At 41.4% G+C, this 144,179-nt stretch overlaps 2 protein-coding genes across 3 annotated transcripts in view; both read left to right on the top strand.

Moving 5' to 3' along the window:
- LOC144271629 (uncharacterized) overlaps positions 1-5,832 on the top strand; it is a 14,657-nt gene extending 8,825 nt beyond the window's left edge. The window contains exons 4-8 of one of the 2 annotated variants that reach the window (XM_077829093.1): positions 910-1,014; positions 1,101-1,125; positions 1,234-1,268; positions 2,401-2,587; positions 5,431-5,832. In XM_077829093.1, coding sequence (XP_077685219.1) covers positions 910-1,014; positions 1,101-1,125; positions 1,234-1,268; positions 2,401-2,579 — 344 coding nt within the window. In that variant the 3' untranslated portion in view covers positions 2,580-2,587; positions 5,431-5,832. Of the gene's footprint in view, positions 1-909; positions 1,015-1,100; positions 1,126-1,233; positions 1,269-2,400; positions 4,218-5,430 lie in introns of those variants that run through there. The other variant, XM_077829092.1, reaches the window with a different exon arrangement.
- A 29,269-nt stretch (positions 5,833-35,101) lies between these two features.
- On the top strand, positions 35,102-129,887 carry CHRFAM7A (CHRNA7 (exons 5-10) and FAM7A (exons A-E) fusion). The gene is made up of 10 exons (XM_077828317.1): positions 35,102-35,156; positions 39,458-39,597; positions 87,231-87,275; positions 95,363-95,472; positions 120,289-120,368; positions 122,760-122,927; positions 123,554-123,748; positions 125,331-125,417; positions 126,780-126,889; positions 129,296-129,887. Exons 1-10 carry the CDS (start codon positions 35,102-35,104, stop codon positions 129,812-129,814), a joined length of 1,509 nt encoding a protein of 502 aa, XP_077684443.1. The 3' UTR covers positions 129,815-129,887.
- Positions 129,888-144,179: the final 14,292 nt, after the last annotated feature.

Raw genomic sequence — 144,179 nt, 5'->3', positions numbered from 1 at the left:
TCTTACCACCGGCTTGTGCCAGCATAACACATAGCCAGAGATCATGAAATCTTAGCCCCATTAAAGCTAAAGTTAATGGCAAACATCCCATTGACTTCAATGGAGACAGGATGTCACCCCTAATTGCTATAGGGCAAAATCAAGGTTAGGTTGTACAGCAGTAAAGAGATGTAAGGCATACCATGGATTGCAGTGTGGGGAAGACAGAAGGCTCTGTGGAGCATCTACACTCACCCCGCCCCCGCCCCGGTCGCCTCTCCATAAGCAGGTGAATGAAAATGGGCAGGGAATGGAGAGATTCTTGGCTTTGCCTCCCCAACACGTTGGCTAGCTATACTAGACAGTGAACTGTAAGAAATACACTGCACCAGGTGTACACTAAGTGCAGGGGTGGGGGAAGACCTGGAGGCAGACTGTTTCTTTTTCAGGGCTCATGGCAAAACACAGTTGAGTCCAACATTTGTACCTGCAAATGCATGTGGACACAAAAATGGAGGACAGTTTTAAGCCCCTTTAAAAATGTGAACCTCAATATTTATGCTTTACAGTTGTGCTGCATTAACCCACTAAAATACTACAGTATTCTTCAGTAATGTCACAAGACACTGCAGTATTGCTACTGTAACATATTGTGTTGCATCATTACAGTAGAATATTGAAAAAGTTTCTCATAAGAAAACTTCATTTCTATAAGCTAATTTATCTGCTGTTTTTATTACCAATCCTAGCATGCTGTGTCCTGGAACCGTGCACATTAATGGGTTGCTGAATGTGTATTATCCACATAGTAGTTAAACATTTTTTGATCACTTGAAAAGCACTATCCGTATAATGGAGGTGATGGTAAAGTGTGTTTCTGACTATCTAGTTAAATTTTTCAAGATTAACTAACCCTGGTCCTCTCTTTAGCCTTTGCTTCCGTGCTGTTGTATGCCACCACTGGATTGATCGTAGGGATTATCATCATCAGTGGGATAGCATGGTTGATCTATAAAAAGAAAATCAAATCAAAAGGTAGGAAAAGTAAAATTAGTAAGTAAGATCTGCAGGAGTATTTTAACCGTTGAAACTTTACAGTGTGTTTTATTTATCTGTTACAGGAAAGCCATCTGCACAACTTCCCAGGTATGGCCTTGAATGGACATTAAAAATGATACTAATATTTCATTAGTTAAGTGTTTTTTTCCAACTGATAATGACTAAATAGATTCTTCCCTTATCTTCTTATTTTAGAGCTCAGGCTGCTCTTGAAATTCCAGGAGATGAATGTGAGCATTAAGTTTTTGATAAACCTTTTTGAAGTGATTGTCTACTTAGCATATTTTGAGAATTGTGTACTATAGATTTCTTAGAGCAGGGGTGGCCAACCTGAGCCTGAGAAGGAGCCAGAATTTACCAATGTACATTGCCAAAGAGCCACAGTATTACGTCAGCAGCCCCCATAAGCTCCCCGACCCTGCTCCCAGCGCCTCCCACCCACCAGCAGCCCTGCTGATCAGCGCCTCCCACTGTCTCCCCGCACCACAATCAGCTGTTTCGTGGCGTGCAGGAGGTTTGGGGGAGGGCAGGAGGAGCGAGGGCATGGCAGGCTCAGGGGTGGAGTGGGGGCAGGGCCTGTGGCAGAGCCAGGGGCTGAGCAGTGAGCACCTCCCGGCACACTGGAAAGTTGGCGCCCGTAGCTCCAGCCCCAGAGTCGGTGCCTATAGAAGGGCGCCGCATATTAACTTCTGAAGAGCCGCAGGTGGCTCCGGAGTCACAGTTTGGCCACCCCTGTCTTAGACTGTCTGGGCACAGTTTTACATTTTTAAACTTCAAATAATGCCAATGCTTTTTTTGACAAGTAACTTTTTGTTAATCAAATTAGTTTTGGTTAAGTAGACAGTTGTTCTTTAGGGAGGATGGTCTTGCAGTTAAGGCACTGGAATAGGATATGGGTCATCTGAGTTAAATTCTTGGCTCTCTCACATACATCCTGTCCCTATGACTTTGGGCAAGTTACAGAATCTCTCTATGCCTCAGTTTCTCCTCAGTAAAATGAATATAACAATGCTTCTTGCTCTCTCTGGGGTGCAAAGATAGAGTCATGTGTTCTCAGTGTTTGTGTGTTCTGACAGAATAGTGCTGGGTCCATAGAAGAATCTAGCAGCTGGGTGATTCTGAATCGTTTTCCTAGCTACTAGAGGTGGGGTACAGTAGACAGTAACCAACACAGGTCTTAATTCTGGGCTGAATAGAATGGAGTCAAATTCCATTATTTGGAGGTAGGAGAGAAGAATTTATTTAACATCCTTTTCAAAGGGAGATAGTTACTACTTTATTTAGTTGATTTATTTTAGTTGATGTTGTATTTTAATTCTGTGAGATTCATAAACTCTTTGATGCAGAGTACTTGTTTTACAGGTTCCCCGTACGCAATAAGCAGCAGCAAAGACTTACAAAGAAATGAAGTGTTGTATTCACTTGCAACAAGCCCATATGATGACCCAAATGCAGCCAACTGTACGGTGGATAACACTGCAGCATCTGGCAAGGGGTCAGGAGATGAAATACATACAGTGTATGCAGTGGTGCAACAATAGCTGTTCCTGTAAGTGACTTGTAAGAGGAAGTGTTATTTTTGATAAATGACATTGCAAATACTACCACCCAGATTAGTCACACTAGTATAACTAATAGGAGGCTATATGAGTACAGTAACTCCTCACTTAACATTGTAGTTATGTTCCTGAAAAATGTTACTTTAAGTGAAAAGATGTTAAGCAAATCCAATTTCTGCAGAAGAATTAATGTAAATGGGGGAGGGGATTAGGTTCCAGGGAATTTTTTTTTCACCAGACAAGAGACACTCACTCACTCACTCACTCTCTTCCCCCCCCCCCACAGTATAAGTTTTAAACAAACAATTTAATACTGTACACAGCAATGATGATTGTGAAGCTTGGTTGAGGTGGTGGAGTCAGAGGGTAGAAGGGGGCAGGATATTTCCTAAGGAATGCCTTAATGCTAAATGATGAACTAGCACTTGGCTGAGCCCTCACACTCTACAAGGGAGCACGAATGGAGGGAGAAGACACAGCATGGCAGAGAGAGACAGAGACACACACCGTGTGTGTGTGTGTGTGTGAGAGAGAGAGAGAGAGAGAGAGATGTGCACTGCCCCTTTAAGTATGCTGATCCCACTCTAAGTACACTGCCTTTTTAAGTAGATCAGCAAGTTGAGACAGTAGCTGCTGCCTGCAAGTTCCCTCCGTCCTGAGACTTGTTGTGTGTCCCCCCTGCTCTGTGGAGATGGGGTACAGGAGCGGGAAGCAGGAGCGGGGGAAGGGGGACACCCTGACATTAGCCCCCCTCTTCCCCCTCCCCTGCACAGCAAGCAGGAGGCTCCCAGGAGCAGCTCCAAGGCAGAGGGCTGGAGCAGCACATGGCAGTGTGGGGAGGGATACCTGAACTGCCCGGCAACTGATAGCCTGCTAGATGACTGCTGCACAGGGAACTTAGGGGAGCTAATAGGGAGGCTGCCAGCCCACCCTGGTTCCAAGCCCCGACTAGCTAGCTCCGACAGGCTGCTCTTTCTGCAAACAGTGGACAAAGCAGGCGGCTGCCAAATAACGTTATAAGGCAGCATTGCACATCTTTAAACGAGCATGTCATAAAAATAAAGGAAAGGGTAACCACCTTTCTGAATACAGTGCTGTAAAATCCCTCCTGGTCAGAGGCAAAATCCTTTCACTTGTAAAGGGTTAAGAAGCTAAGGTAACCTCGCTGGCACCTGACCCAAAATGATCAATGAGGGGACAAGATTCTTTCAAATCTGGAGGCGGGGGAACAAAGGGTTTGGTCTGTCTGTGTGATGCCTTTGCCGGGAACAGATCAGGATGCAAGTTTTCCAACTCCTGTAAAGTTAGTAAGTAATCTAGCTAGAAAATGCGTTAGGTTTTCTTTGTTTAATGGCTTGTAAAATTCACTGTGCTGAATGGAATGTATATTCCTGTTTTTGTGTCTTTTTGTAACTTAAGGATTTGCCTAGAGGGATTCTCTATGTTTCGAATCTGATTACCCTGTAAGGTATTTACCATCCTGATTTTACAGAGGTGATTCTTTTACCTTTTCTTTAATTAAAATTCTTCTTTTAAGAACCTGATTGATTTTTTTCATTGTTCTTAAGATCCAAAGGTTTGGGTCTGTGTTCACCTGTACTAATTGGTGAGGATTATTATCAAGCCTTCCCCAGGAAAGGGGGTGTAGGGCTTGGGGGGATATTTTGGAGGAAGACATCTCCAAGTGGTCTCTTTCCCTGTTCTTTGTTTAAAACGCTTGGTGGTGGCAGCATACTGTTCAAGGACAAGGCAAAGCTTGTACCTTGGGGAAGTTTTTAACCTAAGTTGGTAAGAATAAGCTTAGGGGGTCTTTCATGCAGGTCCTCACATCTGTACCCTAGAGCTCAGAGTGGGGAAGGAGCCTTGACAGAGCATGTTCTCTAATTGATCAGCAATGTAACAACGAAACAACATTTAACCAGGACAGTGTTAAGTAAGGAGCTACTGTATGCACTAATAATAGGAAATATGCTTCCAGTTGTATGAATCTGCTCAGGGGTCTGTTTCTCACTACAGCAGTATGGAACTTTAGTTATCTCCTGTATCTTCCCCTTTTTGCACTGTGTAAGCTGTAGATTCGGCATTTCAGATTTGTGTCAAAAGGAACAGGCTAATCAGGGAATTGTTCAGCTCGAGCAAACCTTAAATTGATCATATACATTGAACAGCTGTGACCTTTGAGCTAGTGCAAAACATGCAGGAGGGAGAAGGCACAAGGAGCAGTACATTGGTTTGCCATAACTGCAATCTCTGTGCTCTCCTGAGTGCAGGAACTGCTTCCTGGGACATAAGCTGCCCAAAAAGTGGAATAGAAGGTACAGGGAGATGGTATGGTCATGGCCCAACCCGCTCCACCCTACACTTTCCTTTGGGGATGCACGGCATCTGTTCTTGCCCAGCAATGCAGAGTAGTTCCAGGAGATGGTGGGTAAATTGCTTTCCTGTCACATATGGCTTTGAATACACATAGAAAGGCCTTTTATGGTTCATTTAAGGTCAGAATGCTCAAAGTTGTATTCTTGAGTATTGGTACCATTGTTTGGGCCTATATTTCTCTTGAGCACTAATTTGCCTTTGTAAAACAGCCACAAAATCCCCACTACTACTCCTTTTTTACAGTAAAATAAATAAATAAATAGAAATCACTTTGAGAGTAATGGGCCATAGTATCCTGTCACATGCAATTGCTTTGATATCAATGTAACTGCCACCTGAGAGGAAAATTAGTGAGAGATTGTTATTCAGAAGGTATAATGAATGCTGAAATATGACTTTCTCTAAAACCATATTTAAAAGTTCTCTACTGACCATGAAATTGTTTTTCTTTTAAAAGAGCTGGAGAATGGAAGTTGGTTTGAAAATGACTATCAACTTTTGGCTGATTTTCGGGGAAAAAACCCAGCATAGTAGCCTTGACTACCCAATTTTGACTATTCAGTGAGCTATCTCACAAAATATAATGGGGCAGATCCTCTGCTGATATAAATTCTCATAGCTCCGTTATGAAGCTATGACAGTTTGCACCAGATGATCATAAGAATTGTCACACTCAGACCATTGGTTCATTTAGTTCAGAATCCTGTCTCCAGCAGTGGCCTTCACCAGATGTGTCAGAAGTAGATGCAAGAATCCCCATAATGGACAGTTATGGCACAACTTGCTCACAGGGGAAGTTTCTTCTTAACACTTATCAGCTAGAGGTTGGCTATGCCCTGAAGCAAGAGTGTTTTATAGCCCTCATACATATTATGCTATCTAATGTAACGTTATCCTTCGTGTATCAAAACCTATATAAATGAATGATTGCTTTAGGAACAAAGATCTTTATTTTCCTCCAGTTTTACATTGGTGTAATTCTGTTGGCCCCACTGAAGATACTCCTGCTTTACATTGGTGTAAGTGAGCGGAGGATCAGGAGCTTTACTGGTAATCCACCTCCACGAAGGGACTAGCTCCGAGTGCTGGGAGCAGCCTGTTTACACGAGGGCTTTAAAGTGCTCTGACTTGCTGCGTACACCCCTGAGCCAGCAAATTAGAGCGCTATAAAATGTAAGTGTAGCCAAGCCCTGAGACACTCAGGTGTGATTACTAGAGCAGGCAGAATCAATTAAGGACACTATTAGCCCCTACATAAGTTTTTCTTCTTTAAAACAGCCACATTGGCTATAATGTTGCGAAGGGAGACTGGGGCCCTTTATGTAGTCTGAGAAAAGGTACAGGACAAACCATGTTCCAGGAACTAGCAGAGCCAGTCTCCTAGTAACCTAACAAAAACAGCTGGCTTGTAGTTGGCTGCCTGATTGACTGCACTGCCTGATTGGTTTGAGCAGTGCAGCAGGCCAGCACTTAAGCCCAGCAGCAGTTCAGTGTCTCTTCAAAGCATTTACTCATGGCTGAGCTAGCTCCTATGTGTGCTTGTTCTAGCCCTGCCCCACTTCAGGTAACCTGTTTCTGACCCTTGGACCTGATTCCTAATTTCAGTTCTGGCACCTAGCCTCTGATTGTGGCTCTGACCCTGGGCTCTGATGCCTGTGTCAACCGCTCGGCATGACTGCCCATGTCCTGGCCACTGACACCATGGCAGTGCCAGTGTCCTCACGTAAGCCTTTTTAGCCATCACAAAGGTGAGAGGAACCCTTGCTAGGATGAGAGAATAGTTGTATCTCTGTGCCTATTTAAATATTCAGTCCACTGGAATTTCCATATTCTCCATTTACTTTCCCCTGCCCACCTTACAAGCTTGACACTGAGTGAAGTGATCCTCTTTCAAGAGTCTGTTGGCTCCATTCTGGATGCTCAAATGGGATCACTCCAAGGGGTTGAGTGTAATGTCTTTGCAGGGGTGCTGGAACAACTTATATAGTGGAGGTGCTGAGAGCCATTTAACCAAACTGTAAACCCTGTATATAACAGAAACTACTTCAAGCCAGGTGGTGTGGCAGCACCCCTAATTCCAGTGTTCCAGGTCCAGGTAGGGTGACCAGATAGCAAGTGTGAAAAATTGGGACACTTTTATGGGGAGAGGGGCGTATAGTTGCCTGTATAAGAAAAATCCCATAATATTGGGATGTCTGGTCACCCTAGGTATAGGGAACTTGAGGCCTGAACTTGGACATGGTACATTGCATTGCTACAAGCTCACCCTGGTCCCAGGAGCAGCAGGATGGAGCAATGTTGGGGGGAGGGGCATGTGAATCTCTCCTGCCTGCTCTCCTCCTTCGGCTGGCAGCCACAAGGGCCGGCTGAAAGAACTTTTTAAAAGTTTCCGCGGGCTGCAGTGGGGAGGTTCTCGGGCCACAGATGATCCACAGGCCGGGACTTTGAGACCCCTGGTCTATAGCTCCAATCCTGCTTATACTTAAGCACATGCTTAACTTTAAGCATGTTAGCTTCATTGAAGGGAAAGGGACTATTTATAAGGTGTCAAATTCAGCATATTCTTAAGTGTTCACAGGATCGGGGTTTATGTAGGTGCAAGATTATTATAATATAAAATAAAAGGGAATGTAGGGACCTACAAGACCTCACAAGCAGCATAGCCCTACTAGTTACACTGCATCCTGGGCTGTCCATGTCCATGGAGGAGTGGGAGAGAATTTCAAAATGTGCTAATTTCAGTCATATATAGTAATGGACTTCCCCTCTCCTGTTGGCTGGGTGGCAGGTGGGTGTGGTTTGAGAAAGGCTGGGAGATTGGTAATTTAAACAAAGTAGTTTTTTGGGGAGGGAGGAGGGGCTGCCTCTTGTCAGCTCCAGGCAGGCAGTAGATGCAATGTAAGGGCTCTAGCTGCGTTAAAGTTTGGAGTTTTAGAAAGCATGATCCTACTTCATTCCTTCAGCTATTCCTGCTGCTACAGTGCTATGAGTCAGAATTTCTCAATAGACCAAAGGAACCAATTCTTCTCTCTCAAATATTTTTTAGAATTATGATTTTGATATGAATGAAAATTCAAAGTTAAGACTGAAGCATCATCCTTGAACTTCTCTGTGCTCACATATTGTGCAGCTGCCAGAGAGTGAATTCTTGGGTCAACTGAATTTACTTGTTTTGCCAAGGAAGTTTTTCCATCAGTGGAGCTAGGATTTCACCTACAGCTTTTGTAAAATTGCCCACTGGTACTTCAGATCTTTGAATACTTTGGCATAATAAGTGAAGGGCAAATTGACATATTCTAGTCAAATGTCCTTGCTGTGTTTGGTTACAACATTAAGGTAATGTAACAATTTTTGTACTTAGTTATTAAAATAACTGTGTACCCTGGCCTAATGGCACAAGATCCATTTTATAACCTCACTAATGTTGCCAAAACCACACTGTGCTTACAGCAGAGGAACATGTTCTACATCAATTGATGTGTTCAAGTCCAATAATCTGGATGAAACCTACTGGGTGACAGAATTTCATTTTGCATTTCCAAATAATTTGTGGTGATCTTCTGACAAAGTCCTAAAGCAAAAGCAACATCAAGTAATGTGAAATGCCTGGATTAAAACTACATTATGAACATATTCAACAAACAAAACTGATATCATCTATGTATGTAGTAGAACGGAACAAAGATAGGAGGATTTCCAGAGTACGCAGTAAAAATATCTAACTATTGGAACAGTCAAATAATTATTAGCTGTAGGCAAATTGTTGTGGTTATAATGCGCCGGATATAAGAACTGGGTATCTGGCCCTATTTCTTTCTCTTTACTCCAAGCTCTTACTAATGATGTGCCATCTGGAAGAGATTAAGAATTTTTTTGTTAAATATTTTTAACAACCTATGTTTTTTTGAAAGCCTAAAGTAGATTTATCTCATCACCAGAAAATATGTATCATGTTTACCAGTGGCTAGAGGTTATGGCAAAGTATGTTATACATGGTGTACTGAATTTTAAAATCATATAGTAATTGTAAGGAATATTATCTGTTCGGAAAATTAAAGCAAATTTGATTTAATGCCAATGAAAATGTCCTATATTTATAAAAGGAAAAAGCATAAAAACACAAAAGAAAAATCAAATGTTTAATTTGGTCTATAAAGTAAATCTTGTATGCAGTGGTGTTGTAGCTGTGATGGTCCTAGGATATTAGAGAGACAAGATGAGTGAAGTAATGTCTTTATCATTGGACCAACCTCTGGTCCAATGAGATATTACCTTACTTACTCACCTTGTCTCTCTAAAGTAAATCTTGGCATTTTACAAGAAATATGGGCATAGCTCTGTGAAAATGAAGAATTATACCTGAATTAAATGACATACAAACAAGAAGAAATGTGTTGCCCATAATTCTGATCCTAATCCTGTAAAGTACTGAGTACCCTGAAGTTCTCTTGAAGTATATGAGCAAACTCTTATGACATTAGGTACGGTCACAATGCTCTGCAATATGGTGCTAGCAAACTAACGAGTTCATAGGCTCTTAAGAAGCATTGTGACAAACCACTGTGAGGCACTGTCACTCTTCACCTTAAAAAGTGAAATTAACTTCCCCTGTTCTGGTGTCACAATTACTTCCTTATTTTTACATTTCTTTCCTTTGGCTGGTGGACAGACCCACACAAACAGGATGATACTGGCTATGCCAGAGAAACAGTGAAATTGACTATTCACAAGTTCTCCTCAGTGCATGACCCCTATGCTCATGTCTTTCTCCCTGTTCGATCGCCCTTGAACAGTCCACATTGCATGATACTCCATGGTCTGTCTGGTTCTTGAATAAACACTGGCTTCCCCAGCATCATCTTGCTCTGCTGTTTTCTGGGGCCAATATATTTTGGGGTCTGCTAGCAGCAACTGGCCATGAGTTGGTGATGTGACAGCCTTGTTGCAACTTCTCCTGTGATGAGTATGTCTGGGTGGGCTGCCTAACCAGCCCCCTCTGAAATCCCAGGTCACCTCACAGATTAATGGATTCAGAGAAATGGAAGAATCAAAAGCAATGTGGTTGTGCAGAGGCCTGGGAGTCAGAACAACTGGGTTCTCCTTGTGGCTTTGCTGCTACTGCACAGTTTAGTTTTATAAATCAATTCCCTCCATGTCTTGCTTTTCCTGTCTGAACATGAAGCTAATGCTTGGCTTACTGCATTAAACTGTTTTGAGCTCCAGTGATGGGCTGAGGTTCTAGAACATGCTGAAGTGTTAGTAACTGGCTGCTTCCTGCTGGCTTTGAAACAGTTCTCATTTTTTCAATGACTCATCTGGGGTCTGACTCACTCCACAGAGATGAGAATAGGATGAAGCTTCTTTTCAACAGAATTTGAAGACTCTTTTGCATTGAACTGCACCTTATCTGGCTGGTCTACGTGTATGGGTGACTCACTGAACTGGGCCCAAACTTTCCTTTGCCCTTCCTTTGAAGCTACTTTTTAAGATCCATTGTTGGAAATGAATTCAGAATATGGTCTTTTTCTCTGTAGGTGGGGGCCCCTCGGTATTCCCCATCAAAATACCATTCCCTCCCCAGATGACTCCATTCTGGCTCCATCACAATCCATGGTATAACCCTCATGACAGCCATATCCCTTCCACAGATGTGCAGTGATTGATAGACTTGGCCATGCAAAAATGCAGTATTAATATCTTAAGAACATAAGAATGGCCATACTGGGTCAGACCAAACATCCATCCAGCCCAGTATCCTGTCTACCGACAGTGGCTAATGCCTGGTGTCCCAGAGGGAGTGAACCTAACAGGTAATAATTTTGTGATCTCTCTCCTGCCATCCATCTCCACTCTCTGACAAACAGCGGCTAGGGACAAACCCACCCTGGCTAATAGTCATTAATGGACTTAACCTCCATGAATTTATCCAGTTCTCTTTTAAACCCTGTTATAGTCTGAGCCTTCACAACCTCCTCAGGAAAGGAGGTTGCACTGCACAGACCCCTTTCCCCCTCCATGGATGGGAACAGGGGGAGTGTTGCAGGACAATTGTCATAAGGGAGGCCATTCCCTTTACAGAGTTCAGTTATGCAGGCATCATATTAGGGATCTTTCATTATTCACCTCTCTTTGTTGTTGGGGCAGCATCTCCCTCTCTCTCCAGGGTAGAAAGGGCAGAATGTTCAGTCAGCAATGGTATCTACTTTATGATAGACATATGATTGAAAGGTGCCTTAAATTCAAATGACTAGAGCAGAGGTGGGCAAACTACAGCCTGTGGGCCACATCCGGCCCACGCGACCGTCCTGCCTGGTCCCTGAGCTCCCAGCCAGGGAGGCTAGCCCCCTCTCCCTCCCCTGCTCTCCCTCCTCCCCCACAGTTATGCTGCCATGCAGGCAGCGCAGCTTGTGCCAGCCCACCTCCCAGGATTTTTAATAAGCCTGTCCTGCCACTCTGAGTGGCCGGGGAAGGGGATTGGGGGGGGGGGGGGGGGTTTGGATAAGGGCCAGGAGATCTCGGGGGGCAGTCAGGGGACAGGGGGTGGTTAGATGGGGTGGAGGTTGGGAGAAGGCGGTCAGGAGATGGAGCGGTTGGATAGAGGGTGGGGTCCCGGGAGGGGGGGACAGGGAGCGGGGTTGGATGGGTCAGCTGTTCTAAGGGGGGCAGTCAGGGGGCGGGAAGTGGGAGGGGGCGGAGGCCTGGCTGTTTGCTGAGGCACAACCTTCCCTACCCGGCCCTCCATACCGTTTCGCAACCCTGATATGGCCCTCGGGCCAAAAAGTTTGCCCACCCCTGGACTAGAGTTTGAAAGAGGAGAGGTATAGAAATACTGTACTAGTCCTGCTGAATGAAAGTGACCACCAGATGTCACTGTTGCCCTAGACGAACGAAAGAAAGTTAAATTACATATATGACATCTTCGCTAAGACAGAGTTGATACAACTCTGGAAATTGTTTAGGCCGGTAACACATGCTCAGGCAAATCATGGAAGTTATCTTACAAAATCAAATGATGATGTTCCAGAGACCAGTTATTAAATCAACAAGGGTCAAACTTGGAGATTCTCACTCAAGGAAAATTCTTCTTGTATCTGCATAAGGCCTGCTGGGTTTGGCCTACTCCTGCATAACCTCTGTGCATAGAACTGCCATTGAAGTAAATGGGAATTATGTGTATGCCTGACTCACTGAATTGGCACCAAACCTTCCTTTGCCCTCACCACCAGTGGAGACAGGGTTACTATAAAATATAACAAAACAAGGTAAAAACAGTAGAAATAGTAAAGTTAGCAAAGCAGCCTCCTAAATGACAAGTTCTAAAACAAAGCAAAGGTGTAAAGGAATAACATACAGCTGATTGCTAATGTCTTTAAATGCTTCCAGGAGCTGCTCCTGATGTACAGACCTTTCCCTCCCCACCATCACATCCCAATACAGACTGTGATTCAAATGTCCCAGCAAAATCCAAAATGTTTACCCCCTAATATGTCAACTGTATCCCTAGTTTTAGAAGGAAAGGCTGCTCTCAGGCCATATAGAGCCCTGATTAGGTGAAGCATTATAGTGGAATGGCATAAAACACTGGAATGTAAGCAGTAGGAACAAGTGTAATCCTCAGATGATGTAAATCAGTGAAGCTCCATTAACTTCAATAGAACTATGCTGATTTAGACTAGGTGAGAAGCTTGCCCTGAATCTTTTATATTAGTTGCAAAGATTGCTGTTTACATTTCTTCTATTAATATCTAGGAAGCAGAGGTAACAAAGAAAAATATATGGATTAGGATGTATGTTTGATTACAGAAGTAAAGGACAAATTTTTGGCTATGCCAAAAATGCTGAAGATTGTGGATTTGACTAGGCTGTGAGAACCAAAGTCAGACACTGATCCATTGGGAGTGACCGGACACATGAAAATATATATACAGTGACAGAAGCCAAAACATACATACTTTCTACAGCTCTAAAATTCTTTGGCCTCTGCCCATTGATGAACACAGAACTGAGCTAATGCTGAGCTCTGGCTTTGCAAATGAGAAATAAAAGAAATAACTAAGACTGAAAAAGCAAGATAAATGTCACATACCGGAGAGCCTCTCAGCACATGCTGCAAGACTTAACTACTGGACACATGGCATAGAAAAAGTTCTTAGCAAGCTGATAAGTATCCACCGAGGAATTAAAGACAGAATATAAACAGAGAACATGTGAATTAATCTATATTATATTAAGATAGTATGCTTTTATACAAATCTGTCAAGAATGATGGCGTATTAAGATGTCAAAGATGAAATTGCAGGATTTACTTCAAAAAAGTGTTTTAGGAGTTGAGATATAAGAAGGAAGATATAAAATGGCAAGATAGTGTTCATTGACTGGCTGATGAATAATATCACCAGGGAGAACCACAAACAATCGTGCCAATTTCCGTTGTTGTAGTGATCCTCAGAGCAGCTACTGAAAATGTTCCAAGGAATCAATGCAAAAGTCCTGGTTTGCAGGAGTCTTTGTGGCCAGACTCCCAGTGGTGGCAATGGTAAGCCTTGAAACGTCCCTATATTCTTCTTGTGTTTGGGTTTGATGCTTAAACCTGTGTGTGACACTCCTTTTTTTATGTGTGACGGGTTTGATTGCATGAGAGTATAAGTCACTGACCAAATAATTAGTGCCTGAAAGGTGTCAAGGCCTGTTCAGGGATTCATTCTCAGTTCATGTTGTAAGTCCCTGAATATCATCTGTAAAGGTAACCAGGTTCATAACAGAGAGATTTCTCTTTAAGACATCTATAGAGAGGTGGGAGGAATGAGTTGTCTGTATCATTGTTGCTAAGCAAATACAGATTTAGCATTCCACACCAGAAGTTTCTGGAATTGGGTGTGGTAGTTTTGAGCATGCTCAGTAGGTTCCCTGTTGCTGGACTCAGACTCCATTGAGGGCAAAAGGTCAGGACAGCTGTTTTGCAAAAGGGTATCTGCCTGGGTTAGGAGAAGATGAGTCCCAGGAACAGAAGGGAGGCTATTTCCCCCCCTTACTCTGAAGCATTTTGCAGCAGGTTAGTGATATTGGCAATGTTAATTACAGAAAGGGGAAATTGGGAGAGAATAGTTATAAAAATGTGCTTAGTATTTAGGCTTTATTGAATGCTTGTAAGTTGCTGCCTGCATTAATCTCGTGTATAACATCTATAGCACATACAGTAAGGTAGTGTTTGAACATTTGCACTATAAGCCTCTGTAACTGTAAATCACTAGACAGGAAAGAAGCATTAACTGGTGTGAAACTGTAGTCTCCAACAGGTGTTATGTCCTGCCTGACGAGGCTAATCAATGCCAGACAAACTAGAATGGAACATCAGAAAACAAGACTTTGTTGATTGCTCTCTTCCACCCACTGTGAAAAGATGTGCAACTGAATTCCTCTTTTTGACTAAGTTCGTACCTTGAAGCAGAAGGGTGGAAGAAATAAGAAGCCCTAACAAGAAAAAACTATCTATTATGCTGCTTAGACTCTGAGGGGCAAGGATTACGAAGTATAAAGAAAACATCCCCATTGTTTAGTCTGGGTTAGCCTTAATGGGCACACAGAGCTTTCTTATTATAGAAGCTTCTATTACTTTTTGAAACTTAAAACTGGAACTTGTGTGTGTGTGTGGCTTTAACCTTGTAAATAACTAATTTCCTTTTCTTATATAACAGATCTCTAGATATTTTATTATGGGATTGGCCAAAAGCATTCTTTGGTTTGAGATCTATGGTGCAATTGACAACAAGTGTTAAATTCTACCATGTCAGGAGAATATTTTATTTATAGGGAATTCTCCTGCTAAAATATTTTTTATGAAAAAGTATTTCATTAGTTTAATATTTAAATAACTGCTCCCTCAGAATATTGCCAAGTCTCATTGCAGATATTTATAAAGTATTTCCGGTGATTCATTTCAAGGATTTCTATAAAGGCCATGCATCTTCTCAGTTAAAAAACTGAGAAGAAAATCTTGTAGCTCCCAAAGGAAAGTGTTTTCCCTGAAGATAGTAATATTCTCTACCTCCAGGAATCGGTGGATCCTTTGGTTTCTTTTGTAAACAGCAACAGAGCATTCAGGAAGGGAAATGTCTGTTTCCTAAACCTTACAAAAGTCTTTATAAATGTCAGTGAAATGACGCTGTGCACAGCCAACTGTAGTTTGAAACAATGCAGAAAATTTGATCAATTTAAAAACAAAGAACAGAGTTTCTGACTCTCCATTATTACTAGAGGTGGGTCGAAGCTTCACAGTTCGGTTCTAGATCTGTTTGTGGATTTGGATTCTCCCTAAAATTCAAAGCTGTGTGGATCTGGGTTTTTGGAGTGATTCATTGCAGAGCTATTGGACCAGATCCTCAGCTGGGTTATACCCACAGATGAGGAGCTGGCCTAAGGCCATGATATTCAGATCCAGGGCCTGGTTTGAATTCTGAATCTCCCACAAGGTTTTTGGGGTGTATAAAAGTCCATTTCTAGTTACCATACATGGGGAAAGAAAAGGGCTTCTCTTATAGTCAGATGAGGTGCTTGAAACTGTATTCACAAAAAGAAAAGGAGTACTTGTGGCACCTTAGAGACTAACGAATTTGTTTGAGCTCACGAAAGCTCATGCTCAAATAAATTCGTTAGTCTCTAAGGTGCCACAAGTACTCCTTTTCTTTTTGCGAATACAGACTAACACGGCTGTTACTCTGAAACCTGTATTCACAAAATGTCAACTACAGCTGAACTTGTATGGCGTTATTCTGTGGTTCTTTAAGGCCCTCAATCCTGCAGTACCCTTAAGCATGTGTGTAACTTCAAGCAAGTGAGTAGTCCCAGTGGCTTTCAATGGGACTACCTATGTGCTTAGAGTTAAATTCAAACATAAGTGTTCGCAGGATCAGGGCCTAACTGAGCCAAACTCTCACTGACAGTAGTGATAGTTTTGCTCCATGAGACATTCAGAATGTGGAAAACAGCCTCTTGCTATCTTAAAAATTTAAAGATCTTAATATTAGAAGATAAATAACTACAAACCTCCTATCTCCTACACCCATTGACTTGACAGGACTTTCTTGTAAGTATATACAGTACAAGGTTACACTGGAAAGATGGGGTGGAGCTTACTTTGCAGCCTAGGAGACAGGATCTTCAGAAACAGTGTTCTGTGGAATATTTTATCGTATTTTCTTTTAAGCCTCCTTCATTTGAATTCAGCTGACTTTCCCCAAAGGCAAACTCTCCAGGAGCATCTGGCGTAAAAAAGATGCTCAAAGAGGAGAAAAATTAAAAATCTAGTTGGCTCTTTTTCCCCAACCTGATTTGGGACTCTATCTATCTTGGGTATTTATCTGACCCCACTCTTACTGTCGCATTTGAGTGCCTCACAGTCTTTTTAATGTACTTATCTTCACAATATCCCTGTACCAAAAAGATTATTAGCAAGCTGGCTGATATTTGGGATTTCTGGTTCATGAGAAATTCAGACATTTTATAGTTTTTCATTCTGAATTGGAACAAACCATTTTTTTTTGACCCCCCAGAATTTTTTGAAAATCTCAAATTTATTTTGGAAACATCAGCACATACTGTTTCTGAAATGCAATATGCTCATGGAACCTGCAGCTGCTGACTGAAATTGAAATTCTTGTCAGTTTCATCACTGCTCATACCCTCAGTCTAGCTGCCTAGCTGTGTCTACATGCCAAGCAGAAACCTGCAGCAGCATGTCTCAGAGCTTGGGTATAAGATCTGGGCTTGTGCTATGGTGCTAGGAATAGCTATGTAGACATTCGGGCTCTGACTCTGAACCCTAGCGTGGGGTGGGCTTCAGATCATGGCAGTGTGATACATAAATCATAACCAAACTGCTACAAACAAGAAAAGGAGTGAGAACAAACCTACAACAATTCAGAAGATGCTAGAGATATGGATGTTTCAACAGAATGGTTCAACTCCAAACCAGTTTGCCAGTGATCAAAATGTGCTACTGCACCACTGCTGTCCAGTGACCTATTTGAATGCAGCTAAAGCTGCCAAATTATGTCAGTTCCACATTTAACCCCCCCCCCCCCCGCAATCCTAATGGAATTGGAACTAATTTAACATCCTTCTTGGCTATTTAAGTCCAAAGCAGACTGTGCAGACTTACAATGGGATTTCACAAAACTGGGTAACTGGGCACCAAAATGGCAGATGAAATTCAGTGTTGATAAATGCAAAATAATGCACATTAGAAAACACAGTTCCCACTAGACATACAAAATGATGAGGTCCAAATTAGCTGTTACCACTCAAGAAAGATAGTTTGTGGACAGTTCTCTGAGCAGATATTTTCAGTGTGCAGCAACACTCAAAAAAGCTAACACGTTGTTAGGAACCATTAAGAAAGAGAGAGATAGATATAGTTGCATTATTTTGTCCGTCTATGATATGCTCCTCCCTTGAACACTGCGTGTGATTCTGGTCACCCTGTCTCATAAGAAGATATATTAGAACTGGAAAAGATAAAGAGAAGGGCAACAAAAATGATTAAGGGTATGGAACAGCTCCCATATGAGGAGAGGACTTGGGACTGCTTGGGACTTTTCACTTAGAAAAAGAGACGCCTAAGGGGAGGGATATAATAGAGGTCTCTAAAATGAATGGTGTGGCAAAAGTGAATAGGAAAGTGTTATGTGGAGGGGGTAAATGACATAAGAACAGAGGTTACCCAATGAAATTAATAGGCATCAGGTTAAAAACAAACAAAGGAAGTTCTACATCATACAATGCACGGGCAATCTGTGGAATTTGTTGCCAGGGGTATTTTGAAGGCAAAAACTATAACTGGGCTAAAAAAAATTAGATATGTTCATGAAGGACAGGTCCATCCGTGGCTATTAGCCAAGATGACCAGGGATGCAACCCCATGCTCTGGGGTTGTCATAAGCCTCTAACTGCCAGAAGCTGGGAGTGGATGATGGGATGGATCACTCTATAATTATTCTGTTTTGTTCGTTCCTCTAAAGCAGCTGGCATTGGCCATTGTTGAAAGACAGGATCCTGGGCTAGATGGACCACTGGTCTGACCCAGCATAGCCATTCTTATGTCTTAACTGAAGCCATATTTACAATGGACCTGCATATCAGAAAACTTGTGCTATCATTGCTTTATGACCTACTGTGGGTATGTCTACATTGCAGTCGAAGGCATGACTGCACCTGAGGTAGACTTACCTGTGCCAGCTTTAATCTAGCTTGTGTGGCTAAAAATAGCAGTGAAGCCATGGTGACATAGGCTTCAGCCGGGTCTAGGAATGTGAGTACGTACCTAGGGGGACTGGGTGGGCTCATACAACCTGCACTGAAACTTGTGTGCTGTGGCTTCACTTCTATTTTTAGCTGTGCCTGCTAGATTAAAGCTAATGCAGGCATGTCTGTTTTGAGCTGCAATCACACCTTTTGATTGCAGGATAGATACAACCAGCCTCTTTGGTTTGAGGTCTCCAGATTCCAGGGCGCGCTCTCAAGTACATTTCCCAAGTACTAAATCACTTTAAACACTAAAAATTAAGATAAATACACACATGATAAAGCCTTAGTGTAAAATTTTCAAAACCACCCAAATAACTTAAGAGCCTAAGTCCCATTTTAAAAACTAATTTAAACATGAAGGGGAAGATTTCAAAGGCACTAAAGTGTTCAAATTACTTCTGAAAATGGGACTTAAGCTCTTAAGTGTTTTGACTGCTTTTGAAAATTTTACCTAACTCCCATTGAAAATCAATGGGAGTTTGGTGCCTTCTGCTTGCACCTTTGAAAAACATTCCCTTTAGGCACCTAAAACCCATAGACATTCAATAATACTTAGGATACTAAATGCCTAAGTCATGTTTGGCTCCTACGTTATTTTGATCTAGTCTCAACCTTAAACTTTAGGTCAACATAGGTATGTTTTTCACACCCCTGAGCAATGCAGCTATGCCGACCTAACCCCCAGTGTAGATGGAACTTGTTTGATGGAAGAAGCATTCTTCTGTTTACCTAGATACCATCACTTGGGGAAGTGTTGCTCCTGCAGCAACAGAAAAACTCCTTCCATCTCTGTAGGTTGTCTCTATGATGTAGGATTATGTTGGCATAGCTACAAGGCTATAGCTATTCGGGTATAGTCCCTGTACCATAGACAAGCCCTTAGTCACCTCTGAAATATTTACCTTTAGTAACTATATTTAATCTACTGTTCAACAAGTAAAAAATAAAATAAAATGCTATCAGTGTCAGTACCACAGAGGATGAATAAGGAATTAATTGACTTAAATGTCCAAAGCCATCGGAGCTACTCACACACTACAATCATAGTCTGATATTAGAGATGTTACTGTTGCCATTGATCTGCCATATCATCTTCTTAATTAAATGGGAATTCAGAATAGGAGTTCTAAAAAGAATTTCCATCATAAAAAGATAGCTTAGCATTAAAACTATTAAAGAAGTCAATGGCATTTTTTATTTAGGCATTCCCAGAGGATTCATTCGGAACAATAGCTTCAATTATGAATTAAGATTTTATTTTTGTGAATCAGTAAATGTAGGAACATTATTTTAATAAGGTGACAGATTCTGTGTATTTTCCAGTTGCATATAAGGAGGTAGTGATAAACAAATCTCTGTAAGTTCAGCTTCATTCACATAAGCCTATGTATTCAAACTTTTATGGTTGAAAAATCAACCTTGGAACTCTTACGAGAACAGGCTTTCTAGTGAGTTGCTTTCTCTTGCTTTCAGCCAGTCTGGGAACATCATGATATTTCCCATGTTCTTTCAATATTTTTAATGAAACTCTATTGATATTGAATTACAAAATGGATAAATCTGGCTTGTTGTGTCTCTGCTGTCAAGAAATGCAGAGTACACACAAATTCAAACAAACCGTGTGAATCAAGCTTCTCTCTGAATTCACAAGAGGTTGCAGGTTACACTGATCTGAGTTTGAGGCAAATGTTTTCATCAGTTTTTATTTTATTTTAACCAGATCATCTGTCCTTGATCTCATGTCTAGTAATTAAAATGGCAAGAGCTCTGAAATTCCTCCTGCTGAAGAAACTCTAAAATAAACAACCCATGAGCACCTTCAAGCCTGAAAATCTACACTGAATTAAATTTAAAACTCAGAGTAAAAATATGCTCTTCAGGATCCCTGCCTCTTTCCCTAATTCTCCCTTCCTTTCCCTGTTTCAATTAACTTCTCTCCCACAGAAAAAGGGAAGTTCTAGCATTAATCTGTCCATAGTAACTATACAAAGTTACCTTGTTTTGAATAAACCGTTTGAAGAAACTCTCCTTGAGGGACATAGGATTCAGTCATGAGTAACAAAATCTTTCAGTAGGAATTAAAAAAACAAGAGCACTTTTGCTAGGGTAGCCACCATTTTTTAAAGCAAAGCCCCATGTGTTGTTGAGCAGCCTTTCCTTTGGGAACGCCTATGTAATTTCATTGCGCCCTACCAGATGGCCCATAAACGTACTTGCTCACATCCTTATGTTGGGATTATCATTATTGTTATATTTGTATTATTCTAGGTTCTAGGAGCCCCACTCATGGATCGGGCCCCATTGTGATAGATTCTGTATAAACACAGAACAAATCGCCAGTCCCTTCCTCAAGGAGCTTACACTCTTTGTATAAGACAAGAGACAACCGGGCAGGGGGAGTCGGGTAAGGGATTCAAAAGGAGGGGTGACATAGTCAGAATGGTGGGCTACATAAATGATCTTTGCAGCAGCGGTACTTTGAATGGATATAAGTAGGGCCTGGTTGCATACGTCAAGGCTGGAGACAAGGATGTTGCAGTATTTGAGTTGCAAGTTGATGAGCACCTTATTCCACTAGTGGTTCCATTGACTTCAATGGGACTACTTGTGCACTAAAATCCCAATTCAGTAAAGCATTTGTCCAGGGGCGGACAAATTTTTTGGCCTGAAGGCCGCATCGGGTTTTGGAAATTGTATGGAAGGCTGGTTAGGGGAGGCTGTGCCTGTCGGTCCCCCGGAACCCCTGCCCACATTCAAACCCCCTGTTCCCCACCCCCCTGCACCCCGCCCCCTGACCACCACCCCAAACCCTCCTGCCCCTTTACTGCCAGCCACACCACCATGCAGCACAGAGCACCGGGTCAGGCCGGGCTCTGCAGCTGCGCTGCCCCACGAGCTCGCAGCCCCGCTGCCCAGAGCACTGTGCTGGCGGTGCAGTGAGTTGAGGCTGCGGGGGGGCTGGGGGCTAGCCTCCTGGGCCAGGAGCTCAGGGGCTGGATAGGAGGGTCCCGCAGGCTGGATGTGGCCCAAGGGCCTTAGTTTGCCCACCTCTGATTTAGGCACATGCATAATTTTAAGTGTCTGCTTGCGTCCCATTAAAGTCAAAGGGACTTAAGAACATGCTTAAATGTTTTTAGGAAAAGGGATGCTTTGCTGAATTGGAACCTGAAGTATTACTCACTTTAAGTAAGAGGAATAGGATTGGGCCTATCTGTAAATTAGCCTTTTGCATATGGGAAAGAGAGAAGATAGTAGAACAGGGAAAAATGAAATATTGCTTAACTGTGCAGTAGACCTTTCCTCTTTCTTTCTTGGATTCTAAGATGGGGTAGGGGATGTGGGAGGAGCAAAAGAGTTCCAGTTTAAGATACACCTGAAGTTTACTGAACTAAGAACATCCAAGAACTAGTGACTACAAAGTACACTGTCATATTCTATACAAGCCTGTCACTAGCTCAGAAGGTACTAACTCTTGGTACTTACATTTAATCACTGTGCATACACTACTACATATAATTATTTCTCAGGAATCAATACCTCTCAGAGCCTATCCTGATTTGGATTTCCTCTGGCATGTTAATAAACAATATTTACTGCCTGTGAGTCAGAACCTCAGCAACACTTCCTGTAAAGGGAGCCACACATGGCTCTTCTCCCTAGGAAAAGAAATGATAAACTAAAAAATGAATAGTTTTATTGGAAGCGGAGACATGTTGCCATATATATATATATATATTTTTTTTTGCTTTACCATAATTAGCAGAGCTACTTGCACTCTTCCGCTTCGTGATTCATGCAGTTGACAGCTGCCACAGGCAACCCCCCACATGTTGGCTAGCTCAGTCAAGGTCAAAGACAGCCTGCCTATCTTTACTAAGAAGAATCAGGGTAAAATCAAATCCCTGTCACTTCAACACATGTAGCAATATCAGAAGTCGAGTTGGGAGAGGACCAACTCCTCCTAATGTGGTTGGACATTTCTGGATGGCGCTCGGAGACAGTCGATGCTTTCTATTGGCTACATTTGACATTGTTTTTTGAGTGTCAAAATAAAATCTCACTAATCTAATACATGTAGAGAAATCTATCCTTCCTTGCAAGAGTAAAAAGAGTGGGCCAAATCTTGCTCTTATTACTCCTACAACCAACAACAGAATTTGCCTGAATACATACACGATAGCTGCTTTTTATTTTACTATCAAACTAATTAACTACATGTGGTCAAAAAGATGCAGAGAAATGAATGAGCGGGGAGCAAAAATGAGACAAAAGCTGAACCAACTAACTGGACAGGACAAGAGACAACTGCAGGTGTTGATATTCCTGTTTTTGGCTTTTTGATTAAAGCAAACTGCTTAAACACCAATCGTTTACCTCTAACATCAAAGGACCTTTGAATATACTTTTAAAAATTAAAAATTCCAAATACAGAATGCATTATAAAATACCAGTGGGCCTAGACAGCTTTGATGTGAGTCACAGATCACCTGACAGTGTTGTTATGATTTAAAATTAAAGTACTTGAATTCATTTCCAACAACAGACTGGCCACAGTAGGTTAATTTTCTCTGCTGCATTTTGTCATATTGTAATGACTACTGAACCTGTATTTCATGTATGTATGTGACATTTTATTGCTGCAGTAGCTTTGGGTTTGGTTTTCCAAGGCCAAAAACAGATGTGATTAACCACCAATTCCTGTTTTAATAGTAAACTAAATCTCTGTTTCAATTCAGTAGTTTCATTATGGCCGATTACTGACATGCTAAATTGCAGATACTATCGTACTGAAATGCTATGAGCTGTCAGGCCTGATCCTGTTTCCACTGAAGTCAAGGAGAATATTGCTATATTAGTCAACGGAAACTGGATCAGGCCTGTGGTGTTTTACATCTTCACTTTTTACTGGGTATCATCTATCCCTGTAACTTTGGAGAAAATTTGCTTTAAAATATCATATTTTGCATATTAAGTTAATTAGGGGAGTTGTATTTCATTGTCTGTGACCCTAGTTTGAACATACCATGGAAAACACCTCTATCACAAACTTCTTATTTTTAGGAAAGAATTTTCAGACTGAAAACTTAAGGTGACAGGAGAAAACAGCTTGCGAGCTAGAATCCTTACAGGTATTTTGACAGCTAAAACGTTCTGACAGCTAGCTAAAATGAGTTAACTACTTTTATATTTCAAATGTTCCAAGAGACAGTCTGCTAGTCAAAACTTGCTATAACCACTTTTGATACTTAAAAGGCTGTAATTGCTTAGATTCCAGTGGCTGCTTCGAGAAACGGAACATGCTGAGATATTTTACTAGCCACTTTCATAGCTGCAAGTCCATAAGTGTTTATCAAAGAGACAATCTCTTAGTTCTCTGAGAGTTCCTTTAATGTGACATGCTATTGGGGAATCTCCTTTTCAAAGTTTTCCCTTCTCTGAAGGACCCATGGCCTTTGAAGATGATGCATTCCCACTACAAAAATGACTTAGTTTTGTTCTTCATTTCTCTAAAGAAATGCTCACAGTTGGTGAGACATCCCTTGAAGAACTTATCGCCAACATGCTTGGAGACAATCAGCAAGAAAACCGTTGTTTCATTGAGACATGACTGGCATCTATTCTAAGATACTGATGGTGATGAATTCCTTATTCTGTCTTCATAGTAACACCACCACATTTGCTCTTTCTTGTAGTGAGAGCGATTCAGGATGGTGGTAGGAAGGAGATAATTATACATACATAATTTTAAAAGCAGCAGATGATACACAGTATTTGAGTTAGTTCCAAATGCTTGAAATATCCATCACTTCTGGATTAATTAAAAATATCACACGCAGACTTGCCTGACTTTCTGTCCTTGCATGATTGATGGAAGTTGGCAATGAGACTGAGAACATGGGAGTGAGAGGTTGGGAGGGGAGGCTGTACAGTGTAACAATGTGTTGCTTACATGCAAGATGGAAAATATCCCTGTAAGTTTTCAAACGCCTGCATCTCAAGACCAAACAGAGACACCTTTAACATTTAAAACCCTTCTTTTTCATATCATCCTTATGGCAGATGTATTTAATTGAAGAAATTAAACAATCGTAAAAATGCCACATGGACCAAAAATATGGTGCTTTTTAAGATGTGGAGATCAAAACCAAGGTGCTTTTGTGTTTGCCAAACCTCATTGCTCAAGGTTTGGCTTTGCAAAACTGGGATATTTCAAATCTGGGTCCTACTTTGTTTGGATTGCCAAAGTTTGAGTGAATTTGGACAAATGGTTTCCATTTTAACCCACCTTTATGAAGGGCTGCCAGTAAAAGATCAAATTTCAAACAATCCTTTCTTTGAAAGGATTAGAGTTAAGCTTCATTTTCAGAGGCCCTTATTAACATTAGCCTCCGTGCACAAAACTGTCATTTTGGACAGGAATTCATTTAGCTATTTAAAATGTAGGAGATGGTTAAAGAGGAGACTGTCTAGTGTTTTGCTCCAGCAGGAAAAAAAATTGATTTTTCAGATTCTTATAGATCAGGATCTGTTAGAGCTGCAGGCCTAATATGCAGATTTTGTGTCAAAATTAATGGTCTTCTAAGGCACTGAAATTTATGTTCAGTCATTTAAAATTAACTGGGGTAAAGAAAAGAGTTTTGCCAAGTTTCTAGATTGATGCAGTGAGATGGCAAAGTGACAGTGTTATGCTGTGATTGCAGTGTCAGTCAGAAGCGACAGCAGTGCCCTGCAACCACAAAATGCCTCACCAGGACTTGACAGAAGCTGAAATGACAGCACCAAGTAATTACTTCTCTAGAAGTCAAAATGGAAATGTGCCTGGTGTGATATGAATGAAAATTCAGGACAGCTCTCAACAGGGGAAAGCACCTGTAGGGTATTTGTTGGGAAATCTCTGATACTTACATGCGTGACACCCAGTGACTAGGCTCCAGCTGTCAGAAGCAGGGAAACCCACTTTTATTTAATTGGACCTACCGTTATAAGAGATACAAAAGTTCATCTCTGGCATAATTGGTGAAGACAATATATATAAAGACCAAAAGGATGGAACTTTAAAAGATATAGTTATGTCGGGATTGACCAGATGGCACTGTTACCCATGATTTTACATGTTTTTATTCTTACCATGTGAGCACTGTTAAGTCTTAAGAAATACTGCATTGTTGTTTGATGATTATGGGTTCTTTTTTTAGAAAGTTGTTGCAAACAGCAAAAGAATTTACTCTCTGCCTTCATCTCTCTACCTAGAGTCAATTTTGGGGGGCAGAGTTGCTTTCTGGGATTTAGTTCTGGGTCTGGTGTTTAACATCTTTATTAACGACATGGATGTAGGAATAGAGAGCATATTGAACAAATCTGCTTATGACTCAAAGCTGGGGGGGAGGGGGCAGAAGAGGTTGCCAACACTTTGGAAGATAGAGCCCTCTGAATTTTAGCTCTTGATAAATCGGAGATCTGGGCTACAGCCAACAAAATGAAATTCAACAAAGACAAATGTAAGGTGCTACACTTGTGGGTGGGGGGAGAACAAACACACAAATACAGAATGTGGGATAACTGGCTTGGCAGCAGCACTGCCAAAAAGGATGTGGGAGTTGTGGTGCATCACAACCTCAACGTGATGCTGCTGCAAAAAAATCAAATGCAGTTATAGATTGCATTAACAGAGGCATAGCATGCAAGTCACAAGAGTTGATAGTACAGCTCTACTCTGGTTAGGCCTCAGCTGGAGTACTACGTCCAGTTTTGGTCACTAGTATATAGAAAGGATGTAGAGAAGCGGGAAGAGACCCAGAAGCGAGTGACAAAGATGATCAAAGAGGTTGAATGCAATCTATATGAACAAAGGCTGAAGGAATTGGGTATTTTTGCTTAGAAAAGAGGAGATTAAGAGGGGACATGATATTGGTCTTCAAATACTTGAAAGGCTGCCATAAAAAAGGAGAAAAGTTGTTCTCTCTTGCCACAGAGGGCAGGACAAGAGGCAATGGGTTCAAACTACTGTACAGCAGATTTAGATTCAATCTCAGGAAAAACTTACTAACTGTAGAACAGTAGGACAATGGAACAGACTGCCTAGGGAGGCTGTGGAAGCTCCTTCACTAAAGGTTTTCAAAAGGAGGCTGGAGGGCCATATTTCTTGGATGGTTTAGACACAACAAATCCTGCATCTTGGCTGATGGTTAGACTAGATGACCCTTGTGATCCCTTGTACCCTATGATTCTCTGACATTGGTGTTGGAGCTGAGATTTCAAAAAAGGACAGACTGCCTGTGCAGTGTTTGTGTCCACCTCTGTTCAACAACTGGTGTGTGTATATATATTATAGAATCATAGGACTGCAAGAGACTTCGAGAGGTCTTCTAGCACTCAAGGCAGACTGAATATTATCTAGACCTCCCCTGACAAGTGTTCTAAATATTGTAAATAAATAAGTTGCATTAAGGAAATAGCTAGACTCCAACTCACTGACGTTTTCTCCAGTCGGAACCTGACCTGTAAGACTCTAAGATCTGCAACCTCTTGGTAAGGGGATGACAATACTTTTATAATGTCAGAGTAGCCCAGAAAGAAAAAGAAAGTCCAAGAAGTACAATACATGGTTACATTTTCAGAGGGCTGATGCCACTGTTTGAATAAATTAGACCACTGTAAATACAACACCAAGCGCTTGCTAGGACTCACCTTAAAATCTGAATGTATGGGAAGTAACTAAACAGTTACATAAAATATTATTTGAATAATTAGAAAATTTAAATATATTCAGGAATGAGTTCTCTTTTGTAGGGCAAGCAACTAAACTGCTCACATATATTGTAATTTACTTTTTTTAACTGAAAGGCATATTCTTCTAGCCTATTCTACATCTATTGTATCTGCTCTACATGACTTGCAATATCAAATCTCTTATGACAAGGCAAGTCCTGGGTCACTGCAGTCATACAATAATTAGATCAAAGTCAGAAACCACTACAGTCCCTTTCTAGTTGCATCTAAATCACAGTCACTTTTGCAATGGTATAATCTCAGGACTGTTGTATCATTTTTCTGTCATGTTAATTGCTTTGCATGGCCTGGGTCTTTGCAGAGAGAAAAAGATCTTCACTCACACTCACAGATATGAACCAGTCATTGAACCGGTGCAGCATATTGCAGTCACTGCACAATCCTAATAATTTTGCAGTCAACTAGCAAATCACTTTGAATTGTCTTCAGTCCTTGTCCCCTGTGCATTGACAACTATACTAAGCTTCCTTATACTGTATATGAAACTAGAAGAGCTCTCAGGTATAAATGAGCTATGGTTTATATAACAATGGGGGGGGGGGTTCACATAAGCTTTAATGCAGGATTTTGCAGCTTTTTCAACAGTAGTTTTCTGTGCTATTTGGGTAGAATATACCCCTGTGCAGAAGGCCAATAGAGACCTTTGCACCATTAAAATTTCATGTAAGCTCTCAAAATAGGGTTTAAGTGAGATCTATGCAATGCCTAGATGTGCTGCACAGGAATACATTTCTCTTTTTGCATAAGAGAGAGAGAAACAGGCCACATTTTCAAGTTAGACAAATAAATTTGTGCAGATATTTGCTTGCACCCAATCTTACTCTTCAAATGCACGGCTTTCCTAAGTTTACTGAGTATGACTCAATCACAGATGTGTATGGATACAACTGTATTTTCTAATTTTGAAAAACTGGATCAATATGTTGGAAAAACAAAATAATTTATATTCAGTAGTGGTTTTTTGGTATGTTAATAGTTCTGCATTCTACATGCTACCCAGAAGTGGGTGCTCAAGATTTTCTGCAGATATTTGTTTGCATTTTTAAATGAGTTTGCTTTGACCATTGTGACAAGATGAAGCAGCTCTCTGGGAAGGGCTAATGGATCCCTGCCTATCACATGGCTGGATGACATCTGTAAGAAAGAGGAAGCTGGACCTACAGGGTGGACTGGAACTGAGTGGATTTTTCTCCCTGGGTGTTGGAGGCAAGGGAAAAACCTTGGGGGACTGAGATAGCATTTGTCAGCAAATTTGTTTTCTTTTGTGTTATTTATGTCCTCTGTTTACAAATTATAAAGGGAGCCCTGAGTCAAGGGATATGAGGTTTCTTATCTGCCCAGGCTGCTGAAACAGCCCAGGAATGTACAGCGATGCTTGCACCCTTTTCGGTTTGCTTCATATGTCTTTTCACTCTCTATGAATATTCATGATAATATTTTAAACTTGAGCCACTTCCTGTGAGCAGTCACACCAGAAATCTCATAAGAGTTAAACTCCAGTGAGGGAACAGAAATAATACCACAAGATTTATGTGCCCACTCACAGCTAAGCATCAGAGTTCACATTATGGATTTTTAATTTAATAGCAAACTATGGAGTATATAAAATGGATTTAATAACTTCAAATAACAAATGTGAGCTATTCCACAAACAGAAAAATAAGATTTATCAAGGAAATTATTTGCTATGAATTATTCTCTCAGCTCTTCTATTACTGGAGGTTGGGCTTCCATACAATCCATGAAGAACAGACTTTTCTTTTTAACCTTTCCTAATAAACAATTAAGTTACTGATTTATTCTGAGTTTCTACAGGTAAGTGTTAATTAGTTTATTTTTACAGCAAGTTTATTCTTTATTAATGTTAATGAGCTCATCGGTTGGTAACAGCAGAATTTTTATAACTGAGTTTGCTTTTAATTACTAAGAAGGAAAGATGTTGAGGACCCTAAATGGTTCTAAATAACATGGTTGTGTTTGTCTTTAACTGGCATATGTTGAGATGATAGAGCAATGCTCAAACATGGAAGCTCAGGCTAGAGCAGTGCTACTCAAAGTGGTGGTCCGTGGACCGGTGGCGGTCCGCGAGCCATTGGCTGCCAGGCTGCTCGCACATTGGAAAAAAAACCTGCTGGTTCCTCACATCAGATAGCTTGAGAAGCACTGGTGTAGACTGCATAGGGCAAAATTCACAAAGGGTCTTAGGTGTTGCAACACCTAAGGGTGCCCTGTCACCTAGTGGAATTCATAGCTCGGAGTTAGGTGTCCAGGCACCCCATCCATTGTAGGGCTTCACAGAAGCCAGCAAGCTGAGCAGGGAATTGCCTAAGCTACTCACTACTGAAGAAGCACTTAGGGCCTGTATCTACAAAGGGACATAGTGCCTCTTTGTTAAGGATTCATGGCTGTGAACCCTCTTCTGGAGTTAAGTAGCCTGAGCCCTTATAGCCAATAGCCCTGGGGGTAGGGCACTCACCGGGGATGCAGGCGATCTGCTTTTAAATTTCTTCTTTTTGATTTGCAATTTGGAGGTAAGTCTCCCAGATCCCAGGCGCTCACCCAAACGGGGGGGGGGGGCTGCAATCCTGCACGTGGGTGGGGGTTAGACTCAATGACCCGCGCGGTCCCTCTCGCTGCTCCTGTGATTCTATAAAGGGCGCAGCGTGAGCCGCTCCATTGCTGCTGTGACAGCCATTCCTGCAGTTACAAATGCAAACTTCAACATGGTGCTGACGCCGCGGGGGAAGGGGCCTTTGGGTGCACCCAGGTCTGGCTGGAACTGCCCTGCCCCCTCGTCAGGCTGCGGGGAACAGCAGGGGTCTCCCGCGCCCCACCCTCGCTTGCAGGGGCGGCCTGAGGCTGTGGCCCCGGGTCAGCGCACCGCAGCTGGGCCCCAGGACCAGCTCTGGCCGGCCGGCGGCGCTGGCACGTGGAAACCTGCCGTGCAGCCTCTGCCGCGCGGGCTGCTGAGCCCCACCCGGCGCGGGCCGGCTGCGCGCAGCCGCAGCAGGTGGAGAGGCTGGGGCGGGGCTAGTGGGGTCCGGCTCCTCCAGCCCCCGCGCGGCAGGCAGAGCCGCGGGGGAGGGAGCGAGGAGTGGGTGGGGGCAGGGCGCCGCTCCCAGGCAGGCCGTGGCCCCGCTGACTCGCCGTTCGGCGGCCAAGTCGCTGGGGGGGTGGGCCAGAGCGGCGGGATCGCAGCCCGCCAGCAGAGGGCAGCGCTGAGCCGTGGACGCGGTCCCCGGGCGGTGGGTCGCGTGCGCAGGTGGCTCCCTCAGGCGGCCTGTGGCAGAACCAGAGCGGGCGCGGGCAGCCTCTGGAGCCGGGCGCTGCGAGCAGCTACGGCCCGCGGGGAGGGCTGGTTGCAAAGGGATGATGGCAGGGGGAGGAGAAATGCTACCGAGCGCTGGCTGGAGCGAAGCCGCGGTCAGCTGGGGGTTTGTCCCCGATTCCCAGCTCTTCAGTGCTGCCGAGGATCTGATTCCAGCCCAAAAATCAGTCACAGTCTCAGCCTCAGGCAGAGCATTTAAAAGGAAGCCACTGAGGCGTTACCCTGTCAGAAAAGTATATCCCCTGGGGGGAGAGTATCCTGTGGGGGCGGAGGGGATTGGTCTTGATGACTGGACACGCCTTGTGTATTGTGTGGTTTCAAATGAGCATGGCTTTTCCGTTGCCTCAGCTTGCACCTCATTGGCCAGTGTGCCAGAGAGGCTGCAGGAAATACACCACCTTATATGTGAAAAAGCAGAAATGTTCTGCTCTGCTCAGGCTGTGCACACTTAGCTGTTGCTTTTCCTTCTTGGGCCTGAGGGCAGGCACCTAGGTACCAAGTGACAGGCCCTTTAGAGATAACCAAACAGATGGTAGGTAACTTAGGTGAGTAAGTGGCTCTTCAGAGTTCAAAACTAACAGTGACTGATAAACTACAGTTTTCTGTATTATTCGATGAACGCTCACTGTCTTCTATCACAGATAAGCAAAACAATAGCAAATATCTGCTAAGATGCAGTTGTCCAGGACGTTGAACTATTGTAGCAAAAGCACAGAATCTGAGGTCAGGGATTTGAACCGAAAGTAATAACCCACTTATTGGCTTAAAATACTTTAAACATTGTAAATGGGAAACACAGTCAAATATTTTAAAATACATAATAAATGTTGCATTTATCACGATTATTTTCCAAATTTTGTACATTAGAACTGCATCAGGATCTTTTCTATTCAATCATGTGTTTGTCATGAAGTCATCCTTTATGTTTCTCAGAAATACAATGTGACAGCTATTTATGGGGTGGCTAAACTTACCGAAAGCCATTTTAACAACTAAAAGTAATCAGAAATTGATCCTACACTCCAGCTAGTCACCAGCTCAGTTCATTGACCCCCCCGCCCCTCCCGGGACTGCTTTCCATCTGACATTGCACAGTATAACCCATGTCATGGAGCTCCTGACCACAGAAAGTCTGCATGGAGAAGGGTTGATTTGTACCAGTAAATCTTGCATTATGGTGTTGGAGAGGAGAGACCACAACAAGCCAGCACAACCTAAAATGTGGTCAGGGTTGGCCAGCGGGAGTGGTGAGCTCCATGCAATGCCTGCTGTTGGAGATCCAATGGAGTCTCAACTACAATCGATCTTCATCATCGTATCCACTCATTATACTCCACACCTGAACATAGCCATTATATGAACAACATACCCCCATATCTCAATGTCCGTACTTTGACCTGTTAAACTTTTACTCCCAATCGGGGAGATTGCAGATTATGTATTCCTTACGCCATCCGTTCCTAAACCGAATTTCGCACCCCTTGATAATATGTACCTTATTCCCTGATAACCAGAAACTTCTATGTTTAAACTCTACTGTTTTCTTTTTACTTCCACATCATGAGCAAGGGTAGTGCAAACATTGCCACCCTCCATGAGACTGAATCCTTGGTCTGAAATGCACTGATATCTGCTCATGCAGGGAGTTGCAGTTTGTACTTTGTTGCCCCAGCAGGATTCAGTCAATCCCTAAGAGTGAAATTCACTGGCTCCCTTAATGTGGCTACAGAAAGGCCCAAGTGCAACTGAAGCACCCTGGCTGTGCTGTGTGGAAGGAGGCTGGGAAGAGAGGCTATGCATGAGGGACTCTGCATCTTTCTACGTACTGTGGGACTGAGGACTTGTCTACACACACATTGTACCGTGTATAGTTAGTGATACAGCCCCTCTACTGCACATGCAGTTAAATTAGTATAGTTTCTTCTTATAAGGTAAGGGGAATAAAGTCTAAGAGTATAGCTACATCCACAGGAGGGATTAAATAATTTCAGTAGGAAAACAAGTCCCTAACTGAAATAATTGAATTGGTACAAAACAGTATGTAGACCAGACCTAAATATCATGGTGTCACTCCTCCACATCAGTATCTGTGTTTGTGTAGGGACTAGGGATGTGTGCTTAAGCTGAGAGAGAGCGTGAGGATGTGGAGGCAGAATCAGTATATCCATGAACTGCAGGAATCCACTGTGTGTTCTGCTGTTAGGAGAAAAATTTCATCTACATATTCCCAAGCTTCTCCCCACCCATTTACTCAGGTTCTGCACATGGGCTATGGATTTCAGGCTAAGTGAAAGTTTCTGGCAATATAGGTACATTAAAAAAAACCCTCTTCATAAATTTGTATTTTGACTATTTCTAGCCAGTTCCAATTAAAAGTACAGAGTTGTGGCAAATTTTTTTCTCCTAAGCGCTGATTACTTAGGATTTATGGTTTTAAGGCAGTAGCCTAAGTGTTTGTTTCCCTGGAAATGTGCTTTTACTATAAGTTACGGTTTAGTGAACTGTAAATGCCACACAGATGCTGATCTACGAATTAGCAATTAGTAAAGCTCTCCACCAAAATGGAGATGTCTCTTTGCAAATCTGTGCTTCACAAAAGGTTTAAGCAAGGGTGTGTATGATGGGGTGAGGTGAGGTGGGGTGGGAGAGAAGGGTGGCTGTTATGACTACATTTTACTGGTTGATGAAGTGATCCCTTTATGGGATTTGTGTATAAATTTAGGTTTGTTAAAGTGCTTCAGTATCCTTTGGTTGAAAGACAAGCAAATATAGAAACACTACTGGGTATAAAGTAATCCGATATTTTAATACACTCCTGAACAGCTTTAGAAGCCTGATCCTGATGAGTAGCTTCAATGCCCGTTGAAGTCCATGGATGTGAAGGATGCTGAACATCCAGCATTTGGCACCCAGGAGGACTGAAACCCTTAAGGAAGAACATAAAAATATTAATAGCATGTAAAGGCAATTTTTTTTGAAGGAAAGGAAACCAGACCTTGGAAAACTAAGATTTTTGTTGCTTCAGTGTAAGAGCAAATGGACCTGAATCTCATTGGGTGAGTAGCATGGCGAGGGTTTGAGGCTGTGGGCTCCGTACCAGATCTGAGTTTCTGGTGTCCTTTAAAAAATGTGTTTAGTGTCATCAATAAATCAGGGGCCATGGATTTCTCCTGCAACTCTTTTTAAATTACATGGTATTCTAGACACTGGGGGAAAAAATAACCATCTCACACTTGAGCTCCCAGCTCTGTGCGGCAGCTGGGATCTAAAGGGCACAAAATGGTTCATGCATATACGACATTATCTGATTCCACTTGCCCCCCAAAACAAATGTGACTAGGGGTCAGATCCTTGGCTATGGCTGCACTGCACACAGTGCAAGTCGGGGTTGGGGAGGGGGGCAACAGTGACTTAAAGCTCTCCTCTGCAGTCCTTTATCCTGCTGCAGCTATGGATAGACCAGTACCCTTCTTTGTTAGAGCAGCAAGTTCATGCCAGGGCCAGTCTGCAATGGCACCTGAAGCTGAAGGCACTGCTGAGGAGCAGCATGGCATAGGGGGTCCCAGACATGCTCTTTTTCCTTGCTACCCCAGCAGCCTGGAGTGAGAGAGGCAGAAAGCCACCTCTGCAGGAGCAGAGCATCTTATGTGGGGTTATCCTCCCCGGGGACAGTTAAGACCAGTGTGCAAGGGGTTGAGCAAGGTAGGAGTGGGGGCTCTTATTTTTAGCTTTAAGTGCAATTAAAGGTCCAATCACTAGAAAACTGATCAGGTTCCAATAAGGTGTGTTCACTTAAAGGACTACCAGAATGTATATTCCTGCCTTATAAATAAATGCAAGTTTGGCACAAGTTTTGCTTTTCCCTTATTTGTCCCAGGAGAGGAGCCCCTATACTGCTGAGTCAGCTCCATTTACTAGGAATTGCTGGATTTGTGGCTGCCCCAGCGTCTGGCGACTGTGCAGAGAGGAGTGTCTCAGCAGGCAGGGATGAGCCAGAGCTCCTGCCCCCCCTGTGCTTCGTACCCTAAAGGAGAAGGCTGCAGCTCAGCTTGGTTGTTAAAATGTGAGCAAGAGTAGCTTGATCCTGCGGTAGCGAAGTGCCCCTCTTGGAGTGAACTGCAGAGACTGGCAGTGGGATGGGGCCAGAGGGGAGTTGTGCCTGAGTGACTGTCACAGGGCTGAGTAGCCATGGAGGGAGGGAAGGGTGGAGAGTGAGATCCGCTCTTAGCTCACACACACAGCCCTATAAAGCTAGGGCTGCTCAGTTGAACGGGCTGCATTTCTCCAGCTGCTGCAACGTCTCTGCCTCCCCTCTGCCCTTGCCTGAGGGTCTACAGGGATTAAGGAAAGTAGGGAAAGCCATTACGTGCAGGAGGAGGTGGAGGGAGGGGGGCAGTCATTAGCATTCCTGTGCTGTGCCTGAGCTGGCAGCATCTCAAGGAGAGATCCGGGGCCAGCCCAGGAAGGGGGCTGGGACCAGGAAGAGGAGCTGGAGCCCTGTTCCTGACACCCCGTCCCCCAGAACCTCTCAGCCCTGTGTGCCACCAAGCACTTGCCTTCTAGTTTCTGCTCTGCGTCTCTTTCCCTTTCTTTATCCTGCTCTGAGTGCCTGTTCTCGGCAGCTGCCTGGCTGATTTGGGGCTCGAGCTGAACTTTGCTTCTGGGTCTGGGGCTCTGCAGCTGCTGCACTTCCTCAGCGAGGCTGGGGATGGGACTCCGGGAGCTGACTGTCTGGCTGATCGTGGCTGTGGGGCTCGTACATGGTGAGTGGACTTTTGTGCTTCGCTTTCCCTTTCTGCCCCTTGTGGCTGTGTATCTGAGGGCTCTGCTTGCCCACACATCCTTTGCTTAGCCCCTTCTCTCCACAGGGTTCGGGCTGGAGTTTACTCTCCTGGTTCTTAGTCATCAGATGTAGCCTGGGTGATGAGGCCACTGTGCAGATGCTCTGCAAACTGCCCCTAGCCCAACAGGTAGCCATGAGCAGTGTTTGGCAAGCGGAGAGGAGGGGATGTGATCCCTAATGTGCTGGCATGTAAGGGATACCCATGTGGGTTAGGAAGAAAGACAATTGCCTTTAAATCCTTTTGGAGAGTCTTCTGCAGGACTCTTCTGCAGTGGTGGGTGGACTGATGCCCACCCCCAGATTGTTCCCTCTCCCCACATCCTGCTGTTGCATTGGTGCTCAGACCAGTGGCATGAAAACTGTTCCCTAGCCCAGATCACTGTCTGGGATCAGCCTCAATGGTTTTTACCCCCTTGGCAGGAGTAGGGGCTAAAAGATGAGCGGGAGGGGAAACATACTCCTGGCTTTTAAACAGTAAGCTCCTCAGGCGTCCTTTGTGTGGGGAACAAAAGGTTGGTGATCAGGAAATAAGCAGGGAGGTGGGGGACAGATGACAACATTGGTTTGGGCTGGGGACAGACACACAGGTCACACACAAAAAGGACTGATTCCTACAGTGTTGTGGATTTCCATTTTCTCTAATTCTCTCCTGTATTGGCTCTTCCATACTTCCATCCCAGGGGTATGATTTCTCTCTCACCAAAAGTAAATGACAGAATCAGTGTCTTCTCTAGAATGATATGGAGCTTTGAGGTGCACAAAGATGATAAAATTTCCCCGGTGGTGTGATTTAGTATTTGTATTACTGTAAAGCCTTGGAATCCTAGTCATGGACCAGGACCCCAATGTCCTAGGCGCAGTTCAAGCACAGGGCAAGAAAACTGTCCCTGCCCCAGAGAGTTTACAGTCCAATGATATGGGTACTTTGATTGTCCTTGTAATCTCCTGGTTATTCCGTCATTTTCAGGTATATCACATTCTTCTGTTTTTCTAGTTACAGCTATGCTACAGCAAGTATCAAATTATGAGCAGTGTATTTCATCCATTAAAAACTGCTACATCTCACTAGTTCTCATCCCTGATCCAAAGGATGCAAATGTTGACACATTGATCTTAACGTTTGGAAATTGCTCTCCCTGGCTAAAGAGGGGAACTGGTCAGAGTGGCAGATTCTGAAAGGTGAGACACATCAACCAGAAGTTCTAGCTACTGAGAGTCAGGGAAGAGAAGAGAAAAGGAGTACTTGTGGCACCTTAGAGACTAACCAATTTATTTGAGCATAAGCTTTCGTGAGCTACAGCTCACTTCATCGGATGCATACTGTGGAAAGTGTAGAAGATCTTTTTATATACACACAAAGCATGAAAAAATACCTCCTCCCACCCCACTCTCCTGCTCGTAATAGCTTATCTAAAGTGATCACTCTCCTTACAATGTGTATGATAATCAAGTTGGGCCATTTCCAGCACAAATCCAGGTTTTCTCACCCCCCCAACCCCCCCACCACACACACAAACCCACTCTCCTGCTGGTAATAGCTTATCTAAAGTGACCACTCTCCTTACAATGTGTATGATAATCAAGGTGGGCCATTTCCAGCACAAATCCAGGGTTTAACGAGAATGTCTGGGGGGGGGTAGGAAAAAACAAGGGGAAATAGGTTACCTTGCATAATGACTTAGCCACTCCCAGTCTCTATTCAAGCCTAAGTTAATTGTATCAAATTTGCAAATGAATTCCAATTCAACAGTTTCTCACTGGAGTCTGGATTTGAAGTTTTTTTGTTGTAATATCACAATTTTCATGTCTGTAATCGCGTGACCAGAGAGACTGAAGTGTTCTCCGACTGGTTTATGAATGTTATAATTCTTGACATCTGATTTGTGTCCATTTATTCTTTTACGTAGAGACTGTCCAGTTTGACCAATGTACATGGCAGAGGGGCATTGCTGGCACATATCACATTGGTGGATGTGCAGGTGAACGAGCCTCTGATAGTGTGGCTGATGTTATTAGGCCCTGTGATGGTGTCCCCTGAATAAATATGTGGGCACAGTTGGCAATGGGCTTTGTTGCAAGGATAGGTTCCTGGGTTAGTGGTTCTGTTGTGTGGTATGTGGTTGCTGGTGAGTATTTGCTTCAGGTTGGGGGGCTGTCTGTAGGCAAGGACTGGCCTGTCTCCCAAGATTTGTGAGAGTGTTGGGTCATCCTTCAGGATAGGTTGTAGATCCTTAATAATGCGTTAGGGGGTTTTAATTGGGGGCTGAAGGTGACGGCTAGTGGCGTTCTGTTATTTTCTTTGTTAGGCCTGTCCTGTAGTAGGTGACTTCTGGGAACTCTTCTGGCTCTATCAATCTGTTTCTTCACTTCTGCAGGTGGGTATTGTAGTTGTAAGAATGCTTGATAGAGATCTTGTAGGTGTTTGTCTCTGTCTGAGGGGTTGGAGCAAATGCGGTTGTATCGCAGAGCTTGGCTGTAGATGATGGATCGTGTGGTGTGGTCAGGGTGAAAGCTGGAGGCATGTAGGTAGGAATAGCGGTCAGTAGGTTTCTGGTATAGGGTGATGTTTATGTGACCATCGTTTATTAACATTGTAGTGTCCAGGAAGTGGATCTTTTGTGTGGACTGGACCAGGCTGAGGTTGATGGTGGGATAGAAATTGTTGAAATCATGGTGGAATTCCTCAAGGGCTTCTTTTCCATGGGTCCAGATGATGAAGATGTCATCAATATAGTGCAAGTAGAGTAGGGGCGTTAGGGGACGAGAGCTGAGGAAGCATTGTTCTAAGTCAGCCATAAAAATGTTGGCATACTGTGGGGCCATGCGGGTACCCATAGCAGTGCCTCTGATCTGAAGGTATACATTGTCCCCAAATGTAAAATAGTTATGGATAAGGACAAAGTCACAAAGTTCAGCCACCAGGTTAGCCGTGACATTATCGGGGATAGTGTTCTTGACGGCTTGTAGTCCATCTTTGTGTGGAATGTTGGTGTAGAGGGCTTCTACATCCATAGTGGCCAGGATGGTGTTATCAGGATGGATTGTAGTTTCCTCAGGAAGTCAGTGGTGTCTCGAAGGTGGCTGGGAGTGCTGGTAGCGTAGGGCCTGAGGAGGGAGTCTACATAGCCAGACAATCCTGCTGTCAGGGTGCCAATGCCTGAGATGATGGGGCACCCAGGATTTCCAGGTTTATGGATCTTGGGTAGTAGACAGAATATCCCAGGTCGGGGTTCCAGGGATGTGTCTGTGCGGATTTGTTCTTGTGCTTTTTCAGGGAGTTTCTTGAGCAAATGCTGTAGTTTCTTTTGGTAACTCTCAGTGGGATCAGAGGGTAATGGCTTGTAGAAAGTGGTGTTGGAGAGCTGCCGAGCAGCCTCTTGTTTATATTCCGACCTATTCATGATGACAACAGCACCTCCTTTGTCAGCCTTTTTGATTATGATGTCAGAATTGTTTCTGAGGCTGTGGATGGCATTGTGTTCCGCACGGCTGAGGTTATGGGGCAAGTGATGCTGCTTTTCCACAATTTCAGCCCATGCACGTCAGCGGAAGCACTCTATGTAGAAGTCCAGTTCGACGTTCAGGAGGAGTCCACCTAGAATCCTTTTTTTTTGTAGTGTTGGTAGGGAGGTCCTGTGGATTAGTATGTTGTTCAGAGGTATGTTGGAAATATTCCTTGAGTCGGAGACGTCGAAAATAGGATTCGAGGTCACCACAGAACTGTATCATGTTCGTGGGGGTGGAGGGGCAGAAGGAGAGGCCCCAAGATAGGACAGCTGCTTCTGCTGGGCTGAGAGTATAGTTGGATAGGTTAACAATATTGCTGGGTGGGTTGAGGGAACCATTGCGGTGGCCCCTTGTGGCATGTAGTAGTTTAGACAGTTTAGTGTCCTTTTTCTTTTGTAGAGAAGCAAAGTGTGTGTTGTAAATGGCTTGTCTAGTTTTAGTAAAGTCCAGCCATGAGGAAGTTTATGTGGAAGGTTTTGGGATAAGAGTTTGGTATGGTAATTAATGGAACAGATGTAATACATAAATTATGGTAGAATTTCTTGGAAGGAGGAAGTATAAACTAAAAGGTAACATAATGCCTGATTTGGCTAATGGGAGCAGATTCTGAGTGGAAAGCATTTCTGAATGCTGCATTCTTTTACATCATAATGCTGACAGTAGATTCCTAAGTATTTATCAGTTTACTTATTCAAACAATTTACTTGTTCAAAGTGTCCCTGCAAGGAGAGTTCCAGAGGAAGCTCTATAAGGAGTTGCTGAAGAATTACAATCCTCTGGAGAGGCCTGTGGCCAATGATTCCCAGCCGCTCACTGTCTACTTCACTCTTAGCCTCATGCAGATCATGGATGTGGTAAGTCTTTAATATTACAGGATGCTACTTCTTTAAGAGGCTAAGTATTACTGCACCCAATTGACTTAGCCATGGAAATATGGCGGTGATGAATGGATGGTGGAGCTTCTTTGGGAAAGCACAGGTAACTCAGACAGTCCAAAGCCAAGTTTTGACGGATTCATTTAAAAAAAAATAAATCAAGATTTTAGCTATGTCAAATTTAAGTCTCTTTCTGAGATGTACTCAACCTCCTAGATAGTCACAAACCTACCAATTCTCAGAACAGATCGCTTTCAAAGAAAGAGTCAAGGTTTCTTCTTTGCTTTATTCTAATCCTTAATTATACTTTGATCCAGTGTGAAAGTGCTGTCTTTTGAAAGAGATGTAAAACAAAGATCCTGATTACAGTGGCTGTTAAAGAACTCATGGCACTTTTTGCTGGTGGTGGGGTATCTGGCAAAATCTCATCTTGGGTAATTGCATTTTACATTGCTCCTGTATCTTAATTTAGATCAGCTATTCTTCATATCCTGTCCTAAACTTTTATGTAACTGTGTGCTGTTAATTAGCGGCTGTGTTCCATGCCACAACTGGTTGCATATCAATGGTGAATGGAGTGATTCCTGTGCAGAGTTTGTTATATTTGCATTTGTGAAATGACAAAACTGCTGGGAAAAATCCCATGAATAGCTAGAATGTACCACATGAGGTCACTGATATGTGATATCAAGGTGGTTATACTTTACTGTTCACCACATCATTCCTTTTTATTAGATTTAAAGTAATTTAGTAAAGAGATTAGTTATTTAAAAACTAATAGTTAACCTCTAAATGCCATAATGTCTCCAGCAGATGTTCAAAGTAAAAAACATTAGGAGCAGCAGAATTAAATAAACTGATGGGATTATATATGACAGATAGCTTGTTATTTTTTTATTTCCTTACAAGCTGCCGATTGGCAAAAGCTGGTCATTGTTGATTTACTATCAAAAGGTCAGTACACTGTGCAGGCTTAAATGTTCCTAGTCTCTAATAAATATAACTTTTAGGGTGTAAGTTTTAGATTTCCAAGACCTAAATGGGAATCATGGTAGGTATTTCCAGCGTGAGATTTATTATTCACTGACATGAGTGTAGCTAGTAATAGGCAACTGTTTGTGTCTGTGCAATTAAAGCCAACAAGTAAACCTGTCACTTATATTCTAGTTGTGGCTGTTTTAAATTTATTTATTTATTTATTTATTTAAATTTATTTTAAAAAAAAATAAGAGTTTTAATACATGGCACATGAGAACATAACAATGGCCATACTGGGTCAGACCAATGGTCCTTCTAGCTCAGTATCTGGTCTTCCAACAGTGGCTGGTGTCTGGTGCTTCAGAAGGAATGAACAGAATAGGGCAATTTATCCAGTGATGCTTCCCCCCCCGGTCTCCAGTCCCAGCTTCTAGCAATCAAGTTTAGGGACAAAGTGTAGGGTTGCATCCCTGACCATCTTGGCTAATGGCCATTGATGGACCTATCCTCCATGAACTTATCTAATTCTTTTTTTAACCCATTTATACTTTTGGCCTTCACAGCATCCCCTGGCAATGAGTTCTGTGGGTTGATGGTGCATCAACCTGTGGAACTGGTGGGACACTGGGTAGGAGGACAGAAATTACAGGCAGCGTGTCTCTAGGTGCCTTAGGGAGGGAAGGACGGGTGTTTTATGTAGGCTGGAATAGGGAATTTGAAGAGGCACTGGCAGGTTAAATTTGATGCATAATTTAATCACAGACTGTGGCTGGACCTGCATGGGCACATACTATCGGGAGAGGCCAACTATGATGTGGTTAGACGCACAGGCACAGCAGTAGACTAGTACTGTAGATGGTACTGTTTTCCCTTTTGGACAGTACACAGAGCGATGGTGGTAATTGTAGTACCTGTTTGTTATGGTAGTGCCTGAGAACCGACCAAGAATGGGGCCCCATGGTGCTAGGTGCTCTACAAATCCAGAGTTACAGACTGCCCCTCCCCAAAGAGCTTACAATCTAAATGGACAAGACAAGCACTGGCTGGGGGAAGGAGTGTTAAACAGAAGCATAATGAACAATAGGATGACAGCAAACATGTTAGTTCCACATATTTTTGGGGAGTGGGGTGGGCTTAATTAGGAGGTGATCAGCTAAATGGAAAGAAAAACGAAGGGAGAGAGCACCCTGAAGGAAAGGGGGACAGGGCAGGGGACAAGAGAGTAATAGGGAGAGATGTAGATGGAAACTGAGTTGAAGGGAGTGGGAAGGAGAGGGTTGGAGCAAACAGCCAATCAGTGCAGGCAGAGGAAGTCCACTCAACTGTAGAAAGTTCCCTGAATGTCCAAAGGCCCCTGCTTTGGCTGCTTCTGCAGCCTTTCCTACCAGATGGAGTGTCTGGCTGGTTCCTCTCAGCAGTTCTTCTCTAAGGACACATAGGGGGGAGGAAGAAGAGGGGAAAGGAGGAGAGGCATCACTTGGGTCCTAGTGCCTCCAGATTAGAGGAGGTTTCAGGTTAGAGGAGGCTTCTCAGCTCAGTTCTGGGTCCAGAGAGGTGCTGGGGAGGAAGAGTGGCCCCGACTGGATTCTCTGGCTCTCCGTGTGTGCTTTCTGCACCTACTTACTTACTTTAGATTTTATCTTTTTGTGCCTTCCTGTCTTGATAGTGCCAGAATTATCAGAAGAGCTCAGCACTCCTTATTGGGGCCAGACTTTCAAAAGAGTTCAGCACTCTGGGTGATGAGCACTTGAATATCTGGCTGCCACCTCTTCTGGTCTAATATGTAATTATGTACAGTTACAAATGCAGACTTCAACATGGTGCAAAGTATCTTAGCTGAACTCCAAATAGACTTCAAAAAAGCTTTCTACACTATTGATCTCATTTCCAACCTGGCCTCCAGCTGCAGAGTTCCTGCTTGAGTATGTGCCTTCCCCTGCAGGAATTCTGACAGTGCAGTGTGATCGCCTCCATAGGCTGTGCCTCTTGTACAAATACGTTTAAAACCTAAGACCAATCAGAGTATTTCCATATTGATTTAATTCCAAAATTAAGTTTCATTTAAAAAAAAAAAGGCAAATCAGTGCTCCCTTTGCAGTGCATTTAACCCATTTCAGCATTATGAGAACCTGAAAGTGAAATTGACAGGGAACTGGTTAGCTAGACAATAAGAAAACTAATTAGTCTATATTTGTTTGAGCTGAAATATAGAAAGCAAACAAATAGCATGAAAAGATGAAAGACGTTTAAAATTATTTATTTTAATAATTAAAGGTGCTGTTTATAACAAAACTAATTACATTTAAGGGCTTTAAAAATATAGACATATGTGATGTAGCCTTACTGAAGTCAATGCAGTTATTCCTGGAATTAATTTGGACCATATATGTTAATCTGTGCCTACACCAGAAAGGGTTTGCCAGTATAGCTGTATTGGCAAATCCTCCTAATGGGGATGTAATTTATATCAACAAAAGAGTTCCTTTACTGCTATGCTTATACCAGTTCTCTGAATGAAATAAACTATGCTGGGAGGCTTTGCCACTGATATAACTGCATATAGGCTGGAGCTTTTGCCAGCATAGCTATGACGATGAGGGGCAAGATTTTTTTCCCCCACACTCCTAACCAACAGCAATGCAGGCAAAACTGTTAAGTGTAGACCAAACCCAAATGAACATTAACCAGCGTGCAAATAGTTGGATACCCAAATGACTAAAGGCCAACAGCCAGTGAACTTTACAGAACTGTCATTTCTTCTGGAGTTATCGAGTATAATTAAAAATAATAGAGGAAAAGGCAAATATCCATTTATCATTAGCCTGAAAACTCCTTTCTGTACATTGTTTTTTTTTTTTTTAAATTCAAACAACAACAAGCCAGTGTTACTGTAGTTGCTGTAAAATTGATTGCATCTCTGCCTCGAAGTGATGGGATTGACAGGCATGGGGAGAAACCAACCAGACTTCACAGTATAAAATAAATGAGTATTGTGGATTTTCAACTAGAATCAAATACTGAAGGGGATGATGAGTACTCGTCACAACAATTACTTAATGAGCTAGTAACAAAATGTGCCACCAACATACTTCCTGGTGACTGATGCATTCTCTTTACTTGACTCATTTAGTGGTGGATTAAAGGTGCATCTCTAGTGCACCAGACTGGACACCACCTCTGCAGGAGGCCCTTTAATTTCCCCTGGTGAATAGAATGTGCAAGCCCACAGCCCAGCTGCTGTTACTTGCTCATCTCTCTCCTGTTTTCTCCTGCACGGGAAAAGGGGCAGAAAGTACTTCCAGCCCCTCTGCCACAGTGGGGGTTACCTCCTCACAGGTTTTAATGTTCCCTGAAAGACCCAATGAATGCTCCCCCCCGCAACCCCCTAAGGCTACTGAGTCCTCTTTACTGCTGTGCTTATTACTCTCGAGGCTGGCATCAGCATTAGAGAGGGAGCTACTCCGGTCTCGTGGTGATGGTGGTGAATTGAGAGATGGCGTTAGCACCAGGCCTTATGGGAAGAGTGGTCACTGAGAGACTGCAAGAAGGGGGAGGGGAAACAAGGGGAGCATGCCAAGAGAGAAACTGGGGCACAGAAGGAAGAACAGGCGCTGGGAACTGGGAGGTCTGTTAAGAAGAGGAGAAACTGGGAAGACCTGGAGGGGATCAAGAGGAGAGACTGGGGAGGATTCTTCAGAGGAAAGATGGGATTTGGAATGGGAGGATGAGTGGGGGATGAGATGGGAAGAGTCAGTCCTATGGTTGAGTGGAGGTGGGTGTGGAAGGAGATTTGTGACAATTTATTTCTAAATTGTGTGGATTCTATGTACCATTTGGTCTTCATATCTGTGCTCGCCAATAGAAAATCGTTGCATGCACCTCTATGTACTGAAATCTTTATCCTGTCTGTCCAACTTATCTTTTTTTCCATATTGTACCATCCTCAAGTTTTAAGGGGAGGTGGTGACAGTCAACCGGAACTGGTTTTTAAGGGCAGTTTATTATGATGATCTAGATACAGATTAACATTTTCCCATAGTCTTTATTTTTGTTTCACCTTTTTTGAAATGAGAACTGCCAACCACTTTGATAAACAGAATGAAAAATAACCTGCTTTCTCTGTGACGTGTCATTTGCTGAAATCTTATTTTGAAACTTCTTGTGGCAAAGCAATTTAGGATGAGCAAATAGGCTGATATTCAAATTGAGGGGGCCTGTTGTTTAGAAAACATTTGGTAATTTTGGGATCAAGACAAACAAACTGGAAATAAAAGGAGTAAGAAATGAACCAAGACTTACAGGAATAGGGAGCAATGGGAACATTTCAAGAGCAGAGAGAGAGGAGAATTAACTCTCCCCTTTATTATTCTGGTATCTGTACCCTTTAGTGGCAGTAGTAGAGGAGGGATTCCTAGGTGGGTAGGATATAGCAGCATCAGCAATGAACATGTATAAAAGATGTGGAGCATGCCTCTAAAAACACAGTCCTTTATGTAGACTGTTCTTATTCTCCCTATCCCCAGTGATAGAAACATACTGCTGTCATAAACGGCTATACTTCTAGTCCCTCCATACTCCCTAGTACTACTCTGCAGTGTCAGCATTGGATGTGAACCCAGATAATCCTGTATAACATGAAAAACCTGCCAGTGTATAAAATCTCACACAAGATATTTTATGAAATCTACTGAAAAAATATATTTTCCCCATAGGATAAATCAGGGTGTTTTTTAAACATGACTTGGTTAAATTATTTTTTTCTAACTTCTCATACTTTTCACACTATTGTAAGTATGAGCCTGGAGCTACTTAGGAATGTGATATGAAATTGCAGCCTAAGAATTTAGGGGCAGCAATTTCATATCACATTCCTTGCCCTTCCTCTTTAGTGTTCAATTAAAGCGGGTAGCAAAATGAATGCAGTTCCACGTCTATAAAGGACACTCAGAAAGGAAAGATGGTAGCTGAACAACATACGGTGATGATGGCAGGAGTTTTTTATTCCTTTTATGAAATTTCTCAATGGATATATTTAGGTTTCCTGTGAGATAACATGATCTAGAGAAGCTTTTCCAAAAGATCTCAGGGACACCACAAAATGTCATGAGACATAATGTGAAAACTCTAATCAATGAATGCAAAATCAGCGTAAGTCCCCACTGTAGACTTCTCAAGAGAGTCAGGGAGAAAGAGTCAGAACATCTGAGATGCTATACTGTTCAAGTACTGTCTTTTATATTTTTTTTTTTTTGCATTTGTAGAGGTTGCAGAAACAACATTTAAAAACCTTTGCCCTCTCCAACAGGACTGTCTGATAAAAGAAAAAAATACTTTAGATGAAGTTTAACAGAATTATTGGCTATTTGCTTCAAATCATTTCCTCTTCCACGCTGTACTTGTCTCCTTTTTTCCAGCTCAAACAGAGTGAAGCGTTGAACTCATTTAACTGAATGTTTTTGCTTGTTCTGTTTTCTTTCAAAAATGACATTTTGTGTCTGGGAGCTTATTGCTTCAAGGCATTAGCGGTCTCCTTCCTTGTTGGTGTAAATATATCCTAATGGCACCCATTGATGTACTTTTAGGTCCCAGATCAGCAGAGTATTTGGAGATATGCTTGTTGTCATCGGGACTTAATCTGGTACTTAAGTGCTTTTCTGAATTGGAGCTATAATAAGGTTTTGTCAGTATTTTCATTTTAAACCGTGAAGTCGGAGCATTTGGAGTCTGAGTGTAAGCAGGCAAGATATCTTGTCTCTCTCATTTTACATTGGACTGGAATTTTGTATACAAGTTATCCTTGTTCATGCAGACTTTTTTTAACCAGGTGAGATGTTTGAAAGTTAGGAATAAAAGAATTGATGTACTGTACCAGACCCTGGCTTTTAAAGCTAGGTATATGCTTTCTGGTAGGGTCCAGTAATAAGAGCTTCAGTAGAAACTCGGACGTTTTAGTTTGCAGATGTTTGTGTGTATACTTCATTCTCTTTTGAGATGCATGGGTTTAAACCCCTTACATTTTGCTTTAAATCTAGAGTTTGTACACAGTATCTCAATGTAAAACTCAAGAGTTTCTCCTGATTTCACATAAAATTCATGTACCTCTTATAATTTCCAAGCAAAACCAAATTAACTCGGTTGGTCTCAAAACTGAGCCAGATTCATAACCTTGGAGAGTCTCTAGACAAAAATGGTCTCTCTTTTCGATTCTATAGCAAAACCTGCAACCAAGTGAGTTGTGTAGTTTGTGGTTTTAATTGCAACCATTTCACACAAACATAGTATTGCTGTTGGGCACAAACATCTATATTTTGAAAATTTGTTTGATTTTTCCCTTTTTTGGATGAATACATTTATTTTCAAAATCTCGCTTCTTTTGATGTGAAACCAACTATTTTGTGTGGAATTTTTTCTCAGCTATTAAATAGCTTGTTAACTAGGTACTGTTGAATTGTTCTAATTAATCTGAGAGATGACTCAAATTTTTGGCAATATTTGCGCTAAATTGAATTAAACCTCCCCATCTGCCAAATATTTCAGATAAATACTTCACGCATTATTTTTCATTTTCTCCTGCTCCTGGTCTGTTTCGTTTCTTCTCAGCACAGAAAACAAAAATGCTGAGATATTGTTTGTGAATAGGATCTCATGCAAATGTGTTCTTGTTGGCTTTTCAGTTCAGTTTTGCAGACAAAATATATAAAAGGATCCAGACTTCTGGCAGCTTATCTCAGCTGAACTGCGGTTTGCTTATCATACTTTCACCTCTGGAAACCTGGCTATACAAAGCGAAGTCCCTGGTCATGCGAAGGTTTGCACATGCTAAATTTTACACACTGTGAGTAACGCCATTCATTTCAACAGGGATACACACCATGCTTAGTTAAGCCTGCATATATGTCTTTGCAAGATCAAGGCCTAAGTTAGATAACAAATCATTTGGATCCAACAAACAAATACCAGTGTGAAATATTATGAAATGTTAAAAGAAAATCACACTCTTATTCAGAGAGAACAATGAATTCTGTAAAACCAATCACCCATCGAAGAAAAGAGGGAAAAAAAAATAAATCTGGAAGAAATTAATAAAATGGAGCTGAATCAACAGGCACATTGAAAAGGAGTGCTAAGGACATGGATAAGCTGCTTATCAAGTCTCAACAGCTTCTTTTGCAAACAGTAGCTCTGGGAGAAGCTCATCAAATCTGCATTGTTCTTCGTAATTGTTAGCATTCATTTGTGGACTTTAGAAAAAGTCTCTCTGAGTCTGTCTCTGCTCTCTTTCCCTGCTCTGTCTTCTTGTCTCCATTCTGCAGAGAAAATGTGCAACCCTTTAATCTCCATAGATTACGTTTTTTCCTTGGATTGTGGAAAAATGGAGCAGTGCTGGAATATATTTTCCAATAGTTTTAAATGAATTTGGTGCTCTTGAAAGTTACTGGATTGACAGAGGAAATGTATACACTGCAATTAAAAACCTGCAGCTGGCCCATGTCAGCTGACTTGGACTTGTGGGGATCAGGCAAAGAGCTAAGGAGCTGTTGAATTATGGTGTAGACATGCAGGCTCAGGCTGGAGCCTGGGCTCTAGGACCCTGCGAGATGGGAGAGTCTGTATGTGCTTCTTAATGATTTTACTTTCTAACTTATGGCTTGGCTAATAATTTTGCCTCTGTTAGTTTCCTGTTCTTCTCATTCTTCTCAAGCTGTGCTGTCTCTTGAAAGAGACCTCAGATAAATTCAGTTTGCTATAGGATGCACAGTGGTGAAGAACAAAAGACTGTTTAAACTACTGGCCTAAAGAAAAATAAAGGTCATGATGTTTCTTCTTTTTAAAACTGTTTCTGTATTCATTGGACTTCGGATCAGGCCCTTGTCTATGAACATCAAGACTTGTGAACTCTCCTCTCAATGTCCAGGAGCGTGGCTATTTTGTAATGGATAATTTCTGTAGAGAATTGCCTCAGAATTACTGTACCAAGAAGAAAAATATTTTCATTAGTTATCAGTAAAGCAATTCATACATCTAACATTTCTCTCATATCCTTTGTAGGCCGTGCTGTTATTACGAATTGAGGGGCACACGACTTCCTATGTCTTAAAAAGATTTATTGAATACTTATTATTACAGTAGGGTAAATGGTCTGCTCTGTTCAGTAACTTGAGATCATTTGCAGAACTTCCTGTTAATAGGACAGTAGGTTCATGATTGGCATGAGCGTTCAGTTCTTAAAGAAACAGTACAAATGTATATATTAACTGTTTTACCTAGACCAATAAATCCTCACGAGATACAACATACAGATTTTGAGGGGCCTAGGGAACACCATTGTATTAAACCATAACGATATCACAATAACACATCAGCTCTTCGAAGCAAGGGCCATTTCTTTAAGTGTTTGTAAGTACAGTGGGGCCCTGCCCTCTAGCTACTACCACAACAGAAATAATAATAAATAATAATGAACACATTAAACAAGAAAATAAGAAGAGTTCCTAAGATTTTGTGCAGGACTTTAGTCATGTAATTAATAATAATGAGAGCTACCTAATAGTACTTTGAAAATGTGGAGTTAATGCATTATGGGCTAGACTCTGCAACCCCCTTGCACTGAGCAACACTTACACCACCCAGTCCCATTGCCTTTATTGGGACTATTGGTGTCCGTTCAGCATGCGTAAGGGGTGCAGAATCTGGCCCTAAAAAGTTGGTAGTACCACAATGTTACATTGATGCAAGTCCACTGATGAGCTCCTTTTTCAAGATAAGTGCCTGCTTTTAAAATTCTTCAATGTTAATTATTTTGTTTTAATTTATTTTTTGGTGTCCAGTAAACAAAGGCAAGTATTAAAGACACTTTCTAGCTTCCTCTAGCCTTCTAAAGCAACAAAGTGAAAACTCACTTCCTGTATTCTCTAACCTAGGATATCGGTATCTGAGGTTCCAAGGAAATCAGTCTATGATTAGGATTGATAGATGAGACTCTGAGGGCATTATAGTCTTTGGTATATTAAAAAATGAAACAGTGGTTTGCAACCTGTCATCTTTACATACTATAGCTCAAAATACATTATCAGTAAATTTAAGTCAAATAATTATATATATAACTATATAAATTATATAAAAGTGGATCAAATTTCTCCAGCACTCATCATAAAGCCATAAAACATTTTATGATTAATAATGGGGGTGATGGAACTCTGTATTATTTTCCAGTAGTATAATTAAAATACTTAGTCTTATCTAATACTCTGTTCAACTCTGGTTGTTATATGTGGACAATATTCAGAGACATCATTAGCAAAAAAACTAGAAAAGTGGTCTCAAGGCTTTTTGATTATAATCACTTAATTCACCTGGTTGCCGATCTCTGGACAAATCACTCTGTCCAATTTTTCTAAATAATAGTTAACAATTTACTAGGAAAGCTTTGTTCTTGTCTAGAAAGGTTATTCCAGGCCCCTGGTCAATTGCATTCTCTTACATTAATGTGGCAGTGCTGATAGAAATTTCACTCAAGTCCGATTGTATAGATGTTCAGTGTATGAAAATTCAAAAGTTCAGAAATTTGAAAGTGCAGAAAGCTTCCTAGGATATATTTAAGAATGAAAGTGAGTTGGTCCATATTTGAAACATAAAAATCCCTGTCAGTTCCATATACACCTGTTAGCATGAAAATCTGTAAAGCCAACAGTATTCCATAATCTATATTTAATTGTGGCTTATTCCTGCATCTCAGACTTGACACCTAGGTCAGCTAAATACTGTAAAATGTAAGCTCATATGTGAAACATATTTTCTTAGAGAAACAAACTCTTTAAGCATTGAGAGAGCATTTTCTTGAACCATTAGAGGATCAATCATCCTCTCTGATTTTTAGTTTGGAGCTGGCCATGGGACAGTTGCTGTAGTATCATCCCCTGTATTTTCTGGGATCAGCTTCAAGAACATTAAACTAAAATCAGCACAATGGTATCTTTTCCCGCAGTGATGCATTAGGAACTCTGCTGCTGTTATCAATGGTGTAGGTCCCAAGCCTGGATAAAAGAGGAAGATGCTGCAGTTGGGTTTGTGACTCACTCATGTAAAACCTTATTGTGAGGAAACATTTCAGTTAAATCCAAATTTGAGGATGGTAGGTGCAGTTGGAGCTCAAAACCCAAGCATGACAGATCTCAGTGAAAGTCCAAAGAAAGCTGAGATCTTGACTCATCGAATCCTGATGACCAAATCTGTAACAAGAATAGACATGTGGAATGGGCCTACTTTGTATAGTATTGGAAAACTGGCACAAGTTACATGAGAAATTAAAAAATACCCTTTGAATGTGCTTGGCATCAGTGAGACAAGATGGACAGGGAGTGGCAAGATGTTGTTTGATGGTCTACTGTCTTATACTGAGAAAACACAAAAGAGGTGTAGGAGCTATGCTGGATAACATCATAGTGAAGACTGCTGGCTTGGGAGCCAGTGAATGACAAATTAATAACAGCCAGGCTACAAACAAGACATGTCAAGCGTACAATAATCCAAGTATATGCACTGACAGGTGCAGCAGGCAATGGTGAAAAGGATACGTTCCATGAACAGGTGGAGCAAGTATTACCTAACTGTGATATCACATTGATTATAGGCAACTGCAACCCACAAATTGACAACAACTTTATCGGCTGGGAAGAAGTCATCAGTGGGGCAATGGAAGGCATCCAAAGTGATAATGGCGGAAAGCTCTGTGGCACAAAGATAGGAGACAATCTCTTCCTGCACAAGAGGCTTCATTAGTTGACATGGAGATCACCAGACAATACAGCTGTCAACCAGATATCTCTTGTTTGTATATCTAAGAGATGAGTGTGACGAGTTCCCCCCGGGGTGCCACCTGGAACTGGGGTACCACAGAGCCCTCACTGAGTCATAGCAGCCATTACTTACAGGCGGGCAGAAATGTTTACAGGAAGGCTGAGCTTTTCCACAGCCCATTGTCTTTATTGATGAGCTATTAGCACCATCTAGCTTCATCATTGTTATACCTGAAAGGCTAGCTGTGGGTGTTTTTCGAGAGTAAACACATTTGAAATACAGATCCATAGTCAATATTCATAACTTCAGATACAAAAATGATACATGCATACAAATAGGATAATCATATTCAGCAAATCAGCTTTTCCAGTGACACCTTACATGACCCATCTTGTACAAAATGCATCATAATTATGCCATAATCCCCATGATGAATATGGGGTGTAGTGTCACAATGAGCTTCTTCTTTGGGGGATGTCAGAGTCAGCACAGGAGCTGATGTTGGCTCAGATAATTATCTTTTAGCAGCCACATTAGAACTTAAACGCCAAAAGATCACAAAGGTGTACAAAAAGTGTGTTATAGCAATAGAGAAGTTCAGGTATAAAGAAATGCAGATCAGACTTCAGATTGCACTTAGGAACTGTTCCAGTGTTTTACAGGACCATGCTGATGAAAGCCTGGAAGAAGGTGGTAGTCAAGACAGCAGAGGGAAGTATTGGGCTTCCAAAGCGGGTGGAAGAAAGATGTATGGATTACAGCTGGAACATGGGCAGTGATTGACAATTGGAAAGCTCTGAAGGCAAAAAAGGAACAGTGCAAGGCACAAGTAGAAGTCTTAGAGGCATATGAAAGATGCAGGAAAGATAGAAATGCCTGGAATCAAGAGAAGGCTCCAGAAGCAGCAGCACAGAGAGGAGTCTTAAAGCAGCTCTGTAGAATGGTGAAAGACCTTTCAGGAAGAACCAGATAGTCACGCACACTTCCATTTTAAACTGTCCAGATCTGATGATCACGCATGGTTCGAGAGCAATGCTAACGCTAAGTTAGGATATGGCTACACTAGAGAGCTCTCCCGTCAGCTTAATTACTCCAGTCCCCACGAACTGCGGTAGCTATGTTGGTGGGAGAAGCTCTTCAGGCTGACATGGCGCTGTCCACACCGGTGCTTATTTACTCCTCTGAGCAACATAACTTATGTCAACTTAAACTGTAATGTAGCCATAGGCTTAGCAATAAGAGAGAGAGACCAATAACACCTGATGTATTTAAAGCAGCTGTCAAATGGGAAATCTCCTGGGGTTGACAGAATTCAAGCAGAGGCACTAAAGGTGGGAAGTGAACATCTGATTGAGTACTTAACAAAACTCTAACAAAATACAGGTGAAAGAACAAGTGCCACAAGACTGGAAAGATATCATTGATGTGTTGCCAAAAAAGGGGTGATTTTATTTGGTGCATGTACTGGAGAGGTATTATACTGCTACCAATCCTGCGTAAAGTATTGTCTACCATTATGCTGAATAGCATGAAGAAGGCAGTGGATGAAATGTTATGAGAGGAACAGGTGCATCATGTGGTGAACTGATATTCACCCTTTGACAGATCATTGAAAAAGCTACTCTTTGGCAAAGACTTATCTTAATCCATTTTATTGACTTTAAGAAAGCATTCAGTAATGTCCACAGAGATCCGCTGTGGGATTCCAAACAAGCTGATCAATGTAAGCAGTAGATTGGGTGATGAAACAGACAACAGAAGGCATTGTGGATGGTATAAAATAGATTAGTGGAGATGAGTTACATGAGGTTGACTTTGCTGACAACATTCCTTTTCTAAGTATGATGAAGAATGGAATGACTGCCCCTACATCAGGGGTAGAACAGGAAGCAGCAAAAATTAGATTGAAAGTAAATGCAGAGAAAACTAAGATTATAATAGTAGGAAACTGGACAACTGATGCAAAGGTGTACATGGATGGAAAAGAAATCTAACGGGTAGACGAATTCTCCTTCCTGGGGAGTGTGGTAACATTTGAAGGTGGCTGCAATAAAAATATTCATATGAGATAGGGAAAAGCAAACACAACTTTTGGAAAGATAAACATCTGGTCAAACAGAGGTCTCCATACCCAATTATACTGCGTGATTGTACTGAGCATGCTACTGTGTGGAGCATAGACTTGGCTGATGATAGGGACAAACAAAAAAGGAGGCTGCCCATCACATATGGCTGAGGAAGATATTCCAAATTTTATGGAAAGACAAAATAACAAATGAGAGAGTAAGGGAGCTGACAGAGCAGGACATGTTAGAAAATATCCCAGAAAGAAGGCTTGTGGTTTGGACATGTACACCATATGGTAGATAGGAGACATGTTAAGTAAACACTGAATTGGGTATGTGAGGGAGAAAAGACAAAGTGAAGAAGGCCAAGAAAGAATTAGTAGGGGATGGTGACAGAGAGATTGAATGATCTGGCATCACCTGGGAAGAAGTACCATAACTGGAAAGTGATCATAATCAGTGCAGGAACTGGACTGCCCATTGTGTCAATGGCTCAGGAGAAACTAAGATCTAAGGATGATCGGGGATTTTTCAGGTGTACTGTAGGCAGTTTTTATTTTATTTATCAGTGTTTATTACCACAACAACAAAAACAGGTGAAAATCAGTGCAAAACCCTATTAATTTTTATGGATAAATATTGGGGTTTATTTGAAAAGTAAATTAATGATTTGAATGCTGTGCATCAATATGTTTTGCTGCGGAACTCAAACCACAATACCACCTCTGAGCTTAAGAAAACAATATATCTCTAATCCCCAAATAAAACTTTTCATTTCAATAAACAGTTTACTGTTGTAGATTTAGAACTATTAGCCTATAAATATTTACATTTAATAATTGGGCCACACCATTTGCAGCGCATCCACTCAACTTCATCCTTTTCTCCTGTTTTTGTTTTCTTAAAACTTTTGAATACCTGTACTTCCTTGTGTTCTGAAATGTATTCTGTTACAAATTTTAATTTTCTTCCCATTTTAGTGTATTCTATTTAAAGTGTTATCTGCTAACAGCGTGAAATGTGTATGTGGTGGGCATGAGATTCATCAGTACGTTCAGACACGCACGGACTTCAGAGCTTGCGTGCGTGTCTGTTTGTTTGTTTATTTTGTGTATCTTCTAGACTAACACATAGCCTTACTTCAACAGGCAGCTTTGCATATACACACAGATTAATCGTAATACATATATCTCATGCAATGTATTGTATTTTCCTAATAAAACAAGTTATTTTTTATATATTTGAATGATACAAAACTAGGGTGAAAATCTGAAAAAAATGAATAATACTTTTTTGTAAAGCCTGGGAATTTTTTGGTAAAAATCAGTTTAAACTGAAAACGAAGAGATTTAAGGATAGGACTCCATGAACCTGTGCAGAGCCCCTATTCTCTGTCAGGAGATGAGGCACAAAGGGTGAAATAGTGACTCTTGGTAGTACTAGGGTATTAGGGCTTGTCTGGGTTTCAAGCCCAATGAGTGTTAAGAAAGAATTTATACAGTGTCTTGGATATTACCCCAGTGTGGTGGAAATGACGCATTTTCAGAATTCCAGTTGAAATGTACAGGCTCAGAAGGAAAGCACAGAGATGATTCTAATATGTACTATAAATAGCATAAATTGAATTGCTCATATAAACAGAGGCTAAAACTACAAAACTAGTTTTGTAGTTTATTCCTCATTAAACCCGTCAAGAGCCATCAATCTCATAAATAAGGTTTGCCATACCATAATAAATGCATGCAAAATATATGTGTAAATAAGATAAAGGCTGGGAGACACATCTGCAAAATCAAAGTCCTTTGCATTGGACATTGTTGGCTTTTGTTAATTCTTTCATTTTGGGTCTGTGTGTACCCAAGGAATACTCGAGACCATAGTAAAGGTGGGTGAAAAGGAAAAACAGTGAAAATATATCCTGAATGTGGCAGCAAATCATTAGACTGAATGATTGTGTTAAATAAAAGTAAATAAACAAAATTCTATCATCAAATACTTTGCCTAAATGCTTCCTTTGGTCTTCAGAATTCCAGCACTATGGTTGGGGGAGGTGAGGCTAAGGTCAATAATTAAGCTAGGTTTTAACTGTGCTTTGGCATCAATTAAAGTAAGATGGAGTGAGCCAAGCACAGCTGTCATCTACCAAAAGTGTCTAGATGGTCTATCTGCTGGAACCTCAGAGAGTGCAATGCTTCCATTGAATAATCGTCATTTTCAAAAAGTGACAGGTGACTTTTTGGGTGCCTCATTTTTCAGTGTCCAACTTGAGGCACTTAAAGGGGCCTCATTTTTTCAGGGTCCCATGCACAACACGTGCTAAAAATCAGACTTCTTAAGGTGCCTCTAGTTGGGTAAACAAAATGGAGCCACCCCAAATTACTAGTTAGCCTCTGAAAATTTAGACCATGGGGACTGGATAATGCAGCATCAAATGTAGGATGTAAATTAGGGTAGAATTTGCCTAATATGGATAAATCTTACTTAACCAGAGAAATTAAAATATCATAGACATGTAGGGCTGGAAGGGACTTTGAGAAATCAACAAGTCCTGTGCTGAGGCAGGACCAAGCAAACCTAGACCAGCCCTGGGATCATCAGGAGCTTTTCTTGTTGCCATAGTCTCTTGTATGGTGATTGAGGGGGGAAGGCCAAAACAGCGGCCCCTCCTCTGGGTTGGGACCTGCCCTCCTCTGGAGCCAAAAACATGGGAAGAGCAGACAGCCAGTGTGAGTTACGCACCTTCACAGGGGCAGTGGGGCTCAGGCTTCTGGCCTTAGCCCTCATGTAGTGGGTGGCAGGCTCCGGCTGCATGGCAGCGGGCTCCTGCCATGGGCTCTGACCATTGGGCTCTGGGCTTTGGCTGCGCAGCGGCAGGCTCCATCCCCTGGCTGCAGGACTCCATCTCCGGGCTCACCACCTCCTTCATGGTCCCTGCTGCCTCCCTACTCGCCTCCCCATTCAAGGCTTAATTTGTCCTCCAGCTTGCCAGGACTGAGTAATTCTGCTGTGAAAAGTGATATTTGTATATTTGTTAATATCACTTTTCATTGCCTTCCTGCTAGCTAAGGGGTCTGCTGCTGTGAAAAGTGGTATAAACAAACATGCAAGTGTCACTTTTCACAGCAGCAAACTAGTCTAAAAAATGCAACCAAAAAGCAAAAGAAACTATAAAAAAAAGACAAGAACATGCAAAGCACCTTATTTGTGTTTCTGTTCTGTTTAGGTCCAGCAAAGAATGGAGACAACTGCACGTTATTTTTATTATTGAGTCTGCAAAAAAAACATACATAAATAAATTCCTATGATTTGGACATGTATATGTGCATATTTGTGTTTTTTCTAAAGTTAACTAAATACTTTAAGAAAAATTGTCTGAGTGGTCACCAGTAAGAGTTGATGGCTGCATTCTGAGGCCACCAAAAAAATTGTCATGAGAACCGCTGCCCTAGCCTCTGTTTGCCAGAAGCTGGGAATGCCCCAGAGGGAATGAACAGAACAGGTGACAGGGGCTGTATCACTTGATGATCACCTGTTCTGTTCATTCCCTCTGGGGCACCTGGAATTGACCACTGTTGGAAGACAGGATACTGGGCTACATGGACTTTTGGTCTGACCCAGCATGTCCGTTCTTATGTGTTTGTCCAACCTGTTCTTAAAAAACCCTCCAGTGATGGGGATTCCACAACATCCCTTGCAAGCATATTCCAGTGATGAACAACCTTTATATTTAGAATTTTTTTCCCTAAAATCTAACTAAATCTCCCTTTTTGAAGATTAAGCCCATTACTTCTTGTCCTGCCATTGGTGGACATGGAGAACAATCCACTGATGTCTTCTTTATAAAAGCCCTCACTATACTTGAAGAGTGTTACAAGGTTCCCCCTTAGTCTTTTTTTCTCAAGACTACATTTGTGCAGTTTTGTTAACTTTTCCTCATGTCAGGTTTTCTAAAACCTGTTATAATTTTTGTTACTCTCCTCAGGACTGTGTCCCTTTTGTTCACATCTTTCCTAAATTGTGGCACCCAGAATTGGACTCGGTTCTCCAGTTGAGGCCTCACAATGCCACTTAGAATGGGACAACTACCTGCCATGTTCTGCATATTACAACTCTTGTTAATACAACAATCATGTTAATACATGTCCCAGAAATCTCTCCAGTTAGTTAAGATTTATCCATATTAGGCAAATTCCACCATAATTTATACCTGTGTAATCTGATTTAGGGTAGAATTCGGTTATTGCTTTCAGAGAAAGAATCAGGTCATGACCTCTGTCTATCCTTTTATGAATGGAAAGCAGGAATTTCATGGTGAAACATGTCACATATTTTATGACAGGAAGTGGGAATTTGGATCTGGGGTTTTGATTTGAGCCCATCTCTAATTTTGACCTAAAGATTTTAACTTCTTCTTCGAGAGATGTCCCTGTCGGTGTTGGTGCGTCCCTACGCCTTCGCTCAGAGATTTTTACAGCAGTGCCTGCAAGGGCCGCGCATGTGCAGTGCCTGCCTTGCACGGCAACTGTGCCTCAATAGCTTACTTGCGTGGCCAGGCTCTCCAGTTCCTTCTCTACTGTCCCCAGTCTGAGACGGAGCTCAGCAGACTCGCTCCATTTTTTTCCCCGCTTTAGCTAGTTTAGTTAGTTTTTAAATAGTTTTACCCAGTATTTAGTTTGAATTCTCCTTTCCCTGTTCTCTCCAACAAAAAGCAAGCAAACAAAATTTTTCTCTTCCCGTTTTCCTGTCAGTTAGACAGTTCATACTATGCCTGGCTCACCAGGTTTTAAGAGATGCAGTATAGGCAGAGGTGCCATTCCCATCTCGGAGGGCCAGTCTCAATGTGTTAGCTGTTTGGGGGGTCCACATCCCCCCAAAATGTGCCCAGTGCAATAAGTTAAAGGCCAGGGCACGAAAGGACAGAGACCTGAGGCTCAAGTTAATCTTAATGGAGAAGTCCCTCAGACCTGCCTCTGACCCAGGTGCAGAGTCCTCCTCAAGACAACGACCACCTAGGTAAGTAAAAGATTAGAAAACGGCCACCTTCCTTGCCTCACCAAGACCAACCACTTTCCAAATGATCTCTGAGCAGGTCTGTCTTGTTGGTGCCGACCGCTCTGAGGCTCAGTACATACGACGCTCTGGGTATGCCCGTATCCCGGCTGCTGCCAATATGCATCGTTCTGGTGCCGAGGCTTTAAGCTTAAATTTGCCTGCCTCTTCTCATATGGCACCACAAAAGACCTGGTGCTGACTCAACAGAGCCTGCCCATGCCACAGCCAAGTACGGTTGCTGCTGCGGCACTGACACCTCAACCTCCTATACCTGCCCATACGACACAGCAGCCCTCGGCATCGGCTGACCCCATGACACCACCGTTGCTTCCAACGCGATATACTATGGCTGCAACTACCTTGGTACCACAATTTATTCATTCAAGAGATTTGCTAGGATCACTGACCCCAGAATCCCCGCTGCTCGGTACTGATCTCTCACCAGAACCGTCAGCATGGCTCCGACAGCTATCTACTATTCCCTCTCACTTCTCTAGTGATGAGTATGACGATGTTCAGGGAGTCTTTTTACCATACCATTCCTCCCCCCTTCACATTCCTACTAGCATGGGACCAAGGAGACCAAGGTCCTCATATTCCAAGGACCTACCACCATCGTATGGACATCCATGGATGGGACCACCCATGCCATTCCCCAGACAATGACATTACTGGAGCTCATGGGGATTATACAGGAGACACCATAGTGACTGACACAGCCCCAGAAGAGGTGACAACAGATCTCCTCCTGAACCTGTGCATACTTCTGCGACTGAAGGACAGGAACAACCTCCAACCCTGCACACGGAAAAGGGGGCACCTGACACCTCTCTGACCAATAATAAATCATCCCCCTCACTGGACGAGGCTATTATGCCCCCACCTCCAACAACAGTGGATGATTTTACTCATTTTCAGGACCTCTTCCACACACCATCACCTAGAAGGAGACAATATAGGTATCAGCCTTATCAACGCCCACGATATCCGGCCTACACTCAACAACACTAGAGGCCATATGATCAACAAAATCAACAAAGCCAGAGACCTAGGCACCAACGACGACACCTCCCACCGTCGCACCGTCCCAACCCCCTCCACCAAACAAGCAGATTTGAAGCCTTGGTCGAGGGTATAGAAGACCTCCCACGCACTCCATTGCTCATACTACCTACCCAGATTTTTGCGCACCGTTTGCTTCCTTTCTACCACTACTGGCAGGCCATCACTATGAACAAATTGGCCCTAGAGGTCATCAGATTGGGCTACTCCATTCCTTTCCTGTCTATACACCCCCCACCCCTTCCCTCTTCAGGGACCCCTCTCATGACCACTTGCTACACTGAGAGGTCCATCATCTCCTTCCAATAGGAGCAGTGAAGACAGTGTCCAACCAACACAAAGGAAAGGGGTTTTACTTCCACTATTTTTTAACAGAAAAGAAAAACGGGGGATGGCAGCCCATTCTCGACCTTAGATGACTCAACAAGTTAGTCAAAAAGCAAAAATTCAAAATGGTTACCCTCACAACCATAATTCCAGTGCTGGAGCAAGGAGACTGGTACTACACCACCCCAACATAACCATGCTACACCTCAAAGCATGGCTCCTCAATGGTTCTTTAATGAGGAACTAGACTGCACTGAACAGGTACAAAGGGTACTATTACATAGAACAAAATCCACATGTACCACCTATCTTCATAAGTGGATGAGATTCACCCACTGGTGCGCTGCCAAACAAACGGCGCCTCTTCTGCTAATACTTGACTGTCTCTTAAAGCTTAAACTATCGGGACTCTCCCTCAGCTCCATAAAAGTGCATCTAGCTGCAATTATGGCATTTCACCACAAGACCCGAGACAAAATGGTTCCTCAAGGGCCTCTAGTCCCTATACCCAGACATTAAACCACCCACTCCACAGTGAGACCTTCACTTCTCACATGCTTGATGCACCAACCATTTGAACCACTAGCAACATGCTCCCTCCTGCATCTTTCCATGAAAACTGTGTTTTTAGTTGTAATTACATCCGCCAGATGTGCAGGAGAAATTGGAGCGCTCATGGCTCTCCCACCATACATTATATTTTTTTAAGGACTGAGTCACCCTCCGAATGAACCCCAAATTTCTTCCCAAGATGCACTCGTCTTTTCAAATCAACGAACCTATCCATTTGCCTACCTTTTCCCCTAAACCGCATGCAAACACTTTTGAGTCAACAATACACACACTAGATATGCGCAGAGCATTATTCTTTTATTTGGGCAGGACTAAACTTTTTAGGACTTCGCCGAAACTCTTCATTTCCATCTCAGAGCAATCCAGAGGTACATCCATCTCTAATCAGAGACTTTCCAATTGGATAGTGGGCTGCATCCACCTTTGTGATCAGCTGAAGAACATGACTTCTCCAACTTCTGTTAGGGCACATTCCACCAGATCTATGTTGACGTCTGTGGCTTTGCTACGTAACGGTTCCCTCACAGATATTTGCAAGGCTGACACTTGGGCTTCTGAGCATACATTTGAAAAACACTGTATTCTTACTCAAGGACCACTAACTGATACTCGTAAGGGCTGGGCTGTGTTATCCACAGCTTTCCTACCAGATCCGAAGTCTCTACCTCCTTAAGAGACACGGCTTTTCAGTCACCTTGAGTGGAGCACCCACAAGGACATCTCTTGAAGAAGAAGAGGAGGTTACTCATCTGGGCAGTAACTGATCTTTGAGATGGGTGTCTTGTGGATGCTCCACTACCCACCCTCTTCCTCTCTACTTTGGAGTGGACTCCATTGTAGAGAAGGAACTGAGGAGCCTGGGCACGCAAATTGAGGCATGGTTGGCTTGCGAGTCCTGTGTGGGTATTGCTTTAAAAATCTCTAAGCAAAGCCGCAGGGCCTCATCGACACCTGGAGTGGAGCACCCACAGGGACCCATCTCTAAGAACAACAGTTACTGCACAGGTGAGTAACCTCCTTCTCTTTCATTTTCCTTTTGAGGTACAATTGTAGGCAAATAATTTGCCATGAATTAACTAATTAGCAGTATTCATAGAAGCAAACAACTTCACTTCTTTAAATTTCCCAGCTATGTAGGTATGGATTCTCCATTAATTCAGAAAGTATAGCAGTTAACACATCATCTTTATAAGTGGGCATTTAATAATATGCCACCTGTGATTGAGGAGGTTTGGAGCCTTACTGTGAAAATGATTAAGGTCCTAGAAAAGAGATTCTTTAATGATGGATTGCTGTAGAGTACAGGGATGAGAACGTAAAGCTTTCACATTTTACATAGTACCTTTTACTAAAATAACAGAATCAGCAAATTAAAATGTCTTACAGTAGTTATTAATAGTCACAATAAAGCAGCTAATAAAATAAAATTACAGCATTGGACGTAATTTCTGTGCACTGAGCCTGGGTAGCTCAAGTATCTTCTACATAAATGGTAAGTCAAGAAAGTTTTGGGATTGAAATAAATACATTCTATGCAATTTTCACAATGGAAATGAAAGTTCAGAGTTATTGTTCTTCAGTTGTTTTTAAAAAAAGAAAACAGTGAAGACTAAGTACTGTTTTATGTTGCAGCCACTGAACAGTAAATTATATTATTACTTAATACACTCTGCATACCGAGAACAAAACCTTTTCTCTTTACATATATAGACCAAATTCTACAATGTTACATCCCTACGGAAGTTAATAGGAAATAGACGAGTATGTGAGGGCTGAATTTAGTCCATGTTTGATTTTACAACATTCTTGTCTTCAACTAGTGTAAGTCTGTTGGGGTGGAGCTACACTGGTTAACATCAGTTGTGGATCTGCCCCTACATATTACTATGTTTCAGAATAGTAAATAAAATGTTAGATAATCTCCTTTTAATTTAAATTTATATGAACTCTTGCAGAAAAGGATATACCATAATAAGTTATTACTGTGCAACATATTGATATAAAAAGTGATGATGGAATATGAACAAACTACTTTTAATATAATGTAAATAGAATGAAAGAAAACCCTTTTCCAAATTATAGACTACTTCTCCAATAGAAGAATTCAAATCTTAAATATTATAACCAAACATGGTACTTATTTGAATTAATATTGTGTCTTCTGAATAGAACTTCTTTGCCTGTCAGTCTTCAAACCAATCTGGATGCTCTTAGCTTAGATATGCTTGGAATGAGACAGTGATAATGTACATAAGAACGGCCCTACTGGATCAGACCAAGGGTCCATCTAGCCCAGTATCCTGTCTTCCGACAGTGGCCAGTGCCAGGTGCCCCAGAGGGAATGAACAGAACAGGTAATCACCAAGTGATCCATCCTCTGTTGCTCATTCCCAGCTTCTAGCAAACAGAGGTTAGGGACACTATTCCTGCCCATCTTGGCTAATAGCCATTGATGGACCTATCCTCCATGAATTTATCTAGTTCTTTTTTGAACCCTGTTATGGTCTTGGCATTCACAACATCCTCTGACAAGGAGTTCCACAGGTTGACTGTGTGTTATGTGAAGAAATATTCCTTTTATTTGTTTTAAACCTGCTGCCTTTAATTTCATTTGGTGACCCCTAGTTCTTGTGTTATGAGGAGTAGTAAACAACACTTCCTTATCTACTTTCTCTACACTAGTCATGATTTTATAGACCTCAATCATATCTCCCCTTAGCCGTCTCTTTTCCAAGCTGAAAAGTCCCAGTCTTATTACTCTCTCCTTGAATGGAAGCTGTTACTAATCATTTTTGTTGCCCTTTTCTGAACCTTTTCCAGTTCCAATATATCTTTTTGAGATGTGGCGACTACATTTGCACACAGTATTCAAGATGTGGGCGTACCATGGATTTATATAGAGGCAACATGATATTTTCTGTCCTATTATCTATCCCTTTCTGAATTATTCTCAGCATTCTGTTTGCTTTTTTGACTGCTGCTGCTCATTGAGTGGATGTTTTCAAAGAACTATCCATAATGACTCCAAGATCTCTTTCTTGAGTGGTAAGAGCTAATTTAGACCCCATCATTTTATATGTATAGTTGGGATTATGCTTTCCAATGTGCATTACTTTGGTTCTTTTACTGAGTTTTTTAATTTGGGGTATACATTTAAGTTGAGTCTCTATTATGGTGTCTTTAAAAAGTTTCCACGCAGCTTGCAGAGATTTCACTTTTGGCACTGTACCCTTTAATTTCTGTTTAACTAATCTCCTCACTTTTGTGTAGTTCCCCTTTCTGAAATCAAATGCTACAGTGTTGGGCCACTGTGGTGTTTTTCCTGCCATAGGGATATTAAATTTAATTATATTATGGTCACTATTACCAAGCGGTCCAGCTATATTCACCTCTTGGACCAGATCCTGTGCTCCACTTAGGACTAAATCAAGAATTGCCTCTCCTCTGGTGGATTCCAGGACCAGTTGCTCCAAGAAGCAGTCATTTAAAGTGTCAAGAAACTTTATCTCTGCATCCCATCCTGAGGTGACATGTACCCAGTTAATAAGGGGATAATTGAAATCCCCCATTATTATTATTATTATCATTGAGTTTTTTATTTTAATAGCCTCTCTAATCTCCTTGAGGATTTCACAGTCACTATCACCATCCTGGTCAGGTGGTCAGTAATATATCCCTAGTGCTATTTTCTTCTTATTAGAGCATGGAATTTCTATCCAGAGAGATTCCGTGGTACAGTTTCATTCATTTATGATTTTTACTTCATTTGATTCTACGCTTTCTTTCACATGTAATGCCACTCCCCCACCAGCACGACCTGTTCTGTCCTTCGAATATGTTTTGACCCCTGGTATTACTGTATCCCATTGATTATCCTTATTCCATCAAGTTTCTGTGATTCCTATTATATCAATATTCTCATTTAATATGAGGCACTCTAGTTCACCCATTTTATTATTTAGACTTCTAGCATTGGTATATAAGCACTTTAAAAACTTGTCTCCTTTTAGCTGTCTGCCATTACATGATGTAATTGAATGGGACTCTTTTTTATTTGACTGTTTCTGATCAGACCCTGCCTCTATTTTATCGTTTTCCATCCTCTCATCCTCACTAGGACAGAGAAATTCTCTATTAATAGATCCTCCCCTAAGGGATGCCTGAACCACGTGCTCCTCTGCACCTGTCAGTTTTCCCCCAGCCCTTAGTTTAAAAACTGTTCTATGACCTTTTTATTGTTAAGTGCCAGCAATCTGGTTCCATTTTGGTTTAGGTGGAACCCATTCTTTCTATATAGCCTCCCTCTTTCCCAAAAGTTTCCCCAGTTCCCAATAAATCTAGTAAATAAATGTACGCTACATATAAAAGCACTTGCATATGGAGTAGCAAAAACCAATCTGTTTATGTTGTTGAAAATTAAACATGATTGCTCCCTAAGAATAACCAGAAAAAAGAAGAGTCAGACTCTCCCTTCACTTACATCTGTGTCACCCCATTGATTTACATACTATTAACTGAAGGCAAAATTTGGCCTAAAATGGGAGGCACCAAGAGCAAAGCACTTTATTTACAGAAATATAAGATTAGGGAACTGTAGACAGTTAATCTATCTGAAATGCTCAGGAAGTGGTATGAAGCCCATAACCACATGTCTACTTACCACTTATTTAACCTTGTTAATGGAACCACCTGCAGGGAAATCAGCCAATAAACATCCTTAGTGCCCTGAACCAATGTACAGATTTACTTCTAAAACAGCTCCATGTGGTGTTTTAGTGGCTTTTTCTTTGTTCAGTTATAACTAATACTAAGATTTTGTCATGGATATTTTTAGTAAAAGTCACAGACAGGTCATGGGTAATAAAGAAAAATTAATGGAAACCCTTGACTTGTCCCTGACTTTTACTAAAAATATCCATGATAAAATGGGAAGGGGCTGGGCAACTGCAGGATGGCTGGGAGGTCCAAGGCCCCCACCACCCGGGGGGGGAGGCTCAGAGCTCCAGGGTCCCCTACCCCCTCTTCTGCAGCAGCCAGGGAGCTGCTGGGTACTCCCACTGCTCATGGTGGCTGGGGATACCTTACAGGTCCCTGCTGCTGCGGGAGGCGGCGGGACCCTGCAGCTCCCAGCCGCTGGGCTTAAGTCTCGGAGTTCTTTGGAAGTCACGGATTCCGTGACTTCTGCGACCTCCATAACAATATCGTAGCCTTCGTTATAACAAGGGTGTTTCTGAGGTTGGCAGCCCTAGAAATGTTCCCTGAAGAATTCCAGAGTTACATTGTCTATTTCAGTGGGAGAAGCAGGCCTCTTAGTCAGGTTGATGACACTAAATGCTTGGGCTGTCAATTAATCGCAGTCAACTTATGCGATTAACTCAAACAAATTAATCGTGATTAATCACACTGTTAAACGATAGAATACCAATTGAAATTTATTAAATATTATTGGATGTTTTTCTACATTTCAAATATATTGATTTCTATAACAACACAGATTACAAAGTGTACAGAGATCACTTGGTATTATTATTTTTGTTGACAAATATTTGCACTTTAAAAATGATAAACAAAAGAAATAGTATTTTTCAATTCACCTCATACAAGTACTGTGGTGCAATCTTTTTATTGTGAAAATGTAACTTACAAATGTAGATTTTTTGTTACATAACTGCACTCAAAAACAAAACAATGTAAAACTTTAGCGTCTACAAGTCCACTCAGTCCTACTTCTTGTTCTGCCAATCGCTAAGACAGACAAGTTTGTTTACACTGACAGGAGATAATGCTGCTTGCTTCTTATTTACAATGTCACCTGAAAGTGAGTACAGGCATTCGTGTGGCACTTCTGTAGCTGGCTTTGCAAAGTATTTACGTGCCAGATATGCTGAACATTCGTATGCACCTTCATGCTTTGGCCACCAGAGGACATGCTTCCATGCTGATGATGCTCGTTAAAAAATAATGCGTTCATTAAATTCGTGACTGAACTCCTTGGGGGAGAACTGTATGTCTCCTGTTCTGTTTTACATGCATTCTAGCATATATTTCATGTTATAGCAGTCTCGGATGATGACCTAGCACATGTTCATTTTAAAAACACTGTCACTGCAGATTTGACAAAACGCAAAGAAGGTACCAATGTGAGATTTCTAAAAATAGCTACAGCATTCAACATTAGGTTTAAGAATCTGAAGAGCCGTCCTAAAATCTGAGAGGGATGAGGTATGGAGCGTGTTTTCAGAAGTCTTAAAAGAGCAACACTCCAATAGGGAAAGTACAGAACCCAAACCATCAAAAAAAAAGAAAATCAGCCTTCTGCTGGTGGCATCTGACTCAGATGATGAAAATGAACATGGGTTAGTCCGCTCTGCTTTGGATCGTTATTGAGCAAAACCTATCATTAGTATAGATGCCTGTCCTTTGGAATGGTGGTTGAAGCATGAAGGGACGTATGAATCTTTAGCGGATCTGGCACATAAATATCTTGTGATGCCGGCTACAACAGTGCCATGCAAACACCTGTTCTCACTTTCAGGTGACGTTGTAAATAAGAAGCGGGCAGCATTATCTCCTGCAAATTGTAACTAAACTTGTTTGTCTGCGCGATTGGCTGAAGTAGGCCTGAGTGGACTTGTAGGTTTTACATTGTTTTATTTTTGAATGCAGTTTTTTTTGTACATAATTCTACATTTGTAAGTTCAACTTTCATGATAAAGAGATTGCACTACAGTACTTATATTAGGTGAACTGAAAAATACTATTTCTTGCTTTTTACAGTGCAAATATTTGAAATTAAAAATAAATATAAAGTGAGCACTGTACACTTTGTATTCTGTGTTGTAATTGAAATCAATACATTTGAAAATGTTGAAAACATCCAAAAATATTTAAATAAATGGTATCCTATTATTGTTTAATAGTGTGATTAACCACGATTAATTTTTTTAATTGCTTGACACCCTTACTAAATGCATTAATCAGTTACTGCTCAAGTGGATGGAAATATCAGATATTCAATCAAAGCACCCACTGACCTAAGAAGAGTCAAATGAACATTTTTATTGGATGTTGGAGTTCGGACTCGTTCCCAGCCCTGCCACTTCAGGAATGTTCTTTTGATAGGCTAGATTTTTTTTTTTTTTTTTTTTTTGGAAGTGCTGGCAGCAGCAGCCTGAAGATCTGTGGATATCTGTAACTACTGCTCAGAACACCCTGAGCTGATATCAACTGTGGGGGGCTGGGAGCTTAAGGAGTTCCCTGATATGTGGAAAGATCATGAACCTGCTGCTATTGTACTATACCATTTGCAGAAACTATATGGAGAGGAGCTTTAGAAATGTAGGTGCCAGCCTACTCTTTTGCCTTAACGTAGGACTGAATTGCAAAACAACAGATAACTAATGAATTTTGAAGAATTTACAGCTTCTGTGTAACAGTTTACTAAAGCTCTGTTAATCATACGACGCTTGGTCAGAGTTATCTATAACATTTGTTTGCGTTTACTAGGGCATTTTGTGCACATAAACTTCATCATAATTTGTATTACTATGACTTCTAAACGAAAACTTCCCATTTATTATAAAGTAACAGCTGTACAATATTTGCTAAAAAATTAGGGATTTTTCCATTTTTGTGGAAGTGCTTGAACCATTACAACGTTTGTACTTTCCAGTTTGGATGGAGATAGATTTGAACTGAAACTAAATCATATTTACTTACATGCTGCTTAAATTGTACAAAATCAGAGCAAATTCTGTTGTGAAGGGTTAAATATAGAACTTCAGTATCTTGAGTTCTGTGAGCATTTATGTGCAGGTACAGTCTAAAGAGGAATTTTTCTTATCACAGATTTAGTACAGGCCACTGTAGTGCTATTGTCATCAGTAATGAATTAAATCAGATGTGGCTATACTAATATCCAGAGATTTTTTTTTGGAAATTCAGAGAATGGCTTGAAGTTAGCAAGAAATGAAACGCTCTCTCCTCCCCTACTCAAAATAGTGAGCTAATAATAATAATAGTGGTGCTAAGTAGCATTATTATAAGAGTTTTTAATTAATAGACCTCAAGGAACATTTTTAGATGTGGATAAGGGTCATTATCCCAATTTTAAAAGTGGGGAAACTGAGGCAAGAGAGGTTACATGACTTGGAACTCAAACCTCCTGACTCCCATGCGGAATGCATTATCTTGTAAAATACTTTGTTAATATTTTAATAAAATCTGTATAACTTTCTTTAATTGTACAAACATATGCAAATATTTTTACATTTGAACCCTTTTCTATCTATGGTATTTATCTTGCTTTTTATACTGCCACCCATCAACATAGTATCTAAGCACCTTACATGTGAAATCAATAGAAATAATGAAGTCTCTAGTGGTCTTCATGGAGTCTCTGGCACTTCTCCCTTCTGGGGTCAAATTCTGCTTGGGGTAGAGTTTTTTGGGGGGTGCTGGGCATGAGGAGAATGTTTGCATTGGGACAGCACCGCTTATTGTGGAAAAGGCTTTCTCAAAGAGGAAGGGTTTATAACATATCCTAAAGATGGCCAAGCTCTGACATTGTAGTAGTGGGGGTGGTTGTATCTCTTGAGAATGAACTATACATTTGGGTGTTGTCAGCATACCATTGGCAGCAAGCCCCTAGTGTCTCACTGTGTTTCTGAGTCATCTCATGTAGATATTGAAGAAAAGAGGGGATAAGTATTGATCACTGCGAGACCGTGCAGGTGAGGGCCTTTGGGAGGGAGGAGCAGTTACCCATCACTGCTCTGAATTCTGCTGGAGAGGAACTGTTGGAGCCGTTATAGTGCTGGACCATCTACTCTAGCTGTGTCACATTAGCAGTACCTTGTCCACTGTGTCAGAGGCTTCAAAGAGGTCCGGTAGTGTGAGCCTGGAATCTTATCTTTGTCCCTGGCCACGAGGAGGTCATCTTTTAGTGCTACCAGAGCTGTCTCTGTGCTGTGGCCTGGTGCAAACTTTGATTGTGAGGTATCCAGGTTGCTGGCTGATATCACTTGTTGTTGGAGCTTGGGGGTTACTCCTTTCACATTTATTTTGCCTACCAATGAGAAGTTGGAGATGGGACAATAGTTGGAGAGAGCTTTGTGTCTGAGTGTTAGCTTTTAGAGGCTTGGGTGAACTACTTTCAAGGAGCCTGGTAGGTGTGTTTCTCTGAAAGAGTCATTAACCATTTCCCTTAGTAGAAGACATAGCTGCTCTTTACTGGCTTTTACCAATCAGGTGGGGCAAGGATCTGTTTCACAGGTTGTGGCTCTAATATGGCTTAGGTGTGTATGATAAGGCTAAACTCAGTTCGGGTGATGAGGTGGATAATAGTTTGGGAGTGGAATTTTCTTTCCCTGTCAGCTCCATACATATTTGGTTGATCTTATCAGTGAAGTATGTTGGCGGCTTTTCACAGGGGTTGATGCTTGGGTCTAGTGTATTTCTAGACCTCCAATCACCATAGGAAAAAAGGATTGTCTTCTGGTCGAGGCTTGGACTTGGAGCTAGGGTCAATTCCTGGCTTTGCCATGGGCTTTCTGTATGACCTTGGACAACTTGCCTGATCTTTCTTCCTCAGTTCTTCATCTGTTGATGGGGATAATACAGTGGTTCTCAAACTTTTGTACTGGTGACCCCTTTCACACAGCAAGCCTCTGAGTGTGACCCCTCCCCCTTATAAATTAAAAACACTTAAAAATATTTAACACTATTATAAATGCTGGAGGTGAAGCGTGGTTTGGGGTGGAGGATAACCGCTCGCGACCCCCCCCAATGTAATAACCTCATGACCCCCGAGGGGAGTTTGAGAACCCCTGGGATAATACTTCTGTACCTTATATGGGTATGGTGAGGATAAATACTTGAGTACTTAGATCTGATATATAAGTAGATAAATAAGTGTAAACATAGATTAAATCAAAAAGTAATACAATTCTAATTAGAAGCTTCCCAGGCCCTTTGATTTATACATTGTGCATTGGCTGGCTGTACAGGTTTTATATGGAAAGTTTAAAAAAAATCGTCAAACTAATAAACTAAAATATGAAGTGAGAGAGATGGATCCCTTCTTGTGCCTAATCTCTGCCCGGCATGGGAGGGTTGGGAGGCTGTAAGAGATCATTTACAGCTCCCTGATCCTGTGGGCCATTCTGTGCTACACCTGGTTCCAGCATGAGTCAGAGCAGCTCGTAGGTAGACTATTCTAACTTACACCAAGTGTGGTCTCCAAGGGAACACATACCAGCTGAGAACTGGTAAAGCCAACTTCCTCTCTCCTTGCTTTCTCTCCTCCCCCCCATCCCCTAATAGGTCTCCTGTGTGATTTGTGGTGTTTGGGGGGAAATTAGCACAGAAACACACTGCCAGCCTTCTGCCAATTAAGAGCTTCCCTACCCAAGGTGAGATTATAAATTTTCTGATCCCAGTTGGAGTCTAGCTCCTCTGTATTGTCTGAGTGTCAATGTGAATCTGGCCCTAAATCTAGCATTTAACTCTAATTCAGGGTTAAATCTGATCCGATTGAAGTCACTGGGAGTTTTGCGAGTGAATTCAATGGAATCGAGATTTATCCCTAAATAAATTTACAGAACACAGTTATTACAATGCATGCTTGCAATAAATGTAACTAGTTTTAAGTCTTGAGATTTATTTTATAATTGAACTGAATAGAAATGTGTGCAGTGAGTTGTGGGAATTCATAAATCAAGCAAATCAACTGTTGTCTCTCTCTCTCTGTCTCTGTCGTATCCTGTCCATGATAATATTGTGGAAAAACAAGGTGTGTTAAAAAAGTATTTGATTAGCTGGGGTTTATTCTGTTGACTTAATGAACATGTTTTTTATTCTTCCTTGAAAAGAAGTGTGGGTTCAGAGTTACACACCACTCTTTTTTTGTAATAAGTTAAAAAAAAAATAAAACAAAGCAGCTACTATTGCGGTGAAGTCTCCGTATGAGCTGGAGGGGTACCATGAAGTAGTTAATGTTTGTTATAACTGGAGCACCACAGCTAGTTGTAGTTGAGTGTATTTATAACATCCACTTCTTTGCTAGGAAGTTGGAAGAGAACATGTAGGGCCATATCCTGAGGATGGGGCCCTCACTCAGGCAAATTCCAATGAACGTCAGTGGTGAACAAGAAGGATAATGAGAGTTTGCGGAATAAGTATGGTGTAAAAACTAAGGCCCAGATGTTGCTGTTCTGATCTCAGCATCGAGGGAGCTCTCTCTTTGTGGATATCCCATCTCTACGCTGAATAGGGGTGGGGGTGTTTCCACCATGGCAGTATTTTTCCATTCCTCCACCATAGGGCAAAGAATCTATGTGAAAAGAGGGACCAGGGATGGCGAACATAGCAGAAAAGTCAATACAGTAAGAGGCTATTGCAAGTTTCTTCAGGAGCCTTTTTGCACAAAGGAATCAGTGATGTTGTCTGAGAGCATGACAGAATTGCAGGGCCCAGAGCTGCTTCAGGTCCCAGTGCAGATAATTCTTTATCCTTGGTGTGCCCAAGATCTGCATGATCCTAAAAGATCTTTGTATTTTGTGCTGCAATTTTGTGCTAAATCTCTTCCATGGGAGAAGGAGAGTGGCGGGGAGGAAGAGACAAAGCTTGCCCCTGAAATAGGGGTGATTAGTGTGTGTGTGGAGCCTTGTGGAGTTTCTGGGTGCCTAAGGTGGTGTTACCACATGAGCTGTCTCTGAAAAAGAGTGTAGAATATTATCTGTAATTAAGGAAGAATAAAGCAATCTGAGGCCTCTAACTCTTGCTCCAAACCCAAAGTGATCCTGAACCAAGCTTTGACATAACTTTGGTTAAGTTTTCCTCATTGTTTTGAAAAGATATTTTATATCTACAAAGAGGGAAAAAACAAACAAAAAAGACCCTTCCTATCAGCCCCCCCCAAAGAAGCAAAAACAGTGAATCCAAAAATGAGGATAGAAAATGATAGCTTTAGAACCTTTAAAGCTTTTCTGTTCCAACATATAAAGTGATTTCAGTATATCCTACATTGGATGCACATGCATAACTATCAGTGGTAGTGAGTGACACACACTAGCAGTGTAGTGGAACAGTTCAGATTCAGAGCTTTGGTGTTTGATGACTCTGTAGCTCATACACTAAAAAGATTTTGGTTTTCCATAGGCTGCTAAGGGCCCAGTCCACCAAACACTAAGAAGCATGGGGATTGCTACTTGCATAGTTTGATAGCAAGCCTGCTATTAAGTAATTGCAGGATCAGACTTTTACACAGTGGCCTGCGGGGAAAGCTAAACCTTTCCGGTGGATGGACTGCACAGTAATTAAAAATTGAAGCCCTGGATCCAAACTGTCCCCAGGCTGCTTTTGTCTACCCACCATATTTTTTTATATTTGTGCCCTTTTGGGGTGACACTTTGTGTTACTTGGCTTTGTTTCCCAGCCTTTCTCTTCTCCTTCTCCCTATTAACACGTGCAAACCTCTGGAATTGGTGAAAGCACATGTGGTACTCTCAGCTGCAGCAAGGTGAGCTATACCTGCAGTGCAAAAGATTACACTTGTGAACATGTTTACAGTAGTGCTGAGTATTGTGATTGGCTGTAGTAGCAGTTTTGCAAAACAAGCCTTTTGCTAGCACTTTAGCTCGTAGAGAAGATGGACACTTTTAATTTTTTTTTAGAGTACCCAAGATAAAACTCTTCACAGAAAGAATTAAAGATGTCATACCATGACTTCACACTGAGAATTGTGTAGGGTATTTTATGGGTTAAAGCACTCTTCTTCTTCTGCATGGCATAAAGGGCATCAGTAATAATAAGTATTCTTTCATGCATGTTTAACTGAAAACTGTCATTTTAAGACAACTTGGAAGTTATTTTGTGTGTGTGTGCACGTGTAAACCACACTTGCGCACCCACATACTATATATATGTATAATTTTATATATTATAATTTCTATGCATACATTAACAACTTTTATTCTTAGGAGCAAAATAACTGAGTTACGTCATTTACTAGAGTAGTTGCTGCTCACACATGCTAATATCCTATTTTACAAAGATTGTGTATTGAGAATGAGCTGGAGGCAGCTGTGCATGCTGCCTATAGACTATAATTGAATTAAGCCCAAGGGCCTTCAGAGTTTAATGGAAAGGTTTTTCTTTTTAGACTTAATTTTTTAAAAAGTTTCAATGTTTTTTAACATTTATTTTAATACTTCAATAAAATGTGCAACTAAATTGAACCACAGAACAACCACCAAGTATTGTTAACAATAATGGAGACATTTTCAGGGTAGATTGTATGGATTTTCCAGCAAGACTCCCATTAATGTTACAGGAGGCACATGGCTCAATCCTGAGGACTGGTGTAATATTTTATCTAGTATTAAGTGGTCTGATTAAAGCCAGAGAGATTCAGAGTTGAAAGGATGTGAGAGTCACTGAGTCCAGTACAACCCTAGCAGAAAAGTTGCCCCATGCCTGAATTTGGCCTTGTATGTAGAAGAGGAAAAAAGGTGATGTCTTGGATGCCTTCAACTTCCACTCAGGGGTTAGAGTGGTTGGGTTTAGAGTGGCCAGTGGCTTTCAGGAGGCAGTCAGCACTTCACAATCTGCTCCAGCACTGCCAGATGCATCAGGTATTCACTTGGCTTCAGAGGAAACTCCTTTTACACCAGAAGCCTAGGATGTCAGGGTTGGGGGAGCAACCATGAAAGAGGTGAAATATACAGCAGGTTGGGCTGTATAGTAGCTCACCTGCTTAATTTCCGTTTGTGAAAGGTTGTGTCTTTTGCTGTCATTTTTAGAGCTTAAGACAGTGATGGATTCTCAAAACTGTTGCTGTTGCAACATAGTTAAGGCTGTGTTACAGAGTTCCCTTTTAACAGAGCTTTAAACCTGCGTAGACTGTTGGTCCTTCATCAGTTGAAACTGAGCTGATCATAACACGTCTTCCAATCTTCTCTTGCTCTGGCCATCCTTTGCCATGCTTGTCCATATCTCCTTGTTAGGAAATCATCCCACCTCTTTGGAGGCCAACCGCGTGGCCGTTTCTGTTCTCGTGGATACCACTCGGATATAGCTGTGGTCCATCTGTTGTCGCTGAGTCAGGCCGCATGTCCCGCCCACCGCATTTTGCTGAGCCTGCTTTCAACAACAACGTCTCACACTCCAGACTGCTACCTAATTATTTTGTTGGGGATGTGATCACGGAGCGAAATGCCCCAAAATGTTCGTTCCATTGCCCTCTGTGTGACAGACAGTTGATGTTCTTCAATCTTTGTCAGTGACCATGTTTCACTGCTATATAACATCGCTGGAAGCACGGTCAAGTTAAAAAGATTTGCACAAGTTGTTTTGCTGATCTTTCCTTGTAGGATGTCCTTCATATTGTTGAATGCGCATCATCTAGCTTTTTTTCTGCGCGACAGTTCGCCTTTCTGATCATGGTGCATGTTGACTTCCTGGCCCAAATGTATTTATCAACCTCTTGAATCTGCTCTCCTCCAAGAGTTATTTGGGTTCTTGGCAGAACATCTGATGTCATGTATTTCATTTTCGACCGGTTCATTTTTAATCCGACTTGACTACTTTTCGCATTTAGTTCTGTAAGCATTCCCTCAAGCTGGGCTGTATTTTTGGCTATCAGCACTAAATCATCTGTGAACCTGAGATGGTTTAGCCGCTCGCCATTTATATTAATCCCGCCTTTCAAGTCTGCTCGTCGAAAAACCAATTCAAGACAGGCTGTGAATAATTTTGGTGAAACTGTATCTCCTTGTTTCACACCTTTCTCAATGGGGATTTGGAGGGGAGTATCGAACAACGATATGTCCGTGCTGCAGCCAGAGTTCTCTTCCTTTAGTAATGTGATGTATTTCGCGCTGATGCCCTGTTCTGAAAGAACTTCAAGAACGGCGTTAGTCTCTATGCTGTCGAACGCTTTCTTGTAGTCCACGAAGGCAATGCACAAAGGGAACTTGTATTCCCTTGAACACACTAGTAGTTGGTTTAGAGTGAGGATATGGTCTATCGTGCTGTAATTCCTTCGAAAGCTGGCCTTCTCTCTAGGTTGCTGTTCATCCAGGTTTCCCGACAGTTGATTTGTTATTATTTTAGTGAACAACTTACAGATATGCGAAAGCAGACAGATTGGATGGTAGTTCTTTAGATTTTTCTCGATCGCCTTTCTTATGCAGCAAGATGGTATTGGACTCTTTCCAACTGGATGGTATCTTCTGGATTTCCAGGTAGCGGCTGAATCTTTGGGTGAGAGCTTTCCAAAGTTCCTGTCCTTCCGCCTTAAGCACTTCTGCTGTCAGACTGTCCTTGCCTGGAGCCTTCCTCTCTTTCATTTGATGGACTGCGTGACGGACTTTGCTAATGAGAACCAAGAGTATGTGTTCATTGGTTTGTTGAAGTGATGGCATTGGGACGTCTATACGGGATGCAAACAGCTGATCGCCTCCATCTCTGTTCGATCGGTTACTGATTCTCCTTCCCTGTTCTTCAAAGCCGATAATGATGACCTGTACAACGCCAGTTCCCGATTGCATTTTTGGAGACTTTTACGATCTTTAGCAGCCTTTAGGAGCTTTTCGGTTCCAAATTTCTCGAAGTCTTCCTTCAACTTTATTTGTATGAGCTTGCAGAGAAGGGAGTACTCAAGCCTGTCGCTGCCATTTCTTTTAATTTCCTTCCTCTTCTCCAGTAAAGTCTTTGTATTCTCAGAGATTCTTCTGCTAGCTCTTCTTGGTCTTTCAGGCTCAGCTGATTTCATACACCGTTTCAGTCTCTTACTGAAGTTCTCATAATCGTTGTCGCAGTCTTCCAGGAGGCTCAAATCTTCCCTAGAAATGTTTCCCTTCAGGATTGCCTCATCGAAAGCTACCGGTTGGTGCCTTCTGTTTGCCATACACAGCTCCTTTTTCTCCACCTTCACAATGAACATGAGTTTGGCTCTCAGTAGGTGATGATCGCTACCGATACTGAATGATGGCACTACTGAAATATCCTGCACGATGCGTCGTCTATTGATCAGAAAGTAATAGATTTCATTTTTTGTCTTTGCGTTTGGTGCAATCCAGGTCCATCTTCTGTTGGCCTTCTTTCGGAACCAGGTGTTACCAATGAACACTCTCCTCGTCTCTGCCAATATAGCTAGTCGTTCTCCTCGCGCGTTTTGTTCTCTGATACCGTACCTTCCTATGAACTTTTCGCCCTCTCTCCCTCTTCCAACCTTGGCATTAAAATCTCCCATCACAATCGCATATGTGGAACTCTGAGTGGGGGTTTTCTCCAGTTCCTGATAGAATCCTTCCACATCATCATCTTCGCATGCACTTGTGGGAGCATAGATCTGTATGATTTTGAGAGTACTATTTCGGTTCAATCAGAGGTAAAGCACCCCGATATGCAATTACTTCAAATGGCATGAGACAATTTTCAAAGACCATTCCTTGTTTATGATGCATTCGACTCCTCCAACTGTACTTGTGCCTTCTCCTTTTCCTAGAATGACCGTGCTTCCGTCCCTCCAGCTGACCTCCATCTCCTTTTGTCGTGTTTCGCAAACACCCAGCACATCGCAGGCTGTTCTTGCCTTTTCCTCCATGAGATGGTTTATTGATTCCTCCCTCATCAGTGTTCTGCAGTTATAAGTGCACACTGAGAGACTTGTCCGGTTTCCTTTTGGCAACCTGGCACCTGAGATTCTTTGCAGCCTCTCGTCATTTGAATGTCTCACTGCCTCTGGAGTGGGGATCGAGGAACATGCAGAGAACTGAGACTTGGTTTTCCATATTATTTTATCCATTATTTTCAGCCATCCACTGGCTGGGCTGTCAGTGGCGCATTTACCTCCTCAACTTAGCTAGCTTACAGCCTCAGAAAGAGGGATTATACGCCCCTCACAGAGGAAGCAACCCCCTTGCTGGGCTGACAGTCTGACACCTTGATAGCATGGTTAGACCTGCCGGAGAACGCACTCTGCTATCATTGCTGTCGAACAGCCAGGGTCACTGCTGCACCATGTTGAGGCGTCGAGGTAGGATTTGCAGCAGTTTAAACCTATGTTATGCAAAAATATCTTACTGGAATTACAAAACCCAGAATATAGAATCTAAACTTTGAGTATGATTTGAATTTTTCTTGGTGATTTGATGAGAAATGAATCGATACAGAAAGAATAATAGTTTAAAAATCACCCCTTTTCACAGTTTTTTCACTAGATTGTCTCATATTTATTTGTACCCCTTTTGCAAGAAATCTAAAGTACTCTGGGACCTGTCCTTTGTCCATACCATTCCTCCTCACGCACTGTTTCTTAGTATATTAATTACATTGGTAGGGTTTGTCTACAGAAGATTTTAGACATAATGGTAAATATGTTCTCCAAACCGAACGCCCAGATTGACTGTTGACAACACATTAGTTGATTAGTGTTTTAGGTAGATATGCTGGAGGGTAGGATAGGGTCCAGAGTGACCTAGACAAATTGGAGGATTGGGCCAAAAGAAATCTGATGAGGCGCAACAAGGACAAGTGCAGAGTCCTGCACTTAGGACAGAAGAATCCCATGCACCACTACAGGCTGGGGACCGACTGGCTAAGCAGCAGTTCTGCAGAAAAGGACCTGAGGATTACAGTGGATGAGAAGTTGGATATGAGTTGCCAAGAAGGCTAATGGCATATTAGGCTGCATTAGTAGGAGCATTGCCAGCAGATCAAGGGAAATGATTATTCCCCTCTATTCGGCACTGGTGAGGCCACATCTGGAGTATTGCGTTCAGTTTTTGGGGCCCCCACTACAGACAAATTGGAGAGAGTCCAGTTGAGGGCAACGAAAATGATCTGTGGGCTGGGGCACATGACTTATGAGGAGAGGCTGAGGGAACTGGGCTTGTTTAGTCTTCAGAAGAGAAGAGTCAGGGGGGAATTTGATAGCAGCCTTCAACTACCTGAAGCGGGGTTCCAAAGAGGATGGAGCTAGGCTGTTCTCAGTGGTGGCAGATGGCAGAACAAGAAGCAATGGCTTTAAGTTGCAGTGGGGGAGGTCTAGGTTGGATATTAGAAAACACTATTTCATTAGGAGGGTGGTGAAGCACTGGAATGGATTACCTAGGGAGATAGTGGAATCTCCATCCTTTAGAGATTTTTAAGGCTGATCTTGACAAAGCCCTGGCTGGGATGATTTAGTTGGTGTTGGTCCTGCTTTGAGCAGGGGGTTGGACTAGATGACCTCCTGAGGTCTCTTCCAACCCTAATCTTCTATGATTCTCTGATTCTATTTATTTATTGTTTATTTTTTGGTTTGTATGTATAATCAACATTCAATGACCCCTCTATCTAACCATGTTAGTTGGCTATGTCCTGTACTTTAGCAGTTGTCAGTCGGATTAGAAATAACATTCATTAAAACAAAGACTTTGGTAGGGTCTGTTTAATTAGTGAAGGGGGAGGTGGTAGTTGTTGGGGTGTGTGTGTGTGTGTGAGGTTAAACATTCCCTATCTCTAAGTGATAGAGAAATTTCTAGCACTCCGCTCCATGTAGACTTCTAACAGGAGTAAAAAAGTTTCTTCCCGGGGGAGAGAAGAGACCAACCCTATCCAGTCCACTCACTCATCCGCCCACCACACTGTAGCCTAGGGAAAAGTTCCCTGGGCTGGGAAAGGGGAAACCAGAAATTCACATCTCACCTCTTCTAATCTTATCCACTGCATTCCTTTCCATTTTCATATTGCCTGCAGTGCTATCAGTTATACACTACATAAGGTGCTCACCTCCAGATAACAAAAAGTAAGCATTCCCTCACTTCATTAAACTTTGACTCAAATGCAAAACCTTAACAGCTACCTCAGCAGTGTTAATTTCCTAACTGCACGGAATGTGCTGTTATAAAAGCATACGAGGTCACTGTTAGGTTTCGTGTTAGAATGCAAGTTTGATGAAGATGGGGTACATATTTCTTTTGAATGTCTGTTGGAGATGGAGGTGCTCGAGTTCATTATTGATAGTGCAGAAAATGTGGAAGTAGAGAGGAATGCACAGTATTTTCCCTTAATCTCTTATTTCCATTTGGATGGATGGTGTTTGTCCTGCCACAGCATTAACTACCGTTATATCTATGGCTCCAATATAATCCCCATCACAGCACAATCTGAGCATCTGACCGTCTTTAATGGATTTATCCATACAATACACCTGTGAGGTAGGAAGTGCTATTCTCCCCATTTTACAGATGGGCAATTGAGGCACAGAGAACCTCACTGATTTGCCCAAGGTCACACAGGAAGTCTGTGGCAGATCAGGGTCTGGGCTAGTTCCCTGGCCACTGGACCTTTCTTCGTCTCCAAACAGGTTTTGTTTGCTAATTTTAAGAGGGGCTCCTATAAAAGTTGAAATGTTACGGATGAGTTAGCTTCACACATCCTCTGCGTACTGCTTTCAGGATCAGGGAAATCATCCCAACCTGTTTAGTTTTGTGGCAGAACTGCAGCAAGGGGCTTTTAGCAGCCACCTCCAGCACATCGCTACGAAAATAAATTTATCTGTTTATGTCTCATATGGCCTGAAAGCTTCAGTGAACCTCAGCTTCCTCTTGACAATAGCTTGGTATGACCTTGTCACAAAACTATCAATTAGAAGCCAAGGAGCAGCACAGAGTGTAAATAGGATTTTTAGTGTCTTTTTGCCAATTGCAATTGATTTTTAGGTGGGTCTAAATCAGCCTCCAACCTTAATTATGAACAGTAAAGGCTGTGGAGGCTGAAGGGATCAGACATTAGTTCTGTCTCTTTCACTCTGCTGAGGTATAGTACATAGGAGGAAAACCTCACTCTATTAAGTGGTAAATTCATTAACTAGAGAACATTGTTAGGGTTTCAAAAAAGAAGGAAAAAAACGTCATTAGGTGCCAATTATTTAACCTAGTGGGTCAAAAGATGCTTCAAATATTTAATTAGGAAGTGCTCAGACAATGACATAAGAGAGAATGAAGTTAATAACCTACTTGAATATTACCCTGCTAAAACCTGTAAATAAGTGACAGTATAGAATAAGAAATTGATAGTTGTGGTATTGGTGGCCAGCAACTGGCTGAAACAGTCTTGTCTCATTATGATTTGCTGCTTGGGAGCTCAGCATTTTTCTATAATGAGGTATGGCTTACAGTGTTTTTAAAAAAATCCTTTACCATACGGTGCAATTGATCCAGTACAAGGAGGCCTTTCTTGGTGGAGTCTGGAAGCAAGCTGTGTCATTAAAAGAAGGGAGAAACCTTTTAGTGGATCATCCTTGCAACTTTTAATGACGTGAAAAATTAGCATTTAAGAGGCTTGATGTGGTCGGTCAGCAAACACTGAACAGGCTTCCTTCTCAAAATCATTGGCTGAAATCCTGGCCTTGTTGAAGTCACTGGGAGTTTTGCTATTGACTTCAGCATGACCAGTATTTCACTCATTTACTTACATTAAAATAATGTGTGGAGTGCAAGTGAAAACTAGTATCCTAGGTAATTCACAGTTAAGGTTCCAATGTCCATTCGAACTTACTAGCCCTGTATATAAGCATTATAATGGTTGGTCTTTCCAATATGGGGTCCAAGAGTGCTGGGGCTAAGATTTTTCTAAGTGATTAGTGATCTTGGGTGCCAATTTTTGGATGTTCAACTTGAGCAACTTTAAAAGTGCTTCTGGGAATCAGGTTTCTTTATGGCGTGTCAAGTTAGAGACCCATAAACTGAGTTACTCCAAAATCATGAGTCACTTTTGAAAATCTTGGTCTGGGAGAATATGTTTCTGAAACAGGCATTCAGTGATTTTTGAAAAATTACGTTTTCACAAAACGTTACATTTTTCATCACAACTGAAACAGTCCAAAGAGTTAACACAAGTTTTTTTTTTTAATAGAGGAGTTGTAAAAAGGATAACAAATGTATTGAGAAGAACTGGTTGTAAAGGCACCCAAGAAGTGTGATTGTGCCTCAATAGCTTCACTTCTTAAAGTAAACTTAAAAGCTTACTGGTTCTATAAAATGTTTGAATTGCACTGCAGCACAGTTCAGGGGAGCATTCAGCCTTTTTAATTGTATGGCTTGCGGAATTGTAAATTATTGCTTGATTATGGTTTGTTCTACCATATATTCAAGCAGGGAATAAGAATCAGGCAGTAAATTATTATTCAGTAGTATTACTGGTCACTATTTGGATATTAGTGGAGCTACAGTTTGGTTTATATAAGAGTTACATTTATTCATATATTTAGTGCATGTTTTCTGTAAGTAAGAAACACATTGTGAGGAATCAAGCTTGTGTTGGAGCTTTGTTATCACTAAACGTTGCATAAAGCCTTCATATTCTGATAGTTTTAATAGAGTTAGTGATACCATTCCAAAACAGCCCACCAGCAAGTGCTGAAAATGTTCTGAATGTCTGAATAGCTCCCTGTTCAAACCACTTGACATCACAGTGTACACATTTTCTTTGTGCAATTGCTAAGAAAAACAGATGGGAACTTTTATGACTAGATTGACATAAACCCAATGCAGGAGAAGAAGGCTCTCGCTCATCTTCTGTGCTGCTGCATGAGGATTACATGGATTATAGTAGGGGCTGCGCAGCCAGTGTTCTCCTGGGGCATAGGTGGAAGTGGGTGGAGCCATGCTGTGACTCTCTCTCCCCTCTCACCTGTACCTCATGCATTAGTCAGAAGAGTGAGCTGAGTGGAGTAAGCTGAACCCTGAAGAAGGATGAAGTAATTTACTTTCCTAGTAGACCAATAGGAGAGCTGGAGAGGAAGTCTTTGTCTGTGAGACACAGAGCCTCCTGCAGCCCCTCTGACAGTGGTGCAGCTGCATGCTGCCCCTTACTCATGGCTAAGTGAGAAAAGCACGATCTAGCCCTCAATTCTGTTTTGGAGTGCATGGGCAGATGGATTGCCAGACACTGTCGTTAGGGAGAAAGTTATCCCGTTAGCATTTATCACAGAATTGCAGGTGGGTTCACTGCTCATCCTTTGATGTGCTTAAAATCTGAGACATGAATACTAGCTGGGCTCGTGCCCATTTGAAAGCTGGCTGGGTTAAGGCCCCTTATAAGGATGTTTGTTACATTTCCCTGTATCTTCTCCAAGTATGTTTTGTTGAAGGTGGAGGTTTTGGGAAGAGTAGAGCGAGGGTGTGATACTGGGTTTCCCAAAGAAAGTTAGCCTGGGAGATTGTTGAATGTTAAGAACAACAACAACAGAGGGAAGGGGGAGAGAAGGCAGTTCTATTACTGTTAGAAGTGTACATGGAGAAATTTCCAGCTTTCAGTTCCATCCCCATCCACTTAGGAACAGAGAATGTATAACCTCCCCAGCCTCACTGATCACAGTTACCTCCCTTTCATTACTTCCATAGGCCCAGCCTACTGTCATAATTAGCTTGACAACAATTTACCCTGTACAGTATTGAATCGTTACTATTGCTATGAGTTTGGTAGCCAAAGGCTGCCACTAAATGAATAAAGTAACACTCTTTAGTGAGCTGAGCTGTTTGACCAATACTTTCTCCATAGTCACCACTCATCACACTATTATTCTTGTGCAGTGTTTCTCAGACTTTTGTATTGGTGACCCCTTTCACACAGCAAGCCTCTGAGTGCAACCTCCCCCCTTATATATTAAAACCACTTTTTTATATTTAGCACTATTATAAATGCTGGAGGCAAAGTGGGATTTGGGGTTGGAGGCTGACAGCTTGCAACCCCCCATGTAATAACCTCACGACTCCCAGTTTGAGAACTCCTGTTCTTGTGTGATTTAAGGCCTGCATTAACTAAAGTAGCTAACATAGTAACCCCCCGCTCTCCCCCAAGTGAGTCATTTTGTTCCTGGCCTTGTTTTCTGTGTTGTTGTTTATGACACCTCCAGGTGCAATGTGAAGTCCTCTTTCCCTTTCATGTTAAAAACAATATTTGTAAGAGAAGCTCTAGAAATGGTTTGCCTCACTGCGTGCGACACTTTTCCCCCCAAGTAGTTGCTGCTAAAATACTGCAAAATGATGACAAATTTGAAATGTGATGGAGTTTGAGCAAAATTTCATGATCCATTTTAGTGTCAAAACATTTTGTTAAGAGGTTGTGCACAGCTGTGATGGAAAACAATGTAAATGTATTTTGCTGAGAAGCTGTTTTTTCAGAATTCATCCATCATATTCAAATGTATTGTTCAGCATGAGACACACACAAAAAAACCCTGAAGAATGTCCCCTCCCACGCCAATTGAAGCTGTTCGTGAGATTGCAGAGTAAAATGCAAAGCTTCTGAAACCGGAGAACTGCCAGTCTCCCCCTCTTTTTGATGAAAATCAGCCAAACCAATTTTAACTAAATTGTGTGAAATAATTTTCTCTAGGACAGGAATATTATAAACCAAGCTTCAGCCTGCAGTGAAGTTTTTACAGCTGAGTTACAATGCCTTGGAAGTTGGGGATTTATGATTAAACCACTGATGGGACCTTTAATATTGTGATACAAATGGGCACCGTTATGTTCAAATCCCCTCTTTCAGGTTCTGAACTTTTAAAATAACAAAATACACAATAGGCGGTCAGTGTGTTGCTTAGTGGTGCACATTCACTAGGCTAACAGTTCTGCAACAAGATTTCAACCAGCTACCTGCTTCTCTACTGCCTTGCACCTTGTACAGCCATTTACACAGAGGAAAGTGCATGTAAAATGCTCCCAGTTCGAATTCACACACTGGTAGTGTCCTGCATATGCTTTTGCATGGCTGTTACAGACTAGACAAGGTGTAATTGGAATTTGTCTGCCCACCTGTGTTTAAAACGCATAGCCTTGAGAAAAGTGCTATGAGATCTTTAATTTATTTAGCGTGTGCATAGCTGTCTAGCCAAGCGATGGCATCTTCAGTGGCATGATGCAGTTCTTCTAGGCCACCGCTGAACCTAGTCAGCAGGCATTCATCGACAATGCGCGTCATCATCTGTGTTGCTGCACAAAGGGCTGTCATGAAGGACTGCACAAAGGGCTGTCACGAAGGCCCCAGCAATACTGGTTGGCTGCACAGAAACTGTTGCCCGGTCCGGAACCTGTTCAACAGGGACCATTGGCAATGGGACAGGTCAAAACCAGGTGGGCAAATTGTAGGGTTGGCAACAAGGGACTGGTTGGGGATTATAACAGATATCCATTCCTCTCGCCAGAGTGTTTCCGTCCTAACATCCTGGCGTGGCGGATGAAATCATAATGGACGACTTGATGGAAAACGTGCAGCTTGTGGTTTAAAAAGGTCATTGTGCCCCGGCAGGCTTGAGTTGGCGCATACTTTCCTCAGTAACTTGCTAGTGGCAACCTCTCGTCTGATATGAGGAGGAGCAATATTGCTTAGAACTGGGAGCCTCGGGTGTGGAGTCAGACACAGGGTGCTGGAGATGATACTGATCACAAGTTGTCAGAATCTTGATTTTACACCTCACCCAAAAGGAGGATAACACCAGTGAATAGAAAAGTATTTAAACTTTTTGATTGCAATATTGTGAATGATCCAGTGGACATAATTTCTTCATTAATTAATGAGTTAATGTCCACTGGAAGCTAGCCCTGTTATGCTACTGAGACTGGCAAACTCTCTGATAACACGGATAGGTGCTTGAGTGATGCATCACACAAATGTTACAGAGTAATAGCTGTTAATATCAATCAAGGACTGTTGTGAATCTCTACAGAAAAAGCAACATCTTTACTCAACCATCAGCTATATTTTTGGCAACCATAATAGCTGTTTTACTCTCATAAGACATAACTTTAGCCTGCAGCAAGTACTGTACTTCTAGTATTGAAGGGTAGATGAGACAATTTCCTTCCCCCCTGCCCCGAAGACTCATAAATGACATAAATGTTTGCCTGTTGGAGGGAGTCTTGGATGAAAGGCAGGATTCACTGAATGAACGAGACAGAATATAAAGAGAAAGTTTTAAATTCTGCCACTGGCTGGGGCACAGATCCTATTGACTTTTATGGGGGCTAAGTACACTCATCTAGGGGGAGAATGGAGCCAGGCAGAATACTAATTAGGGGGTATTTTTATCTGAATTCTTTCATTTGCTTTTATGTTGTACATTCAGTTGTTGGGATCCCATGCGATTCAGTAACAGTTTCACACCTTTACTGATGTTCCTCTTTACACGTCTCCATTTGCTATTAAAATGTCATCTTCTCTGGCAGCTATAGCTAGTTTTACATGCTGTATAACTATTAATGCACTGCCCTGATACTGCTACAGTTAAAGGTCTTTCAGTCCTTCCATTCATTCAAAAGTCTGCAAACCAGTGGCTTACAGATTAAATTGCATATATACATTTTCAGTTTAAGAAGACTCTTGTATGTAAAAATTTGAATACGGTTGTCTTTGGACATTTATTATTTGGTGAAGAATAAAACATAGATTACTTTTGCTTTAAAATTGTAGAGGTTGTAGATGTATCATCTGGTTTGAGAGCCCTTTCACACTGTACAAGTGACTCTGGGATATGCTGTGGAATCTCCAAAGAGTGAATTCCCATGTACTTTGTTTGGTAGAGCTCAGGGGTGGGGCTGGGGGTAAAACTTATGGAGAGGGAGCTTCAGTTTGATTTAAGACAGAAAAGGCTGGGTGTTTTACATTCAGCTTAGAAAACAAATTCTAGTGATGGGAATTGGAGCTCAGTGTATCCCATTACCTTGATAGAATCCCACTGAGGCAGAAATACCCTGAGGAAGGTATGGTTGAGGGCTGAGTAATTGCTGATAGGTGCAGGGTATTGAGGTTACAAATATTTATCCATGTCTGAGAACTGAGGAAATTATCTTTTTAGTTAACTCTAAAGTTAAGGCATTAGTTCTGCCACCCGTACTTGCATTGAGTAATAACTTTTTCTTGACCTGTTATGTTGTGTGTGCCCATTTAGGTAAGTTAGGGGCTATGCAGAGCTGCTACTCCCCATCCCAAACTGGTGGGTGGCCAGCCAAGTAACAGCTCCACCCCGTAGTACGTGAGGGAACTTTTCTGTGCCAGTATATTGAGGACCTATGCTGCTTCAGCGATAGGGCTGGTGCAAAGTACATCCGCCTGCAGTGTGTTTGTGTAGACCTCTGCGACAAACTGAGATTTTTTTGAGTCTGTCTGGTTTCCAGGATGCTCTTGGGGCATTGTAGCAATGCACTTCCCCATACACAGGGTTTTGGTAAAACCATGATACATTGAAATCAACAGGACTCTGTACAGTAAGATACTACTTAGCATGGGTAAGAGTAGCAGAAACAGGCCCTAACCTTGCATAAATACCTATTTGCAATTATCCAGTTTTTTTTGTTCATATTGTTTCTATAATTTGTGCATCCTGGTGTAACTCCATTTCCGATGTGTTAGGTTAACTAGTAGATGAGCAGCTTGTAAGCGAAGTTGAAATGGGCAACCTCTAATGCAGTTCGTTTTGCCTTTGCTCAGGGACAAACCAAGAAGAAACACTTCGGAGATGCCAGCAGTAGAGGGCTGTAGTAGCTTAAAAAGAAACACTCAAAAACTGTTACAGTGGGGTACAGAGAGTCATAACTGGTTTCACATAGCCTAGCAGGACATACTACTCAGGATCACTTTTATTGAAAGATACATTAACATAACTGCCTGACTATTTGATTTCACTGAAACTTCTCGAACAATGTTACCATAGTCCTTTCCTTGAACAAATGTTGAGTTGTTCATTTTTTTTTCTCTTCTCCCCAGGATGAAAAGAATCAAGTTTTAACAACCAACATTTGGTTACAAATGGTAAGTTGTGAAACATAAAATATCTCTTCAAATGCAGCTTTAAATGTGCTTTTCATTTTCCACAAATATAAAACCCACATTCATGTTGCTTGCAAGTTGTTGTTTGTTCTGAGACATACAGGACAGCTTTGAGGTGATACATCCTGTAGAATAGAGGATTCTGGGTTTAAGGTTTTAGACTGTCAGGAGAAGGACTTCACATTGTCTCATAGATACTTATAAAATTGTATGAGTTGTATTGTTGTACCATATCTGAAGGATTTATAAACTCAATACATTGCATTTGTTTCAGTCACTCTAAACACTGGATTACTGCAAGATATTGCAGTCCTAAGGGGTCCCAGGTAGTGATACTTACAGTATCGTAGAAAATGCACCCACTGCAACAAATCTGGCATCTTTTCTCAAATCATATTTGATAGTGAAAGAGAACATGAAATACAATTTCACACGTTTACATAAATATTTTGCCAACCTTGTCGATATAGTGAGTATTCTGAGACTCTCTAGACATTTCTTCTTATGGAGGATGGGCTTATCCCAAAGGAGTTATTTATTCCTGTGGTCTGTTGCCATTCTCCTAAGGATATCAGTCTTTCCATGTTTGCTACTTTTACTGTCTTGTCTCTTTTTAGAAACTGCAAGAGGATTTTAATCAAATGCCTATGATTGCAAGTGATACCTAAAATAAATTCTTTATACATAGTACTGTGTCAAAAGTAACTGTGAAAAGAAAGGAATTATTTAGGTTAAATGTCCATAATGCCAAGACTTAGTTGCATGCAGAACATGGGTAATGGCACACACTGTCTCCAGTTGCGTAATGTTCAATTATGGGCACATTCATGCATTTTCCTTGTGCTCCTATTTGTTTTGTGAATGTATGGTAGGGTGCACATTTTCCAAAATTTAGCCCTATCTTTAACTATGCTGCAGTGACAAATTCTTGACACAGAACCCTTACCCTGCAGTTACCATTGAATACCAAATTCTCTACTGATGTAAATTGGTGGATGTTAAATGATCGTAGTAAAGCTATGCTAATTTACACCATCAGAAAATCTGGCCCTATACAATTTAATTCTTGACATTATGGGAACAGATGGCAAATGGGCTTCACTCATGTTTTGACAATTGGAAGATACAGTGGAATTTTAAAAGGCATAACCTTGCGAGGGGTTTTTTTTTTCCTTTTTTAATTTCACTAATGCCCATTCATATTTACTTTGATTTGACTTGTAATATTTTCCCATAAGCTTGGCATTAATGTAGGCTTTGGACTGACTCATTCCAAGTTGGAGCCATTGCCGTTTAATGGGCCCGGGCTGACACTGAAAGAGCAAAAGTAGGAGGATGAATGAAAGCAAGGAGAATTATTCACATGCTTTGGCACTTTCCTTTGGGTTTACATCACATCTCTGACATTTACAATTTTATATGGAAACAACAACACATAATTCCTTTCTGCTTCTACCACAAAGCTTATGGGAACCACCTCCACTCACAATGTACTATAACTGTTTGCTCAGTCCTTATTTGGACAAAAGAAGGTCAGATAGGAGAGGGAGATTGCAGTGTCTGGTTTTTAGCAGGGGAGGCTATGAGCACAGATAGAGTGCTTTGCTTCTGCTCACACATGCAGAACAGGATGCTCACCTCCCTGGGCAGTACCTCCAGTGAGAGAGAGCCCTCAGGATTATTGTTTCTTGCTCTCCTGCCTGATGAGGCAGGGACTTCATACCACTAGATGGAGAGACTGCCATAGGTTGTCAGTGCTTCCTGAGACTGGGTTGGGGGAGGAGATGCGGAGCTCTCCCTCCACTTTCTGTAGAGGGGATAGGAACTTTCCTTTCCTTTAACTGCTGCTTGTAACAGAGAACCTGAACTCAAGTGGTAGTTTACAGAACAGTTTTATTGTTCAAAACAACTCTGTTGTGTCGGCAGAAATTTGATCTCTCTTGCTTTACTCAAAATGATAAACTCACTCAGTTTAATTCTTTCTCTGAGAGTCCATCTTTTTCCTTTTGCTATAACTTTTATAGAGTGCCTCTCTCATTCTGGCAGATCTTAGGATACAAATGAAAGACAATTTTGGAAAGCTACTGAGGATAGTGTGATTGTTACATCTGTTCACAAAGAGAGGCTGATGTGGAGGAAGCAGTCAGCTCATGCTACTTACACAGTAGTTTTACAATAAGATCAAAATTGTCAAATATAATCTGTTTCCCGCTCTGAGTTGCAGTGACATCAGTCACTGTGATTTCTAAACACAGGATAAGAAACAATAGTTCATTTTCCAAAGACTATAATTTACTTATTTTGTCTTTTATGTTTCTCTTCTTCCTGTTTCCTTATTTTTTTGTTTTTTTTCCTAAGGGAATTCTTAATTCTTTTACACTGTCAGATTAAGTTTCTTTTCATTTATTTGTTCTTGTATTCTATATGGTGCAGGGAAGACACTAGTTCCCAGATCAGCTGTTTACTATCAATACTGTAACTGCTGCTTGTGGCCAATGTGTAGACTAAGTTTATATGAACAGTAAAAGAATCAATGTTGTAAGTGATTTTGTATGGCTAGTCTGATAACAAATAACAATACAATTCATAGATCGGCCTGATTCAAAACCCATTGAATTCAGTGGCCATCTTTCTATTATGTTATCTTGTGTGGATTAAGAAGAATGACTTTCACTGCATTTGTGTGATTCGACAATAAAAGGTGCTTATATTTCTGATTATAATTACTGATACCAGCAGTATCTGATATATGTTTATCTGTCCATCATCCAAGTGCCTAAATGCTAAGTGTTCATCTCTTGAGGTAAAAAATATAAACCTGATATTTGCACATTAAACTCTTGCTCCTGCTTTACATTAAGGGATATCCCCTTCCTACATGGAGATAGTCAAGAGTAACCCTGAATATCCTCTAGGTTACAGCAGGACCCAGGAGGGACTTCAGCTGGTCCCAGAGCTGCTCCCTATTTTCAGGTGCACCAAGTATATCTTGGAGAATCTAGCCTCAAATTTTAAAAAGTGTGCACAATTTGGGTGTGCAAATGCCATAGTGCACATGCCTAAGGCGAATGCTCACAAAAGAGCACATGTTAGTGTGAAGATTTGACCCAGTTAGACTAAGTAAGAGGTTTCCAAACTCTCTTCCTAGTGTGGACCACATTTTAATGAATAGATTTTCTTTCATGGACCATCTCCTGCCCATTCACCATCACATCATGTCCATATGGCAACTACAGAAATTGCTTACTTGGAAAGTAGTAATAGGAAAATATTTAACGTCTAACTATCGTTTAATGCAATTTAGTAGCTGGAAATGAGAAGGAGAGCCAGCACCATGTAACCAGCCAGTTGCCTAGACAGCCACCAAGTGCTCTGTGTACCATAGTCTGGGAACCTCTGATCAAAATGAAATACAGAATGGATAGTACTTCCTATCAAAACAGCTTAAAATTAATTCCCTGAAGCCAGCAAGTACACATTGTTTTGAAAGGAATGTGGCAGCCACAAGGGCCGGGTTCAGTAGCTAGGTGCTCCTTTTCAACAATTCAACACAAAACTGGCTCAAGCCCCCACCCAGTGACCGGGGACAATTATACACCATGCCCTGGGTGCCTCTAAGAGGCACTACTTCCCCTCTCGCAAGCACAGAGTCTGAGCCCTGCTGGCTGCTTGCCACGCCTCTCCACCAGCTGCCCACACCTCTCCACCAGCTGCTGACTCATCAAGATGTCTTCAGGGCCCACCACTTAACACAGCTCTCACTGATTTCAGCTGTTAGTGGGGGAGCCTCACTGCTGGTGCACAGTAGGCAATGTCTTGCAATAGAGACACTATCCCAAAGTAGGTCTAATGCTTAGACTTAGATATCAGTGATTTCAGCTCTGCAGGGTGTAATAAGACTCTCAATTAGCTCTTTCATTATACCTGGAGAGAGGAAGGGTCAAGTGGTGTCTAGGTCCCTTACAGAGGGCCCACACCACCAGGTACAAATACCTAGCCACACCTTTTCTCAGCTGATTGGGCTTTGGAACCCATGTCCCCTGCCTAGTGAGTGCCGTTCAGTTGATGATGAGTCCCTCCATTGGCGTATGCCAGGTACAGTTCTGCTGCCCTCGGTTCACACAACAAGGATAACAACACTTTATTACGCCTGTCCCAATGACAAGGAGACTGGGGATCCAGCACCAGCCACAAGTGATCCTTTGGGCAAGAAATCCCATCATGCTGAGCACCTAGGCAAGGTGGGTGTGTCCATACAAATACGATCAGCTCCTGAAGTCCTTTTCGACAGCTCACCACTAGATGTCAGGGAAGAGCTCATTCATACTCTGCTTACACATGTAAAATATTTGTCCATGCTAGTAGACTCAATCAAAAATCCAGATGCAGGAATAGACTCAACATTGCTACACACTGCAAGAAGGGGAGGGACCAAAAAAAAATCATATTTATTTTCACAAGGATCCGGAAGTTGACAAGTTAAAAATGACAAAAAGGTTTCAGGCATAATGCAGTTATTATAAAAACTGGCATAGGTAAGGTGCTTTAGCAGAAATTGGAAGACAGGAAATAATTGTTTAGCTTATAGAAAATGTGGAACTTGAGCAATTCAGACTGTTTGATTAAAAAGAATTGTTAGTGGAATAAGCAGGGCGGGGGAGGCCCCAAAGGTACTTAGATATCCTGGTTTAAGTCTACATTGAGCAACTGACATCTGTAGAGCTAAAGGAGCAAACAACATACTGCTTGGATCATTCGTCAGGCTGATAGTGTTGTAAACAAATTAGCCAAAGGGTGAAAAGCACATATTTCAGCAAATTCTAGAGCGATGACTATAGAAAAGTCAAAAGTGTCCAGTACGTGGTGTCACATGTACAGCATGCAGCAAAACTAATCACTTTGAAACAGTGCTACTCTAACAACACAATTTTGTTAAGCTAAAATGTTTAAAAAAATAAAATAAAACTTGAATGTGAGTAACAGGAGTCTGATTGGGGCAGGAGAATGATGAGGGAGGTAAACCCAAGTAGAATTTGTCTGTCCCCTAAAGATTTAAACACAGCAATTGGTTGTGACCCCATGAGAATGATAGATAATGTTTCCAGAATGCCCCAGGTAAAAATTTTTCTGTTCTAAATGCCTGTCAAAAGTTTTTGGCAAGTGCCATTGGATGATTAAAATTCCATATTGTGTGCATTTAATGTCCTGTTTAGAAAGTCTATGTTTAAAAGCCTACCATTTGGCTTTGGAGCAGCCCTGCAAGTACTGAAGTATTATATGGGAGATATCTGATGGCTAGTTTGGGTGGAAGTTAATGCAGGGGAATGGGGGATGCATAATGAAAGGTATGTAAAATGTCACAGAAACTATGAGAGAAATCAAATCAAGTTAAAGCAAATTGCCAATATGAGCTAAAAAGGAAATTGTCCACATGTTCAGTGAACACAATGTTAAACCTTACCAAAAAAATGTGGAAGCTCTTTGTGAGATAAAACTGCCACAAGGGAAAGATGCACTTCAAAGATTCATGGTATGCGCATGTATCATACTATAATCACCCCTTCCCACTGCGTACATGGGTACTGCCTCTGCTTCCTGACAAAAATGCCAGTTGATATGGGGTGAAGTGCAAGCTCAGTGTCAAGAAAATAAAACACTTCAAAAGCTATTTGCATGCCTTACTTTGATTTAATCAACCTGTAAAGCTCTGAGTATGCAATTTCATGTGGCTTGGCAGCAGCGCTATTGGGAACAGGCCACCCCTAAGCCATTGCTGCCTTCTTGTAATGATAGTCTTTGATATTAAATGGTAACCAGGAAAATAACTTCTGTTGAGGCACCAATTCAGCAGTAACTCTAAGCACGTGCTTAGGTGACTTAGGGCTACAAGGACCTACTAAGCCTAAAAGGTCTTCTGTACTGAATAATATTGATGAAGACTTTGAGGTTACTGTGACACACGTCATAATTCTGGCCACAAAAGCATATATGACAGGCTAAAGCCTGAACCCCATTCAAATATAGCTTTGCAGAAGCTGAAGGAGACAATTGTACAAGAGTGGGCAGAAGAGTAGTCATTACCTTTTTGGGTTTATCATGATGAGCTAAGTGTATGAGAGGTCATTACACAGGAAATGCTAGAAAGGCTTGATAGTGAACATACTCATTTAAAAACCAAGGAAAGAGCCAGATACGCATTCTAGATTCTTTGTCTACAGCTAAGAAGCATACAGCCCAACTTGAAGCCACCTTTCTGCTCCCCCCAAATTTAGGTTGTCAGTGTGCCAGACTAGTCTCCCATTGTAAATTAGAGGAGCCCAAGGACCTCTCTAAATTACAATGGCTGCAAAGAGGATTTTTCGAAAGGGACTGTTATAGCAACTAAGAAATGCTAGATAACAGGAAAGCCGCTGGTCATGTCCCTCGTTTTCTGTGCTGTCTAGAAGGAGCTATTAGGAACTGCTGTGCCAGTTGTGCCACTGGAAGATTCCCCTACATTGGGGTGATCCACTGGTGGCTGGCTAGGCCAGCTTTAGGGCTTCTTTGTGCTGGCAGTGTGGTGCAACGTGGCTACAGTGCAGGCGATAACGTGGCCCATCCTTTTGTTGGATAAGCATGTCGGTATCACAGATGTAGTCTCAAAATTTGATGTATGTAAAAAATATAAATTGTAGTATTCCCAAGAGCTGTTATTGCCACACAGTTCAAGACTGAGGTGATCTTTTCCCTCTCAAAGTTGTTGACCAGTTGGTGTGCAGCTATTCTTAGAATAATAGTCAAACATGAGCCAAACACATCGTGGGTTTGAGTCTGCCACACTTATTCATGCTGCGCAGGACGTAACGGAGCGCGGTTTCAATATTAAGACACACGTTTATGGAAAAGCACAGTTTAAATCTGATTTTAAGCTGTTTACTCCCCTCCCCCCCCAAATTTCCTGTCTGCTGATTACCACAAATTGTGAGCGAGCTGCTTGCAGCTTGGTGGTCAAAGGGATTGTCTTGTTTATGGAGAGCAGTAGCGGGTCTTGAAACCCTGACCTATTTATTGGAATTTTTCTGAATTTTCGTCTGGATGTTTCCATGTGATGTGTCTGGGCCAAATATAGTGAGAACAACCTTGCTCGTGGCACAAAACCAGGACAGCAGCTGTGCCCGCACAGTTTTTAAAAACCAAGTGAACTGAACTTTTGCAAACCTCTGGAAAGATTTGTGTGATGTTTCTGGCCAGTTATTTTATCCAATTTTGACTCATTTCCTAAAAAATGGTCACTAAAATTATTGCAGTCAAAGTGTGATACAGTTGATGATGGGAGATGAGATCCCTGACATTAATGCATTTTACATTCATTGCTTAAAGAGTGACAGATCCAGACCTTCTAACAACACAGGATTAACTAACCCTGAACTAAAAGCCTCATCTTGACCATTGTTGCTTGCACTGGGCTGAGCAGCTATCTATGGGAGTTGTGTTCAGCATGTCTCAGGATAGGGCCCATAGTTTGCAAAACCACAGCAATTAACATTCTTTTTTGAAGGTGGAAAACATGGACTGAAACTCTTTCATAGCAGACATTCTTTTCTGTAGTAGATTTGCATTGTTTCATTTAGAGGCTGGAAATTCAGTAGTGTAACCCTTATCAGAAGAGACTCTTGGCTGCTATACCCAAAGTGCCTCTAAATGGTTACATAATCCAGTCATTTTTAACAAAAGGAACTATCCAAGTTATGTCTCAGAAGATAAATGTGATTGGAATTAGTATTAGTATTAAAAAAAATCTGTTCTATTCTAATTTTGTGCTCAAGACAGCACGAACAATAGAATACAAGCATATTGAACCTGCTTTTGAAGGCTGTTGCATGCGATCGCAACAGCTACACTAAAAATGGGATTTTTGTTCTTTGCATGTTATTTTCAAGGTGGCTAAAATCATTCTTTCTAAACAACATTGTCTGAAGCTAAATAATACTTTTAAAATAAAAATAAACTTTGATTGGTTGGGGCTAGATAATCCCGAGAGAGAGGCAGTGAGTGGAAAAAAGTGACACTAACACATTTCTTTGTGTCAGTATTGGACAGATTACTATTTACAATGGAACATGTCGGACTACCCCGGAGTGAAGAATGTTCGTTTTCCTGATGGTCAGATTTGGAAGCCAGATATTCTTCTGTACAACAGGTAGGCACATCTTCATGAAAAGAAAGCGTAATTATTCCTTTAGAATGTCTAGGTGTTGGGTACTAACATTCAGTGTATGGAAAGCAACCATTATGGTTTTTACAACAAGAAAGATGATGATGCAAGTGCTTACCAAAAAACATAGTTTAAGTTTCAGATAAAGTGTGATTATTAGAAAACTAAACTTTACTTGCACTGTTGATGATGTGAGGACAATTTTCCCCTGCTCCTGGCTGAAATGTCACTCTTTTTGAGGTAGAAGAGCTTGATTGCCTGTAGGCCAGCTCTTACTCTTTGTCCGGCTATGCAGGAAGAAGGCCAGGAGACACTGGATGTGCTTTAATTAGTCTGCAGCTTTATTCCTAAATGTCTGGGACTACCTGGCAGATAAGTGTGCAATGCAGGTATGCCACAGTCATTTACATATACCTGCCCCTTTACCCATCATGGTCCCCAGCCAACCTGCTACTGGGACCCCGCCAAGGCCCCCCTAAATGAGGTCTAAGGGGGGGCTATGGAGGGTGGGAGGGGTTTGGCTCCCTCCCGGACCACTCATAGGAGCCCCAATCTCCTCCTGTTTCCACTCCTTTAAAGAATACTTCTTCTAAATCCCTTACCAGTCCATTTCACCTGATTGTTGTGTTCCTTCGCTACGGAGTACCTGCACTTGACATCCTCTCCATGCCTACATAATGAGTTGCAACATCACAGCCTACCCCCGCCCCATTTCATGTTCACCCAAACTGAGCCTCCAACCTGCTGTGGGAAGGAAAAAAGCCCCCACGTCACTTTGGCCAATCTGGCATTGAGGAAAAAAGTCCTTCCCAGCCACTGAGAGAGGACCAACTAGCATAATTCACACAGCAAATCATGGCAGACCCCGGTATTTAACTAGTCCCAGGGGTGGGAAGGTGAGTGCTGTTCCACTTGATCCTGGTAAAAGAGGGCTTTTCCTGCCCCAGTGTGGACCTAAATAGACCCCCCTGTTCTGGTCATCTGGTGGGGAGAGATCTCAGTGTCCCCACTCTGACCTGGGCTGAAGTTGCCACAGCAAATCACTGGCTTTCTAGCCCTCAAAGAGGCCACACACCTTTTCCTTATTCTCCTGTCCAATGCTGCTGTCTGTGCTCCCCCAAGCTATAGGAAATGTTAGCATACCATTTAAGGAACTGCTGCTGTCTTCTCTAAACAATTGACTCTAATTCTTTCAGGGCAGGCAGGTAGATAGCAGCAGAAATTACCAATTGCTCAATGAAGGGAGTCTGGGCGGCACTGATAAATCCTCGTCTTGCATCTTTATCTGCCAGCTTCATTTGTGGAATTTGGTTAATAGCAAAGATGGTACATTACTACTCAGTTTGTGTGTTTAAAGTATATTCTGTGCTGAAGAAATGGGCTGAAAAATGATGCAGCAGCAAAATTAGTACAAGGGTAATTTTGTATGAACTTCTGTGAAAACTATGAAACTTAAAAAAAATTACATCAAATATTTCCAGCGAATCACTTACTCAGTTAATTTTTAGATGGGTTCACCCTAAGGCCATAATGAAACTTTCAAAGCAGCCTTAACTATGGAATCCCTTTATTTTATGGTGTTCCGGTAGTAAGTCTGAGTTGAGTACACGTGCTAGTACATTCAGGACTTCATACCAGGAGTGTCACCTATTGATAAATACACTGCAAAACCAAAAGCCATCTAAACTTCTTTAATAATAAAGATGCCATATCCTATTCTCATTCATCCATCAAGTAGAAGTCTCATTAACTTTAATAGGAGTTTTGTGTGAAAATTGGGTGTAGAATAACGTCTTTAATCTTCAATATTTTGTTAAGACAAGATTCATAGTCCATTGATAAATACTTGGTGCTGCCACTTTGATTACTAAAAATACTTGATGGAGTAGGAGATGAAATGTGGGTTTGTTTTGCGCATGAAATGTAATTTGGTGAGTAGGCATCACCACAGTGTAACAAACCACAAAGTATTCTATTAGCATTTGTTCTGACAGTGCTGAGTGTATCTAGCCTTTGGCAGCGTGTAGTCAGTTTTTCTGCAGGTTTCAGAATCAGTGAGAACTGCCTGTTAAAGCATGTCATTTATTTGAACGGCAAGACTTTTCTTCACCATAAGACATTAGTCTGAGATACTCTTTCAATAATGTATATATTATGCATGGATTCATGATGTACATCTAAGAGAAGCTTTGAGAAATATAAAGACTGTTTGGTATTGCAGAAGTAAATCTATTTGGATATATTCTGTCCTGATTATATCCTCTGCAACCCCAATGTAATCCACAGGATTGCATGGGTTACTCACAGGGCAGAATTTAGCCCTGTGGGGCCCAATGCTACTCTTTTGAATTCAAATTTCTCTTCAGTGTTATGAAAATAAATTATTTCACTTCACTAATATTAACACCTTTCAGAATTACCTTGATTACACTAATTGCCTCATACAGTCCAAGGCTCTACAATACTGTAAAAATGAGACCATCTGTCTTTACATTGCAGTTGCCCAATAGCTTTTCTTCTGTTGTCTTCAGACAACATAGCGTGCAGTCTTCCTGGAGGAGCAGGATTGATTACCAATAAGCCCTGTGGCTGAGGGTCACAATGGTATTGAACAGATGTATGTGAACTGATTCATTGTGCTTCTAGTTCCAGTTTTACATAGCATTTTAAAAAATATGTATTTAGCTAATTTATTCTTAAGAAAAGCCAGGTGTGGGGGGTCTCACGCCAGAGCTGGAGACAGGAGAGGATATGTGTGTGAGGAGATAGATGAATGGGGATATGAACCATATCAGGAGAAGTGAGAGCAGATTCCAACAGTAATTTCAGTGCTACTGTCACCAAAGTTCTATCAGGAGCTCAGATATGTTACTTTTACAGCAAAGTTGACTGAGTTTTAAACAGATTTTTTTTAAAGCTTCTACTCAAAATGTATAAAGTGGAAAAGAGAGCCTTCAGCTAGTAAAATCTACTTTGTTGTGTATTTGTATTGTCACGGATCTTGATGGCTTTTGGATTTAGTAGAATTTGCTATTTGAGCACCTTTCATGTAATGTTGGATCAACATCATATATGATATATTGTAGGTTTCTGTTATGAAACAAAAGGAGCTTTATTGTAGTTCCTTTGTGAGATAAGTGTGCTCTCCATCCTTTTGTCTAAATCCAACCAGTCAGATTCTGCCCTTACTTATACTCATACCGCAGCTTCTTTGTACAGCTTTTATCTCACTCCTTTTTAAGAAAAAATTCCATAAACAAGCTGGGAGCAGACTTTGGCACCAAACTGAGTCTGTAATACATGCATATGTGCACCCCAACTACAATCATCACAAATACCTGTTTGTATACGGACACTTATTTTGTATGTGCAGATTTTGTGTGCGCAACTCAGATGGCCATATTTGAAAATTTATCTCCAAAAATTCAATTTGATACTCAGAGTAACTATTCTATAGCAGAATTACAATTTCCAATAATGGTGTGTTTGTTTGTGTCTGTGTGTGTCTGTGTAATATAATCAGTAACATATGTTATTAGCTAGTTCTCTTATACCAATACAGACATAAATGTCACATGACCATAAAATCATAAATAGGTATAATACACAGTTTTTAAAATAAAAACGAGGAGTCCGATGGGACCTTAAAGACTAACAGATTTATTTGGGCTTAAGCTTTTGTGGGTAGAAAACCCACTTCTTCAAATGCAACTTCATGGCACTTCTTCAGATGTGCCATGTTACAAAGCACCCATCCATACTGATTTTTGTGTTAAACATTTCTTTGCTGGATCAGTTTGCCTCCCTGTTGAAATGAATAGGATAAAAAGTTTTCATGGAAGTTGCAGGACTGATATTTGCCATAAAGGATGGGTGAGAGCATGAGGAAAAACAGCTTCCATTATTTAAAAACCTCCATCTGTAGACACTGAACATCTTTAATTTAGTGCCTCTGACCAGAGCATTCCTCTTTGTGTCAAAATCTGCTGAATGCTAACAAAAATGACCAATGCATTGTCAATATTGTTTTCTGCAGGGCAAAATAATTAAAGAAACCTATCAAACAAAACTTACCTTAAAACCTCTCTCCTCCTGTTTTGGTGATGAATAACTATAGCATTTTCAGTCTATATATTCATTTCACTTGTGCTGATGATGAAATTGCATATATGTGCATGTGCATCTCCATGTGTCTTGTAGAATCAGATACATCACCTGCATATTCAAGGACCGTAACTGATTGTACAGCAATGTTTGCCAGCATACAGTATCTGAGAGCAGGATTAAGCCAAAGGCTTGCTTAAATATTGCCAGGTTGTTGACATTTGTTTTCACTCCTCTGGTTACCAATGTTGCTCATCTGAAGTAACACTGTTCTCATTTCACTCTCAGCTGTGGTCTTTGCACACTTTGCAAATACATTCTGCAACTTATAATGGGAAAATAACAAGTATTCAGATTAAATATGTATGCTGTATACTCATATTTTTTCCTGCATGGTACCTCAGAACAAAGGACATGCGGCTAGAGTTTCAAAATTTTTGCCTTGAATAGCACAAAAACTAGAAATGGAATGAGGAAAGCACTCAAGCATGTACTTAAGTGCATCTCTGTTCAGAACAGCTTGCGTCACTGTAAGCCTATGCTTAAGTGTTGAACTGACTAGGATTGCCTCCCTGAATTGGAGCCTAACTGATGAGTTTGAAAGAGTGAAATGAAATCAAATGAAACCTAAAAATGCTTGACAATGTGGGACCGATTGCAGGCACAAGCATTCTCCCCTCCCTCCACCCCGCTTTGCAACAAGAATCAGCAACTGGGAAGTGGGAGGCAGGGGGCTCTGTGCCATTAGAGCCGCAACCATGTGTATTGGATGCTGAAAGTGTGGAATAAGAGCAAGGCCATAGCCAAGTCCTTCTCTTCAGCGGCTAGCAGAGCAGAGTAGATAGCATGCTGCACCTCTCCAAGGATAGTATAGCTCCTGCACTGCTGTGAACTGCCTGGGAGACCACACAAAGGATACAGCCTGGGGATTTTGGCTACAGAGTGTCCATCTGTCACAACAAGGGACACCACTGGTCTCTACAATAGGTTAGCACATTTGTATTTGGCATGATATAGTATCTCTGTGTGTTGGGTGATTATAATTTTTATCTTTTAGTGGCTACAGAATTATCCCTTTCAATTGATTTTGTTTTTCAGTCTAGAGACTGTTCAGGACCCATGTGTACATTGTGCCATAAGGTTGAGAAATGTCTCCACTTTGTTTTGAAATGCAGCTTGGCAGTACTTTGATTGAAGATGGCAGATAGCACAAAATTCTTCTGGGGTTGTCACAGTCTCCTTACAAGTGAAACAAGCAGAACTTCTCATTAACTGAGGCCCAACAATGGACAATGTTACGAACACCTATTGCAAACCAATGTTTAGTAGCAACTCCAGAGTGTGTACTGTTACCAGCAGCAGTAGTTGTATTGTCAGGTTTTTTCCTCTGCTAGCAGTGGCAATGACTGAATGGGAGGTGATAGTTTATTACAGCTGTTTTTCCCATATCCTTGCTCTGTGTCTTTATTTGAGAGAGCACATTTCTGACAGCCCCAAGTTGAACAGGAATGGTATGTGCAGGGTAGATTTGATTTAAATCACTAGTCAGGAAGACTCGATTTAATCATGGATTTCTACATAAAAGTGCATTCTTGTTGGTTGTTATAACCTTAATACATATTCTTCACAACTCAGAGATAGATGTAGGTTTCATTTTTAGAAGGTACACACTATACATTTTTAAAGCGATTTATTTTGAAAAAGTTTCAGATCAGTTTTACAGCTATATCAGAAAATGAATGATTGTTTAGTTATTTCATTTACCAGAGGTAACTGAAGCAGATATTTATGAAGTCATTGGGAGGTGAACTATCTCCAATTCAACAGGTTAATCATTAATATTTGGAGGATTTTCTTGCCATGCTGTATTAGGAGGAGAACATCACCAGACAGACATTTAAATTGTTTTATTTAACTAAAACAACAATGTTATGGATTCTGGATTTTTTTCTTCAACAGCAAACATAGAATATTTTAACAAAATAAGCATATGAATTTTTGAATTTAGTTAAATACTCAAGTTTTTTTAAAATCAGGTTTGTTTTTGTTAAAATTGTTTTTAACTAAAATAGTTATATAAAATTGTTTTTAACTATAAATATATTATAAATATATAAACCCCAAAATTTAAACCGACTATGTCAGCCAGGTCAATGTGAGAAACTTATAATACTGGCTTCTGGAGCTAACTCAGTCATCTTCACCTTCATTTTCCTGTTTGTTCATAATCTGGAAAATAAAAACCAGCTTTCCTGCTTTTTCAGGTCCCAAATGATTTCTCAATTTGGAATGAATTAGTCCAAAGGAAGAAAATATTCTTTCTACACCAGCAGAAGAAGCTACTGCTGTTAAAAGTGAGATTATCACTTCAACAGTCTCTGAATCCAAGTGCTTAAGTGACTTCCACCAGTTCACTGGTGTGACTTTCTTTAAAACATCATCAGCAAACATATATTTCTTGAATGGTTCACCATTAGCTCTGAAGTTTATTATAGTTGGCATTATGGAGGGAAGATTGCTGGATGTCCATGTCATAGCCAACTCCTCTTCTTCAGCCATTAAGGTTTGACCCTGGTACTGAGAATATTTGCAAGAAAATGAGCTGGAGATAGTGCTTGCCCCATTTGTTTTTTTAATGCTTGTAACTGAACTCTGTCATTGCATATTTCTCACTCAGTTCCTTCCAAATTTCAACAGCATCAGCAATAAAACAGCTATTTCCCTGCATTTTGTTCAAGGCTACAGAAATAGGCGTCAGGGTACTCAGCATGTGTTCAACCTTTCTCTTAAGCCCAGTGTTGAGAACTTTGGCTGTGACAATGCCATCTATTTTTTCATGATTTGGTTCACAAACTGTCATCAGATTAGGCCAGTTCTTGATACAGTGCTCAAAACAGTCCACTACTGAGTTCCATCACACGCCTTGTGGGAGAGTTCGCTTAGTTCCTCCCACTTTTTTCAGAGCAGCTGCTGCAAAGTGGTTGTTATGGAAATATTTTGCAATTTCAACATTAGCCTTTATTTCTGGAACACTGAAGTCTTTGTGGAGTCTAGGAGGCGCATCAAATGAGCACTGCAACTGTATGTTGTTAGCTTGGGACTCTCTTCTAAATAATTTCTTCTCATCTTGGATACATTTGCAGCATTGTCTGTGACCAAGCTGCATGCTAGACATATGAATTTTTTTTCACAGTTTGTTATAGCTTTTACTGCTACTTCTTGTAAGTATTCTGCTGTGTGTGTATTTCCCGATGTACCAATTGTTTCTGTAAGGAAGACATTCCTTTCTTTTGTTGTCACGCAAGCACATACAACAGGATCGTTGTGGACATTGCTCCACCCATCAAGACTCAGGTTAACAGTTTTACCCTCTAGACCTTTTGCACACTGCTCAATTTCTCTTTCATACACTTTATCCGGCAATTTGCCTGCGACATCTGCTCTGTTGGGTGGACTGTATCCTGGTCTTAATGACTGAAGAGCATTAATGAAGTGTGGGTTCTCAATCATACGGAAAGGAGAGTTTGTTGCATAAACAAACTGGGCAATTTTTTCATCAATTACCTCTTTTTCTAATCTGCTGGTTCTTATCACAAATTTATCTGTGGTTGTTTCTGGATGATGGAGTTTTTTTTTCTTTTTGCTACAGGTGATATACTGTGGCTATGTGACATACATGATGTGACTGAAATGCTATCATTGGCAGATAACTCTGAAACTATAGAAAATGACGGTGATCTTCAAGGTGGATAGTCTTCAGAATCCTGTATGTTGAGGATGGAGTCTCAAAATAAGTCAATGCAGTTATTTAATTATTATTACCATACTGCTCATTTAGTATTACTCATTGCATTCATTGACACTCAGTACTACTTTAAAGATGAAATTGTAAAAGGAAGATCTGCCTATTTCAGCTCTTTATTTTTTTTATCACAACTGCATCTAAAATGATAGTACCATAGAGTAACAACTATATTTTTTTCAAACATGAAAATTCAAGAATAGTCCAGAAGGAAGACAGGCAGTCCTTAAGAGAGAAGTATGAAATAAAAAAGTTTACCAACCTGAAGATCCTGCATGTTCAGACGTGTTCCTTTCATCATCTTCAATGCAGCTTCCTCCTGAGAAGGGACACTTCTCATGATGTTGTTTCATTCGGGCAACCAGGCCTTGCATTTCTTTGTTGCACTGTTTGCATTTTGCACGCATGCCTGTCTTACCCACAGGTAGAGGAACGTCATTAAAATATTCCCAAACTGGGTCTTTTTTTTACAGCCTGCTGCCATTATAGGTTTTCCCTTCTAGTGAGAGAATGGTATGGTAGATCTCAAATCAATGAAGGCTACACGCAGAACGACCTCAAGACTTCCGGAATATGCTGCTCAGTTTCACTTTTGTTTCCACTACCTGTCCCTCCCTTCTCACATTTATTTCCAGACTTCTTCTCCTTGTGCAGATCTATTCCACCCCCAAAAATCTTCTATTCATTGAATTTTTTGAAACTTTGCACTTTTAGAGAGAGGTAAGGAATTGACTCTGTGTACACAAATTTGCAGAGGAACAATAGGGTTGAGGTCTGTTATTTCTCACCTCTATTATTTATTTATTTTATTTAAAAACATTTTTGCTGTTAACAAGCATGTTATCTCTGGAGACACAAATCCACAGGATGATATCATCTAGACTGAGCACTGAGTCCCATTGGGTAGATAGAAAGATTAATCTAAATAATCTATACAGAAGCCCCTGGAACCGCATAAGATTGGGTCCCTAATCCATGAACTATTGGAACTCATTTACAAAACTTCTCTTAAACATTACATGAATATGTTGTCTCATACAATAGAATTAGAATTATAACCCCTGTTCCATGATGAGATATCTTTGAGCTATAATGTATCTTAATTAAAGCTATCTTTAGATGGTTTTTTTTTCTTCAAAAAACATTTTATCAAAAAAATCCGAATTAAATAAAAAAAATCATTGACTTTAAGGAACCCTGGGTGTGTGTATTATAGTTGAGTTGTGTCATAACATCTGTTTCAAGGTTGACCTTTTAAAATCCTCTAACATTGACATGATTAGTCGTATTCCTTTAAAATATGGTTTGTCTCAGTGGGGTGCAGGATAGGATTGGTGATCCAAATCTGGGGTCATTTGAGCTAGGTGTTGCAGAGATCCAAGACCCCACCACCATTTTCTCCAAAACAGTCATTTTCCAAAAAGTTTTTAGGTGTTTTTTTTTGTTGCTGTTGTTTTTTTTGCGAAGACCTAGCGATCACCATTGAATCAATGTGGTCAAAATGGTCTTAATCTGTTGACTTTTATCCAAGGGAGTGCATGGCACCCACTAAATCAGGGTGGCCAAACTTTTTGGCCTGAGGGCCATATTGGGGTTCCAAAACTGTATGAAGGGCCAGGTAGGGAAGGCTATGTCTCCCCAAACAGCCTGGCCCCCACCCCTTATCTGCCCCCTCACACTTCCACTTCCTGCCCCGCATGCCCCCCTCAGAACCCCCACCCATCCAACCCCCCTGCTCCTTGTCCCCTGACTGCTCCCTCCCAGGAACCCTTGCCCCTAACTGTCCCCCCAGGACCCCCCCTTAACCTCTCCCCCCGGTCCCTGATTGCCCCAACCCCTATCCACCCCCCACCCTGCTCCTTGACAGGTACCCTGGGACTCCCATGCCTGTCCAACCCCCCCGTTCTCTGTCCCCTGACCACCTCCGCCCCCAGATCCTCCGCCCCATCCAACCGCCCCCTGCTTCCTGTCCCCTGACTGCCCCCCCGGAAGCCCCTGCTCCTTATCCAACCCCCCCCCGCTCCCCACCCCCTTACCATGCCGCTCAGAGCAGCAGGACGGGCGGCTACACCGCCCGGCTGGAGGCAGCCATGCTTCTGCGCTGCCCGGCAGGAGCTCGCAGACCCACCGCTCAGAGCGCTGGCGGCATGGCGAGCTGCAGCTGTGGGGCAGGGGGCGGGGGGCTTGCCTCCCCAGCCAGGAGCTCAAGGGCTGGGCAGGATGGTCCCGTAGGCCAGATGTGGCCCGCGGGCCGTAGTTTGCCCACCTCTGTACTAAATCTTTGATGGAGCCAACCTGAGAACAGTATTTAAGAACATGTTCTTTGTTTGCATAGATATGTACTGTGGAATTATTACATTCCATATGCACCAACAAAGAAAAAACGTGAGAGGGTTTCTATGCAGTCACTTTTTGCTTAGCTGGGCAGTTAGAGGAAATATACTGACACCATTGTCCCAGTGAACACACAAACCCTGATATTTGTAGTTCAAACCTTTGTGCTCCTGTGCAATAACAATTTAATAACTCATGTTTCTTTCTGCAGGTTGTCTCGTTATAATGTGTGTTTAATTTACAAGGAGGTTTACAGTGAACACAGCAGAATAGTCACCAACCGCTCTAACCAACATTTTTGTTCTATTGGGGGCAGAGGAGTTGGAGACAGCAATCTGTGTGTGTTGGAGGGTGGGAATGGGGAAACAGGGATAGGGTTGCGGTGATGGAGGTAGTGGGAAATGAGAACAGGTGGTAAGCAGGCCTTTGATTGGTTGTTTGAGAAAATCTGTATTTTGGCTACTACTTAATTTGGGAGCAGATTAACGTGGTTTTTCCAAAGAGAGACAGCATGGAGATTTGGAACTGACAGCACAGGTCCTTGACCCGGAGGGAAAAGAAATATGGGTACTCTCAGGGTTGCCAGTGTGTGGATTCTGGACAACTCCAGGACCACAAGGTTGCAGAAGCAAGTAAGGAGTACACCATGACATGGGGATTGTTGACTACAGGCTGACTGGTTGAAAAGAAGTGGGCTGCATTGGCCATAGTTGTTTTGCCTAGCTGGTAGCATCTAACTTGTGCCTTAAGAGGTTGTGGTATACTGGACATTGTGGTGATTCACTTGGGAGGAAATGATCTGGGCCTTATTCCTGATGTGCTCCTTATACAATATATGAGAGCAGATTTGGATTACATCAGGACTGTGTCCAGGTGCTGTGAGAGTTTTTGCTGATTTGGCTGAATAATTGCTACAGTGACCACATGTATTAATTAATACTATTAATTACTGTTAGAAAAACATTAATTGGGAAAATGGAAGGTTAATGGCTGACCAAAAATGTGTATTGTATGCCATAGAAACATTACAAGCTCTGACACTACACTGGTTTTCAGAGATGGGGAATGTCTGTTGGACAGAGGCCAGAGATCTTTCTTTCAAATATAAGACTGTTAGGATTTTGGAACAGAAACACTGTCTGTGATTTCTCTCACTGGCTGTGCCACGAACTACACCCTCCAACCGTTGTGAAACATGACCAGGAGCACCCATCTATTGTAACGTGATTGTCCTTTGCTCCAGGCTCTGCCTGTCAGTTAGGTTATATGGTGGGGGAAATAACAGCAAATAACAGGGGACGGAGAACAAGGGGGTTGGATAGGCATGGGAGTCCTGGGGTACCTATCAGGGAGTGGGGTGGGGGTTGGGGTGGATATTGCCGTTTCTATACCAGGGAGGGAGGACTTCAGGGAGATGTGATCCCTGCTGACAGTGGGGGGTGCTGGGTAAAGTATTGGGGAGGGGGCCAGGTTGAATGGGTGAACACATTGAATGGATCAGAGGTACGGCTAGGAAAGTGTGCCAAAGCAGGGCTGATGGGGTCCAGCTGACGTGTGTGGGTGGGAAGGTCTGGTTGTCTCGGTATGCAAATTGAGAGACATGATATGTACAGCTGCCTAAATTACTACTAACTCCTAGCAACAATAGAGCTTTTCCTGTTAAAAAAAAAAAACTAGGAAATTCAATGGCAAAAAAATACAGTGACACAGAGTTGAGGTTGCTTGGTGGCCTGTCATCCCCATGCAGAACTTTGAGTTGAGCAAAACTCAAACTTCCGAAAAACCAGGAAACGCACAGTTAAGGGTTGCCCAAGGAGTTCAGTTGCTGAAATGAACAAGCTCTTCACCCTCTTTTACAATCTATTTAGTGCTCCAAGGTGAGAGTTTGGATGCACCAGTGGAAGCTGGGGATGAGGCTGTTCTAAAAATTAGGTCCATATTTCTATTTCTTTCAATGAATTTTTATGCTGATCTCTCTTTTTACTTAACAGACGGAAACCTATATATCTTTTGTGACTTACAGTCCAAGGAACATTTCATATTAAAAAAAAACAAACCACAATAGAAATAACAGTTATAGGAAGGCAGATAAATACTCAGCTACTGCAAATAGTTCATATAGTGACTTGAACTGTTAGTTACAGAAGATTCAGCAAACACTCTGTCTCATAACACAAGAACATGTTCCACTAAATTAAAAAGAAGCAATTTCAGAACTGATTAAGAAGGAAATACTTTTTCTTATAACACATAATTAGGATTCTCGGCCACAGGAAATTAAGACCAAGAATGTAGTGTGATTTAGAAAGGGATTAGACATTATATGGATAACAAGAATATCCAGCATTATTAAGATAAATAACATTTTTGGAAGGATGTTAAGACTCCTGCTTCAGGGTTTAAGCCAGTATCTCAGTATTAGGGATCAGGATGGGAACTATGTGAGGAGGCAGATTATCCCATATCTGCCATCGGGGGTGGGGTGCGGGCCAGGGGGGCAGGAGGGAGTGTGTTTTACACCAATACATCTGGTGTTGGCCACAATCAGAGACAGGATTCTGGACTAGCTGGACCTGGGGGCTGATCTGGGCTGGCAATTCCTATGTTCCATTTTTTTTTAAAAAAATTATTTTTTATTTTTATTAAAAGTGTTTTAATGAGTAGCAGAATCTCACTTTAGTTTAAAGGCATCTTCTGGCCTCTTTAGCCCTCTTCCCATCCCACAGATACATCAAAAATTGCTGGAGCAAATTGGCAGCATTGGCTAGGCCATAAGACTAGATGTTGATCTTGGATACACCATTGTAACTATGGAGGAACCTTGAGGAAGTCAATGGCATTGCTTAGTTATACCAATGTAAATACCAAAACCTGCCCCATTGACTACATACTTTTTTTTTTTTTAAACAGAGGAGATGCCCAATCAGATCAATTGTAGTGTGGCTATCCTGGGCCAAATTCTAGCCTTAGTAGTGTTCCTGCAGTCCCACTGAAATCAGTAGATCATAGGAGGTGTAACAAAGAGCAGAATTTAGCCTGTCATATCTTTTAAAATTATGGTTAATGCAGTCACACCTGAGATTATTGCTAAATTGCCTGTAGGGCCAGATTATGGCTCTGGAGGGCCAAGGGGGTGTACAACGGGTGATATGGAGGGACAATGTCTGCTGGATGCTCAGTAGAGCAGCAGTTCAGCAACGTATGGCTTCCTCCGGCACTGGCTGGCTTTGCCTTCAGTGGGCTTTTGGGCTGGGCGTAAGTGATACACAGGTTGGGATGGCCATAGCCAATTCCGTTCCTAGTCCCCAGGTATACGCCCTCTAGGATATGCAATGCCATTTGGCACCACTAGCTAGCTACCCTTTCTACCAAAGCAGCCATATTAAAGCTTTGACAGATGGCTGCTCTTTAATCACGAACTTCCTGTCTTTTTCTGCAGTGTATAGTTCCCCAGCTCAGGGAAAGACAATATATCTGCTTTGTACATCTGTTTTCCTGGTTCTTATGTGCTAGATAAGAGGTTTTTCTATCATTCTTTGTCCATGGAGATGATATGACCCTTTTGTTTTTCTGATGGCTTCTAGTGATTTTGTTTCCTGTCTTCACCATATGTTTTCTGATTAAACACACCCCTGCTGTGTGTAACAACCAGATTTCCCTTCTCCCTTTCAGAAGCTGCATTGTTTGTTTCATTAGTTTTGTATACAGTAGTTGCATCCAATATGTCAGTTGCAGTTACATTGCCCTCCTGTCTACTTGATAATCATCTAGATGATTAATGTCATTGTCACAGGTGTTGTTGAATCACAATATTGTTATAGCAGCACATAGTGACAAGGCTTTACTGTCAACCACTTGAGTGCATCTCTCTAGGGCCCACATTGCTGCCCTGCTTACAGCATGCTTGAGTGCATTTGCATTCAGTATTAAATGAGTGAGGAAACTGAGGATGAATTCTGCTAAAGAGTTCTCCATACCTAGCGTAATTGCTATCAGGATTAGGTGGCTGTTTCTAATTTAAGCAGTGTAATTAGTACTGCACTTGTCCACACATCAGCCTAAAACAAAAATCCTTGAAATGTTCCATTCACAAGATGGAGCATCATGTGACCTGAACAGGTGTTTTCACAACATTGATTTTGCTTAATATATCTTTTGCTGCAAATTAGTTTTTTCTTGAGTGTCTTTTCCAGTCCCTGATCCTCGTTACATTTTCTCTCATGCATGACTAGCAGTGAAATGGCAACTCAAAAAGTGGACAATTTGTTCATTCATGTCCAGACTACCAGTGACTAACATGTTTAAATGCATGCCTTAAAATCTGTACTTTTGGAAGAGGGTGTACTGATGTATACAATGAGGTATGACAATTATATCTAACATATAGCTTTTTTTCTCTATTCAGTGATGCAAACTAAAGTTATTTTAAGTCTGATTTTGAAATGTTGGGCATAATTTTTGATACCTCTACTTCGTTGTCCCATGCTGGGCATGAAAAATGGTTATTTACAGAGATGCTGAGCTCTCTCAAAACCAACAACACTCAATAGGCAAGGAGGGTGCTAGCAACTCCTGAAAATCAGTACCTAGGTATCTGGGCACCCAAAATTAGAGGCCACTTTTGAAAAATGTTGATATACTTGATAGTACGGGTGAATACTTACACTGTTTATGATAACAATATGTACCATTAATTCATATAACTGGAAGTTTAATGTGGTGTCTGCATTACTTCTGAGTGTCATGCTTAATTCATGTTGTTTTTATAATCCTGGTACATTAACTTTTACACCACTTTTACTGAAAACTAATACTATTTTGTACATATATTTATTACAAAAAATCCTACAGGCAGAAATTTAATTACCTGACTGAATTGACTATATTTTAAAAATAATCCTTATTCTTGTGTAATTTTTCCATTGTGGACAGTGTAGCGTAATTGTCTTCTCACAACTGTCTCATATAATTGCATGGTATTTTGAAACAGGTACTTTCATTTCCTGTTGACTTACATATGGACTTGTAGCTGTAACTGCAAATTTAAAGCCATAGATATTAGACTGCTTCTTCACTTTGATTTATGCTTATATTTAACCATTTCCCCAAGCCTTACTTATGTTCACTGGTAGCTGTATCCTAATGGAGGGAAACTCACTGCAGCTACAGTAAACTTTACTATCAGCCCACTGTGCCTGTGTATATAATCTTTGCCAGTTTATTATTAACAGTAGCTGCAAGCCTTCATTTCTCTTTAAAACTTCTACAGTAGAACCCCAGAGTTACGAATACCTTGGGAATGGAGGGTGTTCATAACTCTGAAATGTTCGTAAGTCTGAACAAAAACGGTATAGCTGTTCTTTCACAAGTATACAACTGAATTTGGGGGGGAGGGATAGCTCAGTGTTTTGAGCATTGGCCTGCTAAACCCAGGATTGTGAGTTCAATCCTTGAGGGGGCCATTTGGGATCTGGGGCAAAAATTGGGGATTGGCCCTGAGCAGGGTGTCGGATATTCTATGAATAGTGACCTAATACAGCTTTTAAACTTTACTATGCAGGAGAAAAATGCTACTCTCCTTTAATTTTTTAGTACTTTTACGTTTAACGCAGTACTGTATTTGCCCTTTTTTGAGTCTCTGCTGTGTGATTGTGTACTTCTGGTTCCAAATGAGGTGTATGGTTGACAGAAGTTATGTTAAAATGATTTACCTGCTGTATGAAGTACAGTTTATTTCAGCTGCTATATAGTACCTTAACTATTGATAGGTTTCAGAGTAGCCGCCGTGTTAGGCTGTATCCGCAAAAAGAACAGGAGTACTTGTGGCACCTTAGCGACTAACAAATTTATTAGAGCATAAGCTTTTGTGGGAGTGGCTGGGTCATTACACATATTGAATCTATTTCCCCATGTTAATATCCTCATACCCTCTTGTCAACTGTCTAAATGGGCCATCTTGATTATCACTACAAAAGTTTTTTTTCTCCTGCTGATAATATCTCATCTTAATTAATTAGCCTCTTACAGTTTGTATGGCAACTTCCACCTTCTGGAATGGAATGTATGTGTATGTGTGTGTATATATATATATTCTTACTATATGTTCCATTCTATGCGTCTGATGAAGTGGGCTGTAGCCCACAAAAGCTTATGCTCTAATAAATTCGTTAGTCTCTAAGTAGTAGTCTCTAAGTAGTAAATTTGTTAGTCTCTAAGTAATAAATTTGTTAGTCTCTAACAAGTACTCCTGTTCTTTTAACTATTGATGGTCTCTAGGTTGTAAGTAGATACATGAACTGTGGCCAGTCCTGAAGATGGTACCTAAACACCTAGAGCCCATTTCAGTAGTTCCCTTTCAGCACAATGTTCATTGCCATCAGTGAGAATTTTGCCTGGACTGATGCAGTGGGGGTTAGAGTAGAATGTTTTGTTGCCTTGCCCTATTGTGCCATCCCCCAGGGTACAATCTGGACTGTTGAACAGCTGTGCCCCCTTAATTTTTTAGCCTGGGGTGCTTTATACACTGCTTTTCTGTCAGAACATCCACTCCTGATTAAATACATGCACACCCTGACCAGGCACTCATGAGTTATGTACAGGGCAACACCAGCAACTTCTTAGTCCCAGCCTTGTTCCCCCAGAAATGTGCATCTTGTACTATCCAGCTCACTACTGAACACACACACAACCTGCTGGAGTGCAGGCAACAAGCAGTTGCTTGTGGATGTGCACTTTGGACCATATCTGTGATGAAATGTAAATTTCTTGTTTACCTCTTCCCCCTGCTGGAGACTGGACACTTAAGCAGCTGATAGTTTTTTTAACTCCTGGTTCGGGCCAGTGTGTCTTTGTCTGCGAAGAACTGGTTTGTGGGCATTACCCAGAGTCACAACCTATTTCAGTAATGATCATATAGAAGGAGCTTTTAAATTCACACATAGTGTTGCTACACGTTTCACCAGGCTAATTATATTCAGCAGATTATGACATTTCAAATGATACCTCCCAAGGCAGACTTTGTGCAAATTTATCATAGTACTGTATTGCAAAAATGGTGAACATGATGGTATAGACTATCACACCCATATTAGTGAGGTGTGCTTATTATTTTCCAGCTACAATGTTCTGACCTCATTGTTTTCATCATTCCATGTTAATTAAGTCTCATAACAGAATTCAGCTTTTTTTTACTCTGTGATAATTTTTTTCTGTAGAATTTCATCATCTGCTTTCAGTGTACAAAAGACATTTTAATATGTAGTCAACTATGTGAGGGGCTAGGGGGAGAGAAAATCCAAATCACCTCAGTGGCACACTATTGGCAGCTTCACCATGGTTGTTACTGCAGACCTTGGTTTATGCACGTCTCCTTCATGGGTTTGAGTACAGCCCCATCTCCTCTTTTAGGAAACTACCAACTTCCCCTCCTCCCCCAGTCTCTTTGGCAGAGCTGGTATGGAGTCAAGTTCCCTTGCATGCACCAAAAGATTTGCTCCTTCACCCTTACTCCAAGGATGGCCATCTGTGGGGCAGGCCTATCGTGTGGAGTATGTGTTGCAGTTCCAATATGGAGGGGGTGAATGTAGTAATTACATTTGCATACTTACTTCCTTTTGCAATGATAAATAGCATAAAGTCCAACTCTGTGTCTGCTGTACAAATAGGAGACCTGTGTTTGAGCCATGGTAAATCTTGATTCCTGGTGTTCTATTTTAGCTGCACATACATGAAAACTAAAGCCACTTCGGAAAGGTCTCTTTAGTGGCTGCCAGTGAATGCAGATGATAATTTACATAGCACCTTAAAAGTCAGTGACATGTGGTTGTGCTCTTTAGCCATTTGCCTGCTGCCTAGGAGCCCATCACTGGAATGTGCACCACAGGTTTACCCTGCATTAAATGTATTAATTTTCTGAGTAGATGCCTCTGTGTCAGAACTGCCCTTGTGTTTAAGTCCAGAACACTTTCATCCTCAATTTATACCAATCAGTATCTGCACCTCTTAAAAAACTGTCAGATTCTTCTGCACCCCCCTATGTGAACATATCATTATGTCCGTATCATGATGATACCCTGTTATGAAGTTCTGAAGCTTCATTAGGAAAAACATGTTTTTAGGTAGCTAACGTATCTCAGTTTGAAGCGTTGCACTTCAAAAAGCAATTAAAAAATCTCGACTATGGGTAGAATTTTCAAATGTGCCTTAGTCCCATTTCTAAAGAGCAATAAGAGGTCTATATCCCACTGATGATTTTCAGTCAGAATTCTGCACCCAAGTCGTTCTTGAAAATGCGACTAAGCACCTAAGTCACTTTGATGCTTTGGAAAATTTTACCCTATGCAAAATTCCCAGAAATCGGGGGAAGAGGGGCAGGCTAAGATCCTCGGGAATAACTGTAAAAAGAAAAGGAGTACTTGTGGCACAAGTACTCCTTTTCTTTTTGCGAATACAGACTAACATGGCTGCTACTCTGAAACCTGGGAATAACTGTGTGTGGTGCATGGCTCAGCCTCTGGGTCAGAAGAGGACTAGAATCTGTTCCAGTAAGTTAATATTCCTTTATGTACCTCAGTGTCTCCACTCATGTTACACAGTGTTATGTTTGTTTTTAACTCTAATTAGTTTGGGCCTTAGCCTGCACCCCTTACTGATGTCAGTGCATTTACTTGCATGAGTAAGTATTTAATGTCAGTAGTGTTATACCAGTAAAATAAAAACCAGCAGGATCTTATTTAAGGGGAAAAGGCAAAATACCATATTTATTGTGAATACAGAAAGAATCATAGTAAGCAGTTAGTTATAGCTATAACATTCCATTCAATTTCATATTTATTCATTCATACACACACAGGTTCTGCAAGGTTGTTATCATAGTTACCAGCCTTAGAGTTGTTCATGCCAAGCCACTGGCCAGGTGGCCTGGACATGAGGAGGGAGCAGGGCCTTGTCAGCTGCTCATCTGATGTTCCTGGAAGTTGGTTTGCAGAATCAGACCCCAAAGTTCTCACTTTCTAGAGTCCATTTTTATAGGAATTTCTTTCTATGCCAGTCTATGGGAATTGCTTCATCATGCTGTTGCTGAACCAATCAGCAGATGGCACATTCCTGACGGCTCCGTGCTGCCAGATGTTATCTTGTTCTTTGGTTCTCCCATCCTTGAGGCTGTTGGGTGGATTCCAGTCTGCCCTGTGTCCTCTCGTTTCCACTTGAAGCCTTCTTCGGCCGATGGACACTGGATTCTTAGGCTGGCACCTCCCTGGTCATTCAGTTATTATCCACACCAAGCATCCATCCACATACATCCTCTATCTCTATTTTAGTCACGATTGTTAGCAAAGCGAAATAAATACAACAAAAGGGCGGGGAGTCTCTGTGTGCTGTTTCTGTTGTTACAAAGTATTGCTTTGAGAACAGACTCTGTCTTACGATGTACTAACACAATTAGCAGCTTGCATGTTTCACACAGAGAGGGAGACAAACAGTACCAAAACCCAAGAGACCTCTTAATTAGTAATACCCTGGAATTTAAACTATGGGGAATCAAACTCATTTGTGATTTTAATACAGAATTTCTTTAATATGATCGAACAGTAGGGGGTGCAGAACTGGGCCTTTTTTCTTTTAAAGTGAATGAGTTGCATCTTCTGCTTTCATTTCTCTGGAAACACATTCTCTAACCAATATCCATGCACATCACAGTTGCAAAATTTAGCTCTGTCCCTGTCTTCAGCCTTCACATTAATTTGTTTCAAAGACACTGACAAATACATTGTTTAATATGGTAAACTTTCTGTTCAGAACTTGAAACAATGTAACTACAGTTGATTAAATTACTCTTGCAGACCTCTTTTCTCTGTTTTGCAAATTATTCAGAATTAGTTTCTTTTAATATATTAATTACCGGCACTAAACAGTGGTTAGAGAATATCTACCTAGTAATCAAACACTTCTTGCCTTGTTCCATGACCACACTGAGTTACAGTATTCAAAAATATATCAATGCAATCATAGGCACCGACTTCTTCAACCCCCCCCACTGCCTCCCTCCCCCATTCCAACCCCTTCCCCTGAGTCCCTGCCCCAACTCCACCCCCTCCCTGCCCTTATTCGACTCCTTCCACAAATCCCAGCCCCCCCTCCCTCCCAGAGCTTGCTACAACTCTTCGGCAGCACAAGTACTAGGAGGAGGCAGGGGGAGGAGGTGATGGGGCCGGGGGTGGGTGGGACCTTGGCTGCCAGTGAATGCAGACCACCCACTAATTTTTCCCCGTGGGTGCTCCAGCCCCGGAGCACCCATGGAGTTGGTGCCTCTGAATGCAATGGCCAATCCTCATTGGAATATCTCACCTAAATTGCAATACTGTACAAAATCAATGCTTCGATCTATGGTATATACAAAATAATTCTGTTTTGCCTTTTAAAAACAATGCATGCAATAAAGATAGCTTCTTAGTATTGCTTGGTGGGTCTGTTCTAGAAGGGCACACGGCTTCCTCTCATCCTCAGTTTCAATTATGGAGCATTTGCTGTTTTAGGCCACGTTTGCACTACCTGCCGGATTGGCGGGTAGTGATCTATCTATCAGGAATCGATTTATCGTGTCTAGTGTAGATGTGATAAATCAATCCCCAATTGCTCTGCCATCGACTCCAGCACTCCACCATGGTAAGAGGCGGAAGCAGAGTCGATGGGGTTGTGGCGGCTGTCGATCCTGTGCCGCGAGGACGCGAACTAAGTGATTCTAAGTCGATCTAAGATACGCAACTTCAGCTACGAGATCTTAGATCGATCCCCCCCACCGTGTAGACCAGGCCTTAGAATCCTTTAGACTCAAACCCTTTCCTTATGCACCCTTATTCCTTGTCCTTCTTAATACCCCTCAATCCACAGCCCTCCCTAATTCTGCATCTGCACTCACTGACAATACCTCTTACGTTTCCAACTGTGTCCTTGGTCCTTCCTGCTTCAATCATCAATAGTTGGATACATTTTTAAAAGCGTTAAGATAATATTAATAGTAAAGAGTCAAAGGAAACTTAGAGGGGGAAAAAATTGAAGTACAAAGTAACCAATTCTAAAATGATGAATGCTTTACTTTTAGTTTTTCAAACACAGAAATATGCAGCAAAGTAGGCCAAATATTTGGGTCCTCTTTCTTTAGAGTACTCTGGAATAGTTTACTAGGGGTTAAAGGTACAATCCTGTGAGGTGCTGAATGTCCTTAAGTACCATTAAAGTAAAGGCATTCAGATACTATGGTGTTGAGCGCTATGTCGTAATTAGGTAGACAGTAGGAGTTGAATGCACAAGGGGCCAGATTTTCAAAGGCATTTAGGTGCCTAAAGATGTAGCTAGTAACTAAGCAATTTAGGTGCCTAACTTCAATTTAAACCAATGGCCATTAAGCACCTAACCTGCTTAGGCTCTTTTGAGAATTCCATTACATGCCACTCTGTATCTTTAGGTGCCTAAACACTTTTGAAAATCTGGTCCTCAGGCTGAAACCCTATATTGGGATGTTGTAGATAGAAGAAATGTAGCCAAACTTGGGTACCTAAAATTAAGCACCTAAATAACTGGTTGGATTTTGAAAAGTGATGAGTGCTTATAACTCTCCGTTGCTTTAAGTGGACCTACAGTAAGTGCTGAACTACACAAAAAATGAAGAATCCATTTTACACAGACATGATTGATATGTCACAATACTGAAAACACGATGAAAAACTAGGCTTGGGAATAGAATGGACTGGTAGAAATTAATGGGAAAAGAGGATTTAAAATAGGGATACACGTTCTTTTGCTGCTAGTGCTGCTTCCTAATTCATTTTTCTCACAATTTTTCATTCAGCATTCCAGTTCTTTCCCTTTTTTGCTGAAGTTTGGGTGTTCTTTCCTCTCTACTTTCTCTTAATTTAGCTTTATTAATTGGTTTCAGTTCCTTTCATGTAGTTTTTCTTCAGTGAAGTTTATTTTCCACCAGACTCATGAATATTGTACCTTCACCCTACCTCAGATCCAAAGCCTACTTTGCTGATGCTGTTTTTGAAGTTGAGAAGAACCTAAACTGCTAAGAGGCAGGGAGATCAGAGCCTGGTCAATTTCAAACCATCCTGTAGATAACTTGGGTGTCTTGATCAGCTAAAAGCACAGACTGTGTCTTGGAGACAGATGACTGAGGGTGCTGTCACCTATTTTCAGTGTCTCAAGAGGGGCTGGCAGCATTTCCTCATGGCCCAGGCTAATTTCACCTGTATTTTCTGGGATTTTCTCATGTGCAGGTCCACAGATAGGAGACCCTATACCCAAGCTGTCTACACCAAGCTTCTGGTTTGTTTTTGATAGTGCCAAAAATTCTTACCCAAATGGGATGATTTTAGTTTAAACGAGTGGTGAATGTTACTTAGGGTTAGGATTACTTACCAGCAGAGTACTATGGTACTGCACATATATAGAACAAAAGAATCCTTTGTGGGACACTGGCAATAGGAAAGTCTCACCCCAAACCCTTGTGAGACGTTCCATTCAGGTGGTACTTTTACAGACCATATCACTGTAGCATCCCAAACATCTGGAAATATCATGAGTTGAGAGCTGCCTCAGAATTGGGATTGTACAGTAGTTCCTCACTTCACAATTTTTAAAATATATCAGTTACACACACACATACATGATTTACAAACAAAAAGACATGGCACAAACCAAATACCCATCAGTCCAATCACCCCAAATTCATTTAAGATGCTGAAAAAAGGAGGAGGCCCGAAACCAGCCCAAACAGTAAACAATACGTAGCTATTTGCTGTTATGACAAGTTTAAAAATCTCTGTTGATAACAAATAGAATTAAGGCAGTTAATCCATTAAACTTTTGTCTCAGGAACAGAAAGTGAGTTTTTTGGGTTGGTTTGGTTTTGGTTCATTTTAATATATGTTACATATAGCAGCTTCTAGCATGTGTATCACCTAAGAAAATCATTAATGACAGAGTCCAAGGCCAAAAGGGAACACTGTGACCATCTAGATCGACCTCCTGTATATACAAGCTATAGAACTTCCTCATACCAGGCCAAATGTATTTGAGATATCACTTGGCAATAATTGATTTTTTTTTGTACACACACAAATATGCAATTAAGCACCATTTTAAAACAAATGAAAGAAGCTAATTCATTCCTATCTTAATAATAGTTGCATCTATACTAATAATATAAGGCAGTGGACTCCCACCTTTTTATGCACAAGATCACTTTTTGAATTTAAGTGCAACCTAGGAGCTACTCTGCCCCTTCCCTGAGGCCCCCCCCCCCGCCCTCACTCACTTTCACTGGGCTGGGGACGGGGGTTGAGGGGTTTGGAGTATGGGGGGGGTTGGGGTACAGGAGGGGGTATGGGGTGCTGGCTCTGGGAGGGGGCTCAGGCCTGGAGGTTGGGGTGCGGGCTCCTGCTGGGAGGCACTTTCCTCATTGGGCAGCTCCTGGTCAGCGGCGCAGCAGGGCTAAGGCAGGCTCCCTGCCTGCCCCGGCCCTACAATGTACCTGGGAGCGGCCATCACACCCCCCTGCAGCCCGTGGCACTGCATGCTGCCCCTCTCTGCAGGCACTGCCCCTACCCCCCCCCAGCTCCCATTGGCCACAGTTCCCTATTCCAGGCAGGAGCAGCATGCAGAGGGAAACCACTGCCTCCCCACTCCCCCGGGGCCTCAGGGGTGGGTTGGCTGCTTTCGGGAGTTGTGCATGGCCAAGGCAGGCAGGGAGCCTGCCTTAGCCCCGCTGCACACCAGACTTTTAGTGGCTGGAGGTCGCCTGTCAGAGGCTCCAGGATGGACCACTTGAGCACAATTGACTGGTTGATGGCCTCTGATCTAAGGCATTACAAACAGCACTAACAGTAATTATTTCACAGCACTATTAGATTAAAAGATGAAACAATAATAAGGTCTGATTTTAGTTTACCAGCCTCCTGGTTTGTCGATTCTGAGTTAAATACTCAGAGTTTGATCTGGTGACCACAGAGTGAATGGAAGACGCCTGTTGATGTCAGTGGGGATTGACCAGACTTTAAGATATACTAAATAGTCTTTTCACTGACGAAAAGTAATCTGTAATTGTATTGGGGGCAGGCAAGGGGGAGAAATTGGTCATAAATCCTCTCAATGTTCATTAACTCCTCTTAATGCTAATGAAAGTTATATGCTGCTGGCAACAAGAGGAGACCAGATCTCCTTGTACAGTTCCGCTAGGATTTTGGGGAAGGGCTGGTTTCAATTTGGGAAATAAATCACACGATGCCATGGTAATTAATCTAGACTTACACCAGTTGATCAGCGAGTGAGCAAATGAGACGATTAACTGCTGATTTGCAGCTGTGTTTATTGGGAGTAACTTCACTGAAGTCAGGTACATGACATTGGGACAAAGTGGGAGTTAGAGGAGAATACAATCAAGAGGTTTTTGGTTTGGGAGGGTAGGGGAAATCCACATTTTGTAAGAATACTGCAATTCTTTAAGACCTCATTGATTCCATCAAAGAGTGTAATTCAGGTCTTCTTCCCTCCCATTCTAGTGCTGATGAGCGATTTGATGCGACATTTCATACCAATGTTTTGGTCAATTCTTCAGGACACTGCCAATACCTGCCCCCAGGTAAGAAGTAGATTGTTTTCATGTAATAGCTCTTGCCTACTCATATATGAAGTCATCTCATAGTTTGGATATAAACTCTTTCATACGCCATATAAATCTAGATAGTACCTGTTTGCTAGATTTAAAACTATATAAATTACACATATGTACCTGTAATTATGTATGTATTTGTATTTAGAACACAATCTTGCATGGATACCATCATACAAAAAAAAAGTATCAATTGCAATGATATAAATCCTCTGTCATATCACTGGTTTAGCCCCATTTCCTATTACAGTAATGCTTCACTCAAAATCGTCTTGGTTAACATTGTTACGTTGCTGATCAATTAGGGAACATGCTCGTTTAAACTTGCGCAATGCTCCCTTACAACGTTGTTTAGCAGCCGCCTGCTTTACCTTAGCCCATTGGCGCTAGCTGGTGGGGGCTTGCAACGAGGGTGGACCAGCAGCCCCCTAGCAACTCCCCGCTCCCCTAAGTTCCCTGTGCAGCAGCCGCCCAGCAAGCTACCAATTGCTGGCAGTTCAGCTGTCCCTCCCCCCACTGCCGGGTGCTGCTCCTGCCCTCTGCCTTGGAGCTGCTCCCAGGAGCTTTCTGCTTGCTGTGCAGAGGTGGGGGGAAGAAGGGTGCTAATGTCAGGATATCCCTGCTCCCCCTGCTCCTGCACCTTATCTCCACAGAGCAGGGGGATGACGACAGGGTTTAGGATGGAGGGAGCTTGCTGGCAGCAGCTGCTGTCTCAACTTGGTGATCTACTTAAAAAGGCAATGTACTCAGAGTAGGGTCAGCAAACTAAAGGGGCAATGCGTGCCTCTCTCTCTCTCTCACACGTGTGTCCGTCTCTCTCTGCCATGCTGTCTTCCTCTCTTTCCATTCGTGCTGCCTTGTAGAGTGTGAGGTACATTAACAACAATATGTTAACCTTGGAGAGCTTAGCCAAGTGCTAGTTCATCATTTAATAGTAAGGCGTTCCCTGGGTATCCCACCCTCTTCCGTCCTCTGACTTAGCCACCTCAACCAAACTTCACACACTCTTCATTGCTGTGTACAAACAATTGTTTGTTTAAAACTTATACTGTGTGTGTGTGTGTGTGTGTGTGGTCTTTTGTCTGGCAAAAATGTTTTCCCTGGAACCTAATCCCCCCTATTTACATTTATTCTTATGGGGAAATTGGATTCACTTAACATCGTTTTGCTTAAAGTAGCATTTTTCAGGAACATATCTACAACATTAAGCGAGGAGTTACTGTATCAATTTATGGTTTCAGAAGTATGGAAGTATGAATAGAAATAAAAATCACATGACCCTTTGACATACAAAAATATTGTTTCCTGAGGCTGAGGGAATAATTAAACATGATTAATTTATTCCATGAATTTGGCGCTTCTGTTCATGAATTCATTCTTATAGTAAATAGTTTACTAATTTCTTGGATGGATTTGCTATTTGAAATGATGCACGAAACACTTTCTCAGAACAGCTTTTGGTCTGTAGCTCATTCCTGAGAATGCTTTTATTTCATATTTGAAATTTTGAAACATAGTGATCCGTGTTGGATTGGACACCTGGAGCTATTTCTGTTCCCTAGAATATCATTATTAGAATCAGGTTTCTTCCGTCTAACTTAGGGTCTTATAGAGTGCCCATTCCTTGCAGTATCCAAGTGCTTCCCAGGCAAATTAAATCTACTGCGGTCCTAGGTATGGTCCATGGAGTCTCCTACCTTCCGCTCACAGGAAGCTCCAATTGGTGTTTATGGACTTGATCTTTCAAGGTGCTGAGTGCTGGGTCCTTGATCAGTCATGTTTAACTTTGTCCATCGTTTTATACAATAAACGCAACAAATAGAGGTTAGCCTTCTTGAAAGGAATGAGCCAGTGTTATGTAAATCTTAAAAGACAGGAAATCAGCTTGCAGGGCCTCTCGTTATATTTAGTAACAGAAATCCCATCCCAGCCACATCATGAAGAGAATAGTAACACCAGGAAAAGAGAATTAGAGAAGTGACCTATGCAATTCAGTGAAAGGAGGTATATAGTCAGTATATAGATTCTGCAAATCTATTACTATAGTAAGTTTGAATTGTCTTCCTTTTCACTTCTTGAGGTATATTAAGTGTACTTTTACTACACAGCAAAGAAAAACCTGCTGCTGGACCATGGCAGCTGTTTTCATTGCTGTGTACGCTTCTGGGCTTGGGCTGCAGCCCTGTGAACCCAAGTCAGCTAGCACAGGCCAACTGCGGGATTTCTTTGCTGTGTAGACTACCCTCAGAGTAAGTGCTGGACAGCTGCAGTGTGTAACAGGGATCATTTACAAAAACAGATGAAATAGTATGTGAAACAAGCATTTCTATAGATTTTTTTTTTATTCTATTTAAACTCTAGGCATATTCAAGAGCTCATGCTACATAGATGTGCGCTGGTTTCCATTTGATGTTCAGAAGTGTAATCTGAAGTTTGGATCCTGGACCTATGGTGGATGGTCCTTGGACTTACAAATGCAAGAAGCAGATATATCTGGATACATTTCAAATGGAGAGTGGGATCTAGTAGGTAAGCCCTTGGATCTGATTTTCATTTACACTCTGTACTTTGGGAATGTAAAGGGGCTTTAAAGTGGATGGAAAGGTAGATCAGTATAAAAGGACCTTTGTGTAAATGATGATCAGGCCCCTTGTCTTTTTTTTTCAGATCGTAAAAATGTACACAGCTCAGGTAGCAAGTACCAGTACAAATGCATGCTGATCCATCAGTCCATTTACTAACAGATCCTTGGCAGACACATGAACCAGCATTCTTTGTAGATATATTAAAAAAAGAAAAAGCTACGTTAGGGTTACCAAGCAGTGGATTGGTACACGCTATGACGGTCTGAGACAGTGGCATTTTAAATGTGGTGGAAAAAAAGATAAAAGGTGAAGAACATATGAAGACGGTGGAGGCACTGAGAGAACTCTGATCATTGCAAGTTCATTGAAAACCTTTTTGACTCAGATTCTTTATTACCTAATTTTGGTCATGTAACAGAGAGGAGAATTGGAATTGAAGAGGAACATTTTACTTGCTGTGGGACTTCACAGAAGATACTTGGAGGCTTTTGTCTAAATGTAGCTTCTACGTTATCATAGGTTATATGCAGATTAGTTTCTGCTTTTCTCCCTGTTTTTTTTCCTGTGCAGGAGTTCCTGGGAAGAGGAGTGAGAGTTTTTATGAATGTTGTAAAGAACCTTACCCAGATGTGACATTCACAGTGACTATGAGACGTAGGACTCTGTATTATGGACTCAATCTTCTCATTCCTTGCGTGCTGATATCTGCACTTGCCCTATTAGTTTTTCTGCTTCCGGCTGACTCAGGAGAGAAGATCTCACTAGGTAAACACATTACCAAGTATTTTAAAAGTTGGCTCTATAAGAGTCTTCTGATTTCAATGTAGCTAGATAGCCTCAGCATGCTCAGGGAAAAAGTTTGTCTGTCTTGCTGCATTTCTATCTAATAAAAAGTATGTAGGTGTTTTTAAAGCATCTCTTACGGTGGTATCTTAGCAAAGATATGAAAGAATAGGTCATACTACTAGTTAGGGTGGAGCTAGGAGTTACATAAACAACAAAAACATACAAGTAGCATTACAATGTTTAACTGTATAATCCTGTATTACAAATAGAGCTACTGTTTGACACTTATGTGCTGGAGGGAAAAATAATTTCACTGAATAAAGGTTATGTTGGAAAGAACATGTATTTTGGCATTTTAGTCTGGCATTATTTTCAGTCTATATTCCTCTTACTAGTAAGTGATACATTAAGAGCCAGGAGTCACCCTTTGCATCCTTTTGAAAAAGTTGGGCTCCTTCCATTTAAATATTTTAGTGGTGAGGCCATCTTCTTTTTGTAAATGTATGGCTAAATGTTGGATTGTGAGGAGTGGATAAACTGGAATCTTTTTGATACACGATAGTTAAGGTAGCTGCTAAATATTTTATGAAATTTTACACCACCAATTTGGACATAACAAATGTATTAATTTCTATTTAATGAAAATGGTTGTTCAAAAGACAGAATGTAAACTGGTCATCTCTGCACAAGTGCCGTTTTAATGTTTAGTGTATGTTTCTCTTGGATTTCAGAACCAGCTTCCCTAGCCCTTGATTTCTGACTACCCTCTGAATTTTTAGGATGCGCTATCCTGTCCTTCAGTCCCTTTCCAGCTGACAGTGGTTCCCTTTGTGCAAACCTAATCCTGAGATCCTATCAGGACAACAGCTGAGTCATATTCAGAGGGGCAAATCAGTGAGCAACAAAAATCAAAATCCAGAAATCAGTATCAGAACTGCTTAGAGCAAGCAACTCTCAGAGATCAACTGCTAATTTCAGAGAGAACATCGGTCTCTCTCCCAGGACAATTTCTGTTTTCTGGGATTAACTACTGTACTTTTTAGCTTCATGTCTTCCAAACCTATTGATCAGCACATCACATACTGTATCAAGTTATTGAAAGCTCAAAACAAAAGACTCTCTTGTGAACTTTTCAAAAGGGGTGATGGAACATAAAACAAGTAGTACTTTAATTTGTCATATTTTATCAAATCCCTTGGACAGTGATGCGAAGTGAAGATTAGTCTAGCAAGGTTTAACAAGGCCAAAACGAAATTATTAGGTCCAGCTTCTACATTTGTACAAGTGCACAAAAACTGGGACCTAATCACGAAGGCTTTTGTATTAGATATATCAAAAACACAGATTTAGAAAAAATTAAACTAGTTTGGCAAGATTTCTACCCTCTAAAATGGGAGTTTTTAAAGTAGTATCAAAAGAGAACAGGATTGAGTACAATCAGTGCAAGAGTATGATTGTGAGAATAAATTTCACACAGCACTTCTTCAAATCTGTTCTTTAGTGGATAGCAATTACCTGACAAGCTGCTGTCCTAATTCTGTACTTCATGTTTATCTTTCAGGTATAACAGTTTTATTGTCTCTTACTGTCTTTATGCTACTTGTGGCAGAAATTATGCCAGCAACATCAGATTCTGTGCCATTAATAGGTAACTTCAATCTATTCTCTCTCTCTCTCTCTCTCTCTTTTTTTTTAAATCAGACAAGTTGTAATTAAATCACTTCAAGACCAAAAATAAGGCACATTTAGAAAGTGTATGATTTGTGTGCAGTTGAATCAGAGATGTTTAGGACTGATCCTGCATGGTGCAGAGCAATGATTTCAGTGGGAATCGAGGCTGCTTACCACTCCTTCTGGGGGAACGTATATTGGGAGGAAGATAGGGAGCACACTAGGGGGACAATGAGAATGGTTATGGAACATGTGCTGGGGGAGCACAAAGGCGCAGTGGTGGTAACATAGGGACATTTGGGTGAGAAAACACTCACTTGGGGGTAGGAGACACTGCAGAGTGGGCAGGGTGCTCACGGGCTCGCTGAAGGGTTTGATCACTGCAGGCCTCTATCCACTCATAGTAGTTCCCTCTCTTACTACCTTGGCATCCAGTGAAGTTTGTCATAAGCAGGGTCCTCTTGTGGGGGGGTTTCTCTGGTTTCTTACATATTTTTTGAGTCCTCTGGTCTGCTGGAAGATCTGGATCAAAATAAAGAAAACAAATGAGACGTCACTGGGGATAATGCCAAAGAATTTTCTTTGGAGTATGCAGTTGTTGCGTCTTGGAACACAGAAAGCGAGGGCTCTATAAAACAGCAGATTGAAATATACTCTGGAAGGCGGAGAGGAAATTTTTCATTACAATTCCTCCACATGGCAATTGATATATAAGCAGAAAACCCCAACCACTCTCTCTGATATTAACCAACTAACTAATAATGATGATAACAATAACGAAAGGAGATTTTCAAAGGCACTAAAAAGAGTCTGGTGCTTGTGTTTTATTAAAAACAGTGTTAAAATTACACATTATCACTTTAAATATGTAAGGGGTTTCCTGGTCTTGCTTGCAGGGTATAGGGCTCTCTAAGGAGGAGTCTGATATGTCTCTTATGCTTTCAGTGGACTAAGCTCTGCCTTGCTTTAGGGATGTTTTGTCACTCTCTGGGTTTGGTTCATGGGTGTTAAGGTTCTGGATGCTAAGGAATAAAGCAGTGTTATGCCGCAACTTTACAGGAAGAATATTTAATTCTTTTATCTATTTTCCCTATGTATATACTATGAACATAACAGTTGCCAACTCCCATTGAAAAATCAGTGAGAGACTGGAGCCTGACTACTCTTTCTGCTTTTGAAAAATCTCTCCCAAATGCATTAAAAAGTAGCTTGTGTAGAATCAGGTTTGTTTTCCATTTTAACTGTGTTCCTTTAGATTAGTACCTGTTTATGTAGGTGTATGAAGCACCTGTATATCACTATAATTTTACATATCTTGATTATGTGTTTATTTTTGCAGCTCAGTATTTTGCCAGCACCATGATTATTGTTGGCCTTTCTGTTGTTGTCACTGTTATTGTTCTGCAATATCACCATCATGACCCAGATGGGGGGAAAATGCCGAAGTGGGTAAGGTCTGATTCCAGTTCATTTATATCTACTTATTCACTATATAAATTTTCAGATTAGAGATGTGTCATAGTGGCAGGTGACCTATCATTACTTCTTGATACCCTCCCCCACCGAAGCTTCACAGCTGAGCAAAAATGTCCACATACCTTTCCTTTTGTGGGCCTCTCATTTTTCAGAAAGAGGGAAACACTTGCAAGAACTAAGACCGTCATCTTGTTTCTATCTTAAAAATTTCCTGCAATACAACTAAAACCACCTAGAACATGAAGTACTCTGTCCAATAAGAACACATTAATTTCATTACAGCCGCTGCTATAGATTTAAGTGTTGTTTACTTGTGAACAGCTGCAGCTATGACTATATGTTAGAGAGGTATGTTAAGGTGGACGTGAGAATTTTGGAGCTTTCTGTGAGTTATATACTGACTTTACCATCAAGCCAGGGACTATGTCAACTACAAATGAAAAGTTAGTATCTCTGTCTGTCATATTCCACTGTCGCTGAAGTATAATGCCATCTTCATGAGCTAGTACCATGAATTATTGTTTTTATGTAAAGCACTATCATAGCATGGCTGAGAACTAGAATCTTGCATAGTAACTGAATATTGATGAGATAATGCTAAGGGTATGTCTAAACCCCAGAGCCTGGGGTCTAGCTCAAGCCAGAATGTCTACACCCCAATTTTACAAGCCCCAGTCAGCTGACTCGGGTCAGCTGTGGGTGTTTAATTGCTGTGTGGACATACCCTATGAATCCTGCATAGCTTGATATTGCAAAGGGTAAGGTGCATTCTCAATTCCCATATATTTTACCTTGCATCCTGCAGCATCAGGTCAATAGTGAAGGTGGAAAGTACTCTCCTTAGATTTTAGGCAGGAACGAGCGATCACTACTTCATACAGTCCCATACCTACAATCCCATGCCCCAGTGCCTTACAAACATTAGATATTCCCTGCCCCGAAGAGCTTACATTATAGGCAGTTAGGTGGTGGCATTGGAAATTAAAATTGAAAGAGAACTGATTAAGTAGCAACCAATGCAGTAATAGAACTGATTATGTATAGACCAATGCAGTGTGAGATAGAAAACCAAATATTGATGAGTGTATTTGCATAAATATTCCTGCTGGAATCAGTTGGAATACTCATGTAAAATAAGCAAGACTTAGCACTGAAGACCTGATCAAAAGCCCATTTAAACTCAGTAGGAGTCAACAGGCTTTTGGATCAGGCCTTGGATTAATAAAGGTGGTCTATTTTTTTAGCTGAATTACATTAGTGCGGGGGTGGGGGAGAAATATGAAGACAAGAGCATGTGAAATCTGTCTTTAGCAAAAACATTTACCCTCAAAACAGCATCAGGAGTATATCTATCTACTCTAAGTGGCATTCTAAAATCATAACAAATGGACTAAATCCAATATAAATTACATTGCAAGAGTGACATGTGGTTTGAGATAATGAAATGACATTATGACTAGGAAAAAGAAACACTGGAATTACTTTTTGAAATCCTGATAGAGCTGAATTTTGGAAGCCTGAATTTGAACTGGAGCATTCTTTGAACAGCAGTGCAAAACCCAATAAAATGAAACCTAGTGATTTGATTTGCCACTGGAACGAAACTAATCGTTTTTACCAAGGACTTTTCTGTTCCATCTGCACCCTGTGGTATATGCAGGTCTGTTTTATACAGTTTGCAATCAGCTGTCATAAAAGGATTGAGTGCGAGTATAGTAAAAACACTGTAAAATATAGCAATTCAATCCAATTAGTATGGCATATTTTTAGCAACTGCCTCCAAAAAGCACTGAAGTATTAGACTGCAATTCTTTCACTCTTATTTCTGTTTGTAACACTTATTTTATTTATTACCTCAAATATAAAGCAAAACTATTTCGAGTCTCATTGAAAATAATTGTTTTCTAATCAAAGGAAAGTCCATAGTTTCAATTTAAAAACAGCAAAGTTTGTCATGTCACTGCTCTGACATGAATGTGATAAAAAAAATCAACCTGTCAGACCAGCCCACAGCAGTCATAATTTGACAGTTGCATATGGCCATTAGCAGCCTGCTGGGAGTGGGACAATGGCCTCAATGGCTGAGAGTGACTGTAGGACAATTATGACATCACCACTAGGCTACAGGGCAAGATCAGCAAATAGAGACCAGGGAGCACAGGAGCGCTGGAACAATTTTTATAGTGGAGGTCCTGAGAGCTATTTAGCCAAATTGTAATAAACCCTGTATAGAATGGAAACCACTTCAAGCCAGGGCATGTGGCAGTGTCCACCGCACCTATGGGGAGCAGAGAGTACTAGAGCTCTAAAATACAAATAGCTATTGATGATGATCAGTTTCTGTTTACAAAGATGTTTTACTTCTCAATTTTCTTCCAGACAAGAATCATCCTTCTGAACTGGTGTGCCTGGTTCCTGAGGATGAAGAGACCAGGGGAGGATAAAGTACGCCCTGCCTGTCAGCATAAGCAGCGTCGATGTAGCTTGTCAAGTGTAGATATGAACACTGTGAGTGGACAACAAGCCAGTAATGGGAATATGCTCTATATTGGGTTCCGGGGGCTGGAAGGGGTCCATTGCACTCCGACCACTGATTCTGGGGTAATTTGTGGGAGGATGACCTGTTCACCAACAGAAGAAGAGACTCTCCTGCACAGTGGACACCCCTCTGAAGGTGACCCAGATTTGGCTAAGATCTTGGAGGAAGTTCGATATATTGCAAACCGATTCAGGGACCAGGATGAGGAGGAAGCCATTTGCAATGAATGGAAGTTTGCAGCCTCCGTGGTAGACCGTCTCTGCTTGATGGCCTTTTCTGTCTTCACAATCATTTGTACAATCGGCATTTTAATGTCGGCACCAAACTTTGTAGAGGCTGTGTCTAAAGATTTTGCTTAATTCTGCAAAGTGTCTGTGATCCTTCAAGGTATGCTATGTAGCATATAGATGAGTACATGGTCTTTTTTTAAAAAAAAACATGCCATATCATGAATATACTCTTACTCAGTGACACATTTAAAAACAGTAAAATGTCTATAGGGCTCACTCCAACCTGTGAGATGCTGAGGGACCTTAACTCCCACTGAAGTGTGTAAATAGGACATTCAGTTTGTAGGGTTGAGTCCACAGTTTGTGAGCTATTGCTAAAGTATCTGATGGACCAATCGAAGGCCACTGGCATTAATGGAAAGATTTCCATTCACTGCAATGAGCTTTGGATCAGGCCCTTAGCCAATAAATGACACAAGTGCTATAATGGGGGAACACTCCCACCGGCTTATGTTGTCAGAAGCAACTAGTGAATGGGGGTAGGAGGGGGCCCAAGCTGACCCTCCTGATTTTCAGAGGGTAGGTACTCAGCAATACAGTAACTCCTCACTTAAAGTCATCCCAATTAACATTGTTTCGTTATTAGGTTGCTGATCTATTAGAGAAAATACTCATTTAAAGTTGTGCAACGTTCCGTTATAAAGTTGTTTGGCTCGTCCCGCTCCACCTGCCTGCCCGGCGCTCCTGCTGGGGAGCGGGGTCAGGGCGTTGGGGCTCGCCCCGCTCCACCTGCCTGCCCAGCGCTCCTGCTGGGGAGCGGGGTCAGGGCGTTGGGGCTTGCCCCAATCCGCCCACCTGGTGCTCCTACTGGGGAGCAGGGTTGGGGCATGGGGGCTTATCCCACTCCGCCTGCCTGGTATTCTAGGTGGGGAGTGGGCAAGCCCCCAACCCCACTCCCAGGCAGGAGCGCCAGACAGACGGAGTGGGGCAAGCCCTTGTGCCTTATCCCTACTACGCCCCACCTCAACCAAGCTTCACAGTATCTTTGGTGAATACAGTATTAGTTTGTTTAAAATTATTTAAAACTTATACTGTATATGTATATAATGTCTTTTGTCTGGCGAAAAAAATTTCCCTGCAACCTAACCCCTCCCACCCTGTTTACATTAATTCTTATGGGGAAATTGGATTCGCTTAACATTGTTTCACTTAAAGTAGCATTTTTCAGGAATATAACTACAACGTTAAGCGAGGAGTTACTGTACTGAAAATCAGGCCCCAGAAAAGTGTGTCAAGTTGGGCTCCTAAAAACTGAGGCTGCCAAAATGGACACTACCAACTTTAATGGGAGCCGGCTCTGAAGCATAGATCCTAATTTTAACAGCACTAAAAGTGGGGGCTGAATTTTTAAAACACACTTGAAATGATTTGTCAAGGAATTTAATTTTGGGGCTTATACCCACTGCCTTCTCCAGCAAAGACATTCTTTGAACTGCCAAGTTTTGTTGAACCTATTTTGCTATATTGATGTCTGTCTTTTTTTAAAAGGAAAATGCAGGATTCAAGATCTCTACATCTTCATTTGTTAAAGAGAGACTCGTGTCTTTTTACTGATTGCTTTCCAATGTGGCAAAAATAACTCTCTCTATACAAACTCAAAAATAAATGACAAATCTAAAGCAAAGTGAGCCATTTAAGTGTTCAAAATTAATGTTTTGTCTGATGCATGCACAGTCTTTTAGATATAGCATCATCTTTCTTTGATTTACCAATCTGTATTATGGAAAGAAAACTGGTTAGCTTTTTTGCTCAGTGCATTGTTTAATGCTGAAAACTCTTCTTGCTGTGCATAAGCTGTAAATATTCACCAGGAAACTTTAAATAGGAATTCCTTTTTAGAAAATCATTCTGTGGGCAAAGTTTTAAGTGCACAAATAAGTAATTAGGTGCTTAACATTAACCATTTGTACCTTTAAAATTCTCCCCATGGAATGTTAAACTTTTCAAGTGAATGTGGTGCTCAAGGAAGGTGCTGAGCGGACAGTGCTGGAGACTGAAATCCTGTGTCTACAAAGCAGGTGCTGAAAAGTATCCCTACTCTGTCCTGCCAATGTGCCTGAACTATGATCTCAGAGGACGGGGCTCTTTTTAGGGAACAGCAGAAGCTAGTTCAGTTCTGAGATTGCCAAGAAGGCTGCAAATTGATGCCAGTTGTGGGAGGTTTTTATTGAAGTGGATATTAGGTTGAGAATCCAACTAACTTCTCAGACAGCTGTAAGAGCAATGGGATAGGAGCCTCTTTTGGTTATTACTGATTTTAGCTGGTTTTGAATTACAAACAGTTGAAAGGCTTTGGGTGAGAGCTTCATCCCCACTTTGGTCCCTTACTGCCAAATAAAAAGCCTAGAGTGGTGAAAGGGGGTCCCTAAAAAGTCCTCTATATAGCTGGGGGAGTATTCTTCTGGCATAGGGGGCATGCTGGCAGTGGGAGGGATGTTGAGCCACAATACACAGCACTGTGGAGATTCCTGGCACTGCTGCTTCCCATAGGGCAGGCCAGGGAGGTTGCTGTAATCTAGACAGGCCTGGGCATGTTGCACCAGGGTTTGTGCAGCCCAGGATCAGGAGGCGCCAGGGGAGGCTTAAAGCTGCGTTAGCTCCCCTCCCCTGGTGCTGTGCCTCTTGAAGTGCAGCACAGAATCCCACCTATAATATCTAGAGCTGAGCAAATAATTTACACTGATTAGTTAATTTAGTCTCTTTGGTTTTGATTTGTCCATGAGGAAATCAGTTTCTTAGATGTATTTATTCAAAATTATTCACTGAATAATTCTTGGTTTGTAGATTGCTCATCAGCAGTTCACTATTTGTTAGTCTCTAGGGTGCCACGAGTCCTCCTTTTCTTTTTGCGGATACACACTAACACAGCTGCTACTCTGAAACCTGAGTTTGAGTGGAGTCACATGGTATGATTCCCTGATTCTAGGAGTTATGCTCTGCCAAATGGCTTTCTTGTGCAAATACTTGTGTTCAAGTTGAAAACGTCTTTAGAGAGATTTATTAAACAATCGCTTAAAATGGGCTGAGTCAGCAAAAATTCCTGCTAGCCAATTCACCTGTTAGCATATTCACAGAAAGTGAGTGCAAGTACAGGATGAATCAAATTCAATTGTTTAGTTGAGTGAATATAAATGGAATATATTCTTGAGATTTGCTCACCTGCTTGTAGTTCTCAAAGATCTCTACCAATACTTTGAGCTATCCACTCCCTCGAAAAAAGATTATTTCTAAAAATGTTGGCTTAGAAATCATTGTTATTGTGACCATCTGGCTGGATAGGGATATAATTTCTGGTACAATGTACGATGGTGGTAGAAATGTTTTGTCAGACTACACTGCTCCCCATCAAATGGAATTTAGTGTTAAACAAAATGTTTCGTTTTTACACTCTAAAGTTCATTGTTGAAGTAGTTGTGTAGCCCAATGGAAAGTGGATTACAATCTGACATTGAGCTCCTCTGTTACCATTCTGTGTCTACACTTGGAAAAGTGGGACCTATAGTTTTCTATGGGGCAGCTCTGCCAGAGGTAGCAACGGTGGAGGCCATAGTATAGCTAAATCTCAGGTGTTTTACCACTGATATTTCACACTATTAAGCATTGGGCTTGACAACTTGGTGGTAAGACACCAGCCTCATGTCTACACTACAGCGTCCATCACTGCCAACACAGAAATGCACCAATGATAAATTATGAATCCTAATTTTCTTAGAGTGGAGACAGCCTGTTAGACAAATAGCAAGATGACAGTTGCCAGCAATTACAACAGTGAATTTTTATTTTGTTACGTGAAGATACTGCTTAAAGTTGTAAATTTTCAGACTGCTGGCCTGAGCAAAATAGGTAAAACTTTCTTTCCAAACTGTAGGTATTATATGTATATGTGCTAAAAGATAATCTGATCTAAATGCTGGGGGAAGTACACTTAAAACCCTATGCATCAAGTTGGGAATTAAATACTATATACTCTATGTGTACATAATATATAGAAGATACATGTTGATAGTGATCTGTTATGATCTTACACTGTGGTGAGTGAGTTCTCTCAAGTGACTTGTCTGGCAAACACACTAAAAAGCTCACTCTAGAGCGTTGGTATCATGTACAATATTATTGGACAATAGACATTACTTCGTCTGTTTTTATATTGAATATGAAGCTTTTTAATATTTAAAAAATAAATTGTCATTATGCCAAAAATCAATTCCAACCATAAATTAAAAAGTTAATAGTTTTAAAGATAGATAAAATATTTAAACAATATTTAAAATAGTAAATTATTTTATATGGGATTTAACAATATTGTGTAAAAGTTTTTTTTTAAAAGGATTCTTGAAATTTATGTTAACTATAGCTGTGGGGTTTAATCTCAGATCACTTGTGACTGCTCCACTTTTTACTTTGTATTGAAAAAAAAAAAAGTAAACCAAAGCCCTGAGTTAGTTTCCTTTTGCTACATTATTTTGAATAAGAAACAAAGGACAGCTTGCATTAGAAAGAGATGATACATCCATTAAATATTGTTTGTTATACAAGTAATACGACACCTTTTTGGTCCAGTACAAATAAATATTTTAGATCAAAAGTTCTTTGATCTGTTTCTTCCTTGTATTTTGTTGATCAATACATTTACAAACCCCAAATAACTGAAATAAAGTTTTTCAGGATGATTGAAGAAGTTCAGTGGAAATTTCCTGATCTCTGTATAGTCATACTCTGCCTAGCAAACCACTTAAGTGATGCATGAACTTTGTGCTGGCCTTCTGCATGGGAGTAAATATCACCATATGTTTCTTATAAGTCCCTCAAAGGAAGCTGAAGTGGCACATATGCCTTGGGCTGGGGCACTTTGTAACTATGGTGAAGTTAATCTTTTGTGTGTTCTACATGTTAACAGGAGAAAAAGCTATCAACTGAATACATAAACAGCCACATTCTGGCAGTTGTAAGGTTTCTGTGTGGGCTACACAGGAAGAATATTGTACTGAGCAGATCAAGGAGCATGTAATTTACATAGAAAATTGAATCAGTGGCACATCCATAGGGAAAAAGTCTACTGAGAGCTACAGCATAGAAGAGGTTCTGTTTATATCATTCCCTTCTTCCCTGGTTCTTACTATCTGGCATTAGGCTGAGACTTTCGATATCATTTCAAAAGGGGATGCACTAATTTTATATTTTTCTTATGTGGTCATTAATGGCAAGTCATGAAAAATTCATGCTTCTGTAGAACGCAGGTACCAGAAGGTTACAGATTCCAAAACTCAAGTGCATTCAACTATGTGTGGCAATAAGTATTCAGCCAAAAGAAGGTGACAGTTTCACAAACAAACACTTGCACAGGTATTACATTCCATACAGTGGAAACCCAGACTCATACCAGTTTATTGTGTACTATAGATGAGAGGAGTGAATCATGATAGAAAGTATATTGACCCTAACAGGAGCAGGGAATCTGAGGGAGGTCAAGAAGGCCTGGGCAACACTTGAAAACATTCTCCAGACCCATACCAATCAATTACTTGTTCTTTAATTATGATGATCAACATAGCTCAGTGGTTTGAGCATTGGCCTGCTAAACCCAGGGTTGTGAGTTCAATCCTTGAGGGGGCCATTTAGGGATCTGGGGTAAAAATTGGGGATTGCTCCTGCTCTGAGCAGAGGGTTGGACTAGATGATCTCCTGAGGTCCTTTCCAACCTTGATATTCTATGATAGTGTAACAAGGCTCTGAACAGATCCAGTACTTGATATTACACTAGATCTAATGTCTGGCATGTCTACATTCACAAGAGAATACCTTCTGCTGTTACTTCACTTTTAACATTGCTGCTGCTATTTAAAACCAAACAGTACATATTAAAAACACCTTGAAAGGAATTAGGAATCCATCCCTTATTTGCATAAGATGCCATACACTGAGAATAAATCTCACATGAGCTCACACCATCTCTTTTCTGACCTAGAAAAGCACATACTTCCTTTCTAAGGGTACAGCAGCACTGCAAAAGTCTCAGAGCCGAGATTCAGGGCTTAAAATAGCAGCGTGGCTGTTCCTGCTCAGGCTGGGGCCCAGGTTCTTGAAACCCAGTGAGGAGGGTGGGCCGAGGAGCCGGGGCTCCAGCCGCAATAGCTGCACTGCTATTTTTAGCCCTATTAGCCAAATGTAGCTATTTGTAAGACGGGTCAGTTGATACAGGTGCTGAAACCCGTTGCTGTGGGTTTTATTTTTCTCCAGTGTAGACATACCCTCAAGGGCACCCTTTTATTAATAGAATTGCAGTCATCAATGCTACTAGAGTTAAATGCAACAAAAACTGAATTCTCTCATAACTTTCATTTAGACCATCAAAGGGAAAAAGTACAAGGCTTTTCAATCAACTTCTGGTCATGTTAACTCAGGGGTGGGCAAACTTTTTGGCCCGAGGGCCACATCAGGGTGCGAAACTGTATGGAGGGCCAGATAGGGAAGGCTGTGCCTCCCCAAACGGCCTGGCCCCCTCCCCCTAGCTAACCCCTTTGAATTCCCGCCCCCTGACTGCCCTCCTCAGAACCCCCCCAGCTCCTTGTCCCCACCTCTGTCCCTAACCGCCCCCCAAGACCCCACCCCCCCAGAACCTCTGCCCTATCCAACTGCTCCCTGTCCCCTGACTGCCCCCCGGGAGCCCCTGCCCCTTATCCAACCCCCAGCCCCCTTACCATGCCACTCAGAGCAGCATGTTTGGCAGCCGCATCACCTGGCTGGAGCCAGACACGCTACCATGCTGCCCTGCATGAGTGTGCAGCCCCGCTGCCCAGAGCGCTGCCCACGTGGTGGCATAGCTACAGGGGAGAGGGGACAGCGGCAGAGGGGCTGAGGGCTAGGCTCCCGGGCCAGGAGCTCAGGGGCCAGGCAGGACGGTCTCGCGGGCTGTAGTTTGCCCATCTCTGTGTTCACTCAGTTGCATCTTTGTCACCTGTAACTTATTGGGTTCTCAGAAATGTACTGATTTGCATCTGTAAAAAACCCAAGAAGGGATGTTGAACAATTATGTTCCAAATCTGTAGTAGGCAAATAATTACTAAATTACCTATAACAAGGCACCTTTTCATGTCACATTGGACCATGTACATCTCGTTGATAACCGAGGTTTTTCATAAAACCTAAACAAGAAAAGATTGTAATGAAAGCAACCTATTGACTATGTAACACTTATCTCTTACCCTTTAGGTGTTACAGGATCTGGTCCAATACCCTTTAAAGTCAATGAGAATCAATCTATCCCCATGGGACAGGACCATAATTAGTATAAAATTCCAGTAGTTATCACTTACCCACTATTCTGGCTTATTGCAAACATGGAAAAGGAGGAGGAAATAGCAATACATTGAAAGTAGCACATCTATTTGCTTGGTGTTACTTCAGAAACCAAAAATCTGGGATAATCTGATCCTAAACTATGATACATACATGATATCCGTGGGGCAGTACTGAATTAGTCATCACATGCTGAGAAATTACATGCTGCTGTTAAACCATTTAATGATACATAGTTACTATATCAATGCAACTTTGTTATAAACACATAGTTTCCCATCTCTCACTGATCAAGTGATATTTTTTGCAAAATATTTTTTAAACAGAAAAATGAAACCATTGCAAGAATAAATACTGGGCCAAGTATTTTAGAACTTACCTTGCCTTCCATAACCCTTAGATAAGTGGGCACAGAGTCAGGCTCCATGGCTAAGTTTGGCTTTTAAGGTTTTGCTTTGTAGCAATTTATTGTCTAAAAGCAAAAGAAACTTGAAAGTGGTGGGCAGGTGTGTATATCTAGTCAGGAAGGGTTCATTGCTATATCAGCTGGATGATTCACTGAATAAGCACAGACCCCTCCATCCCTCTCGCCTCCACTGTACAGGAAGGATGGGCTTCACCTAAACCATAATAAAACCAGATTGTTGGTATGTAAAGTTAAAAAGGCTGTAGAGGAGTTTTTAAACTAAGGGCTGGGCAAAAACCGACAGGCATGGAGGAACAGATAGTTAGGACAGAGACGTCCCGGAGGGGAGGACTTGTTAAAAGGGGTCTCTCTATATTCTAGTAAGGAGGAGAGGATAAAGTACAGGTAGGAACTGAAGAGAAACAGTCAAATGAAAAAAAGAGTTCCATTCAACGACATCACATGAAGGCAGACGACTAAATATTGACAAATTTTATAAGTGGCTGTATGCAAACACTAGAAGTCCAAACAATAAGACAGCTTAACTACTGAGTGCCTGGTATTAAATAGCATTATAGAAGCCTGGTGGAACTATGATAATCAATGGGGCGTAGCAATAGCAGGGTACAAAATATCTAGAGCATGATAGAGTAAGGTTGTGCTGGTGTGGGAGTGGCACCATATGTGAAAGAAAGCATAGAGTCAAATATAGTAAAAATCTTAAATCTCCCTGGATAGAAATTCCATGATTGAGTAATAAGAATATAGAAGTAGGAATATATTACCAACCACCTGACCAGGATGGTGATTATGAAATACTCAGGGAGGCTACAAAAACAGAAAATCTATTCCCTTATTGACTGGGTACACGGCATCTCAGGAAGGGATGCAGAGATAAAGTTTCTAGACAGACTGCTTCTTGGAGCAGTTTGTCTTGGAACCCACAAGGAGAGAGGCAATTCTTGATTTAGTCCTAAATAGTGCACAGGATCTGGTCCAAGAGGTGAATATAGATTAACCACTTGGTAATAGCAACCATAATGTAATTAAATATAACATTGTTGGAAGGAGGGGGAGGGGGTGGAATACAAAAGAAACCCACCACAGTAGCATTTAATGTCAAAAAGGGGAACTACACAAAAATGAGGAAGGTAGTTAAATGGGACAGTCACAAGAGTGAAAAGCTAGCAAGCTGCACAGAAACCTTAAAAAACCCCACCATAATAGAGGCTCAAACTATATATATACCCCCATTTAAAAGAACAGTAAGAGGACTAAATAAATGCCACCATGGCTAAACAGCAGAGCAAACAAGATGGTTAAAGGCATCCTTTCAGAATAGGATGTCAACTCCTACTGAGGAAAATAGAAAGGAGCATAAACTCTCGCAAGTTAAGTGTAAAGATACAATTAGACAGGCAAAAAAAATTTTTTTGAAGATCAACTAGCAAAAGCCACAAAAACTAACAGCAATTCTTTTAGTACCTCAGAAGCAGGAAGTCTGCCAAAACAATCAATGGGTTATTGATTGAATCATTGAACAACTGAGATGCTAAAGAAACATTCAAGTAAGACAAGGCCATTGTGGAGTGGTGTAGAGAAAGTAGATAAGGAAGTGTTGTTTACTACTTCTCATAACACAAGAACTAGGGGTCACCAAATGAAATTAATAGGCAGCAGGTTAAAAAATAAATAAAAGGAAGTATTTCTTCACACAGCGCACAGTCAACCTGTGGAAATCCTTGCCAGAGGATGTTGTGAAGGCCAAGACCATAACAAGGTTCAAAAAAGCATCAGATAAATTCATGGAGGATAGGTCCATCAATGGCTATTAGCCAGGATGGATAGGAACGGTGCCCCTAGCCTCTGTTTGCCAGAAGCTGGGAATGAGTGACAGAGGCTGGATCACTTGATGATTGCCTGTTCTGTTCACTTCCTCTGAGGCACCCGGCACTGGCCACTATCAGAAGACAGGATACTGGGCTAGATGGACCTTTGGTCTGACCCAGTAGGGTCCTTCTTATGTTGGAGAAGTTAAATGAATTCTTTGCACTGGTTTTCACTGGAGAGCCCACACCTGAGCCATTCTCTTTAGGTGACAAATCTGAGGAACTGTCCCAGATTGAGGTGTCAGTAGAGGAGGATTTGGAAAGAATTGATGAATTAAACAGTAATAAGTCACCAAGATCAGATGGTATTCACCCAAGAGTTCTGAAAGATCCATCACTTATCACAGTTTGATCCTTGATGTACATATTCGGAGTCCTTGATTGGTGACAGAACTGCCATTGATTTCCATGTGATTTCTATGCAAGGTTCAAGGGCAGTATGTAGCATAAAGAATGGAGGAACTTGTTTTGGCACTTAAATCTCAGCGAGATACTCAGAGCAATACACGACATAGCTGCATATACAAGGTAACACTTAAATTATAATATATTTTGGTTCTACTAAACAAAACATATTTAAAGGTTTAAACAGCTACTTGGGTTTTACTCAGCAAAATGTAAACAGCAAAAAAGGTGGCTAACCTATGTTTTTCATTTGCCTAAGCATAATATGACATACAGTGCCAAAAGGCTGACAAGGCTTACAAGACTGAATAAATATCATTAAATTCTCTACAAAATTATAGCAACTGAAAGTTGCTTCCCTAATAGGTTTTCTGTTACAGTAATTATGCCTGGCCTGTTATCATGCCATTCTATACAAGGAGGAAAAAAACCCTCCTGAGATTTTACAGGAATTTTTAACTGCAGGTTGAAGGGATTAGGATGTACAAGCTCCCTAGGAGCATCACAATTATTTTCAGCTCCTGGTCTGTCTTTTTAGAAAGCTCCTTGTCGGTTTGAAATCACTTAGCAGATTGCACTGTGAACCCAATGGCGACCACCCTGTAATGAATTTCACTGCAGAGATGTAAGGCTTCCAAACGCCCATTCTTTGAGCCAGGATTCACAGCCACTAAGTATTGGAATAAAGTTCATTTTTTTTCTCATGCATTTTCTGTAATGCAGTGGAAAATGTCCCATCTGCTGCAGTGTAGAAATCCTACATGGGTATAAAATCAAGAATAACCGCACTGAATTCTATGGATGTACATAGTATAAACACATGAAGCCAGAGGAGGATCAGGCCCACATTTCACATCTCCCCATATGTGTCTCTGTATAGTTAACCGCTTCTTGTACCTTCCCATTCTGGCTCCTGACAGCCCCAGAACCAGTGGAAATTGTGCTACGACCTGGCATGAGGACAGGGCTGCAACAGACACTGACTGCCATTTTATCAGTACAAAAGGAGGTTGGAATTCAGCACTGTGTGTGTAAAATGAAAACACTGGATAAGCTACAGGCTCATTTTTGTAACCCTAATGTTAAACAGCCAAGTTTGAGTATTTTGGCTAAAGTCACAAGACCAACTAAAATATTTCATTTTTTATCTTCTCCACTCCATGAGTTTCTGGGGCTTTTCATCATGTCTCAGTTTCCTTTTGCTCAGTATGGTGTGTGCTGTGTTTGCTCAGCCAGTTTTCATTACCACCAGCAGAAGTTGTGCTGTTATATATCTGTGCAACAGGCTGGGTATTTTCTCCTTCGCATTTTAGTCATTTGTGATGAGTTGGTTTCAAGAACCTTCAGTATTCTTTCTGCAACGCTGCAAACTGCATGATTGATTTGGAAAATGATCTGTGTCAGGGAGTGGCATGAGTTTACAGGTAATCCATAGCCTTTTCCTGCAGACTATAGCAACATTGATTTCTCATTCTCTTGAGAAAAACAATGGGCATTCCTTTACGGACATTTTAAGAAAGCTTCTCTTTGTATTAATTAGAGTATATGCCTCTGCCCCAAATACATTTTTCTTGCTGAATTTAGGCATAATGAGTGAAAGCAATGGATAATGTTTTGCAAATTAAATCAAAGTGCAACTATTACTACAGGATTTCTACTTTTCTACAAGTACTCCTTTTCTTTTTGCGAATACAGACTAACATGGCTGCTACTCTGAAACCTACTTTTGTTTGCTTTCCTCTATCCTTGGGGATAAAATTCCTTGGTAGCTAGGGTCCAATACCTGCGATAGCAGGCCAAAGCCAGAAACAAAGGAAGAGATTCCTTTAAAGAAGCTGGTGAACACAGATATATTTTTCATCATAACACTCATTCAAAGGAACCTGTAAGGTTATAAATGTTCAGTTACTGCACTGCAGAGGGTTCACTAGATCTGCTATTTTGTGATGGAAGATACAGCAAGCTATGCTGAGTCACAACACTTCTGGAAACGAGTGAGTGTGGAAAGGCTGGTCTGACGGGAGACAGCATGATTGATATTGCCACTTGACATAATGTAAGGAGCTAAAAGGAAAGTAGAACGGGGTGGGGGGGTGAGGTGGAACTTCAGTGCGGACAAAACTCTACAGGGAAGTACTTCTGTCTTATCTCCTTTGTCAAGCGATTTTGCCTGTTACCTATGTAGCTATAACAGGACTGTTAATAAGGACCTGAGAATCTGCTGCTGTGGTGGGTGTGGCAAACTCTATACAACATTGAAAACTTTTGTAATAAAAGAGAATGCTTTTATACGAGTATGTGGCTGTGCTTGGAAAATGGATCTCCTTGGTAAGTTGTGAGCCCTTAATTTTAATTTGGATGCAGATCTTATTTGTATGAAGTACCCTGGTTTATTGACTTATAGCTAAAGAGAGAGACAGAGGACAAGATCCTCAGCTGGTATAAATTAGCACCATTTCATTGACTTCCCTGATTTACACCAGCATTTTTTTTAAATTGAAAAAGCTCTAAATCATACAAGATCCAGAAAAGCCTTGGGTACACTTTTCAAAAAAGACCTAGTGACTTAATAATCTGAGCCCCATTTTCAAAAGTGATTTATGCACTTAAGGCCCAGATTTTAAAAGGTATTTAGGCACCTAATTCCCAGTGAGTTTTTGAACCTTTTCTACACTAGGAAAATCAGACACAAAAATCACCACTAATGCACATCCACTGGTTGAAGCTGTAGTTTGGTGAGAGCAAAGTTGTTTTGTTGGTTTTTTTACAGCTGTGTTGTCTGATGAGTAAGGACAGGCATCATAGTGTAAAAAACGTATATGCTTCCTCTATGCTATAGATTCCACCATTGCTACCATCGGAAAGCTGCACGAAGGGAAAATTATTTGGATTTGTGAGGGTAAATGGTGCATGCTTTGCCTTTGGAACATCTGTGAACTGTTCCACTGAATTTAATAGGTCTGCAGCTAGTGCTAACTGCACACACATAAGAGGATGGGAATTAATATTGGGTTCCATTATTTTTTCCTCACCTTCCATCTTTTACCTGTTATAAGGAACTGAGGTCTAATAGATTAGGGAGACAAAGTGGAAGGAAAACCATGTTATTCTATATTATTTGTTTCAGGTAGCAACAACAATGTACTAGACATCCAGGCATGCCAAGTGACTAGGTGTGTTATGCACATACCATTTGGGTTGTCAGAGCATGATAGCAGCAGGGTTGTTACTGTTGCTATTACAAACTAGTTTACCAAACAATTTACCAAACAGCATTCCTGTCAACACACTGAGCAGTCACAATATGTAGCCTCTGGCGTTCAAGAAGATCACATACATTTTAAGCATTTTAAGCTTCCACAGCTTCATTAAAAAAAAGACTTTCAGATCCAGGGCTACTTTTCATGTTTTCCATAATTTTGTTCCTGTGCTGTTTGCTATTTATCCAAGACATTTGACTTTATGCCTCAACTTTGCCCTTTTCCCTATCAACTTTGTTTCCTACTTCATCCTGCAATAATGTCACTGAACAAGAGACTGACCTCCAGGATTATGGGGACTTCTCTGCAATATCAAGCCGGAAAAGAGCGTGGTTAGACGAGAGCTTTTATTTAAACACACACCCCTGAAATAATTATAGAGACAAGTCAGAAAGTTATAAGCAGAGGAGCTGCTTTCTGTTTGAATGACTGCTCCCCCCCAAGGCCCCAGTCCTGAAAGTTGCTCTGTGATGGCACATCCCTACATCTGTGCAGAATGCCTTTTGGGCTACACCAGGGAGCAGGGGCCTGCCTAGGAGCCCAAGTTTGCTCCACTGGGCAGGTCTGTCTTGAAAACTTAATTAAGTCCCAGCTCTCATGAATATTATAAATTGTCCTGTAGAACTGAGACCCTGTGAATTTGATAATTAAAAGTCAGCATTTTATTTTGAAGAAAAAACAATGAGTAGCCAACAGGCTGAGGTCAGTGAATTTTCAGAGGTCATTGCACCATGGTATAAATTGGTCAAATGTTAGTGGTGGTTAGAGAGAGGATCTTGGGAAACCCACAAGTTGTACCTGGGACTATTTATTACTTCCTTATATCTCGAGAGTTACAGACATCAATAATTAAAAGGCCAGTTGTTAGACTATTAAACTTTTTCCTACTTTCTATCTGGAAAAAAACACTTGGAGTCACTGATGAGATTTAGCCCAATAAAATGTACTGTGTTTAGTGCTGAAAACAGGACATTTGTACCATGATAAAACAGAAACTTATGACATTCAAGTCAATGCAATGCTCCTTTTACTTACTGCACACTGCTAAAGGGAATGGTTTGTGAAGTTTAAATGAGCAGGAGTGGCATTGTTTACTGGGAAGACAGACACAAGACAGCAAAGTGGGGCAGGGACTGTCATTTGTGCAGTACGTAGCACAATAAGGTCCTGGTCCATGG

The sequence above is a fragment of the Eretmochelys imbricata genome, chromosome 10 (assembly GCF_965152235.1).
Source record: "Eretmochelys imbricata isolate rEreImb1 chromosome 10, rEreImb1.hap1, whole genome shotgun sequence".
NCBI classification, from domain to species: Eukaryota; Metazoa; Chordata; order Testudines; family Cheloniidae; genus Eretmochelys; species Eretmochelys imbricata.
The sequence above is the reverse complement of the archived record's forward strand: the minus strand, read 5'-3'. Positions and strand labels throughout refer to the sequence as shown.

Excerpts from the sequence above, each read along its gene's own strand:
- CHRFAM7A (XM_077828317.1), top strand. The coding sequence starts at position 35,102 with ATGGGACTCCGGGAGCTGACTGTCTGGCTGATCGTGGCTGTGGGGCTC. Across the intron at positions 39,598-87,230 it reads TCATGCAGATCATGGATGTG|GATGAAAAGAATCAAGTTTT; the intron begins GTAAGTCTTTAA and ends TCTTCTCCCCAG. Across the intron at positions 126,890-129,295 it reads GGGGGAAAATGCCGAAGTGG|ACAAGAATCATCCTTCTGAA; the intron begins GTAAGGTCTGAT and ends ATTTTCTTCCAG.